Source organism: Carcharhinus amblyrhynchos, chromosome 14 (assembly GCF_965287045.1).
Source record: "Carcharhinus amblyrhynchos chromosome 14, sCarAmb.v2.hapA, whole genome shotgun sequence".
Taxonomy (NCBI): domain Eukaryota; kingdom Metazoa; phylum Chordata; class Chondrichthyes; order Carcharhiniformes; family Carcharhinidae; genus Carcharhinus; species Carcharhinus amblyrhynchos.
The window spans coordinates 58140623-58247846 of NC_137337.1; the positions used below are offsets into that span (position 1 = coordinate 58140623).

The 107224-nt window shown below is 42.3% G+C and overlaps 1 protein-coding gene across 1 annotated transcript; it reads left to right on the forward strand.

The window, feature by feature from the left end:
- The first annotated feature begins 15902 nt into the window (after nucleotides 1-15902).
- On the forward strand, nucleotides 15903-100014 carry tmem62 (transmembrane protein 62). Its single transcript, XM_080202947.1, is given in 15 exon segments — nucleotides 15903-15944; nucleotides 15947-16165; nucleotides 17159-17270; nucleotides 27630-27767; nucleotides 31281-31326; nucleotides 37889-38030; nucleotides 44024-44148; nucleotides 56714-56836; nucleotides 60035-60190; nucleotides 67488-67647; nucleotides 78619-78732; nucleotides 83246-83330; nucleotides 84638-84742; nucleotides 87748-87866; nucleotides 97889-100014. Coding segments are annotated over 15 exon segments (2013 nt in total). The 3' UTR covers nucleotides 98216-100014.
- Nucleotides 100015-107224: the final 7210 nt, after the last annotated feature.

Genomic DNA, 107224 nt, shown 5'->3' on the forward strand with positions numbered 1-107224 from the left:
CATTGGCCATGATGAATCCTCCCTCGATGTACCCGAACAGATGCCAGAGTGTGGCAACTAGGGGATTTTCACAGTAACTTAATTGTAGTAATGTAAGCCTCCTTGTAACTAATAAATAAACGTACTTAGGCTTAATGTTTCCAAACAAATATGAGTCTTCAGACCTACTGAGTATTTACAGCACTTTCTATTTTTATTCTAGGTTGGCCAATGCTGCAATTATCATGCAATATCTCCAGAGAGTCACCTAAGATGGGGCATTTGCAAACTGATATTTCATTTCATTCACAAAGTTTGTGCCCTGTTGTAATTTTTAGCATTTAAATTTGTTCATGGTTTCAGGCCAGCAGAGTAATGCAACCCCCACCATCTCATAATCATGAGTCAAACTCTTTAAAAACCAAGAAATTTGGTAAATAAAGCATGAGTAGCTATTTTCTCATAAAAACATGGAAAGAAAATCTGAAAAGTGAATACAAAGTTGTTAAAATGGAAAAACATCTCACTGTAATCTGGAAAGTATTAATGACGTCGGAACTCATTGCCTCATCTGTCTTCCAGGGAAAAAAAGAATTATATGCAAAACTGAAAAAATTAAAACGCCCTACAAGGAAATCTCTAGACTCGGTGATTCAATTACACTGAACTTGAAAAACAGAAGTCAATGGAGCCTGAAAGCTCAAACCAGTGATTTGCATAAAAGGGAAGTGGGACGGTGGGGGCAGTTTTTTCTACTGCATTGTAGTAATTTATTTACGGACTGCAGAGGCATGAGTTTCACATCAGATCGCTGGTAGGATCTGATTCTGCCATGATCTTGGAGCTTCAGCAGTAATCTGGGCACCATATTTACCTCTTCAAGGAATAGGAAGCTGCTGGGAACTGATGGATGTCAAAACTAAGAAACGTGCTCCCTAAAATTTAGTGATGCCTCCCTTGTGCGCTACCCAGTACAGTGGAAGTCCACCATGATGTCCTGTACCAGCAAATAAGATCATCAGTGCACCATGGGAGGTGGTGGTTAGTGTCAGTGCTCTCCATAAGAGGCTGGCCACCCACAACTGAAAGAGGATGATGATCTCCTCTGTTCCACAAAGGTAAGTCATTCTTATCACTCTCAAATCACACGGTCATAGACTTATCACACTGCTCGCTTAAGGGACACCATCACTCACTCTCTCACGCATACGTTCATCTCCTTGCAGGTCATGTCCTCATCCTCTCCATGGCCCACATAGCAGGCATCTTTATCATCTGGTCTGGCTGGCATCCTGCTTACACTGCCTCCATCTGTCTTCATGCATGACAAGCTGGCACACATCAAAAGGAAGAGGACCCAGACTGGTGGAGGAATGTCCAAACTCAAGGTCCTAACAGACTCTGAAAACAGAGCGATTCAGCTGGCTAATGAGGATGTGTATCATGTGCTGATGATCTAATCTGATCAGTGGTACTAAACCAAGTGAGGACCCTGCACTGCAACATCCATTAAACAGCCATGCTGTGGGTGGTATCTCTTGTTTTACAGACACTAATGACTTCTTCTTTCATTTGTAGGCATATCAAGGAAGCAGCAGAGGGAGTCCATGAGCCAGATCCTGGACTCCAATCCCATAAGACACAGGACGAAAATTAGGCCACTAGGCCCATCGAGTCTGCTCCGCCATTCAATCATGGCTAATATTTTTCTCGTCCTTATTCTCCTGCTTTTTCCCCATAACCCCTGATCCCCTTATTAATCAAGAACCTATCTATCGCCATCTTAAAAACACTCAATGGCCTGGCGTCCACAGCCTTCTGTGGCAAAGAGTTCCACAGATTGACCATTCTGGCTGAAGAAATTCCACCTCATCTCTGTTTTAAAGGATTGTCCCTTTAGCCTGAGATTGTGCCCTCTGGTTTTAGTTTTTCCTGTTAGTGGAAACATCCTCTCCACGTCCACTCTATCAGGTCTTCGCAGTGTCCTGTTAGTTTCAATAACATCCCCTCATCCTTCTAAACTCCAATGAATACAGACCCAGAATCCTCAACTGTTCCTCATAGGACAAGTTCTTCATTCCAAGTATCGTTCTTGTAAATCTCTGGACCTTTTCCAAGGCCAGCACATCCTGCCTTAGATATGGAGTCCAAATACAAAACTCCAAATGGGGTCTGACTAGAGCCTTATACAGCCTCAGAAGTACATCCCTGCTCTTGTATTCTAGCCCTCTCGACATGAATGCTGACCACACTACAGAAGACATCCATATACACTGATATTGTAGACTTTTACAGCACTCACCCACACCCTCCATTTAGAGACAAACACCTCAGTGGGACCGAGATCTAGAGTAGTCTCAAGGGTCACAATCGTGTGAGCACATCACACTTTCAGATCCACAGCAAGGAAGAAGCAGGGACATCTCAGAGTGCTGACATTCAGATGATTGCTGGAGACGAAGTCTATTGAGTCTGAGTCAGATGAGGAGCCTCTGGACTTGGTCATGGCTCAGTTACAGGCGCTGTAAAGTCAAGCTTGGGAACATTAGGAAGGGATGTCTGTTGCACTCAGATTGAAAGGCACAATGGAGGAGTCCATCCGTTTTCAGGCTGAGATGATAGCACCAATTTGCCAATGCACCAAGCTCAACAATGGTAGGGTGGCGACTGTGTGAAGACCTTGGTCCAGGTCATTGATCCTTCATTGCTGCCAGTGCTGCACTCTATTACTGAGGCACTTACTGACATCCATCAATGTCAACCCCTCCTTCTCAGGTAGTCAGCCAAGGGCCCTTGGGCACCCACAGGAAGGAAGATCAGCAGGTCCACCCATGGGGCCATTCACCCAGATAACTTCAGGAATGTCTAGCCCATCTGAATCCCCTCTTCTGTGATCCCCATCTGTTCCATCAACCAAGAAGTGTGGCAGTGTCACACTGCAGGACCCTAAAAGCAGGCAGGACCCTCCAGCTGATATCTGCCAAGATCATCACAGGCAGCAAGGCATAGTGATCATCAAGCTGCTTCCACTTCCACTGTGGATGCTTGGGATGCATCAAGACATAACAGCAGGTTTAGAAAGATCAAGCGTAGTGTGGGAATGAGTGTTCATCATTTGTAAGTTATGTTGCTTATTATCAGTATACACCCAAGAATTCTCATTATGGTGAATAATGTTTGTGTCAGGCATTTTAATAAAGCTTGTAAGAAAATTAGAAATTTGAGGGCTATTTCACTGATGTGGGCACTGATGAGACAGAGCAGTAAACCAGAGATAAAGGACAATTGTGACTCTACTAACTTTTCTTTCCAAAAATATACTTTGTTTATAAAAGTATGTTAGGCAACTGTTAAAAGTTGATATTGTATAAAGTGCAAGATCAGTTGCTTCCAGTACTGTAAGGTACTCTCTACATTCACAATTACAGCTAATATTCACACATTGTTACACATCAAATATAGTCCAAAGAGTTTTTCACAGTTTTCAGTCTTCAGCTAAAGGAAAGAGCCTTAGTGACCTTTCCCCAGTTTGACTCCACTGGCATACCAGTGCATAGCAATCACAGCTTTCAATGTGGTTAAAGATTGCCTTTCGATATATACACAATTAGTTCACAGATTACATCCAATACAAACAGCTATTAGTCACTTCAGTATTAACATCAGCCACACCCTCCTTAGATCTTTAACACACTCAAAGTAGGGTATTATTTAATTTTAGAAAAAATTCCCACAAATTTCCCATTTGAGTTTCCTTCCCTCCAGTTCTGTTAAAGAGTCCCCATTTGCATGTGACATTCTCTGGAATATTTTACAGACAGGACAATCACAGCCCAGAATTTACATTATTATAATGTAGTAGAAGACTCAAGCAAGTCAAATTGACAGCTTTATCATAATTACAAGAATCAAACCAACGGGCAATTAATATAAACAGGAAATGCTGGAAATACACTGCAAGCCAAGCAGCATTATGATGGCACTTCTGCACAGTATGAGTTTAAATTGAAAGCACCCAATTACATTAGCAGCAGATGGTCTCCCACTTCGCCCACTGTCAGGGGTAAATGTGAAACTTACTGCTGCAAGCCATGACAGTTGAGGTACCCACCATCACAAAGAGGAGTGATTATTTGGAAGCTTCGCAGATGGACAACTTGTCAGTTACTTGTCAGGATGGGTGTAGTTTGTAGAACAGCATTCTCTGTTGGCCTCGGGCAGGATCTTACAGGCCTTGGGTAAGAGAGGCGGTAAAATTCCAGCACTTGTCTTTTTTGTTCTTCTTATTCCACCCCACACTCTTCCACCTCCTCCCAACAGTCTCCCCCCACCCCACCTCAACCCATCCCTCATTCACTAGAGAGATTATTTCATAGACCTCTGGAAAGTATCACTGCAAAGTATCAAGGGGTTGACAGATTGTGAACCAAAGCATTTACAAAATCATGAGATTGTGTTAACATCAACACGCCCAATGTAAGTGGTGGCTCTTCTACATTTTAATTGCTTTGTCACATTGTATGGACATAGAAAGTGATCTATTAACTGGTATTTCCAGGTTCCTTTCCAAATATCTCTGTGGTTTGGGTGGTTAACTAGTGAAACTAAATATAGTATCAAATTTAATATAAAAGCAATTTTTGAGCAAAGGTGGGTGGCAGGTCAGAAAATGGGACAGGCTATTAAAAAGCAGCAAATATTAGTGTGGAAAAATTAGAGTACATGAAAAAGCTTTCTAGAAATATAACGATAGCTGGTAAGAATTTCTATAGGTATTTTTAAAAGAAAATAGTTAACCAAGTGAGAGTTAGCCCCATAGAAAGTGAGTCTGGGAAGACGTCCAAGGAATTGGACTGGTATTTTGCATCAGTCTTCACTATAAAAGATAAAAGTAGTATCTCAGAAATAGCTGTAGATCAAAAATTGGAAGGGAAACAGGAACTCAAGAAAATTACAATCATCAGTGAAGTGGTAATTAGCAAATAGTTTTTTTTGTTTTTTAGGGCAAATCAAATAGACCAACTCAAATGAACTTAGGGACAAAGTAAAAGGGTCAGCTCTCCAAAAGGAGTGGGAACAGCCGGAACAGAGCAGAAGTACAGAGGAAGCTTACAAAAGGTTCAGAGAGCTAGGTAATGTTAGAGATCCAGAAGAGTATGCGGCTAACAGGAAGGATCTTAAAAAGGAAATTAGGAGAGCCAGAAGGGGTCATAAAAGGCCTTGGCAGACAGGATTAAGGAAAACCCCAAGGCATTCTACAAGTATGTGGAGAGCAAGAGGATAAGACGTGAAAGAATAGTATCTATCAAGTGTGACGGTGGGAAAGTTTGTAGGGAACTGGAAGAAATAGCAGAGGTACTTAATGAATACTTTACTTCAGTATTCACTATAGAAAAGGATCTTGGTGGTTGTAGTGCAGACTTGCAGTGGACTGAAAAGCTTGAGCATATAGATATTAAGAAAGAGGGTGTGTTGGAGCTATTGAAAAGCATCAAGTTAGATAAGTGGCTGGGACTGGCTGGGATGTACCCCAGGCTACTGTGGGAGGCAAGGGAGGAGATTGCTGAGCCTCTGGCGATGATCTTTGCATCATCAATGGAGACAGAAGAAGTTCCAAAGGATTGGAGGATTGCTGATGTTGTTCCTTTATTCAAGAAAGGGAGTAGAGATAGCCCTGGAAATTATAGACTGGTGAGGCTAACCTCAGTGGTTAGTAAGTTGATGAAGAAGATCCTGACAAGCAGGATTTATGAACATTTAGAGAGGTATAATATGATTAAGGATAGTCATCATGGCTTTGTCAAAGGCAGATCATGCCTTATGAGTCTGATTGAATTTTTTGAAGATGTGACTAACCACATTGATGAAGGAAGAGCAGTAGATGTAGTATATATGGATTTCAGCAAGGCATTTGATAAGGTGCCCCATGCAAAGCTTATTGGGAAAGTGAGGGGGCTTGGGATCTAAGGGGACATTGCTTTGTGGATCCAGAACTGGCTTGCCCACAGAAAGCAAAGAGTGGTTATAGTTGGGTCATATTCTGCATGGAGGTCGGTCACCAGTGGAGTGCCCCAGGGATCTGTTCTGGTGCCCTTGCTCCTTGTGATTTTTATAAATGATCTGGATGAGGGATGCGTTGGTAAGTTTGCTGATGACACAAAGGTTGGAGGTGTTATGGATAGTGTGGAGGGATGTCAGAAGTTGCAGCAAGACATTGATAGGATGCAAGACTGGGCGAAAAAGTGGCAGATGGAGTTCAACCCAGATAAGTATGAAGTGGTTCATTTTGGCAGGTCAAATAGGATGGCAGAATACAATATTAATGGTAGGACTCTTGGCAGTGTGGAAGATTAGAAGGATCTTGGGGTCCGAGTTCATAGGACGCTCAAAGCAGCTGCGCAGGTTGAAGCTGTGGTTAAGAAGGCGTATGGTGTACTGGCCTTCATCAAACAAGGAATTGAGTTTAGGAGTCGAGAGATAATGCTGCAGCTGTATAAAACCCTGGTCAGACCCCACTTGGAGTACTGTGCTCAGTTCTGGTCACCTCATTACAGGAAGGATGTGAAAGCCATAGAAAGAGTGCAGAGGAGATTTACAAGGATGTTGCCTGGATTGGGGAGCATGCCTTATGTGGATCGGTTGAGGGAGCTCGGCCTTTTCTCCTTAGAGAGACGAAGGATGAGGGGTGACCTAATAGAGGTGTATAAGATGTTGAGAGATATTGTTGAGTGGATAGTCAGCGGCTTTTTCCCAGGACTGAAATGGTTGCCACAAGAGGATACAGGTTTAAGGTGCTGGGGAGTAGGTACAGAGGAAATGTCGGGGTAAGTTTTGCACTCAGAGAGTGGTGGGTGCATGGAAAGGGCTGTGGGCAACGGTGGTGGAGGCGGATTCAATAGGGTCTTTTAAGAGACTTTCATATAAGTACATGGAACTTAGTAAGATAGAGGGTTATAGGTAAGCCTAGTAACCTCTAATGTAGGGACATGTTCAGCACAACTTTGTGGGCCAAAGGGCCCATATTGTGCTGCAGTTTTTCTATGTTTCTATGAAACTTAAAACATCAAATCATAATGGATTATTGGGGTCTATAATGCACCCCAGCCCCTGCAGTGCCCGACAGGCGCAGAAGGCGTCAACTGCACCCGTAGACACCGCATGCTCCCTCTCCAGGGACATCTGGCCGCAGTAGAGGGGCAGACAGTTAGGATGGATGACCCCATCAATCGCCCGCTGCCTGGACCTGTTACTGGCACGTTTCACCAGGCCCAGGAGCAGGTTCACGAAGAGGTCGCCATCCCGACCCACCCCTCTCCGCACCAGATGTCCGTAGATCAGGAGAGTGGGACTGAAGTGCAAACAAAACATCAATAAAAGGTTCTTCAGGAAAACAAAAAGGGAGTGCAACTTAAGACACAAGACGTAAACATGGTCCACAGACTTCACAAGGGCACAGAAGGGGCAAACTTGGGAGCCCGTGAAGCCAACGGTTGTACAGAACTGCTGCATGTATCACTGGCCATCCAGGTCCCCAAGAGAACTGGGGGAGATCCCTCTGTAGAGGGATCTCCACTGGGGACCTCTGCCGCCCGGCGGCCACAAGGCCTGCCAAGGTGTATCCAGGCAACAGGCGAGGGTGCGGTAGTGGAAGGTGTGCAGCAGCAGCTCATACAGGAAGTGCCTCCGCACGGTGGACAAAGGCACGGAGAACATTTCCGTGAGGCAGCATGTGCTGTGGGGCACCTGTCCCAGGAGTTGGGGGGTGGGGGCACAGGCTTTGGACCAATGTGGAATTCCATCCAAACGGGGACGTCCAGGCAGGATCCCACCGCATGCCTGCACTGCTTCGAAATCACGTGCACATTCGGGCTGAGCACAACCGTCCTAAGATTTTGAATGGTTTTGGCCGCATGCCAGACGGCCACCCCTGCGTGCTCAGCCAGCATGTGGGGGCTCATCCAGCCTGCTCCTCCGCCATCCAGCACTTCCTCGATCCTGGTCACCCCTGTGTCCATAGTCCTCCTCCCCGCCAGCCACCTGAAGTTATACGGCTGGAGGAGCGGATTTCTGAGCAGCAGCTCTCGCATGACAGCCACTACTCCTGATGGGAGAGAGCTGCATCACGAGGCAACCGTGTTCCAGACAGGGAGGAGGTCCTGGTAAAAGACGGCAACTCCTGCAAGGAGGTCGAAACGTGTCCCAGATTTATATGCAGGAGTTGCACATCGTAATTCAGGCTGTGCAACTGGTGGAAGAAATACATCGCCAGTGCACACCATCATGGAGATGGTAAAGGTACCTCTGCAGGGTCTGGAGGCGGAAGGTCGCCACCTGCGTGGGAAGGCACATGAGACCTTGACTGCCCTCCACAAGCGGGAGATGCAGAACCGCAGCAGAGATCCAGTGCAGGTGGTTGTCCCAGAAGAACCACACAAGGGAGATTGGTGACAAAGCCAGGGGGAGAGGTCAAAGGGACCAGCCGGTACCACAGCATGGAGGCGAGCAGCTGGTTTATGATGAGAACTCTTGCCCTGTTCGACAGCAGTTGGTGTAGTGAGACTTCTTACTGTGACAGCACTTGGAGCAGTCCTGTCCAGCAATTCAGGCAGAGACTTTGGCCTCCAGCTCCTGCCAGTTCGCCAGCCAGGATTCCTTGGCAGGGCAGAGATGGGCCCCCAAGTAGAGGAGGTTGGTCCTGCTCCAGGTGAAAGGCCTGAGCTCCTCCTCCCACAGACCGACCAGGATTCTGGAGCACTTGGCCCAGTTGACCCTGGAGAACACAAGAACATAAGAAATAGGAGCAGGAGTAGGCCATCTAGCCCTTCGAGCCTGCCCCGCCATTCAATAAGATCATGGCTGACCTGAAGTGGCTCAGTTCCACTTTCCTGCCTTCTCCCCATAACCCTTAATCCCCTTGCCCATCCAAAACCTATCTACCCGCATCTTAAATATATCTAGCGAGGCAGCCTCCACCACTTCAATGGGCAGAGAATTCCAGAGATTCACCACCCTTTGAGTGAAGAAGTTCCTCCTCAACTCCGTTCTAAAGTGCCCCCCCCCTTATCTTGAGGCTGTGCCCTCTAGTCCTACTGTCCTTTCTGAGTGGGAAGAGCCTCTCCTCCTCTATTCTATCCATCCCATTCATCATCTTGTACGTCTCAATGAGATCTCCCCTCATTCTTCTAAACTCTAATGAGTACAAGCCTAGTTTATTCAGCCTCTCCTCATAGTTCAACACCCTCAACTCCGGTATCAGCCTAGTGAACCTCCTCTGCACTCCCTCCAAGGCCAAAATATCCTTGCGTAAGTGCGGCGACCAAAACTGCACACAGTACTCCAGCTGCGGCCTCACCAGTGCCCTGTACAGTTGCAGCAAGACCCCCCTACTTTTATATTCAATCCCCCTCGCTATGAAGGCCAGCATCCCATTCGCCTTCCTGACCACCTGCTGCACCTGCAGGCTGGGTTTTTGTGACTCATGCACAAGGACCCCAAGGTCCCTCTGCACCGTAGCATGCTGCAGTTTTTCACCATGTAAGTAGTAGTTCTTCCTACCATTATTCCTACCAAAGTGGACAACTTCACACTTGCCAACATTAAATTCCATTTGCCAGTTCCTGGCCCATTCGCCCAGCCTATCTAGATCCCTCTGCAGACGTTCCACACCCTCCACACAATTTGCCGTTCCACCAATCTTGATGTCATCAGCAAATTTCGACGCCTTACACTCGGCTCCCTCCTCCAGATCATCTATATAAGTGGTAAATAGCTGAGGCCCCAGCACCGATCCCTGGGGCACTCCACTAGTCACCAACCGCCAATCTGAATAGCACCCATTGACCCCCACTCTCTGCCTCCTATTTGACAGCCAATCCCCTATCCACGCTAACACCCTACCCCCAACTCCATGCCCCCTAACCTTCTGTAACAAGGAGGAGTACACCGCTTGGCATTCTCGCATCCTCTGCAGATCAGCCGGGTCCATGAACATGAAGAGCATGTCATTGGCATAAGCCGACAGGATCACCCCTACATTCGGGCCGGGCAGAGCCAAACCCGACAACTTCCTCTGCAAGAGTTGCTGAAATGGCTCCATGCGTACAGAATACAGTTGGCCAGACAAGGAGCAGCCCTGCTGTACTCCTCTAGCAAATTGTTGGAGGTTGCAGGTTGACAAGTCCTGGGTTCTACTTAAAAGGAGGCAGCATGGTTGCACAATGGTTAGTGTTGGTGCCTCACAGTGCCAAGGACATGGGTTCAATTTCAGCCTTGGGTGACTGTGTGGAGTTTGCACATTTTCCCCGTGTCGGTATGGGTTTCCTCCAGGTTCTCCAGTTTCCTCCCACAGTCCAAAGATGTGCAGGTTAGGTGGACTGGCCTTGCTAAATTCTCCTTTAGTGTCCCAAGATCCGTAGGTTAGGGGGATTAGCAGGACAAATACATGGGGTTACAGGGATCAGGCTTGGGTGAGATGCTCTGTCAGATAGTCAGTGCAGAATGGATAGGCCAAATAGGCTTTTTCTGAACTGTAGGGATTGTATGATGATGAAGTGACTAGTGAGATAGCTGATGCATTGGTTATAATTTTCAAAAATTCACTAGATTTGGGGAAGGTTCCATTAGGTTAGAAAATAACTAACATAACTCCTTTACTCATAAAGACAGGACATTGGAAAACAGGAAACTACAGGCTCATTAATTTGACATTTGTCATAGGGAAAATGTTAGAAGCCATTATTAAAGACGCTATAGTAGGCTACTTAGGTAAATTCAAAATAATCAGGTAGAGTCAACATAGTTTTGTGAAAGGAAAATTGCGCTTAACCAATTTGTTGCAGTTTGTTAAAGAAGTAACTTGTGCTGTTGGGGGAGATGTGATGTTAGTGTACCTTTAAGAGGTTTTTTTAATCATGGTCACAACCTTGGGTGATGTCATTGCTGGAAGGAGAAATAAAAACTGGGCAGGTCAGGTGACCAAAGTTTTTCAGCTTTCGGTTTCATTTTGGCTGCAGAGTTGAAGGTAGTCTTAGATCAACCTGGAAAAGAAGTCTCTTTCTGTGTCTGTTTTGCTTTGAAAATTTTACAAGTTAGTTGAAGGAATGTCTTGTTGATATGCTGCAGTCAAAAATCTGTGCTTTGGTATTTTGAGAAGCTGGTCTGACAACAAATTGCTCTGAGTTTTCAAGATCATTTAAAATCAGCATTCAATCCAGGGAACTGGATTCCAGTATCATCTGAGCTTTAGCCTGTGTAGTGCTAAATCTGTTAAGAGTTTTGTTTATTGGATATTGGTTTTGATTGGAATATCTGATATATATTGGTTAAGGGATATACATTATTGTGGTTGTTTTGTTTGTGTGTGTAATTCATAAAAGTTATTGCTAATTTTTGTTCGGTATGTGTTAACTATATTCTTAAATAAACTTTGTTTGATAAAGCTTCCCTAGGGTGTTTTGAATCACACTTGAAGGGGAACATATGCTTATTCTAGCCAAATTCAAGATGCAAAACTTATGATTCAGGCAGGTTTCATAAAACACTTTGGAGTTTCTAACCTGAACCATAACAATGTGGTGAAGAGCTTCCTTGTTTTGTCCAGAAGGGTATTTTACAGCCTGGCTGTACCTGTTGCTTTGTCTGCTCATAGTGGGTTTCACCACTGAAAAGCTTCTCCTGCCATATCATCTCTTGTATCTCCCATGCACACTGTCAGCACTTTCATTTGTAATTCAAATCACTTAAGAACGAAAAAAAGCAAGCATGTAGAAGTGATGCCTACTTCCTGTTCTTCAGTTGGGAACAGAGTGCAGGGTGAAAATTTTGCCCATAATTTCCGAATCAGACAGTTTATCAGTCAAAAGCAAAACACTAATGATGCCGGCTATCTGAAATAAAACAAAATTCTAGAAATGCTCAGCAAGCCTGGAAGCACCACGGGGAGGTTTCAGGTGTATGACCATGGATCTGTTACTCTATCCAATTTTACTTACCAAATTTTTGTACTGAATGCCAACAACTTGGCATAAAGTCAATGGGCTGAATGCCCTCCATGGCTCATTAGTTATTTGCGTGAAACATAATCACACAAGATACGTGACAACTTCTGGATGAAATGAGTAGCAGCTATGTTTTCGTATCAGCTTCATTAGTTGAAAATAAGTTTGTTTGGATCAAAATAGTTTTGTTGCTGCATGGGAATTTGGGCAGATTGATTGCCTTGAATAGACCTCCCTCAAACTATTCTGAAACCTAAGAACATAAGAAATAGGAATAAGTTACTCAGCCCTTTGAGCCTGCTCTGCCATTCATGAGATCATGGTTGATATTCTACTTCAAGACCATTTTCCTGCACTGTCCCCATATCCCTTAATATTTTTTAATTTTTAGAAATCTATTGATCTCAGTCTTGAACATATTCAAGAACTGAGTCAGCACAACCCCCTGGAGCAGAGAATTCCAAAGATTCACCACCCGCTCAGTGTAGAATGTCCTCCTCATCTCAGTCCTAATTGCCTTCCTCTTATTATGATATTGTGTTCCCTGGTTCTAGACTCCCCAGCAAAGGGAAACATCCTTCCCGCATCTATCCTGCAAGGCCCTATAAGAATTTTGTATATTTGAATGAGATCGTCTTATATTCTTCTAAGCTCCAGAGAATAAGGCCCAATCTATTTAATTTTTCCTTGTAGGACAGTTTTTCCATTCCAGGCATAAGTACAGTGAACATTCATTGGACTCCCTCCAAGGCAAGTATTATTTTTCTTTCACTGAGGAGACCAAAACTGCACACAATACTCCAGGTGTGGTCTCATAAAGGTCATAGTACTGCAGTAAGACATCTTTATTCCTTTACTAAAATCCTCTTGTAATAGAGGCCAACATACCATGCCTTCTTAATTGCTTGTTAGCTTTCAGTGACTTATGAACAATGACACCCAAGTCTCTTCAAAGTTCAATACTTCCCAGCCTATCATCATTATAAAAATACTCCATATTTCTTTTGTTCCCACTGACGTGGAGAATCTTTTATTTCTCCACGTTACAATCCATCTGCCAAATTTTTGCTCACATGCTTTGCCTCTCGAAATCCCCTTAAAGCTTTTTTGCAACCTCTTCATAATTCACATTTGCAGCTAGTTTTGTGTCATCTGCAAACATGGAAATATTACATTTAATCCCCACAGCCAAATCATTGATATTGATTGTGAATAGCTGAGGCCCAAGTAGTGATCCTTGCAATATCATACCAGTCACAGCCTGACAACCTAAAATGGCTCATTTATTCCTACTCTGTTTTTTGACTGTTAACCAGTTCTCAGTCCATGCCAGTATATTCACCTAATCACGTGAGGAATCTATCAAAATCTTTCTGAAGATCTAACTATACCAATTTTTCCCTCATTTATTATGCTAGTTACATCCTCAAAAACTCTTTAATAGTTTGTTGAACATGATTTTCCTTTCATAAATCCATATTAATACAGCCCAATCCTTCCATTACTTTCTAAGGCTTACTATTATAGATCCTTGCACTTCTCCCACTACTGATGTCAGTTTCCTCCACAGTCCAAAGATGTGCAGATTAGGTGGATTGGCTATGCTAAATTGCTCTTTAATGCCCAAAGATATGTGGTTTAGGGAAATAAGTGGGGTAAATATGTGATGTTACAGGAATAGAGTGTGGGTGGGATGCTTTGTCAGTGAGTCAGCGGAGACTAGTTCAGCCAAACAACCTCCTTCTGCACTGGGGCAGAATGGTGGCACAGTGATTAGCACTGCTGCCTTACACTGCCAGGGACCCGGGAGCGATTCCTGATTTGGGTCACTTACTATGTGGAGTCTGCACATTCTCCCTGTGTCTGTATGAGTTTCCTCTGGGTGCTTCGGTTTCTTTCCACAGTCCAAAAGATGTGCTGGTTGGGTGCACTGGTCATGCTAAATTCTCCCTCAGTGTACCCGAACAGGCTAGGGCATTTTCACAGTAGCTTCATTGCAGTGTTAATGTAAACCTACTTGTGACACTAATAAATAAAAAATTTTTAAAAAATCTATAGAGATTCTATGATTAAAATTCTATGTGCCAGACTCCTATACTACACCATACCATCTTGTTGTTGACCTTCTTGCCACTGGAAACAGTTTCTCATGTTTTATAAAACCTCTAATAAATGTTCCAATAATTTCCTCTGCACTCAGTAGAACCATGATGAGAAGATGCCAGTGTTGGACTGAGGTGAACAAGATGAGAGGTCATATGACACCATAGTCCAACAGATGAAATCACAAACTTTCAGAGCGTTAATATATATGTCAACACTTTACTCAAACTGATCATACTTAACTGCTTGTACTTGTCTATTAGACTCGTGATTACCTGTAAAAACATATTATTCAGCCGGCCTACACTGCACTGTACTGTCCGATGTGAGATGCCAACATCTCACACATGAGAACACCATCCACCAGTTACACAGCACATACTCTTGCAACTCGGTCAACATTGTCTACCTGATACGCCGTAAGAAAGGATGCCCCGAAGCATGGTACATTGAGGGGGATATGCAGATGCTACGACAACGGATGAATGAACACTGCTCGACAAGCACCAGGCAAGACTGTTCCCTTTCTGTTGGCGAGCACTTCAGTGGTCATGGGCATTTGGCCTCTGATCTTCGGGTAAACGTTCTCCAAGGCGGCCTTTATGACATACGATAGCGCAAAGTCGCTGAGCAGAAACTGATAGCCAAGTTCCGCATACATGAGGATGGCCTGAACCAGGATCTTGGGTTCATGTCACACTATCTGTAACCCCAATGACTTGCCTGGGCTTGCAACATCTCACTTACTGTCCAGTATGAAGACAATACACACCTCTTTAACGTATGCTTAATGCTATCTCCACTCAAATTGTCTGCACCTTTAAGAATTGATTAGCTGTAAAGACTCACAATCTAATCAGTATTCTATAAACTGTGTGCGCCTTTATGTGCTCTGTTTGAGATCAGGACTCTCCACTCATCTGATGAAGGGGCAAACCCCGAAAGCTTGTGGGTTTACTATCAAATAAACTTGTTGGACTTTAGCCTGGTGTTGTGAGACTTCTTACTGTGTTCACCCCAGTCCAACGTTGGCATCTCCACATCATGTCCATACTTATCCATTGACACTTTTGACTACCTGAGAACGTTTAGCTATCGTTACTCTACCTATATATTCTGTACCTGCGTATCCCTTTCCACTTCACCTGACAAAGGAGCAACACTACTAAAGCTTGTGATTTCAAATAAACCTGTTGGACTATAACCTGTGGTGTGACCTCTCATCTTGTCCATTGGCCTCTTTTAAGGTCAAACCAAATAAACAAACTGAAGTTAAATTTGAACAAAGTAAAAGGGGAAGCTCCCCAAAAGGAGGGGGAACAGCCCCAACAAAATCAAAATACAAAGGGAACTTGAAAACATCAAATTAAAACGTGATTATTTGGATCAGTAATGCACCCCAGCCCCACATCTTTGGCCTCTTTCAAGGTCAAACCAAATAAACAAACTCAGGTTAAATGACGACAAAGTAAAAAGGGCAGCTCCCCAAAACGAAGGGGAACAGCACAAACAAAATCAAAGTACAAAGGAAACTTGAAAACATCAAATTAAAACGTGATTCTTAGGGTCAATAATGCATCCCAGGCTCTGTGCTGCCCAACGGGCACTGAAGGCATCAACTGCGCCCATGGACACCTCATGCTCCCTCTCCAAGGACACCTGGCCGTGAACATGACTGTGGTAGATGGCAGACAGTCTCTCCAGTTGACCGACATCCCTCTCCACGCTCTCGTCACTGCCTAACAACTGCTGCTCCTCCCCATGGTCTCTGGGCGCCTCTTGTCCACTCCCGCTGTATTGTCGCTATTGGATGTCCGCTTCAGGATGCCGGAAGTGCAATGGTTGCTAGGGAGCAGCCTCTCAGCCCCGGCCTGCTCCACCGCATCGCTGTTGTCCGGTGGCGGAGGATGTTACGCCTGTTCAGCATGCTGATCGCGACGGGCCTGCTGCTGGCGTGTCTTACCGCCTACGTTTTAGAGAATTACACCGTGCAACCTGCCTTTACCGAGAGCGGCGGTGGGCACCCGCGGGCCGAGCAACCTCCTTATCCGGGCCGGGCCATGGACAACATCTTTTGGTTCCTACAGGTAAAAGACGGCGCCCCCCCCACTCAGCTACCCGCTCAGAAAGGGATGTGGCACGCTGGTTATGGGCTCACCTGCGTCAGCTGGATTTTTCCTCTCGCTCTCTCGGTATCTGGGGCATCACCAGTTTTGGGGGGCGGGAAGAGGGAGAAGGGGCGACTAATGATTACCTTTCACTTCACTCTCCTTCAATGAGATAGAGTATTTTAAGTACGTTGCATGTTAACAGAATGTTTGCGCCTGTTAACGAGTTTTCAGGGTAGATTCACCCAATATACAAAAAGGCTCGAGATTTAAGTTTAAACCATGGCTAATTTCTGTCTGGACCCTTCTACTCGAAACACGAGTCCATCTACAGAACAAGTGCAGCAGTGAATCAGAACCAAAGTAGCTTGCTGCTGTATTGAATTCACTTTTGCCGTTTCTTTCTTTTTGCTTTCGCCTTTTTTTTGAAACATATATTTCAATACCTGCAGCCACACTACTGGAACAGTCTGATGTTCAAGATGATCTGGTGATCAATATCTCAAGTGTCTCTTGTATACAGATTGATATTAAACTTAGTAGAACACAAAAAAAGACATGCTCATTGGCCATGTAAGATTCAATAACATATGTATCTTCAGCTGCACCACCCATGGAAAAAAAAACAGCTTACCTTGAATTTTAGACTTGAATGGGCGGTTATTCTGCCCCCTCACTTCAAGGAATTTGAATGTTAAATCATTCTTCATGTTGTTGAGTGATGTGAAAGGATGGATTCATACAATATGAAATGCAGATTCATATCATTTACAAGCATTTGGTATAATATAAAAGTAGAACTACACACCTGGAGCATTAGTATGTTTTTGTGGCAGAGGCTGGTTTTTTTTGTTTATTGAAGGAGATGGAGGCTTTGTGCATGCTGACTTTTTTTTAATCATCGCTTTTAAGAATATGTTTGTACTGGCTATGTTCATGGTGGATTTAACTGAAAAATATTTTTCTGCTCAGGTGTCTGACCTCCATATCAGTAGGTTTATAGATCCCCAAAGAACTCCTGACTTTAAGAAATTTTGCACAGAGACCATTGATGTAATTAAGCCAGCAATCGTTTTTGCCACAGGTAGGTCATGAAACCCAACAGCAACAAAAAATTGATTATCAATGGATTTGTAGTTGTTCAAATATTTTACATCAACACAGGAGCATTTAACAAGTTCTCAGCAATATTACAAGATACTTTCTTAACTAGAGAATTGATTAGAAGAGAGGTTCTCAGCTGGAAGTCCATTTGAAGTTTTTTTTTCGTGGTCTGCCAATTCAGCACCTTTCAAGAATAAATGAGATTAAGATCAGCAATAATTATTTACTACCAACATTAGAAGTACTGCATTTATTATATTAAGAACGAGACCTTGAAATCAGTTTTTTTTTCACCTACTTCTAAAAATGAGAATTTGATTTAGTGCACCAATGCGAGATTGGGCAGAGGTATGGCTGTCACCGCCACTGAGGTTGGAGGAGAAAAGATATGTCTCTTATATCTATTTGTGACAGTTAGCAGCAGATTCTTTCCTGGCAGTGTGCTTCTTTCCACAAGGCACAAATCTAGCAAATAAAGCAATGGGTCAATAGAGTTTGATGGCCATTTTGTAGGATAATTGAGCTAGGAAATCATCAGATTACCAACTCATTTGTATTTCTAACCTCCTAACATTTGTGTCTCCTGATGTTTGAGTTTGCCACAATAAAAAAAAAAGGTGGCTTTATTAGCTTAGTAAATCTTTGAAAGGAAGTGGAGAGGAAAACCATCATAAAACTAACAAGTATACATAGCAATAGTGTAAGGCCACTCAACCCCTCAAACCTGGTCCACCATTCCATTAGATTGTGGTTGATCTGTATTTCCATTCCAATTACCTTTTCTAATTATCCCTTGACATCACCATTTGACAATGATCCAAAATATCAGTTGGTCCTGAGCATTCATAACCTTTGGAGTACTGAGTCCCATTCTGCTGACATCCTGTGTGAAAAAATCTTTCCTGATTTAACTCCTGAGTGGCCTAGCTCTAATGAAGATTGTGTTCCTGGTTCCCTATCAGAAGAAATAACCATTGTGTGTTTTTAAAGATGGTGATTAGACTATGCTAGACTAAACTCAAATAAATGTGAGCCATGTTTTAGTAGCTTGACCTCATATATAAGTTAAACATTTAAATCCGAGTATTATTCTAGTGAATCTATGCTGCACTCCTTCCTGAGGTGTGGTGCCCAAACAAGCATACAACAAAGGAAGCACGCTTTTAATGGGGGATTTTAACTCCTAGGTGAGATTGTCTGGTGTCAGAAAACTAGTGAATTTTTGAGTGCGTTCAGGATGTTTTCTGCAACAACAAGTCCTGGAACCAACAAATGGCAAAGCCATATTAGATTTAATCATGAGCAATGAAAGTTTAGTTAACAGCGTAACAGCACATCAACATTTATTTTAAAGCAATTGTATGATTGAGTTTGAAAGGGAGAAGCTTGGAACAGCTACTAAGATTCTAGGTTCAAGTGAGGTTGACTTCAATGGCATGAAACGAAAACTATCCAAAATTAAATGGGCAAATCTATATAAATTTATACACCAAGACACAGAAATCTACTTGTCAAAATAAAGCTATAAATGACTGAAGACAAAAAAATATATAAATTAAATGCAGCCTATGTAAGTCCAAGAACTAATGTAGATCCTAGCAACTAGGAGAGATACAATATACAATAAAAACGTAATTAAAATGCTCAGAGCTACAAAAGAGAGTCTAAAAAGAAACTTGCAAGGGATAGCAAAATCAACACAATTATTTTACAATTATATTAGGAAATAGAGAGTGGTCAGGAATGATGATATTGTCAATGTAAACATTACGGTAGTGAAAGAGATCTACGTGCCAGACATCCCAAATATTCAGTCGGGGGATAAAGGCTTACCAAAGTTAGTCTAAGCAAAATAACAGAAATGAAGAAAATAATGGTACCAAAGAGTGGCAAATCCCAGCACCAAGGTTTTCATCCCAGATATTTAATAGAAGTAGGTGAGAACATTTCTGATGTACCTACTGTAATCTTCCAAATTTTTCTCTCTTTGGGAAGAAAATTGAGCATATCACTCTACTATTTTGGGAAGGTGAGAGAGCGAGCCCAGAACTAGCTAACCTAACATCTGTTATCAGGAAATTGCTACGGTTTCTAATTAAACGTAGGGTGACTGAACATCTTGAGATTTTTCAGCTGATTGGAGAGCAGCATGGATTTGTAAAGTGTAGGTTATGCCTGACGAATCAGATTGAATTTTTTTAAACTAAAATAGTGAATTTGGGTTTGTTCTTTAATGGACTTCTGAGATTTGATAAAGTAACTCTAAAACTGTTGAAACTCATCAAATTGAATGTAAATGAGTAATATAAATGAATGTAAAAAACCAGTGCATATGAATGCAGGCACATATGAGGTCACCCATTTTGGACCTAAAAAAAGGATAGTACAGAGTTCTGTGAAAACCACAAAACACTAGAGATCCAAAGAAGCCGCTGGGAGGTGGGGGTTAGGTACATCGATCATTAAATTGTCATGAACATGTCTTGAAAATAATCAAAAAGGCTGATAGACTGCTGGTCTCTATATCTAAATGATATAGTATACAATGGGATAGAAGCTATTATTCAGCTGTACAAAGCCTCGATGAGGCCACACCTGGGGCTACAATGAGCAGTTTTAGGCCTCACGTTTTCAGAAGGTTATATTGGTTTTGGAGGAACTGTAGCATTGTTTTACCAAAATGAAAGCTGGATTCCAATTGCTATAACATATGCTAGGCTTGTAGTCGTTGGGATTTAGGAAGTTAAGAGTGGATTTGATCAATTTTTTCAAGATATTAAAAGAAACAGGCAAGGTAAAGAGAAATTATTTCTGCTGGTTTACAGTCTAGAGAACTAGCAGGCTTGGCCTATAAATAAGAGTTTCACCTTTCAGGAGCGAAATTGGGAAACATTTCTATTCAGAAAGGGAAGTAAAACTATGGAGTTCTAACTGCAGTTCACACAAGATCTGTGCTAACCAAGGATTTTAAAGGTTATAGGGCAAAGTCAGGTATGTGAAGTTAAATCTCAGAACAGCAATGATTCCACTGAATGACTTGACATGCTTGAATGGATAAATGTTCTCCTGTTCCAATATAATTGGGATGTAGAGATGCCAGCGTTGGACTGGGGTAAACACAGTAAGAAGTCTTACAGTATAATTGGGCCGTGGGTCTAATTGTCGTCCCTTTCCCTGAGGAAATGCCTGGTTGGTTTTCTGCAATGGGGAGCAGACAAGCATCTAAGGTTTGATACTCGCGTTATATAGATTCTTTATCACAGGCTTACTTCATACCAGTCTGTGATACATTGCATCTCAGAAGCAAGACACCAGACTGTGACATAGCAGAAATGCTGGAAATACTTATTTGTCGTGGCAGCATCTTTAGAGAGAAAAAGAGAGACCTTTTGTCAGTACAGACCTGAAATGTTACCTGGTTAGCTAGCAGGGAGTGGAAAATGGGGATAAATGGGTCATCTTTGGATTGGCAAACTGTAACAAGTGCAGTGCCACAGGGATCAGTGCTGTGGTCTCAACTATTTACAATCTATATCACTGAGTTGGATGAAGGGACTGAATGTATGGTTGCTAAATTTGATGATATCACAAGATAGGTAGGAAAGTAATATGTGAGAATGACAGAGTTTGGAAAAGATTTAGATTGGTTAAGTGAACGGGCAAAAATTTGGCAGATGGAGTATAAGTGGGAAATGTGAACTCCTGCACTCCGGTGGAAAGAATAGAAAAGCAACATATAATCTAAATGGAAAGAGATTGCACACAGCAAGATCCCACGTAAATCAGCAGTTGAGCTGTTTGCCTGATCTTGGTTGAGTATTGACGAAGACAGTGAAGAAAGTTTCCATGCTCTTTGCAGGGCATTGATTACATACTCCCAAGAGAGAGGACAAGAACTTGACTTAACGTTTCATTCAACAAAGGCACCTCCGATAGTGTAGTCCTCCCTCACTGTTGAGTGTTGGCCTGAATTATGTGCAGACCATGACAATGTCTCTACCAATCAAAGTCCACTTGTCAGCCAATCAGCATTCTCATGCACTAAAAATTGTTGTTCCTTTGAGATTTGGTATTCTTATAATTCTGTCCTGGTGAGTGCAATATGAAAAGTTTTGACAGCATGTCTCTCTTTACACTGATGCTCAAGTTATGTGCTACCAGGTAATTTATATTAATTTTGCTCCTATAATTGTATCATACAGTCCCCATCGCTTGTAGTGGTCTCATTGGTGTCAACACAATTTTCCCACTCTACATAAGAACAATGTAGTAAATATGTGATGGATGTGAACTGGTGGGGACATAAAGGAATTCAGGATGAATCTGGAAGAATATGTAAAAGTCAGGATGTTTTGTTCAGCCATGAAAATGTTTTAATGGTAGTCAGATTATGACAGAAAATTAAGCTAAATAAAGCCCAAATCCAAAATATTAGTTGTCTAAAAAATGTGTTTTAATTTATGTAGTACTAATCAGTTATATGTAGATATTTGTGTTCTATAATAGCATGTGACACTTTACCAGTTTAATATCATTACGGGCAATGGTGGGCTGACAGTGAAACCATTTCTGCAGCTAAGTTAAAGTTTTCATCAGTTGACACTTGCACTCAATTGTTACAGAGATTAATCTGGGATAGAGAGACCTAAATATGTGCTGGAAAGTTACAACAGTTACAAGTTCGCGCTGCTGCCTCACAGCACCAGGGACCCAAGTTCAATTCTGGCCTTATATAATTGCAATAGGAGGGACAATCCTGTTTACCCAGGTCAACAACCCCCACCACTTGCCAGTTTTCACCATCCAATAAGATATCTCCTGAGCCACCAAGAACATTATCGCAGGAGATTGGTTGATATGTGTAAACCTAGCACATCTTAATTTATTTTAGAACAGTTCGAAGTCCCTCTCAAAAACTTTTGCCAGTATGCAACACCTTAAACTCTTAAAAACAGGGTTTTCAAGATTGCATACATCATTCTCTGTTGTTATATGACAGTGGAACAGAAATCAACATTCGAAGCTTCCACCTCAACAGCATGTTGCTACAACAAAGCACAGTATTTTATTAGTAGAAGACTAGATTTTGCTAATCATGTCTTTCTCAAGTTATACCCAAAGTGGCAAAAACAAAAAAAATCAAGTCTGCGCCATTAGAATCATAGAACCCTACAGTGCAAGAGGAGGCCCTTCGTCCCATCACGTCTGCATCAGCAGCAATCCCACCCAGGCCATATCCCTGAAACCCCACATATTTACCTTGTTAATCCCTCTAACACATACATCCTGGGACATCAAGGGGCAGCTTAGCATGGCCAATCAACCTAACCTGCATATCTGTGAACTGTGGGAGGAAACTGGAGCACCTGGAGGAAAGCCATGCAGACATGGGAGAATGTGCAAGCTCTACACAGTAAGAAGTCTCACAACAACAAGTTAAAGCCCAACAGATTGATTTGTTAGTGCAAGCTATCGGAGCGCTGCTCCTTCATCAGGTGAGTGAAGAATTGGGTTCACAAACAGGGCGTTTATAGGCATAGATTCAATTTACAAGGTAATGGTTAGAATGCGAATCTTAACAGGTAATCAGTTCTTTACAGGTGCAGACAATGTGAGTGGAGAGAGGGTTAATTGTCTCAAGCCAAGACAGTTAGTGAGATTTTGCAAACCCAGGTGGGAGTTACAAATAGTGTGACATGAATCCAAGATCCCTGTAGAGGCCGTCCTCGTGTGCAGAACTTAGCAATCAGTTTCTGTTCGGTGTTTCTGCGCTGTCATGTGTTGTGAAGGCTGCCTTGGAGGAGGCTGATTGCCCTTGACTGCTGAAGTGTTCCTCAACAAGAAGGGAAACTGATTATTGTTGAGCAGTGTCCATTCATCCGTTGTCGTAGCGTCTGCACGGTTTCACCAATGTACCATGCCTCGGGACATCCTTTCCTGCAGCGTATCAGGTTTTTTTGATTTGATTTATTCTTGTCACATGCATTAACATATAGTGAAAAGTATTGTTTCTTGTGTGCTATACAGACAAAACATACTGTTCATAGAGAAGGAAACAAGAGAGTGCAGAATGTAGCGTTACAGTCATAGCTAGGGTGTAGAGAAAGATCAACTTAATGCCAGGTAAGTCCATTCAAAAGTCTGACAGCAGCAGGGAAGAAACTGTTCTTGAATCGGTTGGTACGTGACCTCAGACTTTTGTACCTTTTTCCCAAAGGAAGAAGGTGGAAGAGAGTGACCAGTGTGTGTGGGATCCACAATTATGCTGGCCGCTTTACTGAGGCAGCGGGAAGTGTAGACAGAGTCAATGGATAGGAGGCTGGTTTGTGTGATGGATTGGACTACATTCACGATCTTTTGTAGTTCCTTGTAGTCTTGGGTAGAGCAGGAGCCATACCAAGCTGTGATGCAACCAGAAAGAATGCTTTCTATGGTGCATCTCCAAAGTTTGGTGAGAGCCATAGCTGACATGCCAAATTTCCTTAGTCTGAGAAAGCAGAGGTGTTGATAGGCTTTCTTAACTATAGTGTCGGCATGGGGGGATACCAGGACAAGTTGGTGATCTGGATACCTAAAAATGTGAAGCTCTCGACCCTTTCTACTTCATCCCCATTGATGTAGACAGGGGCATGTCCCCCTTTACGCTTTCTCGTGTTGACGACAATCTCCTTCCTTTTGTTGACATTGAGGGAGAGATTATTGTTGCTGCATCAGTTCACCAGATTCTCTACCTCATTTCTGCATTATCACAACATTGGCCAAGTTGCAAAAGTATATACCATGTACCTGGTGATGGTGTTCTCATATGAGATGATGGCATCTGTGTCACTGATGAGGCATGTCTTGCAGAGATTGCTGTGGCAGGGTTGTGTGCTGTCGTGGTCTCTGCTCTCTTGAAGGCTGGTTAGTTTACTGCAGACTGTGGTCTCTTTGAGGTTGCGTGGTTATTTGAAGGCAAGTAGTGGAGGTGTGGGGATGGCCTTGGTGAGATGTTCGTCTTCATCAATGACATGTTGAAGGCTCCGGAGAAGATGTTGTAGCTTCTCCACTCCAGGGAAGTACTGGATGATGAAGGGTATTCTGTTTGCCATGTCCCATGTTTGTCTTCTGAGGAGGTCGGTGCAGTTTTTTGCTGTGGCACATCGTAACTGTCAGTCGATGAGTTGAGTGCCATATCCTGTTCTTATGAGGGTGTCTTTCAGCATCTGCGATCCTCCGAAGAGGAAAGAGTTGAATTGGACTCCTCCAGAAGGCCGTTGCCCTCAACTCGACACGTATGCCCAAGCCATCAGCAGGTGCACCAATGCCAGATTCATCAACTGCACTCAAGACAGCTCCAAAAGTCACCCAAGCACAACGCAATGCCATCGTGCTCTTGAGACCAACTGCAACGTTGTCATCAAACCAGCGGACAAAGGAGGGGACACTGTCATATTGAACAGAATGGATTGCTTCAAAGAAGTGTAACGACAACCGAACAATGAGGAACACTACAGACCCGCAGATCCAACCAAAGGACACACCCGTCAACTCAACTGACTGATCAAGATGTTTGATGCAGGCCTTCAGAGCAACCTCCGTGCTCTCATCCCACGTACTCCTCTCATTGGAGATCTCTACTGCCTCCCAAAGAAACACAAGGACAACACACCTGGCCGTCCTTCTGTATCAGGCCATGGGACCTGTGTGCGATCCTTGCTGGTTACATTGAGGGCATCCTAAAATCTATCCACGGCACCATGGATTTCTTACAGAAACTCAGCACACATGGAACATCAAACCAAGAGCATTCCTCATCACGGTGAATGTCTTGGCGCTCTACACCAGCATCCCCGATGACAATGTCACTGCTGCAACTGCCTCAGTACTCAATGCTGACAACTGCCAATCTCCATAGGCAATTCTACAACATATCTGCTTCATCCTGGACCACAATGTCTTCACCTTCAACAACCAGTTCTTCACCCAGACACATGTGGAACAGCCATGGGGACCAAACTCACACCTCAATATGCCAACATCATCTTGCACAAGTTCAAACAAAACTTCACCACACAGAACTTTCAACTGACGCATCGATAACATTTTCTTCCTTTGGACTCACAGCAAACATCACAAACTATATGATGACATCAAGCTCCATCCCACCGTGGACTACTCCCCAGAATTGGTTGCATTCTTGGACACATGCATCTCCATCAAGGATGGTCACCTCAGCACTTCACTGTACCACAAGCCCACTGATAACTTCACAATGTTCCATTTCTCCAGCTTCCACCCTAAACATATTAAAGAAGTCAGCCCCTACAGACAAGCCTTCCGTATGCACAGGATCTGCTCAGATGAGAGGATCGCAACAGATGCATACGGACGCTGAAAGACGTGCTTGTAAGAACAGAATATGATGCTCGACTCATCGATCGACAGCTCTGACATGCCACAGCAAAAAACTACACCGACCCCCTCAGAAGACAAACATGAGACATGGCGGACAGAGTACCTTTCATCGTCCAGTACTTCCCCAGAGCAGAGAAACTACAACATCTCCTCCGGAGCCTTCAACGTGTCATTGATGAAGATGAACATGTCATCACTCCCCACTTCTTGCCTTTAAACAACTGTGCAACCTCAAACAGACCATTGTCCACAACAAACTACCCAGCCTTCAGGAGAACAGTGACCATGACACCACACAACCCTGCCACAGCAATCTCTGCAAGACATGCTGGATCATCGACACGGATGCCATCGTTTCATGTTAGAACGCTATCCACCAGGTACGTGGTACATATTCTTCGAACTCAGCCAACATTGCAGGAAAGGATGTCCTGAAGCATGTTACGTTGGCGAGATGCTATGACAATGGATGAATCACTAGGCAAGAGTGTTCCCTTCCTGTCGGAGAATACTTCAGCAGTCAAGGGATCTTCATGTAAGTGTTCTCTAAGGCGGCCTTCACGACATACGACAGCGCAGAATTGCCGAGCAGAAACTGATAGCCAAGTTCCGCACGCATGAAGATGGCCTCAACAGGACTTCAGGCTCATGTCAGACTATCTGTAACCCCCATGATTTGCCTGGGCTTGCAAAATCTCACTAACTGTCCTGGCTTGAGACAATTTACACCTCTTTAACCTGTGCTTAACCCTCTCTCCACTCGCATTGTCTGCACCTGTTTATCTGTTAAGACTCGCATTCCAATCGTTGTCTTGTAATTGAGTCTATAATTGCCAATATGTGCCCTGTTTGTGAATCTGACTCTTCACTCATTTGATGAAGAAGCAGCGCTCTAAAATCTTGTGCTGCCAAATAAACCTGTTGAACTTTAACCTGGTATTGTGAGACTTCTTACAGTGCCTACCCCAGTCCAATGAACATAAGAAATAGGAGCAGGAGTAGGCCATCTACTAGATGGAGTTTGATGTGGAGATGCCAGCATCTCCACATCAAACTCCACATAGACAGCTGGGAATCGAACCCAATTCCCTGAAGCTGTAAGGCAGCAGTGCTAATCACTGTGCTGCCCATTGGTTACTCTAAGCTTGCTGCCCAATCTTAAGAGTATTTTGCATGGCTCTGGTCTCCATATTACTCAGTTGCAGGCACTGGAGAGAGTGCAAAAAAGATTCACAAGGATGACACTAGAACTGAGAGGTTATAATTATCAGATATTTGAAAAAGGTTGAGGAGCAACCCAATAGAGCTAGTAAAAAATTATGAAGAAGTTTCATCAGGTACAAGTGGAGAAGGTGGTTTCCACTTGTGGGAAATTCAAACCACGGGCCATAATCTAAGAATAACTCTGAAATTCAGGAGAAATTTGTTTTCATTACCACATTGAGCAGTTGGGGTGTAGATGTGTTTAAGGGGAAACTAGATACCTGCATGAGGGGTGAAAGAAATAGAAGGATTTGTTGATTTTTTTTGGGGGGTGTTAGATGATGTAGGATGTTTGTGTGGATCATAAACAACAGAATAGATTTGTTCTTTTCTATCTTTAAAAAAAGCTTTCCTTAGAAACATAGGAATTAATAGATTAAAAAAGCTTTGTTTCACCTAGTCCGCCCAGGTGCATTTCCTGGTCCGCAGAGTGCTATTGGAGCTTCCCAACATGTCATTTTTTTTGAGTCAAAGAATATTGAATGACTTAGCATGACCAAACAGCCAGGGAAAAATACACCAAGGCGCCAGGAAAATTAACACAACTCAACTCCCAATGATGCCAGCTGATGGCAAGATAGACAACTCCAGGTCTTGAACATAATGGACGGGGCAGGGTCTTTTTCTAATGTGCTCTGATGGCTTTGATTTCATGGTTGGATTGCATTATGTCTCACAGGAGATCTGACAGATGCCAAGACAAGGAACAGGATTGGATCTGTTCAACATGAGGTTGAGTGGCAAACCTACCAGACAATCTTAAAGCAATCCAGAGTTTTGGAAAAGACAAAGTGGATCGATATCAAAGGAAATCATGGTACAACAGTCACCCTGATTATTTTTCCATTTCACCTTACAGTTGTAACACAGCAAACCAGTTATTAACTCCACTATAATCGTGTCATAGAATCGTAGTCATAGACATTCACAGCATGTAAACAGGCCCTTTGGTCCAACTTGTCCATGCCGCCCTTTTTTTAAAATCCTTAAGCTAATCCCAATTGCCCACATTTGGTCCATATCCTTCCTATACCCATCTTACCCATGTAATTGTCTAAATGCTTTTTTAAAAGACAGAATTGTACCCGCCTCTACTACTACCTCTGACAACTTGTTCCAGACATTCACCACCCTCTGTGTGAAAAAGAATGCCCTCTGGACATTTTTGTATCTCTCCCCCCTCACCTTAAACCTATGCCCTCTAATTTTAGACACCCCTGCCTTTGGGAAAAAATATTGACTATCTAGCTGATTTGTGCCCCTCATTATTTTATCGGTCTCTATAAGGTCACCCCTCAGCCTTCTATGCTCCAGAGAAAAAAGACCCAGTCTATCCAGCCTCTCCTTATATTTCAAACCATCAAGACCTGGTAGCATCCTAGTAAATCTTTTCTGCGCTCTTTCTAGTTTAACCCTAACCCTATCTTTTCTATAATAGGGTGACCAGAACTGTACACAGTATTCCAAGTGTGGCCTTACCAATGTCTTGTACAACTTCAACAAGACGTCCCAATTCCTGTATTTAATGTACTGACTGATGAAATCAAGCATGCTGAATGCCTTCTTCACCACTCTGTCCACCTGTGACTCCACTTTCAAGGAGCTATGAACCTGTACTCCTAGATTTCCTGGTTCTGTAACTCCTCCCCAACACCCTACCATTAACTGAGTAAGTTTTGCCCTGATTCAATCTATCAAAATGCATCACCTAGTTACAGTATAGGAAGCCATTCAGCCACTGTGTCCATGCTGGCGCTCTGCAAGAGGAATCCAGCCAGTCGCACTTCTCCAATATTACTCTTTTGTTGTGCAATTTGTTTCTCTTCTGATAATTATCCAGAACCCTTCTGAAAACCACAATTGTATCTGCTTCCATCATGCTCTCAGGCAGTGCATTCCAAATTCTTACCACTTGCTGCATGAAAATCATTTTTCTCATGTTGCCTTTGGTTCTTCAGCTATTCACCTTAAATCAGTGTTGTCTGAAAAAAAGATTTACATTTATACTGCCCTCACAAACTTCTGTTCCAAAGTGCTTTTGAGCCAATGAAGCATTTTTTTGAAGTGTAGTCAGTGTTGTACTTTTGAAAACAGCAGTCAATTTGCATGCAGTAAAAACCCACTGCATCTGATCAAAACCAGACAATCAGTTTTTACTTTAGCAGCATTGTTTGAGGGATAAATATTGGCCATGACACCGTGGCCTTGGTTTAACATTGTACACAAAAGATTCTACCTCAGAGTACAGTGTCCTCTGAAGTGTGAGCCTGGATTACCTGCTCAACTGTCTTGAGTTGGACTTGGATCCACTACATTTTGAGTCTGTGACGAGAGTACTGTCACTGAACTTTAATGAGTGACAAGCAGAAACACCCAACAAAGGAACGGGAAATCTAGTATTGTCCCTAGTCTTTTCCCACCATGACATGAAAGTAGACCATTTAGCTCAGACTTTCTGTAGAGCATTCCATTGTTTTTCCTCCACGGCCCTCAAGTATTCATTGGATGTAGTACTCTAGGTGTGGCCTAATTATTGCTTTACAAAGGTTCAGCACACCCTCATGCTTTTGCACTCAATGGACTGAGTCTTCTAGGAGTGTCAATCACCATTGAATTGCTGTTCCATTGCTATTTATTTACATTAAGATGGCTCCAACTTCCAAACAAAGCCTCTTATGAAATGTGGAGCTTTCCTGTTCTCATGTCCTTTGCATGCAGGATCATTGGAAGCCAAGCTACATCCCCTTTTTAACCACACTAGCTGTCATATTTTGCTAAGTCTTCATTCACAAACTCACTGAAAAGCTTTGAGACCTTGAAATAGCTTTTTACTTGTCGTGAATGAATGTCAGTGAGGTGAATGGATAGGGTGCCCACAGGATAGGGTAGCAGGGTGGGTAGGTCAGGAGGGAAGTTGGAGGCTTTGTGGGGGGATTTGGGATGTCAACGTGTGAGGTAGTGGGAGAGTTGAGAAAGGGTTGAAGGGTATTTGGGGGAGGAGGGGGTTCAGTAGGGAAGTCGTAGGGTCAATAGGGGAGAATCGGGGTGGGGAGGGAGCAGGGGAGAGGGGGTGTGGGTGAAGTCAATTGTACAGTTATCCAGGAATTAGACGTGGCTTTTTGTGTCTAATATTTCTTTGGTAACTATCCAGGTAAGTAAGTTGGAAAGTTTGAGACTTTTTTGGAAAGTCTTGGGGAGTAGGAAAATTGCCTATTGGAAGTTGAAATTCCCTGGACAATCCCCATGGAGCCTTTGCATTGAGATTTCTGAGGAGTCCCTGAAGGTATCTCCAGGGTATATCCAGTCTCTGATCATCTTGAGATAGAAAGATCTGTGCCTAGACCTCTATTTATGAAGCCTGAGATCCTTATGTTTTCCTAACAATTCTTTCAATATGTCCTGCCAAAGATCTATGCACGTGAGTCTCAGGTCCCTCGGTCCCTGTACACTCTCTTAAATCTATATTGAACTACCATCCACCCTTATTACAGAGGACCACCAAAGTTAGTGTCACTAGAAAGGACTTCCCTGAGCCTGAGCTACAGATCCAAGGTCATGTTAGGGGTATTGTGAGAAATGAAGTTCACAAGCCTCTGTATGCTGTACATTGACACAAGGCCTGAAAATGACCTAGGCCCCCCCGCCACCAAATAGATTTTTAATATTCCGAATGGTCTCTCCTTTTTTTCACTTCTCCCACAACCCAAATTGACTTTCAGAAGTCCACAGACACAAATATAAGATGTATTGCCCAATAAGCTTCCATGTCACCAGCCACATTTGAAACCATTGATCCTCAAAATGGATGTTGTAACTCAAACATGACAGTATTGACTGGAAACAAAATGAAATAGCGCAGGCAGCTTTTCACGATGTGCTCATGAATCTGAATATTATAGTGTTTGGCAGCAGCACTACTTTAAAATTCTCATCTTTCTATTCAAATCCATCCATGGCCTCCTTCCTCTAATTCTGAAATATCCTCCAGCTCCATAATCCAACATAATCTCTGTAGTCCTTAAATTCAGATATTTTGCGCATTCCCTCACTCCCTTCACAATACCATTGGTGATAGTAATTCAACTGTCTCTGTCCTAAGCTCTTGATTTTGTTTCCTAAACATCTCTCCCTCTCCCTCCTCCTTCAAGACACTTCTTAAAATCTACCTCTTTGATTAGGTGTTTGCGCAATAATTCTAATTTATGTTGTCAAGTGTTGGCTGATTATGCTTCTGTGAAGAATCTTGGGACATTTTACTTTATTAAACTGCTATATAAATGCAAGTTATTATCACACGCAGCATGATGCGATTTTCTCTTTCTTATTACAGATGCCTTCAACATTCCATCACTTGACAGTATCAATAACTATTACAGGTATTGTGCTTGAAGTTTATCTAAGATTAGGTTCTCAAATACACCATGTGGTGTTGAACTGTATAATTTATGTCTTGTATTTCAAACTAAGAAATTGATCCAAGGCAGGAAAAATGCAGCGAGCATTCGTTTTTTTGGATGATTTGGAGTGAAACTTGCCTGAGGTATTTCTCACTTGGCTCACCAAGTGCCATTGGTGACTTCACCAGCAACCTGTTCTCACAGATTGTAGATGGTCTGCTGGAAACTGCACAAGACTAACAGCAGAGGACTCTATGTTTGCTTTTTCTCTTGCTGTGGATATTGCCCTGGCTCCCAATTACTGCTTTTCAGGATAGAATAAATGAAAGGCTTATGGCAAGGAAGTCTTGTTATGCAAATGCAGATGAGAAGGAGGTTGGGAAAGGATGGTGGAGGAGGATTGTGCTTGCTGGAATTTAAATATCATTGGAAATTCTGACTTAACTGGTTTGAATAAGCTTTCTCTCACCTTTCTTGTGAATGCACCTTTTAGACTTTGGGTATCATCAAATCATAACAGGATAGGAGGAGACTTTTCAACACATTGAGTCCATGTCAGTCACCTGTACTGTAATCCAGTCAGTCTCATTCCCCACTCTATCCCTCTAAATGCTGCAAGTTTATTTTATATGGGCCTAATGAGGGCAATTGGGACAAGCTGAATGGTAAAAGCTGGGCGACATGGACAAGTTGGGCCGAAGGGCCTGTTCCTATGTGGAACAGCTTTTCTTTGTCTTCAAGCTTTGTTAACCAGCCTTTTATGTAGTACTTTTGTCAAATGCTTTCTAATAACATTCCTGCCTAAAGTGTGGCACCCAGATTTGGACATAATACTCCATTGGAGCTGATCTTGTGTTTTATATGGGTTCAGTGTAACATAATTGCTTTTGTACTCTGTCACTATTTATAGATCCCAGCTTTATTAACTGTTTTGTTTGACTTGTATCATCTTCAAAGATTTGTATGCATACCCCCAGGTTTGCCTGCCTCTTTGGAGGAAAGAATGCCTGACTATTCGATCTTTCTTGCTGGTATGAGCTCTGAGTTTTTGTATAATTCTAGTAGGTCCTTTTTTATTGTGCTTTCTCCATTATCTGTATATCCTTGTTATAATATAGAGACTGGAACTCTTCACAGCACTCAAAGTTTGTTCTACCCAAGGTTCTACATATTTAACATAACTTTGCTGTTTTTCAATTCTATCCCTTAGAGCTGAACCCCAGAGCTTGTATTTTTTTTTATCACTGTTAACCCATGTTGCTACTTTTAGTTTTGTGTAGTTGTACCCACTGCTCCTCTACCCAATTTCAACACTTATTTTCCAACGAGTGTGGAGGTTCCTTATTCTTCTTACCAAGACACACTCATTCTCACTTGCCTGTGTATTGAAGTTCATTATCCAAATTGCACCGTCCTGTAAGCTTATTCTTGTCACAGTATTTCTTTGTATTAACCACGCCGTCCCCAACTTGGTGTTGTCTGCAAATTTTGAAATTTGTACCTCTCGCTTCTGGTCCAAGTTGTTTCTGAAAATGGTAACCAACAGTAGTCCCAGCACTGATCCTGGAATACAACTTCCCATATTTTGCTAGTCTTAGTAGCTACCCTTAACATCTATCCTCTATTTTCCATTTTGTAGCCAGCTGTTTATCTATCCAGCTACCCTGACGACAGATGTTTTGTCTTCAGGTGTGATTCTACTGTAAACATTATAATACTGTGACTACAACAATAGTTTAGAGGCTGAGAATTCTGTGGTAAGTAACTCACCTCCTGATGCACAAGGAAAACCTTGTCAACAAGGTACAAGTCAGGTGTACTCTCCACTTGACTGGATGAGTGTGCTTGTACCAAAACTGAGGAAGCTCAACATAATCCAGGACAAAGCAGCCTGCTAGGTTAGCATGCCATCTGCCACCTGAAACATTCAACATCTCAACTGGTGCACAGCTGCTACATATTGTACGCAAGATGTACTGCAGCAACATCCTAAGGCTTCTTCAATGCATCTTTCAAATCCACAACGTCTACTGCCTAGAGGGACATAACAGCAGATGGGTAGGAACACCACCTGGAAGTTTCCCTCCAAGTCACACACCATATTGCTGTTCCTTCACTGTTGCTGGGTCAGAATCCTGAAGCTTCCCTTCTATTACACTTGTTCTATGTGGGCTGCAGCAGTTCAAAAATGCAGCTTGCCATTATCTTAAGGGCAATTAGGGATGAGAAGTGTGGGCCTTGTCACTGACACATGCATCCCATGAAAGAATTTTTTAAAATGCAATACCTTATCACATGCCTTTTGGACATCTAAATATATTACCTTAATCTACCCTTTTCATTACTTCAGAGAATTCAGAAGCTTGGTCAAATGGGTGTTAACTGCCAACATACCCTCAATGTTTTTTGGAGCATTTAAATGTGCAGCCCTTTAATTCTTTTTGCCTGGCTGCACCTGTGTGTAACTTCAATGTCTGCAGTCAGCACATCGACTTTGGGGTTGAACATGAGAACTAATAGCAGGAGTAGGAAATTCAGATGTTCAAGCCTGTTCTGTCATTCAGTACGATCATGGCTGATCTCATCTCGGCCTCAAAGCCACTTTCTTGCTCTTTCACCATAAGCTTTCAACCCATTATTAATTTAAATATCTGTCCATCTCCTCAAACTTACTCAATGTCCTGGTATCCACTGCATTCTGGGGTAGTGAATTCCACTGGTTCACTGCCTTTTGAGAGAAGTAATTTCTCCTCATCCCTGTTTTAAATCTGCTATCCCTTTTTCTAAAACAATGACTTCTTGTAGTTTGCTGCACAAGAGGAAGCACCCATTCTATATCTACTTCGTCAATACCTTTTACCATCTTGTATACTTCCAACTGGATCTCTCTCATTCTTCAAACTCAAGAATATAGGCCTAAACTTCTTAATCTCTCTTCATAAAACAAACCTCTCGTGCCTTGAAATCAATCCAGTGAACCTCCTCTGAACTATATGGGTAGAGCTAAGAAAGGGCAAAAAACTTTAGTAGGGGTTGTATGTAGACCCCCAATCTCTATGGTGATGTTGGGAAAGACATTAAACAGGAAATTGGAGATGCATGCAATAAAGGAACATAATTATGGGTGATTTTAATCTGTGTATAGACAGGACAAATTAAATTAGGAACAGTACCAAAGAGAAGGAATTCCTGGAGTGTATATGGGATGGCTTCTGGATCAATACATTGAGAAACCAACTGGAGAGTAGGCCATTTTAGACTGGATATTGTAATAAGAAAGGAACAATTGGTAGTCTAGTTGTGCAACATCTCTTGGGGATGAGCGAGCATAACATGATAGAATTTTTCATCAAGATGGAGAGTGATGTGGTTGATTCTGTGACTAGAGTGCTGAATCTTAACAAAGGAAACCATGATGATATGACATGCAGGCTGTCTATGATTGGGAAATGTTTGTTGAAGGGATGATAGCGGAAAGGTAATGACAAATGTTCAAGGAGCTCATGAGTAACTGCAACAATTGTTTTGTTCTTGTCTGGTACAAAAATAAAACTGGAAAGGTGGCCAAATCAAGGGCAATTAAAGACAGTATTAGATTCAAGGAAGAGGCATACAAATTGGTGAAGAAAACCAACAGACCTGAGGATTGGGGGCATTTAAAAATTCAGCAAAGGAGTGCCAAGGGACTGATTATGAAGGGGAGAATAGAGTATCAGAGTAAGGGAACATAAAAACTGACTGTAAAATTTCTATAGATATGTGACGAGAAAAAGATAGCGAAGACAAATCAGAAACGGGTATTTATAATGGGGAACAAAAATGGCTGACCAACTGAATACATACTTTGGTTCTGTCTTCACAACAGAGGACCAGAAATGTTGGGGAACACAGGGTTTAGTGAGGGGGAGGAACTGAGGAAATCAGTATTAGTAGAGAAATGGTATTGGGGAAACTGATGGAATTGAAGGCTGATAAATCCCCAGGGCCTGATAATTTACATCTGAGTACTTAAGGAAATGGCCCCAGAAATAATGGATGCATTGGTGGTTATTTTCCACGATTTTATAGACTCTGGAACAGTTCCTACAGATTGGAGTGTAGTTTATGTAACCCCACTATTTAAAACGGGAGGTAGAGAGACCTCAGAATTATAGACCAGTTAGCCTAATGCCAGTAGTGGCGAAAATTCTAGAATCCATTATCAAAGATTTTAAAGCAAAACCTTTGGATAATAGTGGCAGGACTGGACAGAGTCAGCATGGATTGATGAAAGGGAAATCATGCTTGACAAATCTACTGGAATTCTTCAAGGATGTAACTAGGAGAGTTGATGAGGGGAAGCCAGTGGATGTGGTTTCAGCAAAGTCTCACATAAGAGATTAGCGTGTAAAATTGAAATGCATGGGATTGGGGATAGTGTATTGAGATGGATGGAAAACTGATTGGCAGACAGAAAACAGAATAGCAATAAACGGATCCATTTCCAAATGGCGGTCAGTGACTAGTGGAGTACTGCAGGGATCAGTGCTGGGACCCCAGCTACTCACTATATAAATGATTTGGATGAGGAACTAAATGTAATATCACCAAATTTGCAGATGAGACAAAGCTGAGTGGGTGGGTGAGCTGTGAGGAGAATGCAGAGATCCTTCAGTGCAATTTGGACAAGCTGAAGGACTAGATAAATTAATGGCAGAGGCAGTATAATTTAGATGAATGAGAGGTTATCCATTTTGACGGCAAAAAACAGGAAGTCAGATTACAATCTGGCCATAAATTAGGAGAGGGGAATGTGCTAGGAAATCTGGGTGTCCTTACACCAGCCACTGTAGGTAAGTATGCAGGTGCAGCAGGCAAAACAAAAGTCAAAAAGTATGTTAGTCTTCATAGTGAGGGGAGCAGGGATGTCTTGATGCAATTATACAGTACTTTGGTAAGGTCACACCTGGAATATTGTGTGCAATTTTGGTCTCCTTATCTGAGGAACCATGTTCTTCTTCTGGAGGGATACAGAGAAGTTTTGCCAGATTGACTCTGACTGAAGTCTGAGGAGAAAATGAGTCAGTTAGAATTGTGTTTGCTGGAGTTTAGAAGAATGATGGGTGAATCTCACTGAAACCTGCAACATTCTAACAGGGCTATAAAGGGTAGATGCAAGAGGGATGTTCCCGATGGTGGGGGTGTCTAGACCCAATTTGAGGATAGAGGGTAGACCATTAAGGACAGAGATGAGGAGAAATTTCTTCACTCAGAGAGTGGTTAGCTTGTGGAATTTGTTACCACAAATTGTAGTTGAAACCAAAACATTGTATGTTTTCAAGAAGCTGTTAGATATAGAACTTGGAACGAAGGGGTTCAAAGGATATTTGGAAGAAAGCGGGATCAGGCTATTGAGTTGGATGATCAGCTGTGATCATAATGATTGGCAAAGCAGGCTCAAAGGACCAAATGGCCCCCTGCTCCTATTTTCTATGAACTGCCTCTAATGCCACTACATCCTTCCTCAAATAAGGGGACCAAAACTGTACATAGTACTCCAGGTGCAGTCTCACAATGCCTTGTATAGTTGCAGAAACATTTCCTTACTTTTATACTCTATTCCTTTAGCTGTAAATGCCAAAATTCCAGTTGCATTCCTTAGTATCTTCAATACTTGCACACCAATTTTCTGCAACTTGTGCATGAGGACACCTAGATACAAAAACAAAGAACAACCCAGCACGGGAAACAGGCCCTTCGGCCCAACGAGCCCGCGCCGCCGCATCACCCTACACCTATTCTACCCTGCATGTCTACGAATGGGACCCTACTCAGTCAGATTCAGGGAAGAAATAGTGTCAATTTGGTAGAAACCGATTAGCCTAAGAGCACATCTTTGGGGTGTGGGAGGAAACCGGAGCGCCCGGAGGAAACCCACGCAACCACAGGGAGAATGCGCAAACTCCCACAGACACAGGCCCAAATCCATGTATCTGCACAGCTAGCAGTGCTAGTCACTGAGCTGTTGTGGCGCCCGTCTATCGGTCCAGGATCAAGCACACACACCGACATGAAGTACTAGGCCACTCCTGGACTTCCAAGAGCAGCCCACGCACGACCCGCCGTGTGCATGCCCCTCGCTTGACACGAGGTGGACCTCCACCTTTGGTGTAGATCCCTCTACACCAAAGCATCCCAGAGTCTCTTTTCATTTAGATAATTTATCTTTCTATTTTTCTGACCAAATGGACTAAAAAAAACCTGATTTTCTTTCAATTTTTACATACTTTTCTAATACATCTTTACACCTTTGTGAGGATTCCATTATCTTTCTTATTCTTGATAAACTAATTGATCTGCTCAAACTGGACTTGTTCTATCTCGCTTTTTATAAATATAACAATCGTTTTGTGGGCAGAATGTTTAACTTCTGATTCATAATAACTCGCTTTTAACGTTCAAGATTGGAACTCAAGAAGGCAGGTAAAAGTAACTACGCTAGATTTGTATTTAATACATACCCACAAAACTTGTGACTTTGAAACTTATGCTCATTTCACAGGAAATATTCTGCCCATCGTCAGGATGGTTCCTTTCACTATGTACATCAAACTCACTTTGGAAATTACTCCTTCATCTGTGCTGATGCCACCCCGAGTCCTGGCCCCAAAAGGCCATTCAATTTCTTTGGTTTCTTGAACCAGGTAAGAACACAATTCCGCACATTATAGAGAATTAAACCTTTTTTTATATAACTCTCAGGATGTGTGTGTCTCCGGCAAGGTCAACCTTCAGGGCAACCAGGGCTGGACTCCTTTGCCGCTTCAGAAGGCAGTTAAGAGCCAGGCATGTTGGAATGAGATGAGTCTGATAAAGGCCAGGTCAGGTAAGGGTGGCCAGTTTCCCTCCCTAAAGGACATAAGTGAAATGGCTGTGTTTTTAATGATAACCCAACAGCCTCATCGTCACTTATCCAGATGTCAGTTACTTTGTGCCAGATCTTTGTAAGTGAATTCAAATTCTCAAATTTGAACTCGTGCTCCACATTATCTGTCCAGAAGCACTACATTACTGCTTTTGTGCGACTAGTGGAAGCAACTTCACCTTTGAGTCAGGAGGGCATGAGTTAAACCTCTGCACCAGGAACATTGATAGAATTACCATCTGCTTGATCTAAGTATCTTCGTAACTATTTTGAAGAAAAAGGGATTTCTCCTCAATGTCTTGCTCAATATTTAGAGAAAGAGAAAATTTTGCATACACAGAAAGGAGGGCATTCCATTCTTTGTGTCTATGCTTGCTGAAACAAATACCCTGATTAATAAGCCTAATCCCAATTTCACGCACCTTATAGCACCTTAGTGCATAGCCCAGTGTTTTTTTTTCAATATGATTAGCATGTCTACCTTTAGGTTTCACCATTTCACGGAAGTTCAAAACTGAAACCAACATCACTTAAGAAACAGATTAACTGATCATCATCTCATTTATGTTTGTGGTAATTTCATGTGTGCCTGTTGGCTGCCCGCAGTTTCCAGTTCAAAGATCTGTAGCACATTTGACATCTTCACTTTTACACTTCAACCCATCTGTTCTGTTCAGTGCTATCGTGGACTACTCCAGTCTGACCAGATCAAACCTTCTGACATATTAACCCACTTATTGTCTGCAATCAGCTTATTTCCAGCGTGTTTTGTACTTTTATTACAAAATAATTTACTAACTAGAAAAAGAGGCAATGCATGTTAAATGTGTATTAAATGTGAATAGAGATAAAGAAATTGTGTAGTGTCGTTCATGGCCTCCAAACATATGAAAGCAAGTAGTTTGTAAAGTGTCATCACTGATAATTTGGGAAATGGGTCATAAATTTGCACACGCTTCCACAAACAGTAATGTGATTATGATCAGATGATCTGTTTTAATGATGTTGATTAGATGATCGACCAATTTCCATTCGAGTCTCCAGTATACATACAATCCTGGCTGACAGTTGCATTGCAATACTGAGGGAGTGCTGCGTTATCGGTGGTGCTGTTTTTCAAATAAAATGTTACAAAGAACAAAGAACAAAGAACACAGCACGGGAAACAGGCCCTTCGGCCCAATGAGCCCGCGCCGCCGTCCTACTATCAGTGACCTATTCATGATTTTAGTCTACGCCTAACGTGCGAGGATCAGGGAGGTCCAATTTAGGGACAATTTAGTACCCAATCAATCAGCCTAAAAGCACATCTTTGGGGGATGTGGGAGGAAACCGGAGCACCCGGAGGAAACCCACGCAACCACGGGGAGAACGTGCAAACTCCCACAGACACAGGCCCAAATCCATGTGTCCGCACAGCAACAGAGATAGTCTCTGAGCTGTCATGTTGCCCTCGAGATGGTCCAGTTTAAGCACACTAACGACATGAAGCAATAGGCAACTCCCGAAGCAACATCCAAGAGCAGCCCACTACAACCTGCCGCATGCATGCCCCTTGCTGGACTTAAATGCCTGTGGAGACAAAAAAATTCATTATTAAACAGGCAAAGACTAACATTCCTGAGGCAAAACGTATTCCCAAGCCTACAATGTTCGGTAAGGCCTACTATATCCCCCTATATGTAGCCCGCTCATATGGCTGTCTAAGTGACTCTTAAACAACCCTAGCGTGCCTGCTTCCACCACCTTACTCGGCAGTGCATTCCACACCCCCACTACCCTTTGCGTGAAAAACTGCCCTCTAATATTTGTCTTATACCTAGCCCCCCTCACCCTAAGCCCGTGACCCCTCGTTCTATCCATTTCTAGTAGCGGAAAAAGCTTACCACCATTTACTCTATCTATCCCCTTCATAATCTTATAAACCTCTATTAGATCCCCCCTCAGCCGACGTCTCTCAAGGGAAAACAGCCCAAGTTCATTCAAGCTTTCCTCGTAAGACAGCCCTTCCATACCAGGCAACATCCTGGTAAATCTCCTCTGCACTCTCTCCAGGATCTCTACATCCTTCCGGTAGTACGGCGACCAGAACTGGACGCAGTACTCCAAGTGAGGCCTAACCAACGTTCTATACAACTGCAACATCAGACTCCTACTCTTATATTCTATACCTCTTCCTATGAAGGCTAACATACCATACGCTTTCCTCATCACATTCTGCACCTGAACCGACACCTTCAGGGACTTGTGCACTTGCACCCCCAGGTCTCTCTGCGTATCTATACTCCGGATAGTTCTACCTTTTATCGTATAACTCCCCTCCACATTATTCCGGCCAAAGTGCATCACCTCGCATTTCTCCGGATTAAATTCCATTTGCCATCTATCTGCCCAATCTACCAGCCTGTCTATGTCCTGTTGCATTGCCAGGCACTGCTCCTCAGTACCCGCCAATCCAACCATCTTGGTGTCATCAGCAAATTTGCTGATCACACCACCTACCCCCTCTTCCAAGTCATTAATATATACCACAAATAGAAGAGGTCCAAGTACCGAGCCCTGCGGCACACCACTGGTGACAGGCCTCCAATTGGAAAAGGAGCCTTCCACTACTACTCGCTGTCTCCTCCTCCCAAGCCAGTTCTCCACCCATCTACATACCTGGCCTTGTATCCCATGAGCCTTCACCTTTTCTATCAGCCTACCATGAGGGACCTTGTCAAACGCCTTACTGAAATCCATATAGACAACATCAACGGCTTGTCCTTCGTCAACCGTTTTTGTCACCTCTTCAAAAAATTCCACTAGATTCGTAAGGCACGACCTCCCTGTAACGAAGCCATGCTGCGTATCCCTGATCAGATTGCAGCGCTCCAGATGTTCATACATCCTATCCTTGAGGATCCTCTCCATTAGCTTGCCTATAACTGAAGTCAAGCTCACCGGCCTATAATTCCCTGGGTTATCCCTCTGACCCTTCTTAAACAACGGTACTACATTTGCAATGCGCCAATCCTCTGGGACCTCACCTGTGTCCAAAGAAGAGACAAAGATTTGCGTCAGAGGCCCAGCAATTTCATCCCTCACCTCCCTTAACAGCCTGGGATAGATGCCATCAGGCCCTGGAGATTTATCCGTCTTTATACTGTCTAAAAGTCCCAACACCTCTTCCCTCGTGATGACTATATCCCTCAACGGATCCTCAAACTCCTCAAGCACAGCACCAGACATCAGGCCCCTCTCCTGCGTGAATACTGACGCAAAGTATTCATTCAGGATCTCCCCCATTCCCCCAGGCTCCAAGCATAGTTCCCCTCCTCTGTCCCTGAGAGGACCAATCTTCCCTCTAACCATCCTTTTATTTCTAACATAGGAGTAAAATGCCTTAGGATTTTCTTTAATCCTACCCGCCAAAGCCATTTCGTGGCCCCTTTTTGCCTTTCTGATGCCCCTTTTAAGTTCTCTCCTACATTCTCTGTATTCTTCTAACGCTATCTCTGTCCTCAAATGCCTAGATCTAATGTACGCCTCTCTCTTCCTCCTGACCAGGTCCTCAATATCCCTAGTTACCCACGGCTCTCTAATCCTACCCTTCCCATCCTTCCTCTTGACCGGCACGTGCCTTTCCTGCAAAGATTTTAGTTTTCCCTTGAGAGACTCCCACATACCCAGCGTCGACCTGCCATCAAGCAGCTTACCCCAGTCCGTATCTTTAAGATCCTGCCTAATCCGGTTGTATCTAGCCCTCCCCCAGTTTAACACCCTCCCCTTAGGACAGGCTTCATCTTTATCCATTAATATCTTAAACCAGACAGAGTTGTGGTCACTGTTAGCCACCTGCTCTCCTACTTCAACGTCAACCACCTGCCCAGGCTCATTCCCCAGAACCAAGTCCAGTATAGCCCCCTCCCTGGTCGGGCTATCCACATACTGCTCCAGGGATCCTTCCATTACACACTGTACAAATTCCTCCCTGTCAGCACCCTCTGATCTCGGCACCTTCCAGTCTACCCCGGGGAGATTAAAATCTCCCACTACCACCACCCTATTCTTCCTGCACTTATCTAGAATGTCCCTGCTTATCCCTTCTTCCACAGCCCTCGGGCTGTTGGGCGGTCTGTAGTACACACCCAACATAGTAACATCTCCCTTCCTATTCCTCAACTCCACCCATAGCGACTCGATTCCTATATCCTCTATACCTCCCTCCCTCTGCACTGCTATGATGCAATCCTTAACTAACAACGCCACTCCCCCACCTCTCTGCGACCCACCCCTATCACGCCTGAAGCACTTATACCCGGGAACATTCAACTGCCAGTCCTGCCCTTCCTTTAACCAAGTCTCTGTCACTGCCACCACTTCCAACTTCCTTTCGAACATTATTGCCTTAAGTTCATCTGTTTTGCCAGTCACACTCCTAGCATTGAAACACATGCACCGAAGACACTCAGAAACAATCCGATCCCTCTTCCTACCCTCCGGGCTTACCCTATCCCCAATCCCAGTTCCGTCCACCTCCCCACCCCCCCTCCATATTAGTTTAAACCCTGCCGAAACACTCCAGCTAACCTTCCAGCTAAGATATGCACACCTTTCCCAGTTAACTGTACCCCATCCCTCTTATATATTTGCCCCTCTTTCATAAAGACTTCCCAATGGTCTACGAATCTAAAACCCTCTGCCCTACACCAATCCTTCAACCACGCATTGAGTTGGAGTATCTCATTATTTCTAGCCCTGCTAGCCCCAGGCACCGGCAGCAGCCCAGAGAACGCCACCCTGGAGGCCCTACATTTCAGCCTAGCCCCCAACTCCCTGAACTGCCTACGTATGTCCCCCCTGCACTTTGTTCCTACATCCTTCTCTCCTATGTGCACTATCACATCAGACTTGGTCCCTCCACCCTTCAAAATTCCCTCTACCCTTTCTGAAACATCCTGTACCCCTGCCCCAGGGAGGCAGACTACCATCCTGGAGTCCCGCTTTTGCCCACAGAACCACCTGTCAATCCCTTTGACTCTCCCATCCCCCACCACTATCTCACACCCTGCACTCTTCCCTTCCTCCGAGGTATTCTGATCTCCCTCCCTTGCCTTCTCTACCCCAGCTGTCACCCCACCCTTAATATTCTGGGGTAATTCCTCTGGGGCGGTCCCAGTGCTATGACTCCTTTTCTTTTTGCTCTTCCTAACTGTAACCCATCCATCTCTCCTCCTAGGTCCTGGTATCTGCTCAGTGTTACTGTCCCTATCCATTATTTCCTCATTTTCCCTAACTAAAAACATATCCTCCAGCCTCAGTTCCTCAGTTACATCGAGGCCCTGTTTGCCGCCTCAAACGAATGTAACAGATCCCATAAGGGAATGAGGGATTTCTTTTGTTCTCAAAGACTAAAACAGATTATCTGGTCATTTCTACCATTTCTGTTTGTGGAAGGTTTTGCACATACTGGCTGCCACTTTTCCTTAAATTACATCAGTGATACATCAAAACCAATAAATTGAACGTAAGGCGTTTTGGGATGTCAAATAAAGTTTGTTCTTTCTTTAGTGCATAGATACCAACAATATAGATCATTCCACTGTAGAGATAACTGGAGCTCATGTGTGCTATCCTCTTAATTCAACACAGCAGCTTACCTTATAGGAAATCAATCTGCTGTATATAGGGGTAGGGTTAGAAGAATACAGCTGGAAAATGGGGAAAATACAAGATGAGAGAATGAGTGGACGTTTAGCAACTTTGATAAATATATCCAATGCTTTGCAGAATAAAATGGATGAATTGTCAAAGCTAGCATCTGAAACAGTCCACAGTAATCAAACCATTTGGCTTGGCCATTACACTACCTCCACTATTATCTCTGCTTCTCCTGGAATACAGCAAGTCATGAGGTAAGAGATTTTCTTTTTAAGCTACAAGGCTGAAATGGGAACATAGAATTGGAGGAGGCTATTTGGTCTTTGAATCTGTTCCACCATTCATTTAGATTATCGCTGATCTGTATCTTAACTCAATGGACCCAATTTGGTCCTGTTACCCTCGATATCTTTAACCATCAAAAATCTATCAATTCCGATATAAACCCATTGACCTGCACCATTTATTATGTTTTCTCTCCATAGAACTTTTCAGCTCTTGTGTTTCCAACAATTTTTGTTTTTATTTCAGATTTGCAGTATTTGGCTTTTGTAAAGGTCTTATCCATCTTAGTTAGAAATTTTAGTTTGCCCCCACCCACCCACCTCAACAGGTTACTGGGGGAGAGTGTTCCAGATTTCCACTATCCTTTATGTGAAGTGGGACTTCATGACAACCCCTCTGAAAGGCCTGGCTCTGAGTTTAAGGATATGCCCTCGTCCTGGTCTCTTCTGCAACAGGAAACCATTTCTCTCCATCTATCCTGCAAATCCTTTCATCTCTTCAACACATTAGTTGGCAGCATTTGTGAAGAGAGAACAGAATCAATGTTTATTGCCGGTATGATTCTTTAATCACAGCAGAATGATTCAAACTTGAAATATTAGCTCTGTTGTTTCTTCGCAAATGCTGTCAGACCTGCTGAGAATTTAAAGCATTTTCTGTTTATTTCTTGACTAAGTTTATGGTGCTCTGTTGTAGTACTGAATGCAGGAGCCCCAGACTAACCAAACACTGAGGTGCACCTTGTAGGGATTTGATTGTAATGCAGAGCAGGCTATTTCAACCCAACAGAAAGTAACCACAACATGCCAGAGATAATTCCAGGACAGGAGGTCAATTCCTCATATCATACTGTGCCTTTAAGAAATATATTTATTTTGTGTCCCTTGTGAGGGTTATGTTTAAGATTCAGCTCTAATGAAAGCTAGGTAGCTTATTCTGAGAATGCAGCAGTATAATTGGTTTGGATAAACAGTGAGTATCCTGCCTGATCCTGAAAGAAGCAAGGGGCACATGGCTTCATGTGAATGCTTGCTAAGAAATCTAGAGCTTTTGACCATCTTTGGAGAAAAAGAGAGAGAGAGAGAAAGACAGAAACACCTCTTGCTTCTTTCAGGACCAGGCTGAAGCTCATTGTTTAAACATTAAAGGTGTTTTCCCTGTAAGCTTAGCTTTGCCCATTCACATCATCCTGCCTCTATCAATCATCCTAATCTGACACTCCAGGTGAAAAAAACAAAATAAACAAAAATGGATTAATTTAGATAAAACAAACATCCCATTATCCAAATCAATTATTCTCCTGCATTCTGAGCAAGAAGCTGCTTCGTTTGAAGATAAATCGGCACTTTGTAAACCAGACCTGAATTTTAAACATACTCCTCACAGGAAGCCAGACGTAAAACATCTCTTAAAAGAGACATTACCATCTTATAGTACTATTCCGTTATGAATTTAGAAGGTGAAAGGATTAAATGTAGTAGGCTGGAAAGAAGCTTGTGTGGATCATAAACATCAGGATTGACCTGCTGGGATGAATGACCTGTTTGTGTGCTGTAAATTCTATGGACTAATCACAGAACATGATTATGCAGCAATCTAGATCAACCAACTAGTGGAATGCAATAGTTCTCATTCCGACACTGAAATTGTATTTATGGAATGCAGCTAGTCTGCATTCAACAATGGAGATTGTCAAGTTAAGGTGACGATTCTCTAGTGTTTGCCTGTGGAAATTAGCAAGCTCATACATTGACTGCTGAATTCTTTCTCTCATTCCATATTTAATGTTCTTATGTCATTATAAACCATGAGTGTGGAATTTTAGCCAGTGAAAGGCAAGGCATGCTCATAGACAGTAATTTTCTTTTAAATTGTTCTGTTACTTCTAAGCCTCTCTGTTGTGGTTGAAACAAGAACTTTCTGATGATATTGCTTATATCCAAACTTCTCTTCAATCAGTAAAATTGGGGTGGTGAGATTTTACCTTTGTTTCTGTGCTCAAAAATGAATATAGATTGGACCCTGGCCTTGAATTTCTTCTGCACCTGCATTGAGACACACATTAAATGGAGGTAAACAAATTAAGGTCAGGAAGGCGAATGGGATGCTGGCCTTCATAGCGAGGGGGATTGAATATAAAAGTAGGGAGGTCTTGCTGCAGCTGTATAGGGCATTGGTGAGGCCGCAGCTGGAGTACTGTGTGCAGTTTTGGGCGCCGCACCTGCGCAAAGATATTTTGGCCTTGGAGGGAGTGCAGAGGAGGTTTACTAGGCTGATACCGGAGTTGAGGGGGTTGAGCTATGAGGAGAGGCTGAATAAACTAGGCTTGTACTCGTTAGAGTTTAGAAGAATGAGGGGAGATCTCATTGAGACGTATAAGATGATGAATGGGATGGATAGGATAGAGGTGGAGAGACTCTTCCCGCTCAAAAAAGACAGTAGGACTAGGGGGCACAGCCTCAAGATAAAGGGGGGGTGGTTTAGAACGGAGTTGAGGAGGAAGGGGGATTAAGGGTTATGGGGAGAGGGCGGGAAAGTGGAACTGAGCCACGACAGATCAGCCATGATCTTATTGAATGGCGGGGCAGGCTCGAAGGGCTAGATGGCCTACTCCTGCTCCTATTTCTTATGTTCTTATGAAAGATTGTGGAAATGTTGTCAATATCTACCATGTAACAACAACATTCTCAGGCATTTTTCCAATTTTTAGGTCCGACCATCAAATCCTGACTCCTAACTCTGCTCACAGCCATAAATCAGACCAAGCCTATTAACCAGCCTATGCCCACAGACTGACCACACCAGAAACTAGGCTTAACCACAAAACTGACTACATTCTGATTGTCAAATCACATTTACCTGAGTTCACTGGGAAACAGTTGTTTTCTTGGTCTTAATGTTTGAGCATTTGAAGTAAAATTCATCCTCGTGCAGATTAGCTCTATATTTTGTTTTTTTGAATGTAGTTTTATGATACAAGTCAGGTTAAAACGTGAAAAACTCTCTTGTTTGTAGATTTCAAACCTGCCATGCCCGATATTCATGAATGATGGTGAAATACGGTGAAACTATAAATTTTAGGGCTGTCATTTCCTGGGGCCCTGAATGTTGGTCCTGATTTACATCCACTTTATGTTCAGCTGCATTCTACTGAGGCTGAAAGAATACTTCAGCACAACTTGACATCAGCAAATGGAGCTTGCCATGGGGGGCATTTTCATGTATAATATCTGAGCTTGGTTCAAGAAAACTGCAAACCCAGGGTCAGTATCAAATATTCCCCAGTCAGGTACGGTGCATGATGGGAAGTGCAAACTTTCTCCAGAGCAAATAGTTTCTCCCTATCCACCCTTTCGAATCCTTTGATTGTCTTACATACCTGAAATCGATCAGCCCTTAGTTTTTTAAACTTTAGGAAATGCATGCCTTGTCTTTGTAATGAATTTTCATACTGCAATCCTTTTATATTTATTAGTCAGAAATAATACCGACTCGATACGTGCAAGAGTTTCACGCAATGATTTATATTTGAATTAGGATGAGTACTGTTATGTGGGCAAGGTTTTGGGTGAGAGTTGACGAATTAACTCTTCTCTACTGTGACCAGAGAGCACTCACAGGTCAGGAATAAAACTCCCACCATTTTTAAGAACAAAGTTGCATAGTACTAATAAAATAGAGGGCAAGATGTTGATAACGGTGTAAATTGACACACATGTTGAAATAGAGAAAGTTGAGAGACGATATGATTGTTGACTTTATTATTCTGAAAAGAATAGAGGATGAAGAACACCGAGTTGTTTCTCTCTGTCCCAAGTAGTCAGGGCAGAGCACACAGACCACACAAAGGAAGACAAATTCAAAGCTTATCTTCAGAAATGATATTGCAGTGAGAGATTGACTGTGACTGTGAAACAGACTGCCTAGGATACTGTAGAAAAAGTTAATATTGATTAATTCAAATACAAATTAGATAGAAAACAACATTTTGGGATCTAGTTTGAGTAATTTAAACCATGACGTATTAAGTGTAGCATGATTGCAAGGAACAGGTGAATTTGGATCTATAGGGGGTGATTCGCCCATCGCGATCCACAAATTTTCTGGCAGCACTGGTGGGAGAATCACATGTCAGCCATTGCACGAGATTAGCATATGCATTCCCAGTGCATGTGCGTTTCTCAGAGCCAGGGAACAGTTGCGGTTGGGACGGCACTGGAAATGGGTGGGAAGAGAGGTAAGTAATTTAAATCTTTTAATGTATTTTAAAACTATTTTTCGTGTTATTATCGGGTCCAGCACAGAACCTGCCGGGTCCGAAAGCACCTCCCACCCCACCAGGAGTACTTCACTCCAGCAGGATTTAGAGTAGTTCCCCATGATCAGGGAACTAGAGGAAGACCCCACCAGAGTGAAAGGGAGGCAACCAGGGTGTCGGGCGGAGGCAGAGGGGAGTGGTGACTCCTAGGCATGGGCACCATGGCAGTGCCGGCCTGTTCCCCTGGCACTGGTCAAGGGGCAAAGTGCCCATGCCCAGGGGGCACCTTGACACTGCCCACCATGCATTGTGATGTGGAGATGCCAGCGTTGGACTGGGGTAAAACAGAAAGAAATCCCACAACACCAGTTTAAAGTCCAAAGAGGTTTATTGTAGCAAAAGCCACAAGCTTTCAGGACAGCCTATCCCAAAAGCTTGTGGCTTTTGCTACAAATAAACCTGTTTGGACTTTAAACTGGTGTTGTGGGATTTCACCATGCATTGGGCAGTGCCAAGGGGGCAGAGCCTATTGTGGTCAGGGCCTAGGGCCAGCGATTGGATGGAGAGGGTGTGGTGGTCTGCCATGAGAAGGAGGAGAGTCTGCTTCCTGGGGGAGGGGTTCACCACTGCTGGTGCAGGGGGCTGGACATTGGGGCGCTCCCGGGACCATGGGAGGAGGGGGAGCGCTAGGGGTTGGTTGGAGAATTATAGTGGGGGCTGTGGGAGTGCTAGAGGGGCAATGCTGCAAGGGTCCTGAGTTGGCCATCAAACAGGGATACTGACAGGTCAGGACTATTCACATGCGCAGAGTTCCAGAGCTGTCAAACTCTGGCGTGTATAGGCCCCCACCTCTAGGTTTTAAATGAGATTCACAATTGTGAATCCTGCAGTGCACAAATTGGGGAGAGTCAGGTCTAAAGTTAAGAACATAAGAAATAGGAGCAGGAGTAGGCCATCTAGCCCTTCGAGCCTGCCCCGCCATTCAATAAGATCATGGCTGATCTGTCGTGGCTCAGTTCCACTTTCCCGCCCTCTCCCCATAACCCTTAATCCCCTCTCTTATCAAAAACCCATCAACCCGCGTCTTAAAAATATTTAGCGAGGCAGCCTCCACCACTTCAACGGGCAGAGAATCCCAGAGATTCACCACCCTTTGAGTGAAGAAGTTCCTCCTCAACTCCATTCTAAACCGCCTCCCCTTTATCTTAAGGCTGTGCCCCCTAGTCCTACTATCCTTTCTGAGCGGGAAGAGTCTCTCCACCTCTATCCTATCCATCTCATTCATCATCTTATACGTCTCAATGAGATCTCCTCTCATTCTCCTAAACTCTAACGAGTACAAGCCTAGTTTATTCAGCCTCTCCTCATAGCTCAACCCCCTCAACTCCGGTATCAGCCTAGTAAACCTCCTCTGCACTCCCTCCAAGGCCAAAATATCTTTGCGCAGGTGCGGCGCCCAAAACTGCACACAGTACTCCAGCTGCGGCCTCACCAATGCCCTATACAGCTGCAGCAAGACCTCCCTACTTTTATATTCAATCCCCCTCGCGATGAAGGCCAGCATCCCATTCGCCTTCCTGACCACCTGCTGCACCTGCAAGCTGGGTTTTTGCGACTCATACACAAGGATCCCGAGGTCCCTCTGCACCGTCGCCTGCTGCAGTTTTTCGCCACGTAAGTAATAATCCTTCCTACCATTATTCCTACCAAAGTGGACCACCTCACACTTGCCAACATTAAATTCCATTTGCCATTTCCTGGCCCATTCACCCAGCCTATCTAGATCCTTCTGTAGACTCTCCACACCCTCTGCACAATTTGCCGTTCCACCAATCTTGGTGTCATCAGCAAATTTCGACACCCTACACTCGGTTCCCTCCTCCAGATCATCTATATAAATGGTAAATAGCTGAGGCCCCAGCACCGACCTCTGGGGCACTCCACTAGTCACCATCCGCCAATCCGAATAGCACCCATTGACCCCCACTCTCTGCCTCCTATTTGACAACCAATCCTCTATCCATGCTAACACCCTACCCCCAACTCCATGTCCCCTGACCTTCTGCAATAACCTCCTGTGAGGTACCTTGTCAAACGCCTTCTGAAAATCAAGAAAGACCACATCCACCGGCTCTCCTCTATCCACCGCCCTAGACACATCCTCATAGAACTCCAGTAAATTTGTCAGACACGACTTCCCTTTAACGAAACCGTGCTGCGTCTGCTCTATCAAGCAATTCCTCTCCAGATGCCTCGCTATTTCCTCCTTGATGACGGATTCTAACATTTTACCTACAACAGACGTTAAACTAACCAGCCTATAATTCCCTGCCTTTTGCCTCCTACCCTTCTTAAACAACGGCGTAACATTAGCCGCTTTCCAATCTTCCGGCACTTCCCCGGAATCCAGTGACGTCTGGAAAATAACCACCAAGGCATCCACTATCACCTCCGCCATTTCTTTCAGAACCCTCGGATGCATTCCATCCGGTCCTGGCGACTTGTCCACAATCAGCCCCTCCAGTCTGTCGAGCACCTCCTCTCTAGTAACAGTAATGTCATTAAGACCCTCCAGTCCTACCACCTTTCCATCTCTAACACCCGGCAAATTATTCACGTCCTCCTCCGTGAAGACAGAAACAAAAATGCTATTCAGGACCTCAGCCATATCCCCATCCCCTACCACTAAGTCCCCCTTCTCATAAGGTTGCACTGAAAAAACAGTTGTGATCTAGATCAGTTTTCCCACCAATTCAGCACTTTTGGGAGAATTGCCCCCATTGTTTCCAAAGCTGAGCACCTGTAGGCTTTTACTCTTTCTTGGTCTGTTGTAGCCAAATTGGTGGATTATTGAGCTGGACAATGATTCTTTTACTGCAACAATTGTTTGCATTTATCTAGCACAGTTTATTGTCGTAAACATCCCAAGGTGTTCTACAGCAGCTTAAACAGACATAATTAACATCACACCAAAGACGACAATCTGATAACCAAAAGCTGGCCTGTGGAGCAAGCCCTGTCTGCCACTGGCTAAAATTCTGCTCTCACAATTTATGATGATGTAAGTACACTAAATATGGAATGAGAGAAAGTATTCAGCAAATCACAACGTGTGAGCTCGCTGATTCCCACAGGCAGTCACTATTGCATTGTCACGTTAACTTGACAATCACCATTATTGAATGCTGACTAGCTGCATTCCACAAATACAATTACAATGCATGGTTGAGAACCATTGTATTCCACTGGTTGGTCGATCTTGTGTTTGCAGTAGGTTGCTGTATAATTCTGCATTGTGGTTCTGTGATTAGTCCATGGCACAAAAAAGTTATTCAGCCAAGCAGGATACTCTGATGTTTATGATCCACACGAGCTTCTTTCCATCTTACTACATCTAATCTCTTCACTTTTGAAATCCATGAGGGAGTCATGTTGTGAGGAATTGACCTCCTCTCCTGGAATTATCTCTAACGTGTCGTGGTTCTTTTTGTTGGGTTGAAATAGCTTGCTGAGTTAACAATCAAATGCCTATAAAGTGTGCCTCAGTATTTGGTTAGCATGCGGTGTTACAGCAAAAAGTCATAAACCTACTCGGACAAAAACAGAAATGCTGGAACATCTCAGCAGGTCTGACAGCATCTGATGTTTCAAGCCTGGATCACCCTGCTGTGATGAAGAATCATTCAGACATTCAACGTTAGTTCTGTTTTCTCTCCACAGATGCTATTAGACCTGCTGAGAATTTCAAGCGTTTTCTGTTTTTGTTTCAGATTCTAGCATCCACTGTAGTGTGCATTTAACTTAGGGTATTGGGGCTAACTGGGCAGCAGAAGGCGCCAGTAGAAAATGATGGGCTGAATGGGCTCCTTTGTTGTACGATTCTGTTGTTCTACTTGTTCTTTCTATCAGTCATTCATTCTCATTGTTAGTGTTTTCTTGAATGTGATGACTTCTGCTTAACACATTGCCGCAGGAGTTACAAACTATTCCCTTTTCGTCTCTCCCCTGTCATCACCATTCGTCTGAGAATCAACACTGCAATGTTTGGGATAGGATAGAGGTGGAGAGACTCTTCCCGCTCAGAAAGGACAGTAGGACTAGAGGGCACAGCCTCAAGATAAGGGGGGTCAGTTTAGATCAGAGTTTTTAAGACGCGGGTTGATGGGTTTTTGATAAGCGAGGGGATTAAGGATTATGGGGAGAGGGCGGGAAAGTGGAACTGAACCACGACAGATCAGCCATGATCTTATTGAATGGTGGGGCAGGGTCGAAGGGCTAGATGGCCTACTCCTGCTCCTATTTCTTACGTTCTTGTGTTTTGAGACCTTGTCCACTGTTCGTAACCTCCTCCCAAAAAAGTGACAATTCCTGTGTCCACAAGTTAATCTCATCAAGAAAGGACAAAACTTGCTGCCGCTGAAAGATGCGTCCACAATAGATCCCCTCGTTGAACAATCCATTCTGCTGGAAATGGGGAAAAGCATGTATAAAGAATAGTATAGCACAGGAACAGGCCCTTCAGCCTTCCAAGCCTATGCCATTCATGATGCCTGCCTAAACTAAAACTGAATGCACTAACCTCCATTCCCATCCTATTCATGTATTCACCTAGTTGCTCCTTAAATGCATTATCGTACCTGCTCCCACCACTTCTCTGTGCAGTGCATTCCAGACATTCACTACCCTCTGTGTAAAAAAAACTTGCCTTGTACATCTCCTAAGTTTTTCCCCACGCATCTTAAACCTATGTTCCCTAGTACTTGACTTTTCAAGCCTAGGAAAGAGCATCTGACTATCCATTTTGTCCATGCCATTCCATAATTTTGTCAACCTCTATCAAGTTGCCCCTCAACCTCTGTTGTTCCAGTGAAAATAAACCAAGTTTATTCAACCTCATAGCTAATGCTCTCCAGACTAGACAATGTCCTGGTAAACCTCTTCTGTACCCTCTCCAAAGCATCCACATCCTTCTGGTAATGTGGCGACCAGAATTGTATATAATTCTCCAAATGAGGCCTGACTAAGATTCTGTACAGTTGCAGAATGATCTGTCAATTTTTATACTCAGTGTCCCAACTAATGAAGGCGAGCATGCCATATGCCTTCTTGACTACCTTACCCACCTGTGTTGCTGCTTTGTGACTGTTGGACGTGTATGCCGTGATCTCTCTGCCTGTCAATATTCCTAAACATTTTACCATTTACTGTATAATTCCTACATGCATTGGATCTTCCAAAATGCATTACCTCACACATATATCCGGATTAAACGTCATCTGCCATTTCTCTGCCTAAGTCTCCAACCAGTCTATATCTTGCTGTATCCTCTTCACTATCTGCAACTCCATCAATTTTTGTGTCATCTGTGAACTTAGTAATTAGACCAGCTACATTTATATGTACTACAAACAGCAAAGGCCCCAGAATGGTTCCCTGTGGAATACCACTAGTTACAACTTTCCATTCAGAAAAACGCCCCTCTACTGCTACCTTCTGTCTTCAATGGCCAAGCTAGTTCTGTATCCATCTTGCTAGCTCTCTTCTGATCCCTTGTGACTTCACCTTTCATACCAGTCTACCATGAGGTACCTTGTCAAAAGCTTTACTGAAGTCCATGTATACAACACCCACTAACTTTTCCTCATCTATCATCTTCGTCACTTCCTCAAAAAACTCAATCAAGATAGTGAGACATGATCTCCCTTTCACAAAACCATGCTATCACTAATATGTCCATTTGTTTCCAAATGTGAGTAAATTCTATCTCTAAGAATCTTTTCCAATAATTCTCCTACCACTGCTGTAAGGCTCACTAGCCTATAATTTCCTGGATCATTTCTGCTACCCTTCTTAAACAATGGAACAACATTGGCTACAGGTGATGTTCCAGAGGATTGGAAGAAAGCCAATGAGGATACAAAGATTTCTGTCAAGGCCCCAGCAATTTCTGTCTTTGTCTCCCTCAGTATTCTGGGTAAATCCCATCAGGCCCTGGGAACTTATCTACTTTAATGCTTTTTAAGACCCCCAACACCATCACCTTTTTGATATCAACATGACCCAGAATATCTACATGCCCTATCCTAAGGTCCTCATCTATCAATCCCTCCCTTTGGTGAATGCTGAGGTGAAGTATTCATTTAGTAATGCCATCTCGGATCCAATTACCTGGATCCATTCATCTTTGAACTTCTTCCATTAGATGTCCACCCCCTTTGTTGTAACATACATTTAAATTAAAACAGCCATCATTGGACAAGTCCAAGCGGAGTGGCTGCAGTTTGGAATCAGGAATTAAAGTACTTGCATTTCAAATATGGATAATTCAACCAAGAACCAGGATGAATTTTGAAGATTCAGGAGGGAAGTGAAAAAGCAAATAAGAGAAGCCGTATGAAAGGAGACTAGCACTAACATAAATGGGAAATCCCAAAGTTTTCTGTAGGCATATCAATATTAAAAGGATTTTTGGGAGTTTACGCATGGAGGCAGAGTGCCTAGCCAAATTATTAAGTGAATAGTTTGCAACCAAGGAAGATGCTGTTAAGGCCATGGTGAAAGAAGAGGTAAATCAGATACTTGAAGAGCTTAAACTGCTAAAGAGGTGGTGTTGACGTAGCAATATTGAATTAACAGTTGTAGTGCTTTAAGTTAGGATAGTGTGTGATTTGGAGGGGGACTTGCAGGTGATGGTGCTCCTATGCATTTGCTATTCTTATCCTACAAGGTGGTAGAGGGTGGTGGATCTGTGGAATTCATTGCCACAGAAGGCTGTGGAGGCCAGTTCATTTGAGTATATTTAAGACAGCCAAAGATAGGATCTTGATTTGTAAAGGGATCATAAATTACAGGGAAAAGGCAGGAGAAAGGGGTTGAGAAACATATCAGCCATGACCTAATAGCGGAACAGGCTCAATGGGTCGAATAGCCTAATTCCACCCATGTTGTATGGACTTTTGCTGTTTGGAATGTTCTGCTGAAGGAGTCTTGGCAAGTTGCTGCGACGTATCTAACAGATGGTCCACACTGCTGCCACTTGCAAAGGTAGAGGGAATGAATGTTTACGTGAATGTGCTAACCAAACAAGCTACATTGTTCTGGATGGTAATGCTTATGGACTGCTTTCTGTTCTGTTTCCTCTTCATTATTTTAAACACCCATCAGTTGTAACAACTGCAGAATCAGATCTTTTGTCTTTAATAAGTTAATGTTACGTAATTCAACATGAGTGCCAAGTCAACTCATTTAATACAATTCCATTAATATTGAGTTCACAATTCACTATGAGCGCAGGTACCACGATTCACAGTTCCAGCCTGATTACACAGTCAAAACTCACACCAATTCTACCTTTGACCTTCATGTTCCATGCAAACTAACACTAAACTACAACACATCAAAAGACAGGCAATGCTGACTTCAGATAACAAAGCCAAGACAATTCACTCCTCACAATCTCTCATTGATTCTGCTAACATGGTGGTTATGTGATCCACTTAAATTTTTCAATCACTTCATTACTATAAACAGTGACCAAACATCCTGTGACAAAAACTTATGACGTAGATGAATGGCCTTCCATTTCCTTCAGCTTCATAAAGCAACCAAGCAGAATTAAAGCATCTAACTTGTGTGCTAATCTCACAAACAATGAGATACAAAGAGATACATCAGTAGTGTGAACTCCTATTCCCGCATTGAGCTCCTTGTGTTGTGGGAGCAGCATTCATCTAAGCAAGTAGAGAGTATTCCATTGCATACCTGACTTCCATTTTGTACAGGCGCTGAACAAGCTTTAGGGAGTTGAGTGATGAGTTGCTTGCCACAGAACTCTCAGCCTCGCATGTTGTTGCGAGATTCAGCAATATCAAGCAAAAAGGGTTAGATTGTCTTTTTGACAATGGTCATTACCTGTCGCTAGTGTGACGCAAATGTTATTTGTAAATAAATGGGAAGTCACAATCTGGAACTCATCCCCCAAAATTCTGTTGTAACTTAAAATGTCTTGAAAATTCCAATGCTGAAGTTAACACTTTTTGTTAGGCACAGGTACTAAGGGTTACAGAACAATTAACAATTTGAGAACAACTCAGATAAGTAGATGGATTTAACGTACAGATTAGCCACGACCTAACTGAACAGCAGAACAGACTAAATATTCTACTCCTGTTCCTATGTTTCCGTAAAAGTTAAACAAGTTTTAAGGAGTGAGAGGAGAGGAACAAGCTACACCAGCAGTTTGTGCTTCGCAAATAGAACTTTTCTATACTTTACAGCTCTGCTATTGCATACCTGTGTGGACATCTGCACACACTGGGTGGTCTCATGCCTGTTCTGCACAGCAGAAATGCACAAGGGACACTGGAATTGGAGCTCGCCGACTGGATGGACAACCGGAAGTAAGTATCTTTGAAATAACAAATACACTAGTGCATGAGAAATTTTGGAACAGTTTTTTTCACCATAAAGCTTGTGACATGCACCATTTTCATTGTCAAACGTCTTAGGTTCATAGCATAACAATAACAGAGTAGTATTCTACATTGTATTATACTCTCATCTCAGATTCAAGTCCAACTCCAGAGCTTGAGCATGGAAATGAAGGCTGACACTGACAGAGTGCTGCACTGTTGGAGATGCTTAAACCAAGATCCCTCTGTCTGACTGATGGATATGGAAGATCCCAAAGCACTATTTTGAGGAATAGCAGGGAAGTTTTTCCTGAGATTCTTGGCCAGTATTTCTCCCTGGTCATTATCACAGCACTGTTTGTGGGAAATTACAATGTGCTATATTGGCCTTGGTCTCTTTTCATCTTAGTGAAGACTTAACTGTAGAAATTTTAAGTTGCCCCATTTTAAGTTTTGGTTTAACAATGTGCTTTTAAGGGATCCAATGTTTGCATCTAGTTTTATGGGTTTGCATTAGAATTATTCTGCACAAGGTTGGATGTAGGGACATGTAACTCAATTGACAGGAGTTTGAATTGGCCCTCCTGCCCCATTTCTGGTTGCTTACCCCTGGAAACCTGCAACTCAAACTACTCATTCCATAGCTTGCTTCCTGCTTTCGCTGCTCATTTTATAAGCCCTAACTCGGTGAGGATTTGGGAGAGGGAAGTGGAGAGCAGTGAGAGGGTCAGCCTGTGGGAGGGTCAGCTCGCATGATTGAGAGAGAGCGGGAGAATGGGGGAGCAGAAGAGACGTTGAATGTGAGGTGAGTAGAAGGAGTTGGTGTATTTCTTTCAAAATAACTTTTTCATGTTTTTAAGTTTATTTTAATTTACAAATACTTGTAATTTAACAATGTATAGTACTTAACTTTATAGGGTATAATGTTTTAATGCTTTTTGGAAAAGGGCCAATCAAATCTAACAAAGGTTTTACATTGGTTTTAATGGGAAAATATGATTTGTTTTTATTTCCTTTAAAGTTGCACTTTGTAGGAATGAAAATTAAGCATGGAATTGGTGTACGCTCCCAGATGTGATAAAATGATAAATAATGGGTCTAAACCATTTGTTCCACTATTTGTAGCAGAATGGAGTCATGGAGGTTCTGCACATTCCAGATTATCTGGAGACACTCTTTCCCTTTCTGGGACTTGGATCTTAAGCACAGGAGGGGAGGGGTTTACAAGTAGAGCATTTTCTTAGGACATTCTACTGACATTACTGCAAATGTAAGCCAAACATTGTGTCAGAGAATATTACAGCACAGAATGAGGCCATTCAGCCTGTCATGCTCATTGAAAAAGCTATCTAATTAGTCATTCTCCCTTTCTCTTTCCACATACCCTGCATGTTTTTCCCTTAAGTAGCCAAGTCCCATTTTGAAATTACTACTGAATTTGTTTCCATCACTTTGCTAAGCAGTTCACTCCACATCACAGCTGTGGCTACTCATTACAAACATTTGTCTCATCTCTCTTTTTTGCTAATTATCTTAAATTTGTCTTCTCTAGTTACCGCTTCTTGCCACTTCAGTTTCTCCCTATTTATTTCTCAGCTCTTTAAAGAGAACAGGCAAATTTCAATCTCTCCATCTAACTGAAGTCTCTTACACTGGTACCGTTCTAGTAAATCACCCCTCTCTAGGACATTGACACCTTTCCTGAAGTATGTTGCCCAAAATTGTGTGCACTCTTTACTCTCACTGAAGCCAAACCAGTAATTTGTAAAAATTTAATATCATATCCTTACGTTTTGAATTCTACTTCCCTTTAAAACCATGATTCATGTATGCCTCTAACAGCCTGATCAATTTGTCCTTCAATTTGAGAATCTGAATTACCTTTGGTTTCCCTCTTGGGCCAGTAGCATGTGAAGTCCATTTTGTGTTTGCAGCAAGCCATCCTCTGATTCTAATCTGAATTGCTAAACGTGGCTCTTCAGCCACTTTGAATCGGTGTCATGTACACAACAATGGGTCCGCTCCTGGCCAGGAAAACGGTGGAGAGTCAGAGGGATGGGAACAGTTTGTTATAATAATGTAAATTGAAAGACAAACTCTGAAGGAAATTAATGAGTCCCACAATTCTAAGACCAATTTGAAACAATGAGCTTGAATACGGGATAATGCATAAGGTTGACTCTTGGTCAGTGGGAATACAAAGAAATGAGATTGTGTTTTGGAATTTAGGAGGAGCAATGTTGAGAGGTCTTGATTAGTTTTGATACTCACTGGGCTTCAATTCCACTGGTGTAGGACATGTTGGAGGGGTCACATGGAGGGTGGTGGAAGGTTATGGACATATTTGGAGATCTGGCAAATAGCGGAGGAGATGCACAGTATTACAGAGGTGAAAGAAAGCAACAGATCCTACATGAAGAGGAGGTGGATTTTAAGATTGAGCAATGCATTGTGGTTTGGGACCTGATCCTGAGGTGGAAGCCATGGAGAAGGATGGAGTCAATCAAAGGAGGGTGGCTTCAGATTAAAAGCTGGAAAAACCAACTTATATTTGTGCACCTATAGTGTAATGAAATGTGATAAGGTGCTTCACAGGAGCATTATAAAGCAAAATTTCACTCTGAAAAATACAAGACAAAATTAGGTAAGATTGGTCAAAACCACAATCTAACATTACCAGGAGGGTAGCTTGTAAATCATGATATGCTGCGGTGGGTTGGATGGTGCTGCGTAGAAAAGATGAGACGTTGATGCCCACCAAAGATAAGTGCACGGATACAGGAGGAGAAACTGTTTGAAGGACTTTAATACAGACAGGAGTAATAATGGAAATGAGCAGTGTCACAGAAATGGAGTGTGGAGGAAAAGGTGTGCATGGAGAATTGAGTGGCTGCAACACTGAAAGCAGCAGAAAGGTGAGAAGGATACAAAAACATTCAATCACGTTATTTGAATCAGGCCAATTTGCTTTCCAATCCATGACAATTTGTTTTGTAACCAGCTGTTTCAATATAGATGATGCATCTTGTTTCCTAAACAAGCAGTTCATCGGGAGCACACCTTCTGAGGAGAAGATAAAATCAACTTATGGTCACACTTAAGTTCATGCTGTATGGACTCATTTAAGCTGAATGCTGTTGTCCTGTTCACAGAAGTTGTGCCTCCTTATTGCTTTTCTCTTGGCAGATACCGTCTCGTAGCATTTGACCATGATCTGCTTAGCTTTGTGGATCTGAATTTTGACAAGTGGCCAGTAGTTCTCATCACAAATCCAAAGTCTGCTCTCTACAGTAGCCCAAGACATGAGCCACTGGGGAAAATCAAGCACTCTACACATATCAGGTATGATCAAGTGTGTTTTCTACTATTTTCAAATACATTCTCTTAGGCTGCCTTTTTTATTTTAGTGAGTCTATAGTCAAAGGATGTAAGAAGTTGAGAAAGCAGAGCAGAGCACCAGGAGTAAACCACACAGCCCTTGAGCCTCTATGACATATAATCAGGGACGATCATCTCTCACTCCATTTTCCTGTCCACCCTTCATATCTCTTGCTTCCTTGAAAGACCAAAATGTTGTCTATCTCAACCTTAAATATATTCAGTGATGGAAGAACTATAAACCTCTTGGGTAGAGAATTCCAAAGATCTACAGCCATTTGAGTAAAGAAATTTCTCCTCATCTTAATTCCAAACAATCGACCCTTTTACTGAGTCTGTGCCTAGTATCCTAGGTTCTCCAGTCAGGGAGAATAACCTCTGTGTCCACCTTAACAACCGCCTTCAAAATCTTTTATGTTTCAACGCGATCACTCTTATTTTCCTAAACATCATAGAGTATAGGCCCAATTTACATACTCTGTCACCATAGAACAACCCTCTCACCCCAAGAGCCAATCAAATGAACCTTTTCTGTAACGCTGAGAAGACAAGTATATCATTTCTTAGCTATGGAGACCAAAACTGGTATAGTATTCCATGTGTTGTTTCACCAAAGCTCTATACAACTTTGGAAAAACTTTCTTTCACTTGCAATAAAGGTCATCATATTATTTGCCTTTCTCATTGCTTGCTGTACCTGCATGCTAACCATATTCTTTGTACTAGTGTGATCAAATCCCTCTAAATAGCAACATTTACAAGTTTTAGACTTTTCAAACCCTATTCTGTTTTTCTATTCTTATTTCCAAAGTGAATAATCTCACTGTTCCCCACATTATACACCCATTTTTTAAGATATCAGTGTTTCTAAATAAAAATTCTACATTACAAATTCTTAATTTCTAACACAAGGGTCCTCGGTTGAGCTTGACCCCACAAAGTACAAATATGTATTGATATAAGTATGTATGAAATCAGGTAGAATTTATTAAGCAAAATTGTTCATATACGTAACACTAAGTACTGAAGATAATGCAAGTCCCTCATCCCTCTGGCTCTCAGGAGTCTTTGAGTAGTGCCAACGTCTTTCTCTTTCTTTGAAGTGATGTTGAACTGTGTCCAGAAGAGTCATATCCCAGAAACCATGGTAACACTGCCAATAAAGACTCCAATTTTCTAGGGTCACTTATTTGGAACAGTCCAAATTTACCTCTTCCATTAGCTGAAGGTGCAAGTCATCTTGTGGCAGCCCACCACTGTAACTAGAGCCATATAGAACTAAAGGCAAGTGTTCGTTTCCTGGTTTCCCTTGGGCTCCTAGGGTTTACACTTCATACAAAGAACAAAGAACAACTCAGCACGGGAAACAGGCCCTTTGGCCCAACGAGCCCACGCCGCCGCATCCTCCTACACCTACCCTGCCCTGCGTGTCTGCGAGTGGAACCCCTAACTTAGCCAGATTCAGGGGAGAATAGTGTCAATTTGGTATACCAATCAACCTCCTCTGCACCCTCTCCAGAGTCTCCACATCCTTCTGGTAGTAAGGTGACCAGAACTGGACGCAGTACTCCAAATGCGGTCTAACCAACGTTCTGTACAACTGAAGCATTAGACGGCAGCTCCTGTACTCTATACCCCTTCCTATAAAGGCTAGCATTCCATAAGCTTTCCTCACAACCTTCTCCACTTGTGTCGCAACCTTCATAGACTTGTGAACCTGCACTCCCAGGTCCCTCTGTATTTCTATACCCCTAATCGGTCTACCTTTTATCACGTAGCTCCTCTCTGCATTATTCTTTCCAAAATGCATCACCTCGCATTTGTCAGGATTAAATTCCATCTGCCCAATGTACCAAACTATCTATATCCTGCTGTATCACCTGACATTCCACCTCAGTATCCGCCAACCCTGCCATCTTGGTGTCATCCGCAAACTTGCTGATCACACCACGTACGCTCTCTTCCAAGTCGTTTATGTATACTACAAAGGGGAGAGGTCCCAGTACTGAGCCCTGCGGTCACTGGCCTCCAGCCCAAAAAGGTCCCCTCAACAACTACCCTCTGTCTCCTATTGCCCAGCCAGTTCTCAATCCACCTAGCTACCTGTCCTTGTATCCCATGCGCCTTAACCTTTTCTACCAGCCTACCATGAGGGACTTTGTCAAACGCCTTACTGAAATCCATATAGATGACATCAACGGCTCTCCCATCGTCAACCGTTTTTGTCACCTCCTCAAAGAATTCTACCAGATTCGTAAGGCAAGACCTCCCTCTAACAAAGCCATGTTGCGTATCCCTAATCAGATCGCAACGCTCCAAATGCTCATACATCCTACCCCTAAGTATTTTTTCCATTAATTTCCCTACCACCAATGTCAAACTCACCGGTCTATAATTTCCAGGGTTATCCCTACTACCCTTTTTAAACAGCGGTACCACATTAGCTACCCCCCAGTCTTCTGGCACCTCACCTGTGTCCAAAGAAGAGACAAAGATTTGCGTCAGAGGCCCAGCAATTTCATCTTTCACCTCCCTAAGCAGCCTGGGATAAATACCATCAGGCCCTGGAGCTTTATCCGTCGTTACGCTACCTAAAAGCCCTAGCACTTCCTCCCTCGTAATAGATATTTCCTGCCACTGATCCACAGCTCCCTCCAAGACACTGCACGACGAACCCCTCTCCTTCGTGAATACTGACGCAAAGTATTCATTCAGGATCTCCCCCATTCCCTCTGACTCAATACATAACTCCCCACTTTTGTCCCTAAGAGGACCAGTTTTCCCTCTAACTACTCTCTTGCTCCTAATATAGGAATAAAATGCCTTTGGATTTTCCTTAATCCTATCAGCCAAAGTCATTTCATGCCCTCTCTTCGCCCTTCTAACTCCCCTTTTTAGCTCCCTCCTACTCTCTCTATATTCCTCCAGCGCACTCTCTGTACCCAGTTGTTTCGACCTAACGTACGCCTCCCCCTTCTTCCTTACCAAGTCTTCGATACCCCCTGTAATCCACGGCTCTCTAATCCTACCTTTCCCATCCTTCCGCTTAACCAGAACGTGCCTTTCCTGCAACATTTTCAGTTTGCCCTTAAAAGCCTCCCACTTGCCAACCGTGGACTTGCCAGCTAACAGTCCCCCCCAATCAGTGTCCTTCAGCTCCCTCCTAATCCGGCTATAGCGCGCCTTCCCCCAGTTCAGCACCCTCCTGTTTGGCCGGCACTCATCCCTTTCCATTTTTATCCTAAAGTAGACGGACTTGTGGTCGCTGTTAGCCACATGTTCGCCTACCTCAACCTCAACCACCTGCCCCGGCTCATTACCCAACACTAAATCCAGTATAGCCCCTTCCTAGTCAGGCTAGTTACATACTGCTCTAGGGACCCTTCCAAAACACATTTTACAAACTTATCTCCCTCTGTACCCCCAGCTCTAGGCCCCCTCCAATCCACTCCAGGAAGATTAAAGTCACCCACTACAACCACCCTATTCTTCCTGCACCTATCCAAAATGCCCCTGGTGACACATTTTCTTTAGACTGAACAGTTAGAAACAAGCTTGTATTCTCTTTAACAATTTTGAACCCAAGCCCCACAGGTACTAAAATCATTAAGACTAGATATTAAAAATTTCCCATCATAACGTCAAAACAGAAAGCTTTCCCGCTAATACATATGTTTTGCTCTACAAAGATTAAATTAATTCATACATTCAATGAAATCAATGCATGGATCTTGTTTAAAGATGAAGTCACCTCAGGTTCATACGACTTTAACCATTCCTTCCAAGTTGTTCGAACAAAATACCTAATTGTATTGTGAACAAGTAAGACAGCATACAGCTGCTCCAACTCCAGAATTAAAAATCATAAAACAATTAAGTGTAGTTTCTCACAAACAACAGCTGCAAAATATCCCAACTGCCTGTTGTCTCGTTAGCAGAAATGCAAACTGAACCATTATATTCTAAAACTTGGTTTTAGAATAAAATTCATAGATGTAAAAAGCCATAGATAGGGCAGCACGGTGGCACTGCTGTCTCTCAGCGCCAAGATCGATTCCTGGATTGGATCACTGTCTGTGTGGTGTTTGCACATTCTCCCCATGTCTGCATGGATTTCCTCTGGGTGCTCTAGTTTCCTCCCACAGTCCAAGAATGTGTGGATTAGGTGGATTGGCCGTGTTAAATTGCGCCTTAGTGTCAGGGGGACTGGCTAGGGTAAATTCATGGGGTTGTGGGGATAGGGCCTGGGTGGGATTATTGTCGGTGTGGACCTGATGGGCCGAATGTCCTCTTTCTGCACTGTGGAATTCTATGATGCTATGTTACAGACCAACAACAAATGCTAAAACTTAGTAGAATTATCAGAATTTTATAATTTAGCTTGTCTATATATCTTTGCAGCCTTTGTGTCCTTTTCACAACTGTTTTAATGGCCTGAAATAAGGACTAGATATCATCTTTGATTTATCGTACCTTTGATTCCTTGAATACAATTAGCATGCATATCCTGTGCAAAATTGCAACATAATGGCCCTGACACAAGGTACTGTCCTTTCCATCCCTTGCTGAGGCACATGCAGATGGGTGGCAGGTTCCCTACCTTGAAGAATGTGGGTTAACCTGTTGAGCCAAATAATGCATTCCTGTAATGTCATGAATATTTTCATCTGTTTGACCTGTCATCACTCCTTATTAATGTGGCAGTTTGAACTCTCACAATTTTGATGAGCTGAAACCACTGAATCACAGAATCCTAGAATCCTACAGTGCAGAAGAGGCCCTTTGGCCCATCGAGTCTGCACCGATGCATGAGAAGCCCAGACCTTAATCCCACTAGCCAGCACTTTGCCCATAGCCTTGAATGGTATGGCGTGCCATGCACTCGTTCAGGTACTTTTTAAAGAATGTGAGGCATCCTCCCTCCATCACTCTCCCAGGCAGTGCATGCTAGACCATCTGAGTAAAAAGGATTTTCCTCAAATACCCATCCCCCCAAACCACCCACCCCTCACTTTTAGCTTGTATCTTCTCATAACTGACCTTTCAACACAGCTGCTCCCTACCACTGTCCATGCCCCTCACAATCTTGAATACCTCAATCAGGTCGCCGCTGTCTTCTCTGTTCTAACAAAAACAACCCAAGCGTATCCATTTATACCTTCTTGTAACCCAAGACACTCAACCTCACTGTTAACCACCCAATCTTTGTGTCATCGGCAAACTTACTGATCATACCCTTACCTCTGTCTAACCTAAAGCGATGTGTTTTGGCTGCTTGATGTACATGGAGTGGGATTATAAGGACCTAGTTAGGAACAGACAAACTTGTGGGGCAAAAGGTTACAGCTCAAACCCAACGTCACAACAGTTTAATGGCATTTTCTTTGTTGCATAAAGAGTATTCAATGGTAACATATCGCCTATGGAATAATGCAGCATATGTTCATTTCCACACCAGGTGGCATGGCACAGTGGTTATCACTGCTGTCTCAGAGCACCAGGGACACTGGTTCAATTCCAGCCTCAGGCAACTATGGAGTTTGCACATTCTCCCCATGTCTGCATGGGTTTCCCATTTCCTCCCACAGTCCAAAGAAGTGCAGGTTAGGTGGATTGGCCATGCTAAATTGCCATGATGTGGGTATGCCGGCGTTGGACTGGCGTAAACACAGTAAAAAGTCTGACAACACCAGGTTTTAGTCCAACCGATTTATTTGATAATAGACTCACAAGCAACAGGGATCTTGGGTTCATGTTGCACTATCTGTAACCCCCATGACTTGCCTGGGTTTGCAAAACCTCACTTACTGTACTGTCTGGAGACGATACACATCTCTGTAACCTGTGATCAGTGCTCCTTCCACTCACATTGTCAGCCACTTCAGGTCTTGAACAGCAGGTTAGGTGTAAGGATTCGCATTCTAATCAGTAATCTCTAAACTGTCTGTGCTTTATATGCTCTGTCTGAGGCCAGAACTCTCCATTCACCTGACGAAGGGGCTAACCCCGAAAGCTTGTGAGTCTATTATCAAATAAATCGGTTGGACTAAAACCTGGTGTTGTCAGACTTTTTACCATGCTAAATTGCCCCAGAGGTCTATGGACAAATGTGCCAAGGTTTCTTTGTTCTTTGAAACTTCCCAATGTCAGACCTTTCATAGTATACTTCCTTGTCAAATTACTGTTTCCTAAGTGTATCACCTCACACTTTTCAGGGTTAAATTGCATCTGCCACTTAACCGCCCATTTGACCATCTCCTCTATATCTTCCTGAAACCAAAGACTCTCAACTTCACGAGTGTCAGGGGGATTAGCAAAGTAAACATGGGGTTATGGGGATTGGACCTGGGTGGGATTTTTGTCAGTGGAGGCTTGATTGGTTGAATGGCCTTTTGGGCTGTAGGGATTCTATGATTCTAGACCTTTAATGGAGCAGTTATTCATTTCACGCTTTCAATTTTCATTAGAGGAAAGTGCATTTTTTTTGTTTTAGATTTTTTTTAAAGAATTGCTTGTGTTTATATAGACCTCTGAGGATCCAAAATACTTTACAGCCAATGAAGTTGTTTTGTGCAATAAGCTGCAGTTAACCTGTTTTAGCTGATGTTGATTTGAAGGAGAAGTGATGGCCCCAGGGGTTACCAGGAGAACTTACTAATCTTTACAAAATAGTGGTAGAGAACCTATACATTTCACTTACAACACAATTCTGGGTTCTTGGTTCAGAATCACATCTTGTAGTACATTCTCCTTCAGAAATGAAGCAGTACCATGCTGACAAAAAACTTGTATTTATACAGCAACTCTCATAACTCCAGGATGTCCCAAAGTACGACAAACCTTTGCAATTGGGTTGCTATTGTAATGTAGGAAATGCAGCAGCCAGTTTGTGAATAGCAAGTTCCCACAAACACGATAATGCAATAATGACCAAATATCTGTTTTTACAACTATTGGTTGAGCAATAAGTTCTTTTCTCCAGACTGAGTAAACTAGTCCTTTTCAGGTTGGCAACATGTACCACTGGAGCGCTGGGGCCTCAAATATGTACAATCGAAATTAATGACTTGGATGAGGGGAAGACTGTATTGTAGTCAAATTTGCTGATGATTGGAAAGTAAGTTGTGAGAAGGATACAATGAGTCTGAAAAGGCATGTCGATAGGCTAAGTGAATGTATAATGAAAAATCATCAACTGGGGAATTTAATCAGGTTTTGTAATTCAATTACATTGATAACGTTGTTTATATTTCCTCTTCAGGGTTCTCGCCTTCTCCCCAGCACAAATCACCTCAGTCATAATCAGTATTGATGGTATCACTTTAGGCAATGCGATTCACATCGAAGGTCCATTCTTCTCCTTAGCTTGGAGGGTCGAGGATTACAATAAAGGAATGCACAATATTGAAGTCCGAGCAGAGGTAACAAAATGCATATCATTCTCACTAGTATACCTGTTGTGAGAATATTTGCACAAAGTCCCTGAACAAGTTAGTTCGTTGCTGAATAATTTGGGTAAAAAAATTATTATTTCACAAGATCTTGAAAGATTTATCCAGTTTCTCTTCCTTTCTCCCTCCCACCTTATTTGCCCTCTTGCCTTTCAATTGTAGTAAGAAGTCTCACAACACCAGGTTTCTGATGTATGCAGAGAGAATTCGAGAGGCCATCAGACATAGGAACAGAAGCAGGCCTTTTGGCCCATCGGGTCTGCTCTGCCATTCATAGAGTCATTGAGGTTTACAGCATGGAAACAGGCTCTTCAGCCCAACTTGTCCATGCCCCCATTTTCTCTTAAAACCCCGCAGCTAATCCCAATTGCCCACATTTGGCCCATATCCCTCTATACCCATCATACCCATGTAACTATCTAAATGCTTTTTAAAAGATAAAATTGTACCTGCCTCTCCTACTACCTCTGGCAGCTTGTTCCAGACACTCATTCCTCTGCATGAAAAAGTTACCCCTTGGACACTTTTTTTGTATCACTCCCCTCTCACCTTAAACCTATGTCTTCTAGTTTTAGACTCACCTACCTTTGGGAAAAGATATTGACTATCTACCTTGTTTATGCCCCTCGTTATTTTATAGACATCTATAAGGTCACCCTGCAGAAGGATCTAGATAGGCTGGGTGAATGGGCCAGGAACTGGCAAATGGAATTTAATGTTGGCAAATGTGAGGTTGTCCACTTTGGTAGGAATAATGGTAGGAAGGACTATTACTTACATGGCAAAAAACTGCAGCATGCGACGGTGCAGAGGGACCTCGGGGTCCTTGTGCATGAGTCGCAAAAACCCAGCCTGCAGGTGCAGCAGGTGGTCAGGAAGGCGAATGCGATGCTGGCCTTCATAGCGAGGGGGATTGAATATAAAAGTAGGGAGGTCTTGCTGCAGCTGTATAGGGCACTGGTGAGGCCGCAGCTGGAGTACTGTGTGCAGTTTTGGTCGCCGCACTTACACAAGGATATTTTGGCCTTGGAGGGAGTGCAGAGGAGGTTTACTAGGCTGATTCCGGAGTTGAGGGGGTTGAACTATGAGGAGAGGCTGAATAAACTAGGCTTCTCCTCGTTAGAGTTTAGAAGAATGAGGGGTGATCTCATTGAGACGTATAAGATGATGAATGGGATGGATAGGATAGAGGTGGAGAGGCTCTTCCCGCTCAGAAAGGACAGTAGGACTAGAGGGCACAGCCTCAAGATAAAGGGGGGTGCGGTTTAGAACGGAGTTGAGGAAGAACTTCTTCACTCAAAGGGTGGTGAATCTCTGGAATTCCCTGGCCGTTGAAGTGGTGGAGGCTGCCTCGCTCAATATTTTTAAGACGCGGGTTGATAGGTTTTTGATAGGCAAGGGGATTAAGGGTTATGGGGAGAGGGCGGGAATGTGGAACTGAGCACGACAAATCAGCCATGATCTTATTGAATGGTGGGGCAGGCTCGAGGGGCTAGATGGCCTACTCCTGCTCCTATTTCTTATGTTCACCCCTCAGCCTCCTACACTCCAGAGGCAAAAGGTCCCAGTCTATTCAGCCTCTCCTTATAACTCAATCCATCAAGTCTCGGTAGCATCCTAGTAAATCTTTTCTGCACTCTTCCTAGTTTAATAATATCGTTTCTATAATAGGGTGACCAGAATTGCACACAGTATTCCAAGTGTGGCCTTACCAATGTCTTGTACAACTTCAACAAGATGTCCCAACTTCTGTATTCAATGTTCTGACTGATGAAACCAAGCATGCCGAATGCCTTCACCATTCTGTCCATCTGGGACTCCACTTTCAAGAAGCAATGAACATGTACCCCTAGATCTCTTTGTTCTGTAACTCTCCCCAGTGCCCTATCATTAACTGAGTAAGTCCTGCCCTGGCTCAATCTACCAAAAGGCATCACCTCGCATTTGTCTAAATTAAGCTCCATCTGCCATTCGTCAGCCCACCAGCCCAATTGATCAAGATCCCATTGTAATTGGAGATAACTTTCTTCACTGTCCACTATGCCACCAATCTTGGTGTCATCTGCAAACTTACTAACCATGCCCTCTATATTCTCATCCAAATCATTAATATAAATGACAAATAATGGTGGCCCAGCACTGATCCCTGAGGCACACCGCTGGTCAGACTTCCAGTTTGAAAACAACTCTATACAACCACCCTCTGGCTTCTGTCAAGAAGCCAATTTTGTATCCAGTTAGATACCTCACCCTGGTCCATTGAAATTTAACTTTATGCAACAACTACCATTCAATTAGATCATGATCATCCTCGACTCCACTTTCCCATGTTGCTCCAGGGATGAGGAACTTTAATTGTGAGAATAGATTGGGGAAAATGGGTTTATCCATCTTGGAGATGATTAAAAGGAGATTTGGCAGAAATGTTCAAAGTCATGAGAGGTCTGGACAGAGTAAACATTCAACACATTTCCCTCTGACGCAAGGGTCAAAAGCCAGATGAGACACATTTTTGGTGATTGGGAAAAAAAGTGACAGCATCATGAAGGAAAAGCATTTTTACCCAATGAGTGGTTTGGATCTGAAATGCACTGCCTCAGGTATGGGGAAAGCAAAATCTGTCAAGGATTTGAAAAGAAAATTGAATAATTATCTGGGGAGAAGTTTTCAGGGCTAGGGAGAAAAGACGGGGGAATGGGATTAGGTGAGTTGATCTTAGACCATAAAACATAGGAGCAGAATTAGGCCATTCAACCCATCAAGTCTGCTCTGTTATTCAATCATGGCTGATATGATTCTCAGCCCCATTCTCCTGCCTTCTCCCTGTAACCCTTGATCCCCTTATTGATCAAGACCCTATCTATCTCTGTCTTAAAGACATTCAGTGACCTGGCCTCCACAGCCTTGCAGAGAACTTGCACAGACATGGTCTGCTGAATGGCCTTCCTCAGTGCTGTAGCAATTCTTTGATTTTATTTTTGCCCAGACGATGTTGTGGTGGTATACCTCCTTGAACTTCTGTGTGGTTTTGATACAACTGGCTGCCTTACTTGGTCACTCCATTGGACAAATAAAATTCAACGGGGTGGTTTATTACCACCTTCACCCACAGTAAATAGCCTCAAATTGGAGGTCAGTGACTTTACTAACCCTCCATTAACACTGGCAATGTAGATGCTGCCATTTTGAAAGGCAGCTACCATTGGATGTTCAAAGCACCTACCTATTTATGGCAACAAACACCTTTGAATCTGAAAATTAGGGTCTGATTCAGGTAGGATCTAGTCTTAATGGCCTCATTTCTCCTAGCTTCAAGAACCTGCTCCCACAAACTCTCTCAGACCAATTCTGGCCTCTTCAGCATTCCTAATTTTATTTGCCCCACCATTTGCAGTTGTGCCTTCAGCAGCCAAGACCCTACGTTCTGAAATTCCCTGCCTAAAACCCCGTGCCTCACTTTCCTCATGTAAGTCACTCCTTAAAACCTATCTTTGTCCCAGCTTTTAGTTACTTACTTAACTCAATCAAATTTGACCTGATAAGGCTTATAAAGCTGTTATATATTTAAATGGTTTGCATCATTGTTTTAAGAGCTGATCACAAGATTTAATGGTGATATCATTAGGCTGTTGCACAGGTTTGCAAAGAGTTTGCTTACTGAACATGCTTTGACATTAAAGATAGCAGTGTTGATGGAACTGGCTGCTAAAGATGCTTCAAAAGTTGGTGCAGGAATGAAGATGCACAAATTAAAAACTGTCCATATGTCAAACAGCAGCAAGCATGTCACAGATGTGACAAAATGGGTCAGTGACTGAATGCTGGAGCAAGGATAGTCAATGCAAGAATTATGGCAAAATGGGACACATTGATAAAGCTTGCTGGGTTAGACCAGCTTCCCTTGAGAAGAATCTTCAAGAAGAACAAGTTGCATTCGATAAAAAGGACTTACAACATGGAAGAAAAAAATTATGTCTGTGAAGACAAGAATATCCAGAAATATATTGAGCTGTAACAGGACACCTTATCCATATAGGGTGGATCACATAGATTCCGGATGATTCCGAAGTCAAGCCAACAACCTATTAGGATGAAGATTAACACTGGTGCTGCAGTAACTTTAATTGTTGAGATTACATACCAGCAAAAGCTGAAGCATTTTCCTTTAAATCTAGCTGATGTGATTTTAAGGACATACACAGAAAAGACTGTGCTATTGAAAGGTTACAATCTTGATCAACAGAGAGTTGAGTGGAGAAACAGTGGAGTTGTTTCTCCATGTGGTCTGTAGTAATTTTCCAGCTCTATTTGGGAGATCATAGTTGGAGAAGATGAATCTTAAATTGAGCACTGGCAACAGGTTGGTCAATGTCAAAACAGATCTACAACACCTTCTGCATAAATAAGAGTGTATTCGAAGAGACATTTGGCTCAATAAGGGAGTTCAAGAGAAACTTGAGATAAAACCTACTAGTCAACCAAAAAGTCTCAAAGCAAAAGCAGTGTCATATGCAATGCATTCTAAGGTGGAAGAAAAATTAAGCTTGTTAGCACTGGTTAGAGCCAGTTGCAATGAGTGACTGGGCTATCCCCATCATGCCTCTAATGAAACCTGATGGTTCAATTCACATTTGTGGTGATTTTAAAACAACCATAAAACAATTGTGTGCTGATCAATATCTGCTTCCTTTAACTGAAGATTTGTTTGCTAGGTTTTCAGTTGGGCAGAAATTCAACTAGACTTATCTTTCACAAGCATATTTATAGATGAATGTGGCTACTGAATCTCAATCATTGCTTACCATCATTATAGTTTTTTTTTGCTTTAAAAGATTACTTTCTGGAATAACATCCACACCAACCGTATTCCAAAGATTGATGGATCAGATTTCATGGTCTCTTTGGTGTACAATGTTACCCAGATGATATTCTAATTACAGCATCTAGTGAACAAGAGTACTTGAATAATTTAGAAATAACATTGGAATGTCTTCAAACATGAGACTAAATCAGTGTCTTGTAAAGGTTCTTCATGATTTCCTTGCTTTTGTACGCTATGCCTGTTTATAAAGCCCAAGATCTCATATGTCTTTTTAACCACTTTTTCAAACTGCCATGCCACTTTCAAAGATTTGTGCACATGTACTACCCGCCTGATCTTTCTGCACCTGCACCCCTTTAGAATTGTACACTTTTTATCACCTCGCTTCATTCTTTCAATTAAAATGTATCACTTCATATTTCTCTGCAGTAAATTACATCTGCCACATGTCTGACCATTTCAGTGTGTCTGCGTTCTCTTGTTATCTATCACTGTCCTCCTCAAAGTTTGTGTCATCTGCAGATTTTGTGGTTATTTGCACTTGCAGCTCACCAACCTTATTTACCATACTCTGTGTTTATAGATTTGGGGCTGAATTTTCCCAGTATTTGGCAGAGCGCAATAGTGGGTGGGAAAAGCAGCGCTGATGCCATTGACGCCAATAGCGGCTTTCTCATTGTGAACAAAAGAAAGTAGCAAGAGGCATGTCCCATAACGTCACTCTGATGGGATAGGCTTTGATTGAGCTTATGCTACCAGCAACTTAGATTTTTAAAGATTAGGGCACCATTTTTAAAGGCTGTCCCAGTGCACAAAAGTTCACAAAGAACCCCACCCTCTGGCAGTGTCATTAAAATTATAAAAAAAACTTATAAAAATGTCCTTACAAATCATCATAGTTCCTCCTATCAACAAATGTCCCTGTTTGAGAATCTCCAATAATTTGAGCTTGCACCTCTGTGTGAAACTGACAGTTGATGGCTGGTGTTGACCCATTTTAATTTTGAGATTTCCTTGTTCCCTAACATTTGTTTTAAATTTGCATTATTGATTTGTAAACTTCTTACATTACACATTTTGTAGAATGCACGTTATGCTGAAGTGACCTATTATTTATGTAACGTTCAATAGGTATTGTTAATCTTTATCATTTAGAATTTCTTCCAGTTTCTTCAATATGAAGAATGCTGTATCTACTGCCTCAACAAGGGTGAGTGTTTCTGTTGCCAAAGTACTCTTTACTACTCTATCTATCTATCTTAGTTTCCCATGCCAATGGACATTTATCTCTTTTCCCCCATAAGAAATATTATACATCCTCCTGCACTTGCAAACTTATCTTAGAAGTTTGCAAAAGAAACCTCATTAAATTAATTTCATACCCATCTATGGAACAGACTGGCTGTTACCTGCCTGGTGCCTCTCTTTACACCCCAAATTCTTCCCAGCTGTGGAATTTATTCATTCGTGGAAATGGGCGTCACTGACTGGCCAGCATCTATTGCCCGTTTAGTGGCATGAGAACAGTTGAAAGTCAACCAGCTTGCTGTGGGTCTGGAGTCTCACGTAGGCCAGACTGGGTAAGGGTGACAGATTTCCTTCCTTAAAGCTGTTTGGCATCTTTTATTAACTTGTGTTCTAATTTATTCATAGTTACTAAGACTTCTCAATCACATGGGCTTCAGTTCCTTGTAGTATTCCTGATCTGCACCATAACCCTTGACCTTGATAAACTATACCCTCTATCCGGTCTCCTATCTCTTTTAGTCTGCTACTGTTTGATCTCCCTCTCCTATTAGCATATGTTCTTTTAACAGTTTCTGATCTTTTCCTAGGAACATGTTCACTCCCAGATCCACTGTCCAAACTCTATCTTTCTCTACTTCATGTTCCCAATCCACGGGTCTAATCTCCCGCCCTCGTCGCGCACGTTCAAACAGTTTTTGTATTTTCCAGTGGTCTTCACTGCTCTACCTTTAATAGTTAAGTTCCTCCATTGACTGACCCCCTTCGGCATGAATGTAATTTTAGTGTCACCTTTTGGCTGTTGTCCTCTGGGACAAAATTGCCGCCTACTGTTCTTCAAAATTACTATGTCCATTGCAGCAACTGGACCTCTCAATCGTGCAATATATATAATCTCATCACTTTCTGTAACACTTATGGATATGCAAGTTTATAGTCCTTGCCAACTAACTTCAGAGTGTACCCAAATAATATTTTTCCCATGCTGTAAAATGACTGTTTTATTATCTTTACCAGTAACATTTCCTGGGCCTTTGCACTCTTATAAGTGCACCAGGTTTCCCTGATGGAAAATCATTTTGAATAGCTGATCGTTGTATCTTAAGGCTCACCGCGTTCTATCTGAAATTTCAGCTTGCAGTGAATTCTTGGCATGGACAGCCCACGCTAGGACAGACGTTAATTAACAGCTTGGTGGATCTGCCAAAATTTCACAAAGCCCCTCCTCTATCACCGCGTGCTTCCTTCCACACATACTAAAAATACAATACTAAAAAGGCTTGCTACTGCCCTATTTATAACAACAGTAATATTTTTGCACATATCCCTACATGTATCATTAGCAAACTCCCCTCCCCACACCCCCCCCCCACCTTCCAAAATATCAGTGAGGAATTTTGTCAGTGGCTCCAGTCCGGATCCTGTTCGCTTTTCCATGACCTTATCCACAATTATTTTTCTTTGCTATGTATTATTGTCAACTGGCTGAGCCTAGTTACCAAATCTATGAAACGTAAAATGAATTTTTTAATCACAGATTCATTATGTACTGTGATGGTGCTCTTCTCTACTTCTTACATATCGCACATCTTTCACTTATCTCCTCTATAAGTTTAGTGTACTCTTCATCCCTTATTCTTGCATCCTTTAGGAAAATTTTTAACCCTAGGGAAGAAGGATGGACAAACTGCCAATGAAACTTTAACATAGTTAGCTTCTGGTCCTCAAAATTCCAATCTCCTTCAATAATATCCAGATCAACAGTATCCACTTCAATAGTATCCAGATTCTGTAAGTTTAGATTCACATATTTTCCAAGTACAATGGTCTGGTTGTTTCACACATCCAGTTTTATTTGCACTTTTTTCAATCAGTGGCCAGATAAATAGTAACAGAATTTTGTTGGCACTACATCAGTGCTGATGAAATGATTGACTCTAGCTATCTTGGAGGGAATCAGTACTCGTTTTGAAGACTTCAGGATGTCATCATTCCCAAATCTGAAACTGCTGGAACTGTCAAATTCCTTCACTTTTCCAATCCTTATTACTTAAGTAACATTTCAATCAGTCTATTCCACACACAATAGATGTGCATCTACTAACGCCAGACAGCTGAAGGACTCTGCAACCAACATTATCACCGGATTGAAACTTTTTGTAACTAATACAATGCTGTCTCTTTGGTCGATACTACCGTCTTCGTGTTTACTTTGGAACACTTTGTTATCTTTTTTAGGATTGTTCATTGTGCAATGGTGTTTTGAATTAGATCTGTAACATGGATTGACAATGTCCTGGGCATTTATAGAGTCGAAGAGTCATAAGTTTACAGCATGGAAACAGGCCCTTCAGCCCAGCTTGGCCATGCTGCCCTTTTTTTAAACCCCAACTGCCTGCATTTGGCTCGTATCCCTCTATACCCACCTTACCCATGTAACTGTCAAAATGCTTTTTAAAAGACAACATTGTACCCGCCTCTACTACTATCTCTGACACTCACCACTGTGTGAAAAATGGACACTTTTGTATCTCTCTCCTCACCTTAAACCCATGCCCACTAGTTTTAAACTCCCCTACCTTTGGGAAAAGATATTAACTATCTAGCTGAAGTTTGGCCCTCATTATGTTATAGACTTTTATAAGATCACATCTAAGCCTCCTACACTCCAGAGGAAAAAAAGTCCTAGTCTATCCAGCCTCTCCTTATAACTCAAACCATCAAGTCCTGGTAGCATCCTAGTAAATATTTTCTGCACTCTTTCTAGTTTAATAATATCCTTTCTATAATAGGATAACCAGAACTATACACAGTATTCCAAGTGTGGCCTTACCAATGTCTTGTACAACTTCAGCGAGACATCCCAGCTCCTGTATTCAATGTTCTGACCAATGAAACCAAGTATGTTGAATGCCTTATGAACCTATACCCATAGATCTTTCTGTTCTGTAACTCTTCCCCAAAGCCCTACCATTTACTGAATAAATCCTGCCTTGTTCAATCTACCAAAATGCATCACCTCACATTTATCTAATTTAAACTCTATCTGTCATTCGCCAGCCCACTGACCCAATTGATCAACATGCCGTTGCAATCCGAGATAACCTTCTTTACTGTCCACTGTGCCACCAATCTTGGTGTCATCTGCAAACTTACTAACCATGCTTTCTATATTCTTATTCAAATCATTAATATAAATGACAACTAACATTTCTGACGTCCTTTCCTTTGTTATAAGTACCCAATTCTTTTCTCTTGTTAGAGGTGTTTCTGTCCTTTTTACTAGTTTCAAGTCTCGTTTTGTGCTGACGCTTACTTCCTGTAGACGTTCTCACCATCCCATTAACATTGTATCCTCAATTTTCTGCTTTATCACCAAAAGGCCTGTTTGCGCCAAAAATGCTGCTGGCAAGGAATGATTTCCAAGGAATGTTTTTTTTAAGAGTCTGTGACATCTGTTCTAGCAGTGTGTGTTTTTCTGCAAATGTAACTCTTGTCCAAACAAAATCTGCCTATACTCGATATTTAGCATAATCCAATAACTTAAATGTCAGCACTGATGGGCAAATGTCTAGAACTTTTGCAAGCTATAGTCCACTGTAAGTGTTTCCAAAGTGGGGTACCCTGATACCTGGGTGTCTGTGAAAGGTCTCTGAATGTCCATGGAAGTGATAGTCGCCACATAACCAGCAAACAGCAGTCTAAAAGGAACAACCGACCAATTTCACAAATAACCAGAGCAATGAAGTGGGCTGACTCGTCTCTGCTTAGCCTATCAACATCCCTGAACTGTCTCTAAAAAAACAATTAATTAGTGATAATCACTTTGCTGTTTGGTATCTTGCTGTGTGCAAATTGGCTGTCATGGATCCTATATTACAACAGCATGGCTGTAAAGTATTTCGGAACATACTGAAGTTATGTAGGGTGCTATAAAAAATGCATGTCTTTCTTCTAACAATCACAGAGCCATGAAGACAAAAAAAAAGAGGCGTTAATATGATTTCACAGGATACAATGGCTGTTTACTGTTAAGTAATTGCAAATTATTGCAGGTTTTTTGAGAAATGAAGAAGCTCTGTTTGTTTGGTCACGAGAGAAACTAGAAGATACTGAACCCAGTGGTTAGAATGTTGTGTAGAAAGCTCTCCAGGGTCATATACATATGCTGTATATTAATATATCAGCCACAGAGAATTGTGCGTCCACAAAAGTATCTTGTTTCCCGATGAAGAATGACAGGAACAGAAAGTGCCTATGGTTCATGGGCCATACTCTAACAGGAGTGAACACCTTTAGTAAAAAATAGGGTGAGAAAATGTCAAAAGCATAACATTCACTGAATAACTGTGATTTTTATTAGAACTTTTGAAAGGATGATGCTACCATCATGGCCAGAATCTCTAGGTCTTTGACTGATACTAACTTGGCATTAACCAATATCTAATTAACGGATGTGATCCTTCTCCTTGTTGAAGCCCTCTGTTAAAATCCAATCTGTAATTGAATCCCATTTTCCACATTGCATCAGCTGAGCATGAGCAGATTCTGCAGAATCACTAGATCCTTGTTGTTCTGACAAGATCTACCTCCATATTGGGGGTATGGTAACCTGCAGGGTGGCAATGCCAATGGTGAATGATTTGCCAGAACTGGTACGTTGAGTGGTCATGTGGCTTGAAACTCTGTACCCAACCATCAAGAGGCATATAACTTTGCTGCCAATTTCTTCCCAGTTAAGTGCGTGCTTCTGCGAGGCTTTGGATTCTTTGCTAGATCCACTACTGGACCCTTACTTTAATTGAAACAGCCTTGAGCAATGACGTAGTGAATCACTCATGCACACACCAAATCGTTTCTCTTTCTCTTTTCAGGACAAAGCTGGAAGAGTTACATTTAGCCATCATGAGTTTGTAGTGGAAGAGATGAAACTACTGCCTTTTGATGTTATAGCCTCATTCATCCTCCTAGCTCATCATTACATTATGGTAAGTGCAGTTTCAACCTCAGCAAGGAAGAAATCAATTTGGTTACAGTTGGAGTGTTGTGTGCAGTTTTGTCAGTGCATTTATATGATGGGTATTAGATTCCTGGAGAAGGTGCAGCATAAATCTACTTGAATGTTAAGTGATTCAGCAGCTCATTCTTCTGTTTGTTATCTAGGCCCTAAATTTAAACAAAGTTTGAGGGGTGAATTGACTCTAGAAGGTTGAAAAATTAAATTGAATGGAATGATAGTAGATACACAATGGCAAACATTTCAAGAAATAATTTGTAATTCACTATGAATACACAGCCTGCTGAGGGATAAGAACTTTGAGAAAAGTTGTCCAACTATACCAAACAAGAGAAGTTGGATTGAAAAATTAAAAATGGATTGTTGCAAGTAGTGAAAGTAATTCCCAGATGAGGAATAAGGAAATAGTAGTGATGTTAACAAAAATCTTTGCATCCATATTTACAATAGAAGACACAAATAGTATTCTGAAGATTGTGGGAACCAAGTGTAAATGAGGAACTTTAATTAAAATTAGACAGCAAAAGTACTGGAGAAATTAATGAAACTGAAAGCCAATGAAATCCCTGGACCTGATGGTGCACACCCTAAACTTCGAAAAGAGTTAGCTGCAGAGATGATGGATGATGGTTTTTGATTTTCCAGAATTTTTTAGATTCTCGAATGGTTTCTCTGGACTTGAGGGCAGCAAATATAAATTCAAGAAAGGAGGGAGAGAGAAAATGGACCAGTTTGCCTGACAGTAGTAGTAGGAAAATGTTAAGATTTATCGTTGAGCATGTGGTATAATTAGGCAGAGTCAACACAGAATTATGCAAGAAAAATCGTCTTTGTCAAATCTGTTAAAGTTTGAGGTTTTAACTAGCAGAAACCATTGAATGTAGTTTATTTGGACTTTCAGAATATTTCAGTAAGGTGCCACTGAAGACGTTGTTGCACAAGATGAGGATTCATGGAGGGAGATGGGGATAATATCAAGAGCACAAATTAAGGAATGGTTAATGGACAGAGAACAGTGAGTAGGAATAAATATCATTTTCAGGTTGGCAGGCTAATGTGAATAACTGTAAGCATCAGTGCCATGGCCAATTTGCAATCTATATTAATGGCTCAGATGAATAGACTGAATGTAATGTATCCACGTTTTCAAATAATACAAAGCTAGATGGTAATGCAAGCTTTCATGAAGGTTGAAAAGGAGCTGCATAAGGATGTGAAATGGGCAAGAAGATGGCAGATGGAGCATCATGTGGGGAAATGTGAAATTATCCACTTTGGTGCTGCTCATCCTTTGAGGCAAGGATGCCCATGTCCAACATTTTGGGGTGTTTGGTAGGAGTTTGGTGGGTACATAGGAGAGTGCAAAGGCCAAGCTGTGCCTGGAACCTGCAATTCTGCTGCAGATAGGACAGGATGCCTCGGATGGTTATAGTTGCTGTTTCCTCTCCTTGCGTTTCTCTTTCTGCCTCTGATATGAACTTGCTTTCCAAAGAGGCTGCACCATTTTGGATGTAATCCTGGGCGAGCCTCACCAACAACAGCCAAGAGAAGCCTTCAGAATGTCCTCATCGTGCTTCCATTAACCATCATGAGAGAGCAGACCAGACTCAAGCTCTGCATAAAAGATTCGCTTTGGTAAGCGAGTATCAAGCATTCTGGCTATATGACCACTACAACTTGAATGGGTGTAAATTGAGAGAGATGGATACTCAACGAGACGTTAGAGTCCTTGTGCATCAGTTGTTGAAAGTAGATGCACAGGTATAGCAGGCAGTAAGGAAGGTAAATGGCATGTTGGTCTTCATAGCGAGAGGATTTGAGTATAAGGATAGGGATGTTTTGCTGCAATTGAATAGGGCGTCGGTGAGGCCACACCTGGAGTATTATGTGTAGTTTTGGTGTCCTTTATCTGAGGAAGGATGTCCTTGCTATAGAGGGACTACAGCAAAGGTTTACCAGGCTGGTTCCTGGGATGGCAGGTCTGTCAGATGAGGATAGACTAAGTTTAAGATTATATTCATTGGCGTTTAGAAGAGTGAAAGGGGCTCTCATAGAAACTTTTAAAATTCTAACAGGGCTAGATAGAGTAGATTCAGAAAGAACGTTCCTGATGGTGGGGGAATCCAGAACTAGGGGTCATAGTTTGAGGGCGGCATGTTAGCACAGTGGTTAGCACTGCTGCTTCACAGCTCCAGGGACCTGGGTTCAATTCCCGGCTTGGGTCACTGTCTGTATGGAGTTTGCAAAGTTTCCTTGTGTCTGCATGGGTTTCCTCCTGGTGCTCTTGTTTCCTCCCACAGTCCAAAGATGTGCAGGTTAGGTTGAATGGCCATGCTAAAATTGCCTCTTAGTGTCCTGAGATGCGTAGATTAGAGGGATTAGTGGGTAAAATATGTGGGATATGGAGGTAGGGCCTGGGTGGAATTGTGATCGGTGCAGACTCTGAGTCAAATGATCTCTTTTTGGGTTTTGAATGAAAAGGCCAACTTAAATTAAGTCCAATCATGGTTCCCAAATGAAGGACAAACAAGATCCAAGCTGACAAAACAGGACTTTGCATCCCATCTTGGGCTTAATCAAACAAGATCCAAGCTGACAGGATGAGGCATTGTACCCCCTCCCAAGCTTGATCTAACGCTTCATGTTAGCCAGAAGGTCGAGATGGCTTTAAAAAAGTTGTATCAGATAAAGCCTTGGTTTTACCTCATTGGCTAACCTGATCCTTTACTGTACCCCAGCTTGGGGATACCTCGATCGCAGGTATCCCTGCTCCTTTATTCTATGCCCCAGTTAATGAAGGCAAGCATTCTATATGCCGCTTTCTCCATCTGTCCGGTTCCAATCATCAAATATCAATCTATACTAATCCCATTTACTAGCATTTGCTCCATAGACTGCTATGCCTTGGCGATTTAACTGCTTGTTCAGATATTTCTTAAATGTTGCAAGATTATCTGCCTCTCAGGCAACATGTTCCATATTTCCACCACCACAGGATGAAAAATATTTTCCTCAGATTCCCTTTAAACCAACTGCTCCTCACCTTAAACCTATGCCCTCTGGCCTTAGACACCTCTGATGTGGAGATGCCAGTGTTGAACTGGAGTAAGCACAGTAAGAAGTCTCTCAACGCCAGATTAAAGTCCAACACCTCTGCCATGGGGAAAAGATTCTTACAATCTACCCTATCTCTGCCTCTCATTTTGTACACCTCTATCAGTACCCCCACCAGTCTCCTCTGCTCCAGGGGAAACAAACCCAGCACATCCTCAAGGGCCTTACTGAAATCCACGTAAACCATATCAGCTGCATTGCTCTCGTCAATATATTAAGTTACCTTTACAAAATACTCAACTAAATTATTTAGACAGGATCTCCCACCAACAAATCCATGCTGATCAATCCCTGCCTTTGCAAGTGTTGATTAATGCTGTCCCACAGAATATTTTCCAATAATTTCCCTACCACTGACATTAGACTAAGTGGCCTGTAATTACCTGGCTTATCCCTACTTACCCTTCTTGAATAAAGGTACCACATTAACTATTTTACAGTAATCTGGCATTTCACCTGTGGCCAGTGAAGATTCAAATATCTGTCACACCCTTGCAATCTTCTCTTGCCTCCCATAGCAGCCTGAGATACATCTCATCAGGCCCTAGTGATTTATTCACCCCTATGTCTGTTAAAACATCTAATATCTCTTTATTAATCTTAACATGCTCCAGAACTTCATTTTCCCAACTGAAATTTCCGACGACAATCTCTTTCTCCTTAGTGAATACAGATGAAAAATCTTCATTTAAGACCTCATCCACATCTTCCGGCTCCACAAATAGATTGCCCCTTTGGTCACTAATGGGTCTCGCTCTTATCCTGGTCATCCGCTTGCGCTTTACATACTTATAAAATGTCTTGGAATTTCGTTAATCTTACCTGTTAATATTTCATAGCCCCTCTTTGCCCTCCTTTTTAAGTACCACCCTTCACTACCAATACTCCTGAAGGGCCTCCCTGTTTTACGTGCCCTTGCTCTATAACTATCATATGCTTCCTTTGTTTTCTTTACCAAACCTTCAATATCCCTTGACATCAGGTTTCCCTGGACCACGAATGCCTGCTTTCCAAACCCCCCCCCCCCCCCCCCCCCCCCCTGCCAATGCTGGTCTCATATAAACTCCCATTTCTCACTGTCACCAACATCTCCAACCCACCCTCCTATCAAATCAAAGTGTGCCTTATTTTATCTGATCTTTGTCTCTCTGTTCCTGTACGTGATTAAGTCATTATCACTTTCTCACTCAACATTACTGTTCTTCAAGAGGGATAGTGGATCAAGGCTCTGAGAAAAACGGCAGCTTTCAAAATTAATTCTCTGAAAAACTACCTAATGAAAAATGGGAATCCATCATAGATTGAGGAGAAGCTGAGTTTGTGATGTTGAGGTGTTGACTTGATGGTGGGTGTGCTTTTATGTTTTCCAGGCCAGAGTTCTCTTTTTTCTGGTTTTCCTAGCTAATATGATCATTATTGTCGCCTTCCGATACCAAAGAAAGCCACAGCTTAAAGGCAAGTTCAACTCCTTGTGTTTGATACTAAATGCTGTTGAAAATATTATCCAATATCCAGTAGCTCTCGACTGAACCATGCACTGGCGGCGCGGGCTTGTTGGGCCGAAGGGCCTGTTTCCCATGCTGGGTTGTTCTTTTTTTTTTAAAAGTACTCTCACTTCTAACCATGATAAATGTTCAGAAAATGTCCAGCCTTGTTGATTTGCTGCATGTGTCAAGTTAGGTCTATACAAGGGGGCGGCGGGGGAGAAGCTGGTCATTTTAATTATTTGGAAAAGTGGCAATTTGTAGGGTTGTAAATCCACAGATCACTGTGCTGCTACTTTTAAGCTACATTGACAAGTGTAGCTGCGCAGAAAAATTCAAAGAGGGCACACACGTAAATAAATCACCCATTCAATCCAGTAAAGATTATAAGGTACATTTTTGGTACCTGTGCTGAAATTGAATTGGTAATGATGCATCCTTGACATCAGTGAGAGGAAAAATTGGGCTGGGGTGTATAATCTGAAAGCAGCCATTTCACACTATTGCAAACAGTTAAAATGACTCCTCTCTCACTGTCTCAGATCTATGTAAAATTTGGTGATTGCAGTCAGTAAGGCCAATGAGTTTGTTATGGTTAGCTTAAACACCCAGAGAAAGAGAAAGTGGCAAGCCTGGAGGATTTCCTGCTCCTAGTGCCTATCCAGTGAACTTTATTTGATAGTATACACATGGGGAGGGAGAGGGATTGAGGAGAAAGGGCTAAGATCATATTCTGCTGCAATTCCTATCTACCCCCACTCTTCTCATTCCATGATCCTATATCTCACCAATACTTAAAGTTAAATCTCATATCTGAGGAGGAGCTAAATGTTGGAGTTATTATGGATTATTCTGTGTGTAAGACAGGACTAAATAAATGGCTTCTCAAATGAGGGTCGAATATTAGGGAAAGCACATGTTCAGAAAAACTCCAGAAAAGTAAGAAAGCAAAAGAATCAGAAAAGATATGAGGGGTATTTGTTTTTACACAATAAGTTGTTCTGATCTGAAATGCACTGTTTGAAATGGCGGTGGAAAAAGATTCAACAGAAACTTTTAAGAGGGAACTGGATAGATATACTTAAGTTTGCTGAATTATGGGGAAAGAGCAGGGGAGTAAAGCTAATTAGGCAGCTCTTTTAAAGAGCTGGCACTAGTCACGATGGTCTGACTGGCCTTCTCCTTCTTGCTGGATGATTCTTTTGAAGTTCACTTTTTTTAAAAACTTAAAATTGCATTCATTTCTTATTAAATGGTTCAATCTCTTTTCCACACTAGAGAGTCCTGGCGCCTTCACTCTGACAGTATTTTCATTTCATGTGTTGTGCAAGACAAACATATTCTATTATCCTGTATTGCTGTTCACTTGCTGCGTGGCTGTGGGTGAGTATTTAACACTTGGCATCCGTATGTTATCTCCAATAACATTAGGACGTCCCCATGGTTCATTCACAATTTGTCAGCTGGTTTATTGTATATTGTAACAAGTCTTGTTGGACATCTTTTCAAATGTGATACAGTGATGCAACATCACCTCCAATATCTTTCACTTACAGAATAATTGAGAGTATTATTTCATCTTGTCCTGCCCCACTTTCTGTTTGCTGACTGATTTTATTTTCTCTCGGTTCTTTCACAGCATGTATAGAGTTGCCAGCAGTAGCTGGATATATTTCTGGAATTTTCATCACACAACTGCTCACCTCCAACAGCGAATTCATAAGCCATTAGTCATCTGAAACGTCCATCTTCCTAGAGCCTTGCCTACCCACGCTTCTCTGTCGGTCACACAGCCTCCTCGCCTCATTGCCCAGATTTTTAATACTAATAACTTTCTTGAAATGCACTGCTGATTTAGGTGTCCAGCCCCTTTTAAACTTAAAGAGCTAACTTGTGTTACATGGGGACTTCTGCAGAGGGAATCTTTCTTATGATTCCAACTTTTGTTTGTGCCCTGATGATTTTTCATCTGGTTTGTTTGAAGCACAGATTAATCTTTAATTCTTGGAGACTCCAGGAAATTCTTAGAGGGCAATCCAAAACTAAAAAAGTATGTGGGAATGCCATTGTATGAGGGAGTTGGACGAAGTAACCTGGAACGACCTCCATTGGTGCCTACCTATCTTTCAGGTTGAAAACCTTATGCATATCATTCTGCTACTTAAAAAAAATGAAAGCAGGAAACCAGGGAATTATTGGCCAGTTAGCCTGTCAGGAAGTTATACAGTTTATAGTTAAAGTTAGTGACTGTAATTACTGTGCACTCCCAGCAGGTCCTGTTTGTTACTTGTTGAAACCTGTTGTAAATCCTTCTCGCGTGACGTCATGCCAGCAGTGGCAGTGAGGGAGAGAGGACACCTACGTGGAGGGATGATGGAGCAAGGGGGCTCCTGCCATGCAACGACAGTAACGCAATTTAAATATACATAATGGGCCCCCTCCACTTCATCATCCCTCCACGTAGGGTGGAGGTGACAATCAAGAAGGGAAATTCTGCTGATGTGAAAGGACTCCCTTTTGATCCTCTGCTGATGCTGCTTTTCCCACCCACCAAAAATAGGAGCAGAAAATCTCCCCCTTGACCTCCACGCCCTGCTAGTGTAGAGAATTCCACAGTTCAGCACTCTTGAGTAAAGATGTTTCTCCTCATCTTGGACTTAAATGGCCTTCCCTATATCCTCAGACTGTGACCCCTTGTTCTAGACCACCTTTCCCCTACTCCTCCCTCGCCAGAGAAAGACAACATCCCTACATCCAGTCTGTCCAGAATCTTATACATTTCAATTGGATCCCCTCTTCTAAATTCCAGTGAATACAGACCCAGTCTCTAATCAGAGAGCCGCCAGCCAGGATTTGTCAATTTGTGAATTAAAGATTAATCTGTGCTTCAAACAAACAATGAAAAATCATCAGGGCATGAACATGAATTATAAGAAAGATTCCCTTTGCAGAAGCCCCCATGCTGGCTGCACACAGGTTAACTCTTTAAGTTTAAAGGGGCTGCGCGCATAAATCATCAGTGCACTTCAAAAAAATTATTAGTACTAAAAATTAGTACTAAAATTTTTGGACAGCTCTTTCAAAGAGGCACAACATGGTCAGTGTTAGATTCTATAGCAATTAAAAATGCATAAACACTCCTGAATCATCTAGTATTTGAAACGAAGCAATGTGGAATTAGCAATTTACTATTTGAATGATATTGCATAATCCCTCTATTGTTACAGGGCACCTGTTCATGATAGTGTGATGATTATGTCACTGGACAAATAATCCAGAGAATGAGAATTTAAAACCTACCAAACTGTTGTAGAATTTTAATTCAGTTTAAAATACCTGGAAGGAAAAGCTCTGCTGTGTATGCCTGATAAACCTGACTAGATATTGTTAAGAGGTGATTTTCTTAATCCATCTTTGGTTTTATTTTCATGGGGAAATGAAGAATTGTTTTTCCTGTCCATCATCTAACTTGAATCAAATCCAATTCTACCATCACCTCTATGAGGCTCCTGGAGAAGTAATGCCTGTATTTTGAACTGCTGATTGTTGTGCCACGTACTTCTCTACCTCTGTAAGCTCCTTCAGTCCCTTGACACTCCAAGTTATCTACAGTGCTCTAATTTTAACTTCTTTAGTATCTCTAATTTCTTCCATCCCACCGTTGGCAACAATTCCTAAGTCCAAAAGTCTGGAATTCCCTTCCTAAATCTCTCTGTCTCTCACTCACATCCTTTAAATCTCTCCTTAAATTCGTGTTTTGACCGTGCTTTTGATTACCTACCCCAATATCTCCGCCTTTGATGCCAGTTTTTATCTGATAGAGCTCATGGAAGATTTAATGCCATTTATATGTGTTGCTGATGCCGCATGGTACATTTCTAAAGCTCTGGATCTGAAGACTCTTGCATGCCATGTTAAACTCAACTTAACGACCTAGTTATTATCATTTATCACATTTGATATACTCTAGAAGACAGTAGATTTGACAAAGGGTCATCTGGACTCGAAATGTCATCTCTTTTCTCTCCTTACAGATGTTGCCAGACCTGCTGAGATTTTCCAGCATTTTCTCTTTTGAAATTAAAGAAATATGACTGATTCCTAAGAATGCATTTTCATGGCTGAGCTCTTGTGTGGGCACAATGATCTAATGTGTACTTTGTGGAAAAAATTGAACAAATCAGTTATTCACCAGAGATCAATGGTAAAAACTCAATAGTTGTTCCCTCCGATGTTTATAATATTCTTGGAAGTTATACTTACAAAAGTGAGAGACTGGTGTAGAAGGGAATACTTTCACTTCTGCCCCAATCCTCCATTTTGAACCTATTCTCGACAGCAAGCAGAGGTTAGATTTAATAATCTTGGCATTCACTTTTCTCATGCAGGGCCCTGGTTTGTTGGTGAAGTAGTAGATGGCCAAATTGGAGCCTGCTTTGTTTTTGGGATCGTGGTGAATGGTCACTTCTTGGAGGGAAGCCTATCTTTCGTCGTTGGGATCTTTCAGGTATATAAACAGGCTGAGACTGCACCAATGAGCTTCATCAATAGATCACCTTAACATTGTTGAGATTAACATTCCGGTAATGTTCGATTTGATTTATTATTGTCACGTATTGGGTACAATGAAAAGTATTTTTTCTTGCACACTATACAGACAAAGCATACTATTCATAGAGTACACAGAGGGAGAAGGAAAGGCAAGGGTGCAGACTATAGTATTACAGTCATAGCTAGGGTGTTGAGAAAGATCAACTTAATAGATGGTAGGTCCATTCAAATATCTGATAACAGCAGGTAAAAGTTGTTCTCGAGTCAGTTGGTACGTGACCAGATTTTTGTATCTTCCTAATGGAAGAAGGTAGAAGATGGTACGTCCAGGGTGCGTGACGTCCTTTGTGATGCTGCCCTCTTGTCCGAGGCAACGGGAAGTGTAGATGGACTTATAGAACATAAAACACTACAGCACAAACAGGCCCTTCGGCCCACAAGTTGCGCCGACCATATCCATACCTACCAGACTTATCGATAACTCTCAATCCCATGTTCTCATCCAGAAGTATCTTAAAAGACCCCAAGACCCCAGCGAGTTTGCCTCTACCACCACCGGCAGCCGATTCCACTCACTCACGACCCTCTGAGTGAAAAACTTACCCCTGACATCTCCTCTGTACCTGCTCCCCAGCACCTTAAACCTGTGTCCTCTCATTTCAGCCCTGGGAAATAGCCTCCGAGAATCCACCCTATCTATACCTCTCAACATTTTACAAACCTCAATCAGGTCGCCTCCCAATCTTCGTCTCTCCAGGGAGAAGAGACCCAGCTCCCTCAACCTATCCTCATAAGGCATGCCTCCCAATCCAGGCAACATCCTTGTAAATCTCCTCTGCACCCTGTCAATAGCTTCCACATCCTCCTTGTAGAGAGGCGACCAGAACTGCGCACAGTACTCCAAGTGGGGTCTGACAAGGGTCTTATAAAGTTGCGGAATTATCTCCCAACTCCTAAACTCAATCCCTCAATTAACAAAGGCTAGCACACCATATGCCTTCTTGACCACATCCTCCACCTGCAAGGCCGATTTTAAGAGTCCTATGCACCCAGACCCGAAGGTCCTTCTGCTCCTCAGCACTGCTAAGAGTCCTATCCTTGATATTGTACTCCTTCATCCCATTGGACCTGCCAAAATGGACCACTACACACTTATCCATGTTGAAGTCCATCTGCCACTTCTCCGCCCAGTCTTGCATTCTATCTATGTCTTGCTGCAACTTCTGACACCCCTCCAGACTATCCATGACACCACCAACCTTCGTGTCTTCGGCAAACTTACTAACCCATCCTGCCACTTCCTCATCCAGGTCATTTATGAAAATGACAAACAGCAAGGATCCTAGAGCAGATCCCTGGGGCATTCCACTGGTGACTGACCTCCATGCAGAAAAAGACCCATCCACAACCACTCTCTGCCTCCTGCAGGCAAGCCAGTTCTGGATCCACTTCTGGAGTCGATAGATGAGAGGCTGGTTTGTGTGATGGATTGGGCTACATTCCCAACCCTTTGTAGTTTCTTGAGGTCATGGTCAGAGCAGGAGCCATACCAAGCTGTGATACATCTGGAAAGGTTGCTTTCTATGCTGCATCTGTAAAAATTGGTGAGAGTCATAATGGACAAACCGAATTTCCTTAATGTCCTGAGAAAGTAGAGGTATTGGTAGGTTTCTTTGAAATAGTGCCATTGGATCTATATCTATTTGAGGCAACTGGGGTCTCTATTTAATGCTTCATCCAAAAGGTGGCATTTCTGACAGTGCAGGGTCCCTCAATACTTAACATCACATGGGGCTCAATGGCCTAATGGTATTAGCGCTAGACTATTAGAAACTCAACTAATGTTCTTGGGACCGGCATTTGAATCCTGCCATGGTTGATAGTGGAATTTGAATTCAATAAAAAAAATCTGTAATTAAGAATCTACTGATGACCATGAAACCATTGTCAGAAAAACCCATTGTGTATCATTGATGTAACGTTAAAAGTGTTGTGTGGACCATGGTTTTGGTGGGAGAATTGATGATCAAAATATTCAGATTTAAGATTATTGATAAAAAGAACCAAAGGGGAGATTTTTTGGACAGCTCTTTCAAAGAGGCACAACATGGTCAGTGTTAGATTCTATAGCAATTAAAAATGCATAAACACTCCTGAATCATCTAGTATTTGAAACGAAGCAATGTGGAATTAGCAATTTACTATTTGAATGATATTGCATAATCCCTCTATTGTTACAGAGCACTTGTTCATGATAGTGTGATGATTATGTCACTGGACAAATAATCCAGAGAATGAGAATTTAAAACCTACCAAACTGTTGAAGAGTTTTAATTCAGTTTAAAATACCTGGAAAGAAAAGCACTGTTGTCAGTAAAAGTGACATGAAACTGTTGGATTGTTGTTTTTAAAAAAAACTCAACTGGTTCCTTTAGGGGAGGAAACTAAGTGTTGTTGGGTTTTTCAAATACCACTCTGAGGCAGAGGTGTGTAGAATATCAAAGTTTATTCAAACATATACATGAGAGTCTTTCCCAAAGAATCATTGGTTGCTATGGTCATATTTATATTTCCCCCCAAGTGTGACCAAATTATTTTGGCTAACCCAATTAATCTTAACCTAGTAATGACCACACTGGGACTTCAAATGTATTACCTGCACTACTTCAGGAAGCTAAAGGTAATATTAAATTGAAGGAAGAAGTACAATTATACAAAAATAAGTGGCAGGTCGGAAGACTGGACTGGACTGGACTAGGGTGGCACAGTGGTTCACACTACTGCTTCACAGCTCCAGGGACCTGGGTTCACTTCCTGGCTTGGGCCACTGCCTGTGTGGAGTTTGCACGTTCTCCTCGCGCCTGCGTGGGTTTCCTCCCACAGTCCAAAGATGTGCAGGTTACGTTGATTGGCCATGCTAAAAATTGCCCCTTAGAGATGCATAGATTAGAGGGATTAGCGGGTAAATATGTAGGGATGTGGGGGTAGGGCCTGGATGGGTTTATGGTGGGTGCAGACTTGATGGGCTGAACGGCCTCCTTCTGCATGATTCTATGAAAATATAAAAAACAGCACTAGTGACTTTAACAAATGAGAAATTAAAGTACGAGAGACATCAAGCTAGGAAAAAAAGGTAAAAATTTGTACAAGTATTTACAAAGAAAAAGAGTAACTAAAGGAATTCTCTAAAGAGTGAATCTGGGGAATTACAAAGAACAAAGAACAACCCAGCACGGGAAACAGGCCCTTTGGCCCAACGAGCCCGTGCCGCCGCATCCTCCTACACCTACCCTGCCCTGTGTGTATGTGAGTGGAACCCCTAATTTAGCCAGATTCAGGGGAGAATAGTGTCAATTTGTTACACCAATCAGCCTAAGAGCACATCTTTGGGATGTGGGAGGAAACTGGAGCGCCCGGAGGAAATCCACGCAACCACAGGCCCAAATCCATGTATCTGCGCAGCTAGCAGTGATAGTCACTGAGCTGTTGCGGCGCCCGTCTACTGGTCCAGGATTAAGCACACACACCGACACGAAGTACTAGGCCACTCCCGGAACCTCCAAGAGCAGCCCACGCACGACCCACCGTGTGCATGCCCCTTGTTTGACAACAAGGTAGACCGACACCTGCGGAATAAAAAGACAAAAACGTTAACATGTAATTCTACGTTTCCGGTGTCGTCCCAAGGCTCTGACCCTATTTAATACCCTCTACTATAACCCTCCATCCTTGTTTCGCTCATGTGTCTATCTAAGTAAACCTTAAACAAGTCCAACGTGCCTGCCTCCACCACCCTACTCGGTAGCACGTTCCATACCCCCACGACCCTCTGCGTGAAGAACCTTCCTCTCATATCCAAATTATACTTCTCCCCCCTCACCCTTAGATCGTGACCTCTCGTAATTGTCCCCAATCTAGGGAACAGCCTACCACTATTGACTGTATCTATTCCCTTCAGTATGTTATATACCTCTATCATGTCCCCCCTTAATCTCCGTCTTTCCAAGGAGAAGAGTCCCAGTATCTCCAACCTTTCCTCGTAACTCAGTCCTCCCATGCCAGGCAACATCCTGGTAAACATCCTCTACACTCTCTCCAGAGTCTCCACGTCCTTCTGGTAGTAAGGTGACCAGAACTGGACGCAGTACTCCAAATGCGGTCTAACCAACTTTCTGTACAACTGAAGCATTAGACGGCAGCTCCTGTACTCTATACCCCTTCCTATAAAGGCTAGCATTCCATAAGCTTTCCTCACAACCTTCTCTACTTGTGTCGCCACCTTCAGAGACCTGTGAACCTGCACTCCCAGGTCCCTCTGTGTTTCTGTACTCCTAATCGGTCTACCTTTTATCACGTAGCTCCTCTCTGCATTATTCCTTCCAAAATGCATCACCTCGCATTTGTCAGGATTAAATTCCATCTGCTGTCTATCTGTCCAGTGTACCAACCTATCTATATTCTGCTGTGTCACCTGACATTCCTCCTCGGTATCTGCCAATCCTGCCATCTTGGTGTCATCCGCAAACTTGCTGATCACACCACGTACACTCTCTTCCAAGTCGTTTATATATACTACAAAGAGGAGAGGTCCCAGAAATGAGCCCTGCGGCACACCACTGGTGACTGGCCTCCAGCCCGAAAAGGTCCCCTCGACAACTACTCTGTCTCCTATTGCCCAGCCAGTTTTCAATCCATCTAGCTACCTGTCCGTGTATCCCATGTGCCTTAACCTTTTCTACCAGCCTACCATGAGGGACTTTGTCAAATGCCTTACTGAAATCCATATAGATGACATCAACGGCTCGCCCATCATCAACCATTTTTGTCACCTCCTCAAAGAATTCTACCAGATTCGTAAGGCAAGACCTCCCCCTAACAAAGCCATGTTGCGTATCCCTAATCAGATCGCAATGCTCCAAATGCTCATACATCCTACCCCTAAGAATTTTTTCCAATAATTTTCCTACCACCAATGTCAAACTCACAGGTCTATAATTACCAGGGTTATCCCTACTACCTTTTTCAAACAGCGGTACAACATTAGCTACCCTCCAGTCTTCTGGGACCTCACCTGTGTCCAAAGATTTGCGTCAGAGGCCCAGCAATTTCATCTTTCACCTCCCTAAGCAGCCTGGGATAAATACCATCAGGCCCCGGAGCTTTATCCGTTTTTATGCTACCTAAAAACCTTAGCACTTTCTCCCTCGTAATGGATATTTCCTTCCACTGATCTACAGCTCCCTCCAAGACACTACACGACACCGAACCCCTCTCCTTCGTGAATACTGACGCAAAGTATTCATTCAGGATTAATAATGGAAAATAAGGAAACGGGGAAACATTTAACCAATATGTTGTGTTCTCACTGTAGAAGGCACAAATAACATCCTATATCAATAGGTGATAAGAGGGAGGAAGGAACTTAAAACAATTACAAGGGAAAGGGCACTAAGAAACTGTAGAGTCAGAGGTTTACAGCATGGAAACAGGCCCTTTGACCAAACTTGTCCATGCCGCCCTTTTTTTAAAACCCCTAAGCTAATCCCAATTGCCAGCATTTGGCTCATATCCCTCAATACCCATCTTATCTATGTAACTAAATGCTTTTTAAAAGACAAAATTGTACCCGCCTCTACTACTACCTCTCACAGCTTGTTCCAGACACTCTCTACCTCTGCATGAGAAAATTGCCCCTCTGCACATTCTTGTATCTCTCCCCCTCACCTTAAACCTATGCCCTCTAGTTTTAGACAGTCCTACCTTTGGGAAAAGATATTGACTATCTAGCTGATCTGTGCCCCTCATTATTTAATAGACCTCTATAAGGTCACCCTTCAGCCTCTTACGCTCCAGAAAAAAAAAGTCCCACTCTATCCAACCTCTCCTTGTAACTCAAACCGTCAAGTCCTGATAGCATCCTAGTAAATCTTTTCTACACTGTTTCTAGTTTAATAATATCCTCTCTATAATAGAGTGACTAGAATTACACACAGTATTCCACGTGTGGCCTTACCAATGTCTTGTACAACTTCAACAAGATGTCCCAATTCCTGTATTCAATGTTCAACCAATGAAAGCAAGCATGCTGAATGCTTTCTTCGCCGCTCTGTGCACTTATGATTCCACTTTCAAGGAGCTATGAATATGTACTCCTAGATCTCTCTGTTCTATAACTCTCCCCAGTGCCCTGCCATTAACTGAGTAAGTCCTGCCCTGGTTCAGTCTACCAAAATGTATCACCTCACATTTGTCTAAATTAAACTCCTCCTGCCATTTGTCAGCGCACTGGCCCAATTGATCAAGATCCCGTTGCAATTGGAGATAACTTGCTTCATTGTCCACTGTGTCACCAATCTTGGTGTCATCTGCAAACTTACTAACCATGCCTCCTGCATTCTCATCCAAATCATTAATATAAATGATAAATCAGAGCTAAAAGTTAACAAGTTCCCAGAATCTGATGGTCTTCATTTAGGGTCTTAAAATAAGTGGCTGTTGAGGGAGTAGATGCATTGGTTTTAACTTTCCAAAATTCCCGAGATTCTGGAACGGTCCTATCAAGATAATGAACAGTGAACTTTATTTAAGAAAGGAGGGAGACAGAAAGCTGAAAACTGTAGGCCAGTTAGTCTAATATCTGCCATAGATAAAATGCTGGAATCAATTATGAAAGAAGTTATAGCAGATTATAGACAACGTTAATGCAATTAGGCAGAGCTTTGTGAGAAGGAAATTGTGTTTGACTAATTTATTAGAGTTCCTTCAGGAAATAATAAGCAACGTGAACAAAGAGAAACCTGTGGTTGTGTTGTACCAGGATTTCAAAAAGACATTTGATTAGGTGCTACGTCAAAGTTTACCACGTAATACAAGAGCTCATCGTGTACGGGTAACTTTTTAGCATCAACTAGAGGATTGGTTAACAGGTTAACAGAAACAGTTGAGATAAATTGTTTATTTTTGAGTGCAAGATATAACCAATGGAGTGCCACAATGATCAGTGCTGGGACCTCAACTGTTTACAATCTATAGCAATGACTTGGGTGAAGGGACCAAATATATGGTTGCTAAATCTCCGGATGACACAAAGGTAGGAGAGTAAGTTGTGAAGAGGACATAGGTTCTGCAAAGGGACATAGATTAAATGAGTGAGCAAATATTTGTCAGATGAAGCATAATGTGGGAAAACGTGAACTTGTCCACTTTGGTAGGAACAATAGAAAAGTGGTTTAAATAATCACATGGAGAGAGATTGTAGAACTCTAAGGTACAGAAGGATCTGGGTATTCCAATACATCATCATAGAAGGTTAATATGCAGGACCAGCAAGTAATTAAAAAGGCAAATTGAACATCAGTATTTATTGTAAGGGGAATGAAATATAAAAATAAGCAAGTTTTGTATTGTGCACTATAGGAAAGTTGTATGGAGTCTTAGTTGGACCACATCTAGAATACTGAGTACAGGTTTGGTCTCCATAACTTAAAAAAGAATATAATCGCATTAGAAGCGGTTCAGAGAAGGTTAATTCAACTGATTCCTGGGACGAAGAAATTTATTTTATGAGGAAAGGTTGGACTTGAATCCATTGGAGTTTAGAAGAATGAGATGATCTGTTTGAACTCTACAGGTTGGGCTGAAGGACCTGTTTCCATGCTATAAACATCTTTGACTCTATAGGTCCTCAGGAGCCTTTCCTGAGTGGAAAAATCAGGTCTCACAAATTTGATTGCATTTTTTGAAGGCGTAACCAAAAAGGTAGATGAGGGCAATGCAGTTTATGTTGCATATGTAGACTTTAGCAAGGCCTTTGACAAGGTACTGCATGGTGGTTTGCTGCATAAGGTTAAACCTCACAGGATCCAGGATGAGGTAGCTAAATGGATACAAAATTGGCTTCATAACACAAGGTTTTGGAGGGTTGTTTTTCAAACTGGAGGCCTGTGACCAGTTGTGTGCCTCAGGTATCAGTGCTAGGTCTACTGTTATTTGTCATTTATATTAATGATTTGGATGAGAATATAGGAGGCATAGTTAGTGAGTTTGCAGATGACACTAAGATTGGTGGCATAGTGGACAATGAAGAATATTTTTTAGTGAAGAAGATTATCTCACATTGCAACAGGATCTTGATCAATTGGGCCAGTGGGCTGACGAATGGCAGATGGAGTTTAATTTAGATAAATGCGAGGTGATGCATTTTGGTAGATTGAACCAGGGCAGGACTTAGTTAATGGTAGAGTGTTCGGGAGTTATAGAGCAAAGAGATCTGGGGGTACAGGTTCATAGCTCCTTGAAAGTGGAGTCACAAGTGGACAGAGTTGTGAAGAAGGCATTCAGCATGCTTGGTTTCATCGATCAGAACATTGAATACAGGAGTCTTGTTGAAGTTGTACAAGACATTGGTTGGGCCAACTAAGTAACTAGGATGCTGCCGGAACCTAATGATTTGAGTCATAAGGAGCGGCTGGATAGACTGAGACTTTTTTCTCTGGAGCATAGCAGGCTGAGGAGTGATCTTATAGATGTCTATAAATAATGAGGGACATAGGTCAGCTAGATAGTCAGTATCTTTTCCCAAAGGTAGGGGAGTCTAAAACTATATGGTATAGATTTAAGGCGAGAGGGGAGAGATACAAAAGTGTCCAGACAGGCATTTCTTTCACGCACAGGGTGGGGGGTGAGTGCCTGGAACAAGCTGCCAGAGGTAGTAGTAGAGGCAGGTAGAATTTTGTCTTTTAGAAAGCACTTAGACAGTTACGTGGATAAGATGGGTCTAGAGGGATATGGGCCAAATGCGGGCAATTAGGACTAGCTTAGGGATTTTAAAGGGTGGCATGGACAAGTTGGCCAAAGGGCCTGTTTCCATACTGTAAACCTCTATAACTCTAATAGTATGGATGCTGAGATGGGAGGCACTAGAACAAGGGGACATAGTTTAAAAATAAGTGGTTTCCCATTTAAGATGGAGAGAAGTTTTTTCTGAGTTAGTCTATGGAATTCTCTTCCTTAGAGAGCAGTGGGGGCAAGATCATTAAATATTTTTCCTCCGGAGCACCCAGAGGAAACCCACAGAGACACAGGGAGAACGTGCAGACAGTGACTCAAGCTGGGAATCAAAACTGGGTCTCTGGCACTGCAAGGCAGCAGTGCTAACCACAGTGCCACCATGCTGCCCACTGTGGAGTTGGGCCACAATAAGCTTATCAAATGTTGCATTCAGTTCAGGGGGCTAAATGGCTTTGTCCTACTCTTAATTCAAATGTTCATGTGCTGAAAGATGGTGGAACAGTGGTACTGCCACTGGACTAATAATCCAGAAACCTGATTTAACTCACTGGGGACATGGGTTCAGATCAACAGATGGAAATTTAAATTGAATTAATTAATGTTTAAAAAATCTGGAATTGAAAGCTGGTCTCAGCAATGGCAACCATGAAATCATTATCAGTTATTGTAAAAATCCACTGATCCACCAATAGCTTTTAGCCTTAGCCTTCCCTGATCTGACCTGCATGTCAGTCCAGACCCACAGTAATCTGACTGACTCTGACTCTTACCTACCCTCTGAAATAACTGAGCAAATCATTCAGTTCAGGGGATGAGTGATAACCACATCCAATGAAAGAAAAAACTTGGTGTCCTTACCCAATCTGGCTAATATGTGACTCAAATCTCCACACCAAGTGACACTCAGTTGTATCAAGAGTGTCCACCACCATGCAGCCGGAGTCACTGGTTCGCAAAATTTTTTTTCTAGTCAGAAACAAACCTTGGTGCCTCTGATCGGAGTAACTTCGGTTTGGGGAGAACAGGAGTCAGAGCACAGACTTTGATAGGAAGTTGTGGAAGTGCTAAAGCGGTGAAGAATGGAATGACTCTTGCGTTATCCCTGCCAATCCACCGCTTTAATCTCAGTAGGCAATGTCCCTTTTTCATACTGTATTTAATACTTTTCCCTTCCTTTTCTACATCCAGCTGACACTTTTTAATTTTCCGTTGATGTGCTACCTGTGCTGGTGTCTACACCTTCGCTGTCGAGGGGCCTGCTTTCGGTCACACATCAAGTACACAAGGTGGATCTGCACTGTCCCCATGCACGTCTTCATAGTGGCTCTTCTCCTGTGGCAAGTCTACAGCTGCTACTTTCTGCTGATGACCTACGGGACAATTGCCTTCTTCCTGTCTCCAATAAGGACGTGGTCAGTGGTCTTGGCCCTGGTCCTTGTGTACAAGGCTTGGACTCTCAACAACTCCACCATTAGAACGTTTAAAGCTGAAATGAAGAAGTGCCCCTATTTCTGATGGCCTGTTGGGAACAACCCAGGAGCTGAACATACACTGATCAAACTTGTCAACTGCCAGTCTCGTATTGCAAAGAAATCTGTCAAAATCACATAGGATGATTGAAGATAAATGCTGTCAAACAATTTATTCCATTACCCTCCTCAAAATAAACTGCAGGGAGGGAAATAAAATGAAAATCTATTTTAAATGTAAATGGAGGTAATACTCAAGGAGGGCTCTGGTAGAAGTGGCTCATATTTTACTTCACTGTCACAAAAAGTATCTTTTCACAATGCCTGCTGGTCAGAATGTGAGGGATACTGTGCGCATGTGTATGTCTGTGCATATGCGCATTGCATCCTTTACACAACATTCCCTTCACCGCAGCTTTGGGAGCAGGCTTGAATAAAGCAATTGCTGCTGTTTCTGATCTCTCTATTGCTTTACAAGAATGATGTGCATTATGAAGAATAAGGGGTGTTGAACACAACATGAAAAACATTTAAAAGAATATTTGTCTGGTAGAATTCTGTGATTCTTCTGATTAATTCAGAACAAATTCAGCTTTGAGAGGCAAAAAGCAAAATGCTGTGGATGTTGGAGAACTGAATGAAAAAGCAGAAAATGTTGGCAAACACTCAAGTTCTGACAGCAACTGTGCAAAGTCATCTATCTTAAACATTGACTGTTTCTTTATCTATACTGTGGGAGAGCTGCCCATGGGATGGCAGAGGTGCCATCTTTTGGATGAGATTATAAACTGACTCCTCTCACATGGATGCAAAAGATTGAGTCGATATTTCAAACAAAAAAGGGAGAATTTTCCGGGTTTCCTGCTCAATCAAAAAGAAAAACTTGTATTTATATAGTGCCTTTCACAACTACCAGACCACTCAAATACTTTAAAGTCACTATTGTAATGTAGGAAATACGGCAGCAATTTGCATGCAGCATTGTGATGATGACCAGCTCATCTATTTTAGTGATGTTGATTAAGTTATAAATATTGGACAACCCCCAACAATACCATCCACCCCCCATCCACTCTTATTCAAAATGGTGCCAAGGAATGTTTTAGTCTATCCTGGAACCCGGATTGGGACTCACTGTAATGTCTCAGACAGAAGATAGAACCTCAAAGTGCAGCACTACCTCAATTCTGCACAGAATCTCAACTGCAACTAGGGATGGGCAATAAATGTTGATCAGCCAGTCACACCCATGTCCCATGAATGAAAAAAAAGTATCAGCCTTGTTTTTGTGCTGAAGTCCTGGAGTGGGGCTTAAACCTACAATCTTCTGATTCCAAAGCTATCAACTGGACCACAGCTAGCGTTAAAAATTATACCTCAAATCAGATTATTTCATCTTTATTATATTGCTGTTTGAAGAATATTATTGTGCACCAAAATTGGCTGCAGCATTTTATTAGATTACATGAATGACTATCGACTCAAAAGTGCTTTGAGAGATACCCTGACACTGTAACAGGCACTGCGAGATTGAAGTGGCTTTCTTTTTCTTCACAGTTGCATTTTCAGCATTTTCTGCTCTTTTTAATTTGGTGAATTTACCTCGCTATATGTTGTAATTCTATGTTAAAGAATTGTTTAAACAATTTACAAAATTATTATCCAGTGAAGCACTGAATCAAAACTCCTATACTTTGGGAACACTATATTTCAGAGATCTATTGGATTTTGAACACAAGTTGAATCACCTAGGTTGTCTTGCATGGAGGAATATTCACATTTTAGTGTGAGAAGAAATTGCTTATCACCAAGGAGAGATTTTGAAAAAATAAATAGCAAAATAGATGCTGTTTGGATGTTGTCAAATTTAGTTTAAAGCATACATGCTTCACTGATGCACTTTCAATAACATCGTATTCATATAGCAGCTTTAATGCCATAAAACAGCCCAAGGTGCTTCACAAACAAATCTTGATACAGATTCGTTTTAGGAGATATTAGGTTTTTTGTTCTTTTGTCCTATGTCAAAAAGGTGTCTTAAAGGAACGCAGAGATTTTGGGGATAGAATTCCAGAGTTTGGGGTGTAGAAAGCTGAAAGCCACATTAAGGGCAATAAGAATACAGATTTTTGTTAAAAGTTAAGAACCAAACTAGATGTGTGAGATTGGAATACATGGTAAAATAGGCTCGAGGGGCTGACAAGCTTCCTCCTGTTCTTATGAATCCTACTGACTTGTATATTAAAATGCTTACAATTATTACCATTGTAGTGCTTCTCCATTGAAATCAAAGGGAGAAGTTGTACATTTCTCCCCAACCCATTGAAATCTTCTTATTTGAGCTAAAGGTGATGCTATTTTTCAATCCAACACAATCTTGTCCCTCACAGAATGAGTCAGATAAGAAATTTGAGTGCATAATATCAGTGTCAAACTCTAGCAAGTTTGAGAGATAATGCATTGCCCAACATATATTTTTTAAAATTCAACTTTGGAAAAACAATCCCAAATTTTAAAAGACAAATGAGTCATATGAAATTACAACCTTCAAAGATTTGTATTCGACTATACAGACATGAGGTGCTTTCCAAGAATATACTGGAGTTGTTTTAACTTGCGAGGTTGGCATAACTACCACAGCTAAAAAATGTTGAGGCTCAAATTTACATTATCAACTCATGAAAGTATTAGTCATGTATAGTAAAAAGCAGTTGGGGCAGGGAAAGAGCCACTTTAATGGCAGCCAACTTAGGGAAACACGACTGCAAAAATCAGAATGTGCTTCAAATAGCTCAGGGGAAACTGGAGGGGAAATTTAGACTTCAGCTATGAAAGATGGGGTGCAATGGAAATGCTGAAATGTTATTGGATTCACCTATTTATAACCATTTTACACATGCTGCTATTCCCTACCCCTCTCTCCCCAAACACACAGTTGTAACTAAAATGTAGCCGAAAATATAGGGAGTCATAGCTGAACAATTCAAATTAAGCAAATATAGTTTTCCTCTCAAATTCCACCTAATAACAAGAGAAAGGAAGAGTAAACTTACATTTATGCAGGGTCTTTCAAAGCCCCAAGCCATCCAAAGAGTTTCAGTCAACAAATTACTTTGGAAATGCAGTTGTTGTAGTTTTGTAAATGCACTGAAGAGTTCTTCACTCATGAGAAGGGAAGTGAGGAGAACTAGATTCATTCATAAGATGCAATATGCTGCCTCAAAGGGATTCAGATTCCATAGGAACATTCAAAAGATAACTTTGTAAACCTGAGAGATCTAAATTATGATGTTTATGGGGGGAAAAGTATGGGCTGTGAGACTAAATTGGACAAAACTGGGACAAACACAATGGCTGAAGGACCCTATTTTTTTAAGATTCTATGATTCTAATGGCAGACAATTTAAACACGGTGTTAAATGCCTGGCCAACTGTTTGTCCAGCTAAATAAAGATCCTGCAGTTATTCAGCCCTTTGTTATTTTCAGCCAGCTTTTAATGACACTTGTCTAACAGGCTGGATTATGGCTCCTGAAGCCACAGTTCAAAAGAGGGAGGAAGAGCTACAGAGATTTGTGTGTGTCCGTGTCTCAGCCCCACATACCAACAGATATTTGCTTCCATACCCACTGTGGGTGAGGGTGAGTGAGTGAGCAATGCACACACACAGTGACCATCCCCTCACACTCTAATAGTCAACTTTATTACTGTTTTAATTATCAATTTATTGCTGTGCGGTTGCTTTTCTTTTTTTCATTGTGTAACTTTAAAAAAAATAGTGTATCTTTCTGAAATTTGCTGTTAGGCTCCTTGGCTGAGAAAGAAATGGAAAATATGCCCCCTTCTTTCCGCAACCACACCCCCCCCCCCCCCCAGTAAAAAGGTTGGACAAGCCTGCTATAGATTGAACATTTGTGTTACTATTTGATGAATAAGGGTGTTCTTCTCAATGAATTAATTTGGAAATGCAGTTGCTATAGTTTTGGCGTATGTGCTTCCATCAACAATTCTGGAACAGATTAATTATTGATTCATCTCATTGTTTACTGTGGGACTTTACTATGTGTTACAAATGCTACTCATTCTTGCTTTGAGCTTTGTTTAGGGTAAAGCAGTTGCAGTTCAATAAACAATTGGGAGCCAAAGTCCAATTTGTCAGGACTAAAGGTCAGGTTTAGTGACTGGTGCCCAGGGTTGAATCTGGGGTTTAATCTAGTTCTCATAGAATCCCTACAGTGCAGAAAGAACCCATTTGGCCCATCAAGTCTGCCCCAATTCTCCAAAAGACCATCTTATCAACATGCCTGCTTGTGCATTTACCAACCTATGCATCTCAGACACTAAGGGGCAATTTAGCTTGGCCAATCCATCTAACTGCCACAGCTTTTGCACTGGCGAAGGAAACTGGAGTACCTAGATGAAAAGCATGCATTGACAGGGAAGTTCTGGTTTATTAAAGTTAACTGGATATTCTTGTGATCCTCTTCTAAACCTTTTCCAAGGACTATGTTACCTGTCATTGTGACGGGACTTATCTGGGTCTTATACTGAGGCTTAACTAAGGACAATATAATGCTTTATTATACCATGTTGGAACTTTCTAACAATACAACCATTTACCTTGTATGGCTGTGTGTGTGAATTGTTGAGAATGATGTACCCAACACCAAGACCTTTTTCTTTGTTTCAGTTCTGGACTCTCTAGGGCCTTACTGCTGATCCTATGCACATACACCAATTTATTCAAGTTAAATTCTTTTGGCCAAATGCTGGCCCGTTCCTATCTCATCAAGTTCCATTTGCTTTGGGTTGTTTGTATCCATAGTCTCAAAATTCACACAAGTTTCATAGGAACAGGCCATTTCCACCATTCAAGATCAAGTCTGATCTGAACTGAACTCTATATACTTAGCTTAACTGTGCAGATTTAAAATTTCCAATTGACCAGCTACTCACCACCACCTTTGCAAGGGCAATTATGAATAGGCAACAAATGTTAGCTTAGTGAGTGACTCCCACATCTCATGAAAAAAAAAATTATCTAGCATCACAGACTCCTGACATTGCAGAAGGAGGCCATTCAGCCCATTGAGTCTGCACCTACTCTTCAAAAGAGCAACTTACCCAATTCCCCTATTAGTATTCCCATACATTTACCGCATTAATCCCCCTAATCTATTCATGCTGGGACACTAAAGGGGAATGTAGCATGGCCAATCCATCCAGACGAAACCCATACAGACACAGGGAGATACACACACACACACACACACACACACACACTGCAAATTCCACATAGCCCAAGGCTGGAATTGAACCTGGTCCCTGGCACTGACATAGTTAATAGAAGCACCCAAAAATGTAATAGGAAGATCCAATGGGGCTCAATGTGACTCATGCAGATTTTAAAATCTAGAGCTTTAAATAAAAATTCACCACCATAGAATCACTATGGTAGGAAGAGGCCACTTGGCCTATCAAGTTTGTACCAACTGTCAGAAAGAATATCCCACCTGGGCCTTCATCATTACCCTACACCCACACATTTACCGTGGCTAATCTACACATCTTGGGGCAATTTAGCAAAGCCAATCCACCTAACCGGCACATCTTTGGAGGAAACTGGAGCACCTGGAGGAAACCCACACAGACGTGGGGAGAACATGCAGACTTCACACAGTCATCCAAGGCTGGAATTGAACCCAGGTCCCTGGCAGCAATGCAGACTTCATAGAATCCCTGCAGTGCAGAAGGATTCTATGCGATGGCCCATCGCATCTGAACCAACAACAACCCCACCCCGACCCTATCCCCGCAACCCCACACATTTACTCTGCAAATCCCTCTAACTTACACATTCCAGGACACTAAGGGGCAATTTAGCATAGCCAATGTACCTAAACTGCACATCTTTGGACTGCAGGAGGAAACCGGAGCACCCAGAAGAGACACATACACATACACACACAGAATGCAAACTCTGCATAGACAGTGATCTAAGCCGGGAATCAAACGCAGGTCTCTGGAGCTATACGGCAGCAGTGCTAACCACTATGCCACCCTGAAACGTTAACTCTGTTTCTCGTTCCACAGATGCTGCCAGACCTGTTGAATTTTTTTCAGTACTTTCTGATATAGGATTCCAGGTGGCCTCAGCAGCCCCATGCTAGGGAACAGGAGAGAGATCTAATAATCAGACTAACTTTCGCCTGTTTACATACTGGTCAAACAACCGTTTACAAAAGCACTGTATAAGTTGTTGAGTATTGACTGCAGCACCGGAGTATTTAAGTGTAGCACTCTTTCATTCACTTCAAGAATGGGTTCTGTTAAAAACTCATTCTCAGTACAAACTGCTGCTGTTAAACAACAGTATGCTGACCACAAGTAGTTAACATGTCATTAAACGTGCAATGTTTCACTCTCGTTTGATGAATAAAACATTCTGAACTGAGCTGCTGGAACTTGTACCAGTTCATGTAAAAATATAACTCCTTTTGGAGTGACTTCCAGACAATATTAGTTACTGTTCCTATAGGAAAATAAAACAGCCTTGGGAGAAAAGTCAAATGCTTGGGTGCCAATAATCCAAAAGCCTGGAAAACACAAGTGAATATAGCTTCAAATCCCATAAACAGTGGAATAATTTGGATTCAATTGTTGTTTTAAAGCTACAAAGTAAGAAGTGGATGTCAGTAAATGTAACTTTGAAGCTGTCAGACTGTTGAGAACCCTTTCATCTCCATTTAGGGAAGGAAAGCTGCCATACCCTTACTTGATTTTTTAATATTTGTTCTTGCATCATGGGTATTGCTGCCAAGGCCAACATTTGTTGTCCATCTGAATTGTCCTTGGAATGATGAGCCACCTTCTTGAGCTACTGCTAGTCCATATGTTGGGATGTGTCTCTCTTCTGCAGCAGTCAGCTACATCCTAGCTGGACGGATAATTGCACCTGGTCAACAATCACCCAGCTCTCACCTGTAGATCTACACAGCTGCTTGTGCATGGCAGCGACCACATCCCAATGACTGCATTGGTTTACAGGGCAAAGTACCATGCAGCTGGTCTCCATGGAAGGTAAAATGCCCATCTCCATCCATTTTTTCAAGCATTCAAAAATAAAAATAGTTTTGAAGACTGTAACAGAGGAAATGGTATTCCATGGTGGGCACTGTAAGTTTCACATCACAGCTGTGTGAACAGCTGTAAAGTTCATCAGCACAGATGCAGAAGATGCTGCAAATCACCCACAGTAGTCAGCCACATCTGCAACTGCCTTGACTTGTAAAGGCATTGGCAACAAGAGTTCATGCCTGAAAATGCTGCTTACAATTGCAAAGTAAACAACTTACACAAGTGTTTCTTGTGCACACAGCTCACTGAATTCCCAGCCTCTTACCTGCTTTGGCAGCCAAAGTATTTACATAGCCATTCTAGTAACTTTCTAATCAATGAAACCCAACAAAAGAGTTGATACAGGGGATTCAATGATGGCAATGCCAATGAATGTCAAAGGGAGATGGTTAGATTCTCTCATGTTGGAGACAGTCATTTCCTGGTACTGGTGAGTCATAAATATCTGACCCATTGTGATCCCCATACCAGATCCACTGCTGTGGAAGTTGCATAGCAAGACACTCCAATGTATCAAAACATTACCAGTTGAACATGGCAATATTTCACCACAACCTTTCCAGGATAATTAGAGATAGGCAATAAATGTCAGGCTTGCCAGTGACACCCACATCCTGAAAATGAACGAAGAATAAAGGAAAAGCTACTCAAGTGGAACCAGGTCTTCAAATCCAATAACTTCATAATGCAGCTACAGATGGTAGCCCCAGGTAAACAAATTAGCAGATCAGATTTGAGGAGCTGGACTGCTAACTTCCTATGTTCAGAAACTGCCAGGAACCTATTTTGAAGGATTGGTTTTTAATGAAGCCTTGAGAAGCAGCACCAGATTGGACCAATGAGAAGCAAAATGAAGACTCTTAACTGTTGGAAATCTGAAACAAGAACAGAAAATGGTAGAAACAACATCTGATTTGATTTGATTTGATTTATTATTGTCACATGTATTAACATAGTGAAAAGTATTGCTTCTGACATGCTATACGGACAATGTTTTGGGCGGCACAGTGGCTGGCACTGCTGCCTCATAGCTCCAGGGATCTAGGTTCAATTCCTGGCTTCGCTCACTGTCTTTGCGAAGTTTGCACATTCACCCTGTGGCTGCATGGGTTTCCTCTGGATGCTCCAGTTTCCTCCCACATCCAAAGGTGTGCGGTTTAGGTGGATTGGCTATGCTAAAGTGCCACTTAGTGTCAGAGGGACTAGCGAGGGTAAATGCATGGGGTTATGGGGATAGGGTCTGGGTGGGACTATGATCAGTGCAGACTCGATGGGCCGAACAGCCTCCTTCTGCACTGTAGGGATTCTAATGATTCTATTCTATGAAAACATACCGTTCATAGAGAAGGAAATATGAGAGAGTGCAGAATGAGAGCAACTCATATTGATGCAGCACCTTTAGAGTAGCAAAATGATTCACTGTACTTCAAAAAACTGACACCAAGTCAAAGGCAAATACATTTGGACCAAATATTTAATAGGTTTTAAGGACAGTCTTAAAAGAGGAGAGTTGGAGGGAGTCAGGGAAGAAATTCCAGAGTGGCCATCAATAAAAATTGAAGATACATCGAAGGCCAGAAGTTGAGGAGTGCAGATATCTTGGCTGTGAGACTGGAAGAAGTTACAGAGAAAAAGGAAGGGTAAGCCATGAACATCAGGATGAGAATTTTATGTTCAGGACTCACTTAGAATACCATTTCCTCTGCTACACTCGACTGGGAGCCACTGTCAGTCAGTGAACACAAAGTTAATAGGGAACAGGAGAGACTTGGTGACAGTTGAGCAGGAGAGCTTTGAATAAACTCAAGCTCATGGATGCTGGGAGATGTATAGCCAGTTGATATCAAAATTGGAAACAGTTGGTTTGGCCAAAAGCAACAATGACAATTTATAGAAACATCCCAGAAACTTAGAATCAA